The sequence below is a fragment of the Centropristis striata genome, chromosome 5 (genome assembly GCF_030273125.1).
Source record: "Centropristis striata isolate RG_2023a ecotype Rhode Island chromosome 5, C.striata_1.0, whole genome shotgun sequence".
In the NCBI taxonomy this organism is placed as follows: domain Eukaryota; kingdom Metazoa; phylum Chordata; class Actinopteri; order Perciformes; family Serranidae; genus Centropristis; species Centropristis striata.
In genome coordinates this window covers 4760067-4886755 of record NC_081521.1, presented here as the reverse complement: position 1 = coordinate 4886755, position 126689 = coordinate 4760067, and the positions used below count along the sequence as shown (strand labels likewise).

At 37.3% G+C, this 126689-nt stretch overlaps 9 protein-coding genes across 10 annotated transcripts; 2 read left to right on the top strand and 7 right to left on the bottom strand.

Moving 5' to 3' along the window:
- Positions 1 to 9858: 9858 nt before the first annotated feature.
- On the bottom strand, positions 9859 to 24475 carry LOC131972019 (transcriptional regulator QRICH1-like). 2 transcript variants are annotated; one of them, XM_059333736.1, is made up of 12 exons: positions 24269 to 24475; positions 22089 to 22377; positions 20798 to 20887; positions 20210 to 20350; positions 19333 to 20112; positions 19063 to 19240; positions 17874 to 18028; positions 17648 to 17762; positions 17190 to 17298; positions 16236 to 16384; positions 15192 to 15282; positions 9859 to 11205 (listed from the first exon to the last, which is right to left on the bottom strand). In XM_059333736.1, exons 2-12 carry the CDS (start codon positions 22341 to 22343, stop codon positions 11019 to 11021), a joined length of 2250 nt encoding a protein of 749 aa, XP_059189719.1. In that variant the 5' UTR covers positions 22344 to 22377; positions 24269 to 24475; the 3' UTR covers positions 9859 to 11018. The 2 variants fall into 2 exon arrangements, with proteins under 2 accessions (XP_059189719.1, XP_059189720.1); XM_059333737.1 differs by having other exon boundaries at positions 19345 to 20112.
- A 1370-nt stretch (positions 24476 to 25845) lies between these two features.
- On the bottom strand, positions 25846 to 40487 carry qars1 (glutaminyl-tRNA synthetase 1). Its single transcript, XM_059334106.1, has 23 exons — positions 40310 to 40487; positions 39711 to 39861; positions 37902 to 38011; positions 37747 to 37822; positions 37591 to 37655; positions 37420 to 37473; positions 36245 to 36308; positions 36086 to 36160; positions 35902 to 35987; positions 35323 to 35409; positions 35131 to 35230; positions 34952 to 35030; positions 33685 to 33924; positions 33496 to 33588; positions 32580 to 32717; positions 31505 to 31592; positions 31261 to 31407; positions 29499 to 29600; positions 29298 to 29390; positions 28335 to 28462; positions 27711 to 27777; positions 27498 to 27623; positions 25846 to 26438 (listed from the first exon to the last, which is right to left on the bottom strand). The coding sequence occupies exons 1-23, from the start codon at positions 40418 to 40420 to the stop codon at positions 26388 to 26390; spliced, it is 2331 nt and encodes a 776-aa protein (XP_059190089.1). The 5' UTR covers positions 40421 to 40487; the 3' UTR covers positions 25846 to 26387.
- A 204-nt stretch (positions 40488 to 40691) lies between these two features.
- On the top strand, positions 40692 to 46142 carry ogg1 (8-oxoguanine DNA glycosylase). The gene is made up of 7 exons (XM_059333497.1): positions 40692 to 41226; positions 41813 to 42177; positions 42278 to 42457; positions 44104 to 44282; positions 44955 to 45102; positions 45199 to 45248; positions 45340 to 46142. Exons 1-7 carry the CDS (start codon positions 41117 to 41119, stop codon positions 45538 to 45540), a joined length of 1233 nt encoding a protein of 410 aa, XP_059189480.1. The 5' UTR covers positions 40692 to 41116; the 3' UTR covers positions 45541 to 46142.
- A 9496-nt stretch (positions 46143 to 55638) lies between these two features.
- LOC131972213 (proline-rich transmembrane protein 3) lies at positions 55639 to 77455 on the top strand. Its single transcript, XM_059334002.1, has 4 exons — positions 55639 to 56061; positions 66024 to 66917; positions 68062 to 68352; positions 72405 to 77455. The coding sequence occupies exons 2-4, from the start codon at positions 66107 to 66109 to the stop codon at positions 74441 to 74443; spliced, it is 3141 nt and encodes a 1046-aa protein (XP_059189985.1). The 5' UTR covers positions 55639 to 56061; positions 66024 to 66106; the 3' UTR covers positions 74444 to 77455.
- A 1167-nt stretch (positions 77456 to 78622) lies between these two features.
- LOC131971287 (cytosolic sulfotransferase 2-like) lies at positions 78623 to 88517 on the bottom strand. The gene is made up of 8 exons (XM_059332646.1): positions 88398 to 88517; positions 85481 to 85619; positions 84957 to 85085; positions 83325 to 83425; positions 82746 to 82872; positions 82571 to 82668; positions 80054 to 80228; positions 78623 to 79941 (listed from the first exon to the last, which is right to left on the bottom strand). The coding sequence occupies exons 2-8, from the start codon at positions 85617 to 85619 to the stop codon at positions 79829 to 79831; spliced, it is 882 nt and encodes a 293-aa protein (XP_059188629.1). The 5' UTR covers positions 88398 to 88517; the 3' UTR covers positions 78623 to 79828.
- Positions 88518 to 92185: 3668 nt separating this feature from the next.
- Positions 92186 to 96441, bottom strand: LOC131971284 (cytosolic sulfotransferase 2-like). Its single transcript, XM_059332644.1, has 8 exons — positions 96289 to 96441; positions 95663 to 95795; positions 95429 to 95551; positions 94593 to 94693; positions 94378 to 94504; positions 93461 to 93558; positions 93202 to 93376; positions 92186 to 92445 (listed from the first exon to the last, which is right to left on the bottom strand). The coding sequence occupies exons 1-8, from the start codon at positions 96307 to 96309 to the stop codon at positions 92333 to 92335; spliced, it is 891 nt and encodes a 296-aa protein (XP_059188627.1). The 5' UTR covers positions 96310 to 96441; the 3' UTR covers positions 92186 to 92332.
- A 2045-nt stretch (positions 96442 to 98486) lies between these two features.
- LOC131971097 (cytosolic sulfotransferase 3-like) lies at positions 98487 to 102357 on the bottom strand. Its single transcript, XM_059332397.1, has 9 exons — positions 102351 to 102357; positions 102139 to 102281; positions 101846 to 101978; positions 101613 to 101735; positions 99779 to 99879; positions 99521 to 99647; positions 99324 to 99421; positions 99067 to 99241; positions 98487 to 98981 (listed from the first exon to the last, which is right to left on the bottom strand). The coding sequence occupies exons 1-9, from the start codon at positions 102355 to 102357 to the stop codon at positions 98869 to 98871; spliced, it is 1020 nt and encodes a 339-aa protein (XP_059188380.1). The 3' UTR covers positions 98487 to 98868.
- A 2196-nt stretch (positions 102358 to 104553) lies between these two features.
- LOC131971288 (cytosolic sulfotransferase 3-like) lies at positions 104554 to 108833 on the bottom strand. The gene is given in 7 exon segments (XM_059332647.1): positions 104554 to 105352; positions 106031 to 106205; positions 106288 to 106385; positions 106870 to 106996; positions 107788 to 107888; positions 108462 to 108584; positions 108695 to 108833. Coding segments are annotated over 7 exon segments (876 nt in total). The 3' UTR covers positions 104554 to 105239.
- A 2027-nt stretch (positions 108834 to 110860) lies between these two features.
- On the bottom strand, positions 110861 to 117703 carry LOC131971286 (cytosolic sulfotransferase 2-like). Its single transcript, XM_059332645.1, has 8 exons — positions 117587 to 117703; positions 116539 to 116671; positions 116312 to 116434; positions 116055 to 116155; positions 115128 to 115254; positions 112398 to 112495; positions 112137 to 112311; positions 110861 to 111541 (listed from the first exon to the last, which is right to left on the bottom strand). The coding sequence occupies exons 1-8, from the start codon at positions 117605 to 117607 to the stop codon at positions 111429 to 111431; spliced, it is 891 nt and encodes a 296-aa protein (XP_059188628.1). The 5' UTR covers positions 117608 to 117703; the 3' UTR covers positions 110861 to 111428.
- Between the last annotated feature and the right edge of the window lie 8986 nt (positions 117704 to 126689).

Sequence of the window (126689 nt, the reverse complement as noted above, 5' to 3'; positions counted from 1 at the left end):
AAGAATCTTACTTTGCTACATGTGTAAAGCAGCAGTTTTTTTCTGCACAATTGTGTGTTTTAAGTGTTTTTTTTTCTCTGGTGTCACATACCTCTGTTCAGGAGGAAAACATTTTAACAGTAAGGGGGAGGGGAAACAACAGGTCACACAATGTTCTTAGCTATTTAGATTAAGTGTGCTTTATTGATTTTAATTCATAAAAGTGTACTACATAAGGAAAGATGTGTTTTCTTTTTAACAGCACCAACACTGATCATCTGGGCTTCATTCAACACCCAGTTTCCAGCTAAATTTCTATTTAAAGAACAAGACTAACCGCAATAAAAGACATGAGGTAAGGATAAACTTCCTTGTAGCATTCTGGGATGCTGAGTAACCTGTCAGCTAGTGCAGTGCTTTTATTTTACCTGTCAAAGTTTTAACCATGGTGTGTATTTATTAGAATGGAATAATAATTAGTTTTGGTCCTTTCATTTCTTGACTATGAGAAAAATGCTTAATAAAACCAGACGTCTCCATATTGTCTGAGTGCAAAATGGTTTTATTTATCACAATAATTTTCTCACAGGGTGCAAACTTTCTCAAGAGCTCAAATTCTGCAGGAGTTTCATTTGCGATGCCAAGAACTTGCAGCAAACGACAACAGAGGCTTTAAACAAGAGTTTGAGGTAACACATATGATTTAGGATTGAACCTGGATCAGATTTCAGATTTGTGAAACTAGAAGTGTTTGTCATGTGTGCTAATGTCTGTGTGAAGCAGCTGGATGAAGTCGGCAAAACGCTTCCCACCAGAGCAGGGGACTCAGAGGTCAACAGAGAAAAGAACAGATATCCCTACATTCTCCCATGTAAGTGCAGATATTATCATAATCAAATATAATATGCCGTAATCTAAGAGATTTTTACTTTCTGCTTAATTTTATGTGAATTAGGCAGCAGTTGCAAAAGTATTCAGATCCCTTATTTAACCCATAAGAGCCCATGGTGACACCCGTGTAACAAACACTTTAAATCTTCTATAATCTCCCATATTCAGCTTTATTCTTCACATTAACTTATTAAATCCCTAAGCGACTTATACTCAACACCCTGGTGTGGTGGTCATGTGACTTCTCCAAAATATGTGTGTGACTGGAAACAGAAATGTAAAAAGTAGCTAATTTTAAAAAGCTTATTTTTTGTTTTGAGGCTAAATTGAAACCCATTTAACAATTCTAATCCGTTAATAGAGTGTTCTTTATTGCATTTAACTTGTTCTGACCATATTTCCCAAACAAATTAAAGTCACAATTTTGATAAATGTTATGGAGATGCAAAAGAAAAAGGCAAATTTGTGTCTCTGTAAAATTTGTCTATTTTTTCCCCATTTTAAAATAAGAAATATCATAAACATAAATACCATAAACACCCATTGCAACGTATATTTCACATCACAGATCTTTGACATTTAGGGGTAGTATTTTTTTTAAAACATCAGAAATGTGTTCTATGTGGTCCACTTCTAGAACACATCCTTTAAGGATAACTGGGTCTGGGTTCTTATGGGTTAAGTAAAAGTACTAATACCTCACTGAATGATTACTCCACTACAAGAAAAAGTCCTGCATTAAAAACTTACTTCAGTATAAGTCCAAAAGTATCAAAATGTACTTAACCCTCTGGGCTCTATGATCGTGCCTTCCTGATCAGATCACATGAAGTTTAACAAAAAAACATTCAACATTGACCTTCCCAGGTCATGTAAAACCAAAGATATGATAATAAGATAAGATAATAATGATAATATGTAATTCTGCACATAGTTTGTTTTGAAGAGTTGCAGCTAACAAGGAAAAAATGCCTATAAATATACATGTTTTTATAGGACATTTATGTAGATAGTTTTATTATATTTAAATTTAACCTTTTTATATGTTCATATTTGTATCCTATGTTCCAAACAGTTCATTGAGCATATTTGTGGTTTTTATTGTAGTAAATAGAATAATTTTTCAACTCTGATTTCATGATTTTTGTGTATTTTTGGGCTTGTCAGATCATATAGGTGAAGAAAAAATGGATACCAAATATGGGTATAGTTAACATTTTTTATGTGGTACATGAAGGGCAAAATCAAAAGTGTTCAAAAACGGCCAAAATAGGCTCAGACACCAGAGGGTTAAAGTTTCAAAAGTAAACATACTCAGAATGGACCCACTAAGATTGTTATATTTCTTTCAAATATATTATAATATGTTATTAGATTATTTGTATTGGTACATTTATGTAAGCAGCATTTAAACTGTGTAAAGATAAGGCTCATTTAACCACTTAATATACTGTTATGAGGTTTAATAAAAATAAAAAAAAAAGAAAGTCTAATCACTCTAAATGTAACATGTTTTTTATGTTAAATCTTCACCTGAAAAGTAACTAAAGCTCTCAGCTAAATGTAGTGGAGTAAAATGTACAATATTTGCCTCAAAATGTATTGGAGTAGAAGTATAAAGCTACATAAAATGGAAATACTCAAGTAATACCTCAAAATTGTACTTAAGCACAGTACTTGAGTAAATGTTTGTAGAAATAACAGTAAAACACTGTCAAATTGCTACAGAAATAGGTCGTAAAATTAAACATTGTACATCACCGTAGCAGATACTTTTAATTACTGTAAATCAAAGAATAGTAAAAAAAATTTAAATTCTACCGCAATAAACTGTAGAAAACACACAGTTTTGCTGTAAAAATATAAATTTTTCATGTAAAGTTAATGGAGAAATTCCACGATGATACAATTATCCTAAAAGAAATGGGATTATTCAGTATAAATTACAGTTTTTGCTGATATTTACATTTACATACGCTCACTGTATTTTTTACGGTGACGTTCTGGCAACCACAGCTGCCGGTATTTTACCGTAAATTAAACAGATTTTTTTTACAGTGTACTTGGTATGTATGTTTTGTTTTAAATTGTCTATAATATTTGTCCAATTTGTCCACTGTACAAATCAAGCTCCTTATCAAAAATAAAGATTTTTTCCCACCTCTTTATAGATGACCACTGTCGTGTGAGGTTGTCCATCCAGAACTCCCAGCCACACACTGACTACATCAACGCAAATTTTGTGCCTGTAAGAACTCTTTCACCTCCTCAACCAGTTTCTTTTTTTTCATTTCCATTAGTCTGTTGTCCTGCTTCACCCCCTGTCTGTCTGTCTGTCTGTCTGTCTGTCTGTCTGTCTCCACCTCTGTCCTTATCTGTCATTGACTGTGTGTCTGTGTTCAGGGTGGAGGTTCAGAGAGAGACTTCATCTGCACCCAGGGTCCTCTGTGCAACACCATGGCTGACTTCTGGAGGATGGTGTGGGAGCAAAATGTCCGGATAATAGTCATGGTGACAGCTCTGAGACACAAGGACATAGTGAGAAAGACACTCAGTTTGTGTGTGTGTGTGTGTGTGTGTGTGTGTGTGTGTGTGTTCTTGTACTTCCTACATAGTGAGGACCAGAACACGTTTTTAACCAACAGAGTGAGGACATTTTTGCAAAGTGAGGACATTTTGGCAGGTCCTCACTTCTTTAAAGGCTTTTTTGAGATTTCACACTTTACCTTAGGGTTAAAGCTTTATGTTAGGGTTAACGTAAGTGGCTAGGGAAAAAGGTTATTTATAGTTAACGAAAAGAAACCAAATAACGAAAACTAGAATTGAAAAAACATTTTCGTTAACTGAAATAAAAATGAGAGTTTTAAAAAAAATTATAATTTAATTTTTTTTTAAATAGTTAGAAATTGACTGAAACTAAACATTAATCATGTTATTTAGTTAATTGTGTTTATTCCTATTTAGTCTTTATTTTCTCAGTTATCACTTATGTAATACATTGCTAGTGTAATGTACAACAATGTTAAATATTATTGAATAAAGGTTTATATTTCAGAAAGTAGCTCTCTGTGTACCTTTGCAGAGTGGTGAAAAATCGGTGCACAATCCACATAAAAAAGAAAATAAATAAAATAAAAATATTGCTATATATCGGCCACCATATTGGTTTTTGATTAATTTCCCCCCTCTGAAATCAGTATCGGCATCAATTAAAAAAAAAAAAAACCCTCTCAGTCGGGCTCTAGAACTAATTCTTGGCAAGAAAGTAAATAAGCAAATTTCCCAAACTTATCAAACTTTTAATTCAACATACTATCAGTTTTAATTGTACATACTATCAGTAATTACCTTACAAGTCTTCAGAAACATTTGACCTTGTCCCTTATTTCTATCTGTGCAGGTGTTTTGTGATAAGTATTGGCCTCTGGAGCGGGGGACAGTTTATCATGGACTGATTCAAGTGACAACAGTGACCCGCAAACAAGGTCCAGATTATTTTATCACCACCATTAACCTCAGACAGGTGAGCAACAGAAACATCCATCAGCCCCGCTGGTACCTTTAAACTGCTGCTGTTGACTTCTGTGTGCACCGTTTGCACCAGTAATCAATCACAGGAGAAGGATTGAGTGAAAGTGTTTGTGTTACAGAGAGACTGTCCAACAGACAGGATAATCACACACTACTACTACCCCGCCTGGCCGGACCGGGGAATCCCTAAAGACTCCTCACTCTGCGTCTTCACTGAGCATGTGCGGCTGAAATTGGAAGCCCTTCCACGCCTGGGGCCTGCTGTGGTGCACTGCAGGTGTGGCCTTTATGTTGAAAAATGTGCCCCATTTCAGTATTGATCCTGCAGAGTTTTCAGAGTTTATCAAGCATATGGTGCAGCATGAGATGGTGTTTAACGAACCTGGTCTCACAGAAATCCGTGAAATAGCCACGGAATCGCTCAAATTTCCGTGAAACTGACACGGATTTTGCTACAATGCAAGTTAATGACAGTCATATCCCGTGGCTATTCCAAGTCACGTGACTTTCAAGGTCCCGGCGGTCAGAACAAAAAACATGGCGGACAGTTCTCTCATTTTTAGTGAAAAATCAATATTTTGACTTTGTTTCTGCATAAAAATGGATTTTGATCACATTTCTAGCGAGAAATATATGTTTTATTTTCTAAATCTTCACTCAGTGAATGTACATAATCACTTTGTATGTTGGAATAGCCACGGGATATGACTGGCATTAACTTGCATTGTAGCGAAATCTGTGTCAGTTTCATGGAAATTTGAGCGATTCCGTGGCTATTCCACGGATTTTGAGTTAAGCAAATCCGTGGCTATTTCACGGATTTCTGTGAGACCATGTTGGGTTTAACCGTCTGGAGTCACCAAAAGCTCCAAATCCAGACTTCTTCATCACATCCAGACTAGAAAACAAAGCAGCGTGGAGCCCTACTGTAAATTTACCTCTAAAGTTCTGGCTGTAAACTCCATGAGGCCAGTTTCAGTTTGATGATGATATACCAAGTAAAACTGGAGACAAGGTCAAACAGATTTAGTATAAAATGATAGAACTGGATGTAACCCTTTTATATGTTATATTTGCAACCTTTGTTCACATTTGCAAGATTTCAAATTCTTTATTGAGCATGACAGTGTTTTGAAAGTTAAAAAAGATTCAAAATCACATTTTATGTTGGACTAAAGGACTAAAAAGGACAAAAAATGACCAAAAAAAGACACAAAATGACCAAAATTGTTACGCTAAACACACAAGACACAAATAAAATCGAGTCCCACTAGAATAAAAACCAGAGTTGGATGACAGGATCACACACAATCACAAGATCACATTTATGTTGTTTTTTCTTTGTTTCATTTTGGTTCAAAATGTTGATCCAGTAAGTCAGAGTAAAAAAGACAATCCTTATTAGGTCATATAGGTGAGGTTGTGCTGAAAAAAATATACCAACATGGCATTTAAACATTTTTTAAGTGGTGTATACAGGCAGGATGAAAAGGATTAAGAAATGGACAAAATAGCCCCAGACTCCATAGAGTTAAAGTCTGTGGTTGTGTGTTTCAGTGCAGGTGTGGGGCGTTCAGGGACATTTGTGACCTTGTTGTGGCTGATGCAGCTGTGTGCGAGGGGAATCCGGCCTGATACCCGGGCTGCTGTGGAGGATCTACGGCTACATCGAATGTGGATGGTCCAGACTCTGGTCAGTCCAGTAATGACAATCACTTGCAGCGGTGGACGAAATATTGAGATTTTTACTTAAATAAAAGTAGTAATAAAGAAGTTTTAAAAAGCACTTCCCTAGTAGCAAATGTCCCACATTCAGTGTTACTCAATTATTAAACTACAAAAGTATTAGTTTAGAAAATTGCACTTGAAGTATCAAAACTAAAAAAAATACTCTGTATGCAGCTCATTTTAAAGTGTATATATTTATAGGTAGTTTAATATATAATATGACAATTTTGTTTATGTTTCATAAGTTAATAATGTGTTATTCATGTACAATAATTAGAAAAGTAACTAATTATGGCCATCAATTTTTTCCACCAGTGCTCACCTGGAGCTGGTCAGCAGACATTTGTAAAAAAAAACAAAAAAAACAACAATTTTTAATGATGTTGTGATGAAATAATGGACTGTTTTGTTTACATAGTTGTGAAGGAATATTCAGAATTATTTATACCACTATGTAAACATGCTTTATTAAAAGTACATTCGTTATAATTTAATTAATTAATTAATTATTAAAATCTTGCTTGAGTAAAGTAAGTAATATCGGCAGAAGTTAATTCAAGTATCAAAAGTAAAAGTACTCATTATGCTGGCAGAGTTGTCTTCTGTCAGTGTTGCTTTAAGGAACATTCACTGAATACTGATTTTAAATTAATTTTATAAAAAATATCAATACCTCTAATGAAGCTGCAGCGTTCAGCATTCATATTGTGAGAATAATAACACTCTTGAATCTTTTTGTGTTTTCTCACAATATGACAATTTTGTAATAAGGTTTCACCCCAAAACTATTCCTTTAATGTACTGTATAACAATGCACCAACAACTCATACGCTTATCATAGCCAACACTCTTAAATTGTGAGGAAACTAGTAATTATAACTGTTAAAATGTAGTGGAGTGGGAGTAAATCATACAATATGCAGCAGCAGAAATTTTAAGTACAGTACCTCAGAATAATGCATTAATAATTGTCCATCGCTGCTTGGTGACCTAATTTTATTTAACATAGAAAATGTACTTAACCCATAAGAACCCACGGTGACACCCGTGTAACAAACACTTTAAATCTTCTATAATCTCCCATATTCAGCTTTATGCTTCACCTTAACTCATTAAATCCCTAAGAGACTATACTCAACACCCTGGTGTGGTGGTCATGTGACTGTGATAAGAAGTGACTTCTCCAAAATGTGGCTGTGACTGGAAACAGAAATGTGAAAAATTTTAAAAAGCTTATTTTTTCAACCCCTTTAACAATTCTAATCCGTTACTAGGGTGTCCTGTATTGCATTTAAATTGTTCTGATCATATTTCCTAAACAAATGAAAGTCACAAATGTGATATATGTTGTGGAGATGCAAAGGAAAAGGTAAATTTGTGTCTCTGTAAGCAGAAAATCTGTCTAGTTTTTTTCCATTTTAAAATAAGAAATATCATAAACATAAATATCACAAACGCTCAATGTAACATTTATGTCACATCACAGATCTTTGACATTTTGGGGTAGTATTTTTTTTTTTTAAAAACATCAGATTTGTGTTCTATGTGGTTCACTTATAGAACACATCCTTTAAGGATAACTGGGTCTGGGTTCTTATGGGTTAATATTGACTTAAATGGACTGTATTCCTGTTTAGACTGAAGTGTTAAGTGTATTTAAATGCACACCTGTAATCCATTTACATGTTTGCCATTGCTTTGTTAATATATCGCTCATAAATCTGTCATCTCCATACTCATTAACACTGCGTGTGTCCCATCATGAGATCGTCATTACCTGCTCATTCCTTTGTGTGTGCTCAGGAGCAGTACATATTTGTTCATCAGTGTCTGCTGTACTGGCTCAGTGGAGGAACTTCAACAAGGTGAGAACACAGAAATATCCCTTAGCGAGCACCAACACACGCCAAATTTAATTTGGGCACAGGCAGCGTATAATTAGTCATTGTAACGTAAGTTGACATTTTAATTAGGTTTCTTCTCTTTCCCAGCAGGCCACAAACTCAGGGAGCCAGTTCAAATATTAACCAGGCCATTCAGGATCAAGCCCACCACTCCTCGGGGCGGGGGGGCTCAGCAGGGAGGAGGAGGCATCACCATCATCGACACTCTGCTCCATCAGACCAGCCCCAGACCACGATGCAGCAGATTTTACAGCCTGGGAAGCTCCTGAGGAGGTTACTGTTCAATCCAGGCTCACAGGCCTCCTGAACTCTACAAACAGAACAAAACGAGACTAAAAAACAATATGCATGCCCTCATACTGAACCTCAGAAGGAAGATATGCTGCAGGAATTATGCTGCGTTCGCTGACACGCCTTGCAGGTGGAAAACTTGCCTGACAACATGCAAATAAATGCAGGTGACAAAAGTACAAAACGCAGCAGTTTGTATTGTCACCACAAGGAGAAATTAAGGATGCAACCTGCCAGTCAGGCTAAACCTGTTCTTCCACTGTGGATTACTTACCATGAGATTCATGGGAACAATGATGAGGCTGCTCCCTGTGCAGGCAGTAAAAAGCTGTCTACTGTGTGTCCGGGGCGGAGACAGATGAAGACAATCATCAGCACAAACTTACAGGGTCACAGGGAGATTTCTTTCATATTTATAGTAGTTTTATGTGGTTTTTTTTTTAGGTTAATCGAGAAGAGAATACTTTAAAATCATGTTATTTTCAGTCCTGCCACCTAAGAAGGGGCAATAAGTGTCTAATGTTACCATTTCTAGGTTACATAACATACAATAATTTTAAAACCCGTTTCTGTTACACTATGCTGGAGTTCACAGAATTAATATTTAGCCGACAGATCTGCTACATTAGAAGCCATCCCATAATAATCTGAGCTGCTCTAACTGTGAATCAAGGACCACAAATAAGTAACATTGAAAATTGTGCGCTTCATTATTCTGAGTTGAATATTAGACAAACAAAAGAACTCAGTTATAGTGTGTAGCTATACTTTGAGGAGGGCTAAGTAACTTTTATAAAAGAATAATTTCAAGAAAAGCATGCAAACCAGTGAATTATTGATGAGTCCCCTCAAGCTTGAATCAATAATAGGAATAATCAAACAGTACAAATAGTGACATTATAATCAATAAACTATTTTACTTGTAGTTCATAAAACAAATGGCAAAAATAATGTGTTGTCAATATTTTAGAAACCCCCAAAAAGTAATGCCTTGCCTTAACCCATTGAGGCCTGAAAAACCGCTTTTAACCGATTTTAAAATAAGCCTCTAATTTTCTGGAAATTCTGGGAAAAAAAGTGTGAACTCTTCTACTAAATAATAGATTTTTCAGCCTCTGTAGCAGATAGAAATGAAATTCAAAAAGTATTTGAGAGCTTATACAAATACTACAAAACGACGTAAACGCTTTCCAGGCTTCAATGGGTTAAGCTCCCCCTGGCGTCCCAGTAGTTTGAACACTGCTAACTTAAATGTTTTCAGGAAATATTATTGTAGTAATAGTTGTAGTAGCACAGAACCCCAGACCTACAGATGGGGATATTTCCCAGTAATAGGTCTTTAGTGCTCTTGATTTGCTGTTCCAGGCAAAGAGACTGAGCAGAAATTACAGTAATTTTAAAAAGAAAAAGATTTGGGCCTTTTGAATAAACATCCAGGGCTGTAGCTCCAGAAGCTACCTCCCTGCTAACAAATACGTCTGGACGATTCATTTTAATCTTTCATCTCCTGTATAGATAAAGTGATGCTGCATGATTACTTTTATTTAGATTTTTTTTAATCATTGAGCATCATTTTATATCAGACTTGCTAGAAAGGCAGACACATGGTGTAGTGGCTGTACAAAAAAGGTCATGTTTCAAAAACACACAGGCACTGCCATTCTCCTTAGATGACTGAAACCATTACAGTACATGAAGGAGCTATGAGTATTATACATTATAGAACATAAAGGGCTAACCCACTTTTTTTAGAGTCTTTCTTTTGCCATGTAATAAACATGTATGATACAATAGATCACTCTCCGGGTGAGTTTTGGGGCTTTGTGGTGGCCAGATGAAGAGAGAAAGGAGGATCCAGCGGCAGTCAGCATCCTTTCGCCCTCCCTCTGCCACGTCTCTATCGCCAGGCAAGTGCCAGTAGCTGCTGGGGAAGTGGCGACACTGTATTGCAATAAAGTCTGTGTCCTGATGTGATTCAATGCTGCTGAGCTAGTCCAACAGAAAGCGAGCAGAAATCACTAACAAGCAAGTCGTCTCTGGAGTTCGCGGAGTCCATGTGTGAACCTCATTCAACACAAATGAGTGAAATACCTTCTTTTTTTTTAAAAGAAAAGAAAAAAGGAGAATCCACATAATATGAAAATGAGCTTTTAACTTGTGTGGCTACTTAATGCAGTCTTAATACCACTGAGGTATTCACTGTGACACTTAACAGTGACCAAGGCAGATGAGGGGAAGAAGAGCAACAAAGAGGGAAGTCTATGAAAAGCAGCATAGCGCAGGCCAACCCCTTAGTGAAAATATATATGACATATATTACAGATTAAAAGAAAAAAAGGGAAGGAAAAGTCCTATTGGTCAGGAGAACCAACAGTTTAAACATTTAAATTAGAGTCCAGGTCCAATAAAAAGATCAGACACTACATCCTTTGGCCAAACGAGTAGAGAACGAGAAAACTTGGTGCTAAGGTCGAGAGATTGCCTCAATAAGACAAATTATTATCTGTATTGTTGTTATGTACAGTCCTTGAATGTAATATACGCTGACACATAATGAATATAAACATATACATGCCACCCTTAAAGACCACAAGAGGGTGTGAGAGAATAGAAAACTACTGATAATGAGCAATCAAAGGCTTGGTGAAGAGAAAGAGGAAGAGTCTAGTCCGTTATTGTTCTCCTCCGGTCTGACTAGTGCACGCTCTCCGACATGTTAATGGCTTCCTGGATTTCCCGGATGACGAGGATGCGGGCGAGCATCTGCTCCAGCTGTTCTTTTGGGATCGGTTGAGTGGAGTACCAGATGGGGCTGTTGGGAGCCACCACGGGCTCCGGAGTCAGGTAGAAGGTGTCATTGCGACCTTTAGCACTCTGCGGACTGACACAGAGAACACAGAGAACAAAGTGTGAGCACATTTTCACAATGCACTTAAATTATCAATGTCAGAGGAACAGTTTCAGCCTACAATGCTATTTTATTTAACATTTTTTACCTGCAACTGAGAGAAAAGATTACTGAAAAAGTGTGCTGTCATATAGATTTTTTTTAAAGTCTATTAATGTCAGTGTGAATCATCGTGGCCTAAAAGGGAAATTCAATGTTTTTACAATCAGGCTCTTATTCACATTAGGGCTGGAACTTCAAACTGGATTGATTTATTGTCAAAAGCAGAACAATCTAAAATAGGTTTGATTTCATGAAAATAAAATGGGGGCGGCAATGGCGTAGAGGTCGGCCGATAGGGTTTTTTAAGGCCGATGTTGATTATTTTGACATCATTCTTAACCGATCCCCGATATGTGCTGCTGATTTTTTTGGGGCCGATTCTCGAAGCTGATATTGCCTTTTCTCCCTCCATTTACATGGTAAAAATGACACAATGATAACAAATGTTACACAAGTCTGAATTTAAACAAAAAAGAAACATTTATTAACAAAGCATATTAACAGTTGGATAGCAAACAATGTGTATATTGTTAAAGGCCTGGAGGTGGTGGCGCCTCAGATGATCCACATATTTGATGTGTTTTTCTTTTTTCTGGTATCAGCAGCAGCTCACCAGAGAATGGCAGATGTTGCACCGAGCCTTGCCTGCTGTTGGCTCAGTGAAACGGGCTAATTGATCGGAGAACGCACGCACGTATCGGCCGATGCAAGTAAAAAAACGCAAATATCGGCCCGATATATGGACCGGCCGATATATCGGTCGACCTCTACAATAGGGCTGCAACGATTCGACGACGTTGTCGACAAAAATCGATAATAGAAATAGTCGACAATGAATTCCATTGTCGACTATTGTCGCCAGACGTGTTTTTCCAACAGAGTGAGGCATCTCACTTTATTACAATCTCTGCCGAGCGCGAGCGGTAACGTACACAGAAATGGCGGCGTCCAACACAGCTACACGTACCAAAACTTAGAAAGTTTGGGAGCATTTTAGCCTGGATACGGCCAATAAAAAAATGACTTGCAAGGTTTGCAAAGCAGACCTTGCGTATCACGGCAGCACCTCGGTGATGCACGAGCATTTAAATAGAAAGCACGTCGGGCAGTTGAACCAAACGGAGACTGACTCGCCTCGGTAAGATTCAAGTAACATTCAGCCGATATGTTTTGTTTATAAGCGCATTTTTTCGCTTTAAAAGAGAGCTTTAACGTTAAACGAGGTTTATTTATTTTTTGTATGAATCAGCAGCTGAATTGTTGAATAAAAGATGCAAGTACCCATCTTTCTTGTGTTTATTATCATTTGCCACATATTTAAAGCAACTTCATGCTAAATTTAAGAAAAAATTAATAATTATCTGATTAGTCGACTAATCGTTTCAATAGTCGGTGACTAGTCGACTATTAAAATATTCGTTAGTTGCAGCCCTACTCGATATACTCTCTGTCTTATTACAGGCTACTCAAGAATGGCTGCCGAGTCAAGTGCCTATTACCCAGTCAAATACCTAATGGTAAATTTACCGGTCAAGTGTTTGGCTGAATATAAACTGATGAGCATTTTTACACCGGCCCGACCTTCCTTTTACAATTATTTTCATTATGGACCTGATGATTATATTCTCAATTGTATGATGTGTGAATGCAGATAAATGTCAAAAAACAAACCAAAAAGTGCTTTACACACATACTCAAAGCCTTAGATTAGCATCTTTTGTCTGACCAATAATCCAAACCCAAAAAGACATTCAGTGCAAAACTACATAAAAATGAGATTGTATTATTGCTTGAAATATTACTGCAACAATTAATTGATGAAATTAATGATTAGTATATAGTTTAAAAAAGGAATGATTCATTCTGTCAATAGGCAAATTTATTATCAACTAATCATTGCAGCTTTTTCTCCTTGTTCACAGATTGTGAAGGATGCTGAGAGTCAAGGCCACAGAAGTTGCTTGCCTTTATTCCTCTGAAAATTGTTAAGAGGCAGAAAACATAAAAAATCATGAAGAGAAAGTGAAGAGTTATTATAAAGCATCCATGATTCTGTCAGTTGCCTAGCAACGGTGTTTTCACAAGTTTAACTACTTGAACAGTTGAGTGCAACGTGTGCTCCACAACCCATGTCAATAACAAATACAAGAGCTTTATTTAAAGGCAGCAGCAGCACCTCAAAAGAGAAACTCTGGCTCCCATCATGAATTAATAACCTTAACCTTGCAGGGGTGCACACATTATATGGTAGTATAAAGAAGCATTTTTACCAGTTTTCCTCTGACACATACCGATTTATAAGTGATGAAATATTTTATTAATGTTCCATACATATAAACATATTAACCCTCTATGGTTCGGTGTTGCTCTCAGGCAACATATCCATTTTAAGCCTGTCAAATTTATACAATGCATGTTTTTGAGTGATGCGATACTTTAAAAAAGAGGGAAGAGTATAGGGAACCAATAGCAATGCTTTTATTTGTTACATGACCTCCAGGAGGCTATATTAAAACACTATTTTGCAGACTTTTCCAAAGGAAACAGTTTTGCCATTTTGTGCCACAAAAAATCACTCAAAACGTCATTTCCTGGCCCTTTTCCATCTTGAAAAAAAAATATTCCTGCTCATAGTTGAGAAAACCTTCATTTTAGATAGTTTCATAAACTTAGACTGTTCAAGACAATCATTTCAATGGGTCGTTGGTTCAGGCAACATTTTGTTAAAAAATGTCCTTTTATCGTGTTTCTAAATTTAAAATGTTATGTATTGCACCCTGTTGAAGCTACTGAATCTTTTACACATGTTTATGAAATAAATAATGTTAAAATAAATTTTACAAACTTTCTTTTTCACTTGTGCACCGTAATGGTACAATGTTGCCTACGGGCAACAAACCCCAAAATCTTCAGATTATATTTGTTTGGTCTATTTCAAGACAAAAAAAGACTCTCTAAACATTTTTTTCATAATGCGTACCATAGAGGGTTAACACCTCATAAAATATGTTTGACATTTAAAGAGGAACAACGCCTAAACTGAAAAAAAACTCCTCAATTTTGTGATGTCATCAAGTACAAAGTCTAGAGCTGCTCCAAACACAATGAATGGAGACGCATTCTGTGGACTCACTGAATGGTTTTCTTTTTATACCCAAATGAATCAAAAGAATGTACCTATATACTCAGAACATAAACTCTCAGTGGCATCTTTAACATCTTTCCAAATTCACTTTCTATGGAGCAGCCCTGACTTTATACTAGATAAAACCACAAGTTTGAGTTTCAGCACACTAGTTGTTGGATTTGGGAGAGAGTACATGTTTACTAACAGCTTTCAACTGTCTGACACCATAGGTATAACATTGATATACACTACTGGTCAAAAGTTTTAGAACACCCCAATTTTTCCAGTTTTTTATTGAAAATCAAGCAAATCAACAGCTTGAAAGGGTACAAAGGTAAGTGGTGAACGGCCAGAGGTAAATAAAAAAAGGTAAAATATAACGTACATTTCAGAATTATACAAGTAGGCCTTTATTCAGGGAACAAGAAGTAGACTCTATGGAGTCTTGGGCTATTTTGTCCATTTTTGAATTCTTTTCGTGTCTTTGTAAGTCATTTTGTGTCTTTTTTTGGTCATTTTGTGTCTTTTTTTGGTCATTTTGTGTCTTTTTTTTAGTCCTTTAGTCCAACATAAAATGTGATTTTGAATCTTTTTTTAACTTTCAAAACACTATCATGCTCAATAAAGCAAATGTGCATTAATTTCAGAGTACACTGAGACATTAAACTGCATCATTTTCAATTAAATTCTGGAAAAGTTGGTGTGTTCTAAAACTTTTGACCGGTTGTGTATTTTGAAATGGACGTGGTTCCCCCTTTACATTTTCCAATAAAAATTTTAATGTATTTACCATTTGAAGAGGTAGAAATCGTAGAGTTTGATGGGGCATCGCAGTGGATTTTCTGGGTCTTCCAGCTGCTCTGAGTACATGTCGTCTGTGACTGAAAAGAGAAAAATATACAGACAGTATAAGTATTGTTATTTATCCTTGACTCATCTGAACCCTTAGCAGTGTTTTGTGCTCCTGCCTGGCCTCGTTTTCCACTGCAATATAAAAGTAGTACGCCTCTATTGAAGCATCACAATCACAATAAGAAGTAGGGCAAGCTAAAAAAAAATAATTGTGCAGTATAACGGTTATAGTAGCACAAAGCATTTCTTTCCTTGTCCTCTAGCTGCTCCTACTGCTCTCATTAGAGTTATTAATGGATTCTCAGTGGTGTTGCGAGGGCAGAATTGATATTTAATGGGCATGTTTTGGGGTTCAGAGGGTTAGAATTGATATTTAATGGGCATGTTTTGGGGTTCAAAGGGTTAGAATTGATATTTAGTTATTTATTCAGTCAGCCTGAGACAGAGCTACACTTCCTCACCAAATGTAAAAAATATGAACTAATTAGACAAACATATTTCCAAAAATTTGAATCCGTCAAAAAAAGGTTTTTTAAAATGGTCAGATGAGGAAAAACTGCTGCTCCTCCTCGGGGAAGAGTCACAGAGCTGTAGATTAGATTAGCAGCAGTCTATGTTTCTGCCTGTCACACACTGAGAGACAGCGAGTGACACACAGCTGTTGGTTGTTTTGTTTTTATTTTTTCTTCTTTTTTTTTTGCTGTGACAGTTAGATTGTATAAATTATATGTTGATTGTAATTCAATGATTGTAAATATTGCTTTCTTTTATTGTTATTAGTTTTTCTTTTCTTTTAAAATGAATAACAGAATTATAATAATCTATTGTAAATATTGCTTTCCTTATCTTGTTATCTTTTTTTCTGATGCTTGCTTTGGCAATATATACATTGTTACGTCATGCCAATAAAGCCAATTGAATTGAATTGAATATTTAATGGGCATGTTTTGGGGTTCAGAGGGTTAAAATAGAGTTACCTTACCTTTCTGTCCTATGAACCTCTCTGTTGACTTTAGGTATCGGATGCTGGTGCTCTTGTCTTTGGGGTTGTTGGGACTCTTCCTCGTGTGCCTCAGCACCTTAGAAAAGGCCACTTTTAGATGTTGATCCACCGTCTTCAGGTGGAAGTACCTGTTAAAAAGATAAACAGTGTATGCATTAACTGATTTGGTCGGTGTGTGTGTTGTATTGGTAGCCATAGGGGGGCAGAGTGGAGACACAGAAAAACAGAAGGTGTCTTGTATCTGTGTTGTGACTATGTTAAAGGTTAAGGTTTGTTCTTATGTATATAGATGTAACAGTCAGTATTAGTACATGTCAAACCCTCTGGAGTCCACAAAAGAGCCGCAGCACGACGTCTTCATGACGTCACGACGTAAAAACGAAACAGCATCGAGCCCTGCTGTCAGCTTTTCTCTAAAGTTTCCTTGTCCAAATGTTTCTTGTGTGTGTTTCATGTGTTTTTATGTGTTTTTTTATTTATTTTTTGTGGGTTTTTTGTAGAAAAAAAAACATGTTTTTGGTGGGATTTTTTTTTGTAATTTTGTGGTTTTTTTTATTTTTTGACTGCGTTTGTGTGTTTTTTGTTTGTTTTTTTGTAAAAAAAATAAATTGTTTTTGTGTGTTTTTTGTAATTTTGTGTGTGTTTTTATGTGTTATTATGTGTGTTTTGGGAGGGTTTTGTGTGTGTGGTTTTTTTTACGTGTTTTTGGTTAAAAATTTTTTTATTTTTGTTCAAAATGTTGATCCAGTAAGTCAAAATGAAAATAATAGTCAGGTCATATAGATGAGGTTGTGCTGAAAACAATGATACCAACACTTCATGGTGAAGATTTTTAAGTGGTTTATACAGGCAGAATGAAAAGGAGTCAAAAACCGACAAAATAGCCCCGAATTTGTGATGTGTGAAGACTACAGTGAACATGGCCCAACTCACTTGGTGTTGAAGAACATTAGAGTTGTGAGCAGCGTTGAGGGAGAATGAGCTCCCAGCTGTTTACATTCCCAGAGCATCTCCTCCGTCACATGACTGGGGATAATATAACCTGGTAGGGGAGACAAAGAGCACATTATAAAGACCTGGAAATTTAATTAAATTGGGTAAGCAATGCACAAGCTATTAGTTACAAGGAAACAAATCATCACTTCATCTGTAATGTTTAATCAGTGATGACTGCTATCACAACAGAATTCTGCAAAGGAGTTTAAGAGGGAGAGCTGCGGATGGCTAGTAAAATGTAGAAGCAGAAATATTGATTGGTGACACCTCAAACTCAGAAGGTTCATGTATTCACTATTTAATCTGTATCTGAGATAACGTTTGATGATGAAACGTTGCAAAGGAACACACATTGAAGGTCAACACAAGATTTGAAAAAACAACTTTTTCCACACCTAATGGATGAATTGTTGGTCTCCAAGGCTCCAGGATCTGGTGCAGACTGTGAGCAAAGCGAGTGTAGTACTGATCTGAGAAAACGTCGTCCACGCGACCGTTATCAAACAGATACTGCAGGGGAAAATTGCAGAAAGAAACATGCGGTCAAACAGAGTAGTGAACAAAACGAAACCAGCGTAGATGAATGAGTGTTCGAGTATATGCGTGAGTTTGTAATCTTACTTTTTGTATGCACAGAAATACGTAGTAGAGAACATCCGACTCATAAGTCTCTCCTTCCATCCCCCGAGCCTCTGATGTCATCAAAGAGAGACCCATGCAGAGCTCGGCTACCGCACATGACACCAAGTCCTCCTGGAAACGCAGCGCCTGGCGTCCTAAAACACACATGCACACAAATCCGTAATATAAGGTATAATAGCAATGCATATGGGTGGTTGACGTGACGCTCAATTTTTGTGTTCCCAGTGACAAATATTACTAAAATTTGATAATATTTCATTAAAATTAATGTTTTAATATGCAGTTTATTCTTCTACATCTAATCAATCTGCAAACAATGAGTATCGTTCTTCAACTATGCAAATATTCTGTTTTGAACATGACATTTGTCCACCGGTGCAACTGTCCTAGGTAGCATTACTTATCTTAAAACAACTGTAATTTAATGAAAAATTAATCTAAATACATTAAAATACTTGAATGCATGTCATACGAGTGTTTACTTAATGAATCTAGAGGATATAAGTGTTAAGGTCCCTATGTAGAGTTATTATGACACATTACATTTTGTCCGGAAAACTGGTGTCCTCCTGGAGCAACGGCATTATGTAGATATAAAACAGGCATTAATGTGACCACCCCATTACTGAGAGGGGTCCTTCCAGAATCAGGAAGGACAGAAGACATCTCTGGATCAGTTCTGTCTCAAATATTTTCATAATATTACCATTTCCGTGTAGTGTTGGAACTGGTCGTCTTAAGGTAGTCCTTTGGTACAACGCAGTTAAAGCATTGATCTGAATATTTTTATCAATTTACATTGATTGATCATTGAAAATAATGTAAATTGATAAAAATATTCATAACTAATATGCCTTGGGCTTATCTATCTCATCTGTCCAACATTCTCTGAATTAAATAATGACATTCTTTATTTTGTTGCACCGGTGGACACATTTTAGGACTACCACACCAAAAAGTTAATAATATGCTAAATATATGAAGAATTAGAAATGGACACATTCAGTTTTGAATTATTCACATATAAGGGAATAAAATTGTATGTCATTTGACATATATTTGTGAATTATTCTTTTTTTCACTTTGAATTTGAGTTAACATCAACCACCCATATGTACATCAACAACAAATCTTAACTCTATAATAAAAAGTGTATATATGCACTTACGGCCAATTGGCGCCAGTTTATTTTTATCAGATTTTTCCAACTCGATGTTTTTCCGCTGAGCCCAGAGCCGCCAGACGTCCAGCCCCTCCTCTGGCTTCAGGGTGGCAGGCAGCAGCAGTTCCTGCACCTGCACCTGCTGCTGGCCTTGGCCATCTACCTCCGTCACCACTGTCTGACCCTGCACACACACACCAACTGTATTACTTCATGCAATCAAAAAATACATTTCTATTTATGGGTGTGACCGTGATAAAAAGACATACATAGCACCTGTGATAGTACCTGCAGCTGCTGTGCTTCCTGCCCTGTCAGCCCTTGTGTGTGCAGCACCTGCTGCTGTGGATCCCAGATCAGGGACTGTGTAGCGTTAGAGTAGCCTTGTACTGCCACTGGTATGTGGATGTTGCCATTCATCAGCTGGGCAGGAAACAGCGTGTTCGCAGCCAGTGTGTGCACCACTTCTTCCTGGCCTCCCATTCCCCCGGAGCTCGTTATGCTGGAAACGGCCTGAACTGTCTGACTTTGACTTTTCAGCTTGTCGTTTTCAATGGTAACTTGTGTTGGCATTGTAGTTGTTGTTGAAGTGTTTGGCCCTGCGACCTGAACAGTTCCATAGGCCTCCTGGGGGATGGCGATGTGTGTGACCTGCTCACGGCCTCCGGAGCCGGCAGGAGCAGAATAAACGGGGATTGTCCAGGTCTCCCCTGTGGGACTGGTGATAGTGCCTGTGGCACTGTAAAGGTGGGAGCTGTCCACAGTTAGAAGGTCCGGTCGCAGGGACACGTAGCTTTGCTGCTGGCCCTGTCCCTGTGGGATAGCCAGGACTGTGGCTACTTGCTGACCAGGAAGGGCGTAGGACACAGTGATGGGCATGTCAACCTTACGCTTCTTGGCTGGCTGGAGGACACCTGCTCCCTGTGATGTGGCCACGGTGGTTCCCAGTACCCTCCTCTCAATACTGTCCTGCTGCTGAGTGGGTGATAGGGCCCCCACTGTCTGTATTTGAATCTGTTGGCCTCCTGCAACGGCTGCAACCAACTGGGCTTGCAGCTGAAACACATGGGAGGGAGATGTAATTAAAATCTAGTGAATGAGAACATTTGCAATTCTACCATAATGTTCAGTGTTTGTGTGCGTTTATGTCTACCTGTTGGTGCTGCTCCTCTGTGAGTTCCCCAGGTTGAATCAGCTGTGCAGTAGTCACACCTTGAAGCTGTTGATGGGAGCCAGAGGGCACTTGGAGGACCTGACCCAGCATCTGAGCTTGCTGCTGACCCTGGATCTGCACCTGGAAACAGAGATGATGGATAAACAAATTTAGTGGAACAAAGATTACCGTATTTTCCGGACTATAAGTCGCTCCGTAGTCCATCCGTGTCACTCCAAAAAACTAAAATCCAATGAAATCTTCATCCTCGGTGTCACTTTTAAACAACTCCAAAAACTCCGGAGGTAGAAGATGCTGCGCTTCTTCTTCTACGTCGCTTTTGTCAGACTCATCCTCATACTCTGCCTAGAGCGCCCTCTTGCGGTTTAGTGTGAAAATAACATGTGAAATGATATACCGGTAATAATGTGTTAATAATTTCACACATAAGTCGCTCCGGAGTATAAGTCGCACCCCCGGCCAAACTATGACAAAAACTGCGACTTATAGTCCGGAAAATACGGTATATGGAACACAGTGAACATGAATGATAAAACTCAATACAAAAGGTAAATAAAAAGGACAAACCTGCACTATCTGTTGCTCAGCATTCTGTTGTACAGTCTGTTGCTGAGACTCCTGTATTTGTTGCTGCTGCGGCTGGACCTGCACCTGAACCTGCAGAAGACAGTGTCCGTCAGAGTGATTCATTTCAAGGACAGTGCTCTTAACAAATTGCGTCGTGAATAATAGAGTTGTTTTGATACCAATACCAGTATAACATGTGCCTTTGATACAGCCTAAAATGCTGGCATTAATATTGACGAGTATGTGAGGTTATGTACCAGTCACATTAGGGGTGTCACAATTAAATGAGACTTTTCATTTTCAGGTCACGATTTAATTAAATTATTGATTTAAACATTTTGTTTGTACTAAAGACCATTGGTAGACTATCAAGTCAAGATTCAATGTGACATAATTGCCAATATATTCTAAAATGCACCACATCGTCAATCATTTATGAGCTCATTTACCCTAAGTAGGAAAAACAACTACATGTGTCACTTGCTATACATTCCTACACATCCTGCCTGAGAGGTATTGGAGATAAGAAAGAAGCCAGAGTCAGCTTAATAATCAGCTCCAGAAAAAAAGATTGCTGTGTCTGAAATCAATGATAGGGGTGGCTGGCTAGCGGGCTGTCTTGCTTTTTTAATCTGTCACACACGCACATATAGTTCATTTTCAATTGTGGGGTTGTCAAACGGATCCATGAAAGGGCCGGCGTGGCTGCTTTTTGTTCCAACCAAGCAAGAGTACAACTTAGACAACAAATCAACTGATTCAGGAGAGTTGAGCTAATTGAATTAGTTGAGTAAGGTGTGCTCCTGCTTGGTTAAAAGAAAAGCCTGCACCATAGTCCATAGAGACTTTTAAAAAAGGACTAAAAACATTCCTTTTTAGCAAAACCTTTGGTTCCTCCCATCTAGATGGTTTTTAGATTATGTATGTATGTTTTCTGTTTTTAGCTGTTTTTCTTTTTTTTATCCTTTTTTTAAAAAATCCTTTTTATAATTAGAATGCTATGCTTTTAACCTGTAGCACTTTGAGATTTCCTGTAATGTAAAGTGCATTACAAATAAAATGTATTATTATTATTATTATATAACCACAAGTATTTGTCCATATTGTACAATGAGTCAGAGTATACAACATAAAAAGCAATCATGTCACATCCAAACAGGGCTTTTAATCACACTGGTATCAAATCAGTACTTAGTATTGGCCGATACTCAACTTCTGGTATCTGAATGAGCATTGTGATGAAGAAAATGGTATCAGAACATATTTGTGACCAATAATTGCACCGACTTACCGGACAAGCCAGCTCCAACAATGATCCTGCAACCTCTGTGCTGTCTGTGTAGATGCAGTTGGCTTCTTGTTGGTAGACCATAGTGGTGGTGGTAGTTGTAGTGTCTCCACCTTGCTGGCTGAACTCCTGCAGGGCATCAGGGCCCTTGCTGGCCAAAGACTCCAGGAACTCCTTCATGCGATGCTGAGGGATGCTCCGAGCTTTTTGCCTCACAAGCTCCTCGTAAGAGCCTGTACCATCCAGGGAGTTATTCATGGCTGCGGACAGTGTTCTCTTCTGTGCTGGGGATCTGAGGAAAAGCAGAATAAATGTAGAAGTGCTGTAAATTAGTTGCAGATGTTGCTTTGGTACGTTCTATATCTGTATCAACAAAGAATGATTATGAATCACATTTTTTATTAAACAAAATGCGTATGACTCAAATGCATTTGAAAAGTAAGATGACAGGGACATGGTTTGTGAATTTAAAATAAACAGACAAAAACGCTGCACTGATTGTTAATCATCTGAACCCCAACCTGTTTCAGGTTGTTTATTTGCTCTTTTAACATTTTACTCACTGTGGACTTTTATTTCACTGCAATATAAATTCTGCACCTCTATGGAATCAGCACAATGGTGACTAGAAGTGGGAATAACTCAAATGTATTTTGTGTGGAATAACACCGTTATGACATGCATCATGAGAAAAAAAGCAGGGTAAATTTATCTGATAAATTACAATTTGGAATAAAATTTCATTTATATATATACACAACACTTTTCCAAATGCCCACAAGTGTAATGATTATTGGAGAATGCTATACATAGACCTTTTTGCATTTCGTCACCCTGTTAAAATAATCGCCTAACTCATTTTTTCAAGTTTTGCAGGAAACACAAAAAACTTCACCAAAAGTGTAACATTTATTACATTTATTGATAATTTCACTCAAAAAGGATGCAACAAAGGATGGCTATTGGGATAGTAATAACACTGTGTAAATTATGTAACTTAAGAGAAATAAATGACTTAGGCAATTTTTTGAACATGCCTTTGTGACTTAAGCAAGATATGGTAACACTTTATTTTGAAGGTGTCTACATAAGAGTCACACAAGCCTGTCAGAAACATGACATGACAAGTATCATGAGCATTAATGTTACTTTAAAGTGTCATTAATGTTCATGACACATCCCATGTCATGTTTATGACACGCTCATGTCACTCTTTTGTAGACACCTTCAAAATAAAATGTTACCATATCTTGCTTAAGTCACAAAGGCATTTTCAAAAAATTTGCCTAAGTCAAATTTTATTTTGACTTAGGCATAATGAATCTGCTTAAGTCACACACTTGACATAGGCCATTATCTTAAAGGGGTAAAATCACATGATCTGATCAACTGAAGATGTAGGTGATTTTACCATAAGTGGCCGGCGTCATAAGGAGATGATTTAGGCTAAAAACAAAACAAAAACAATTTTTGACTTAGGCGATTATTTTAATATTATATTATATTTAATATGTATGTGAGACGACATGCATCATAAAAAAAAACAGGTTACATTTATCTGATAAATTACAATTTGGAATAAAATGTCATTTATATATACACACAACACTTTTCCAAATGCCCACAAGTGTAACGATTATTGGAGAATGCTATACATAGAGCTTTTTGCATTTGCAACCTCTCTTGTATTTTCCTGTTGGGTTTTAAAACTTGACAGTGTTTCCAAAGTGACCTAGAGATCACTGTCCAGCAGCATCACAGACACATGGTTATAGGAAAGGGTTAAATCCATCTGACTGTGTACGAGCAGGGACAAAAGCGCGGCCACTTTCCAAATCCGATGCAGTATTCAAGGCGGCGATAGAAACTGCAGCATAATCACAACACACGCACAACAATTAAGTGCATGGTGCAATAGGTGTTTAACAGCTAATCTAACAGCTGATTACACCACGAGCTAACGGCTAACTAGCCGCGTGTTGTTTGCAAATATACAGCCACAGCTGTATTTGGCAATATCGCGATCATGTGTACAAACAAAAACAGAATAGCTGCTTAGCATGTTGACCATAAACAGAAATCACCATTAACGGGGGTAGCGCTCTTATCGGTAACGTTACACCGACTACATTTTTCTGTTATCCTCACAGCTAGCGTGCTAACATTAGCCTTAGCAGCATTACCTCTCTTCCTCAAACGGGCCGAGGCTCGAGCTGCACTTCGTTGCCCTGGAAACGGCGCTCCTCTTCCAACGAGCAAGGCCGCGAAGTGCTTTTAAGGTTCCCCTGTGGCTGCTTTATTCTTTATTTATTTTTATTTTCGTTAGATGGCTAGCTGTAGTTTTTTCTTTTTCTCAAACACTCATATTTCACTGGGCGCCATCTTACAACAATATCCGCAGACCAATAGGCAAGCGATTTGTAACTCGGATGTGCTATCGCGGTATTTCCACTCTGTGATCTCGCGATAAAAGCCGCCCGAAGGACGGTCCGTTAAAGGCGACACACGCAGGCGAAGCAGCCGCCTGGATCAGTTAGATGTCAGTCCACCTTAAAACACTGTTATGCCTAGAGAGACGCTCCTAGTGGTTCACTGGCTTCTGAATCTTTTAAGGTGGTCCCAAATAGATGCGCTGAATATTTGGGTGGTGCTCAGGAGGCTCTGGGCAGTTGAGGGTTAATTCCCACGCACTACATTTCAACGTGGTTTGCATTTATCACACCGTTCTCTGTTTTGACCAAATATCTGCTGGAGTATTTATTTTAAGGCGACACATAAAAGGCAAAGCCATTGTTTTTTTTTTTTTTTAGACTAGTGGAGAAAACATTCTTCTCATTCAAATTTTAGATTTTGACAAAATTTGCCAAAAGTTAGCTTTAGATAATGTCTTTTTAAATTATTATATAAACAAACAAAATATCAGAAAACTACCACATAGGACCCCAAATCAATAAACCTGAACTACCCCTTAAGTAAAAGTACAGTTTCTGCATCAAAATGTTTAAAGTACCCTCAGTTAAAGTACTCAATATACAGAACGGCCCATGTTGGATTGTTTATATTATTGGTTTATCTTTTATTGCTATACATTAATGTGCTCATCAGTTTTGCAACTGTTAAATGTCAAACTATTTAAAAATATGTATTTTAAATATTTTAGTTTACATACTGCTGATAGCTTGAGAATTTCTCAATGGGGACCAATTAAGTCATATCAATGAAATAATAAAATTGATTTATTGCATTTATTATTGCTAATCTGAAAGGTAATTCATAACTAAAGCTGTCAGATAAATGTATTAAAAAGTACAATATTTTCCTCCTGAGATATAACCTCATGTCATTAATGCACATAATAGTGTAAATAAAAACCAGTTTGGATTATAAGTTCACTATCCAACAAATAATTATGTAATTGTTCTTTTTTCTAGTAATGGTTTGCAACTCTTTCTGCTTCTCCTTACAGTTGTATTGAGTAATTTAATTGGCCAAAAATAAGAGAAAACAAACGATAAACAAAGTTAAAGATGAATTTGACTGACAGCATTATTTATTTTTATTGCTATTGCTTTAATATAGTCAATTCTTTTGGCCACAATAATTGTGTAGTAAAAATCTGATATCAACAGCCCTATATTGAGTATAGATACCACTAATCACATCATAGCAAGTCCAACATTTGATTCTGATGGTAAAAGATCATTGGTAGAATATTGGCATCAGCATCAAAAACAGGTAATAAACACAGAGCCGGTGCAGTTTTCTTTAATATTATTTATTCTTTATGTCTCCTGTCAGAAGGACACATGTTCATCCCTCTGAGTCTTAAAAAACAATCATACATGTTTGGCAGTGATCTACCACTTGTATAAGAAAGTCATGTATGGCATTTGAGAGCATCTCCTCAGTGTAACACCAGCTAGAGCCTGAATTAACATACATGAGGTACTCGTTGAACAATGATCAAAGTTGCATACATTCAACAAAGAAGAAACATTGTAAGTGCATATTATTGCAGCAGATGTAGAAAAAGAGTCAAAAGATCTCTGGCACTCAGCGACCAAGGTTGAGATTAACCAAAGTGATACTGCAGTAATTATATTTTTTCATTCCAGTGAGACAGGTCCACAGAACTGCAGTTTAAAAATGATGGACATGTAATTATTACAGTATCTGATTTGAGTTGATCTCAGCCTGAGCAGTCTGGGCCCTTGCTGGTATTACACATTAAGTGATGCAAACAATTTGGACATGTATCTGTGGGCTCATGGGAAGCAAGAAGTGCGACTTGATCTCAGTCCATCAGATCTTTCCCGGGTCTTCTTTGAGGGTAACCGTCCTGTTGAAGATGAGCTGCAGAGACAGAAAGATTAGTTACACTTCACACTCATTACGTGGGTGCCAACATGTGGATTACCAAATAAATCATCAATAAGCATTTTTTAATATCACCAGGATTTGTACAGCACTTTTAAAGTGCAATTCAAGAACTTTCAAGGTACCAAAACCAAAAATGTCCAGATTATCAAGATCTTTATCATCGCATTTAAATTGTCACTATTATTAATTGTTCACAGAACTAATTTATATACACATCAATGAATGCATGTGGACAATATATTTATTTAACCAGCTGTTTATATAAACTCTTATTGTATGTTTTGATCATGATTATTCAAAGTGTGTAAAATTTTCAGAGTAAGGGATCAACTGAGGACTTGTGGCGTGAGACATTTAGGATGATAGGATTGTTTTATTTTAAGTATTACATTTTTAGGTAACATGTGATTGTTTAGACCAGGGATGGGCAACTTACATGCTGGAGGGGGCCACAATTTTTCATGGACACTACCACAGGGGCACATATAGGACCGTGCACTTAACCAGATATGATGAAACTGCAATTTTACATATGTTTACAGTGCAGTAACTTAACATATTCCATGCTCAAATGCATGTATAACAGTATAAATAGGAATACAAAAGGTTTGATGCAAATAAAAAATAATCACTTACTGTGATTTTTTTTTCAGTGCAAGAACAGCAGACCAACATTAATTACAAGAAGTAATTTTGTGCATTTTTACACTGCACTTTTAAGATTTAATGCTCAAATGCATGTAGTTGTACTGAGGGCCACTTCAAATGAGGATGCGGGCTGTATGCGGCCCCCGGACCTCCAGTTGCCCATCCCTGCCCTAGGTTATTGACTGCCAATAGAGGGTGACTCCACTGTTTGCAATAAGAAGTCTAATTGTATGAAATTGACAGTATTTTCACAAAACCAAGATGGCGTCTGCCAATTTATGTCAAAGCTTGTCCACACGCCAATGTGTGACATCACTGTAATCAAATCCCTAATTTTTGGTTTAGAGGAAAGACAAAGTTCAAAGTTGCATCATCTTCCTTTACCTTTTCTGCGGTGCTGTCGGGGTCCAGGGAGAAGTAGCCAACTCTCTCAAACTGGAATTTGTCTAAACTCTTTGCTCCTTTCACTGAAGTATCCACCAAGGCACCGCTGATCACATGCAGGGAATTCTAAATGACAAAAGAGGAAAATGAAACAATCACTTTGCCCACTGAAACATCTCAGCTGAGCCGTCGCAGGACTGCAGAGGTACTCACAGGGTTGATGTCACTCAGGAAGCCATTGGGCACTTCAGATGGATCCTCTGGGTGTTTGTGCAGGAATCTACAAAGACAATGAGAAGACCTGGTTAAGTGCATTTTCTAACTGGAATACTGCATATGTGTGACAAACTACCGCATAGGACCCCATATCAATAAACCTGAACTACCCCTTAAGTAAAAGTACAGTTTCTGCATCAAAATATGTTTAAAGTACCCACAGTAAAAGTACTCAATATAAACGGCCCATGTTGGATTGTTTATATTATTGGTTTATCTTTTATTGCTATACATTAATGAGCTCATCACTTCTGCAACTGTTAAATGTCAAACTATTTAAAAAAATATATTTTAAATATTTTAGTTTACATACTGCTGATAGCTTGAGAATTTCTCCATGGGGACCAATTAAGTCATATCAATGAAATAATAAAATTGATTTATTGCATTTATTATTGCTAATCTGAAAGGTAATTCATAACTAAAGCTGTCAGATAAATGTATAAAAGGACCATATTTCAGGCACTTCAGGAATCTACAAAGACAATGAGAAGACCTGGTTAAGTGCATTTTCTAACTGGAATACTGCATGTGTGACAGTGAGCGTTTTTTGTGACTTACAGTCTTTCATAAAGGCGCACTTCACACACCAATGGCTGGCTGACCCAGTGGATGAAGGCCTTTGGTTTCTCTGCGGTCTCAGAATTGCAGCAGGTCACCTCGAGTTCAACCACTTTACCCTGAGCGTCCTGAGAAACAAAAGGGACGTCAGCAGAGGACGTGGACCAGGAAGTTAAGACATTAATGGAGGGAAGTGAACACTACTAAGAATGTATAATACTAAGCTCATACATTTTTTGACATCTGTGTCCAACAAGCAGCAAGGAAACTATCAAATATTAGTTGGACTGCATGAGACAAACTCCATCTAAAGCAACTACAAAAACAGTCTCAATTTAAAACTAATGCCTTTATCGGACCTAATAAAGCAGATGAGATAATCAGTAAGAAGACTGTCCTATGTTGTATGTTGGTCAGATAAAAGGAAGAAAGGAAATTTATCTTTGGAGAATTTTATTTTTCACATTATATGCTATGGTTATAGCATATATGGTTATTGCTGACGATGAAGCAAAATAAGCAAAAATAAATAGAAATTAAGTGACCAAAGAACAAAAAAAAAAAGAAAAGGGAAGGATAGTAATAGAGAACGAGCAAAAAGTCAACTTTAGTCAGTCATTTAACAGAGGGAGAGAATTGTGGGCCTTTGAAAGGATTTAAAACTGATCCTGAATTGGCCCTGTTTGCAATATATTACTTATTAAATACATTATGAAATGTGTTACAGTTCACACATTTAGAGGTTCACAGGCTGGTGGAAAACATAACTGTATCACAACCGGCTTGTAACGCAACATTTTCAGTTGGCCTTGCTCCCAGGCTAAATGTCGTTGTTGGCTCATTTTTATGAATGAAGTTTACATTCACTGCTCTGCCCATGTTATTTCCTGTCCCGCTTCACCAAGCAAATACATTTCAATCAGCAAATCTGGTCTGACCACCACTCAACATCACAAATCTTACCTTGATGACTCTCTGGACGGAGATGACATACCCAGCATGTCTGAGACCTACAGGCTGGTCTGGGGTCAGACGCTTGTAGCCCTTCTCCATAACCTGCAAAAAGGAGAGGAGTCCATCATCATCCTCTGTTCATGATCCAAAAATTGCACAAAGAGAGTGTGATACTACTGTGACAGTATTTGGGGGGCTTTTCTCTCTGACCTCTCTGAAGTCAGCCTGTTCAATGAAGACTGTGCGTGTCAGTGGGACGGTGTGGCTGCCCTTGGCCTCGTTGGCAGGAAAGTCTGGCACCCGAACATCTGACTGAGACAGAAAAGGACAGCAGGAATATTAAGCATAGGGTTGTCAAAAGTATCGATACTCAAAAAGTACTAAACTAAAACGTTGTATCCGGATACTCATTTTCAAAAGTATCGATACCCCCCCGTGCACAGCATACAACCTCAAAATATTGTTATAATGGTCATTGTTTATTGTATTTATTTATTTTTTGCACTACCTCAGACCTGAAGCTTGTTATCATAGTTGCAGTTTCTTTTTGCACAACTGTTATTATAAATATTGGTAACACTTTACAATAACCATCATTTATAAACGGTAAACAGATAGTTTATTAATGTTTAATCATCATTTATAAACTGTTTATAGACCATTTAGAATAGTAAATACATAATTTATTAATGTTTAACTAACTTAATCATGTATAAATGGCAAAAAGATGTATATTCATTTATAAACATGTCTATTAATGTAAGTTTATAGTTACTTTACCATTAACAAACAATTAAATTATAATTAATTGTTTATAAATGGTTTTAGTTGCACCCATTTTAATATTTTTAACTCCACATTAAGTATGTTAATGATTTTGAAATTATTCATATACCTTTAAGAAATTGGTTGAAAACATTTAACGATAAAATACGTAAAGCACTTTGTAAATGGTTAATCATTGGTTTATAAACCATCTATAAACATTATTTAGTTGGTTATTGTAAAGTGTTACCTAAATATTTTACCTGTGGTTCTGTTTATTTTTACATGTTGCATTTTTCTCGTTAATACAAATATTTCTGTCAAATTTTGGGGTCTTTGTTTTTATCTTTGTGGTATCAAAAATGGTATCGAGTATCGAATATTTTCCTGAGTATCGTGACAACCCTAATTAACCCTTTGATGCACAACATGGGTCTAAAGTGACCCGATATGTATGAGTTTTTATGTTCTATATCTTAGCAATACATTATTTTCATCATTCAGTATTCCAGGTTTTCCTCAATTAGTTTGTTTTTGATCATCATACATCCTAATTTTATGTTTTCCTATATTATTTTTTTTAAATAAAATCCCTTTTTGTGTCACTACTCTTCTAATGCACAACATGGGTCAAAAATGACCCATATCCATTTTTTAGCGAAGTAGCTTGCTAAGCTAACTACTTAGCTAACTTCTTGGCTAAGTATTTAGCTAAGTAGCGTGCTAAGCTAACTACTTAGCCAAGAAGTTAGCAAAGTAGTTAGCTTAGCAAGCTACTTAGCCAAGAAGTTAGTTAAGTAGTTAGCTTAGCAAGCTACTTAACCAAGTAGTTAGCCAAGAAGTTAGCTTAGCAAGCTACTTAACCAAGTAGTTAGCTATGTAATAATACAAAAACTTTTTTTCTTCATAAAGTATGAGAGGCAAAATGGAAATAATGATCTGTTGTTTTATAACTTTTATAAGATATTTAAAGAATGCTTGGAATATTCAATCATAAAATAAGATAGAGCACAGAAACACACAGCAAGCATTAAATAACATAGAAAATAAATGCAGGTCATTTTTGACCCATGTTGTGCATTAGAAAGGGGGTCAATATGTTGTGCATCAAAGGGTTAAGCACCCATGATTTTAAATATCATGCAAAAATAGAGTAATCAAGCAGCAATTTATTGTGTAACGTCTGCATTTGTGCACTTGCACAAACCTTTGAGTTGTCAGGGAGGTTAGTTATGGTGACTTTGAGTGGCTCCAGCACGGCCATGGCTCTGGGCGCCGTGTCGTTCAGCACGTCCCTCACACACGACTCCAGGAGGTGGGGCTCTGTCGTGGTCTGAGAAACTGTGACTCCAACCTGCAGACGGATGAAACGTGTTATTACAGCAGCCTCCTCATGCATCTAATTACTAGTTCCTCCATCCGCTCCATTCATCCTTCCGTCCTCTGCATACCCGTGCACAGAAGTTGTTAATTGCCTCTGGTGGGAAGCCTCGTCTTCTCAGCGCAGTCAGAGTGAAGAGTCGGGGATCGTCCCAGTCTCTGTAATTAGAAAACACATCTTCTTCAGTTAGCGAACCAATTCTGTAGCCTGAAGACTGCTGTTGTGGTTAAAATGCATACACAATCACAATGATACATAATGGTATGATGTTTGACTATCTGCTGCAAAACATTTTTGTTACTACAAGAAGCCACATTTTAAAAACAACTAGATCCTTCTGTTCCCCTTTTCCAAGAACTCAAGATAATGACAATTTTTCAGATCAATATATACCAAATATACATTTTTATCTTTAGGAATGGAATTTGGAATATATATATACTTAAAGCTTTCAGTGAATATTTCCATGTCAACTCACAATTACATAAGTACAACACTAGACAATTAACAAGATTACACCCGCCTCACTATCGTACTACCCTTGGGCAATTTTCCTTAAAATATAGAGAAACAATACTCTGGATTGATCAGTTTAATAGTTCAATGCAGTTTTCCTCTCTGAATACATACAAGAGCAGTTTAGTGTCTGCTCTGATTGCTCAGGTCACTAAGTAGTACACACATTCAGACACACAGACACACACACACGTTTTTATTTTACGTTTAATATTATTATAATTTTGCATAATTTTTATGTCATTATTTTTTCTATTTCATAGTTATCATTTTAATATAGTTAGAGGCCTGTATAAGCCCTTTTGGGTTTCTTGCCGCTACCTTGCACCTTCCTTTTGTTGTTATCTCTTTATCCTTGTCTTTTGTCTTATTATTTGTGCTAAATAAAAAAACTTCAAACTTCAAACTTATAGCTTATATAAAATATGGGCTAAAAAAAACTGCTCTCAGCAACCAACTCTATAATATTAATAATATTCAAAACAGGACAAAAAAATACTGGTCTCGATCCCAAACATCCCCTCATGCTCTATAATAAACTTTTACATGAAATATGTATTTACAGCTCATTAATCACACTGATTACAAGACAGATTGTGCTGAAAACAAAAGGAAAATGGTTATTTTACCTGACAACGCCCGTCTCTACCAGCTTGATGATTTTCCTCTTTGACACAACAGTGTAGGTGAGGTTCAAGCGGCCATACTCCCACTGCACAGGGCAGTACACATCCAGAGCGTTACACAGCCAGTAATAGGATGAACGCCTGCCACAAACACATATGCATTCAGAAAATGTTCAATCTAAGACAAAGCCATTATAATTTCAGAGGGGTGTGTATATTTATAAAGTTAAAAACCAGAACCAACACCAAATTACGATGCTCTACGGTAACAGCTGTTAATTTATGGAACAAATTGTAGAATGACTTAAAAACATGCAATACCATTAACTTATTTTAAAAAGTACTTAAAAACAGGATGATTAATTTATATAAGTTAGAGTAATGAGTGGTGACACGTTCTATGCTGCTGCTATTTTGGTTTTGTTTTGTCCTGTTCTGTATGTTTGATTGACTTTTTTTTTTCTTTTTATTATTATTATTTATTTTTTCTTCTTTTTTTAAGGAAAAAAGGAGGAAGAAGGGAAAGGAAAGAGGAGGTGGAGGGGAAGAAGGAAAAAAGAAAAATCAAGCAGCTTCTTTCTTTTCTCTCTTTTGTGACTGCTTATTTCTTTTATTAATAAATAACAGATACATTTTTAATTTTTAAATTAACTTGAACATTGTAACAGGGTAGGCGTAATAAGCTATGCTTCAGCCTACGCCTTTTCGGTCCAAATATCTATTATCAATTTTCTTTCTCTGTTTACTGATTGTTTACTTTGGTCAATGTTTTTTTTTTTTTGGTTTGTTACTTCTCTTTTAATGACATGTTTTGACCGAAATAAACGGAAAACGAAAGAAAAAGGGAAGACAGTAAACACAACAATGCATTTGTGTGTTGGGCTACAACTGATCACCAGGAGAGTTAACTGGAGCGTACCTGGCCTGAAACTCTTTGGTACAGAGTGAGTGTGTGATATTTTCAATAGAGTCACACAGACAGTGGGTGTAGTCATAGGTGGGGTAGATGCACCTGCAGAGAAAGACAAGACACAACTGTAAATAAAACACAGCTTGTGAAAAAGAAACTACCTGGGTGGAAAAGCAACAACAGTTCAGGTTTTCACACCATTCGTCTCCCGTCCGATGATGCGCCGTGTATTTGATCCGGTACGCCACCGGGTCCATCTTCCCGTCTTCCATGACCATCTTCATCCTCAGCGTGGCCTCTCCCTCAGCAAACAGCCCCTTCTTCATCCTCTCAAACAACACCAGCGACTCCTCAGCCGGTCGGTCTCTCCAGGGTGATGGAGGAGCGTTGTGGCCCTTCAGCTCCTCCCCTTTCTGGTGGCACACGTACGCGTGACCCCTGGAACACAGAGAAACAGGTTCATACAGCTCTTCCAAAGTCATCTTCAAGTACTTTTCTTACTTTTCTCTTTGTTTTTTTTTTTCTTTCGTTCACATACAAAAATAAAGAAGGTACATGTTAATTTATGCTTGAAATCAACACGAAAGAACAGAATGATAGTAGAAAAATAAAAGCTATAAAAAAATGTTGGTAACACTTTCTATGAAGACTACATCTATAGTGCATTATGAGCGCATTCATAGTGAATTATAACGCTCATTATAATCAATCATAATGCATTATGACTGCATTCATAAACACATATAAAGCTTCATGATGCACTATATCAACAGTTATAAATATAGCTTATAATGACTTATAAATCCAAGTGTCTTATGAGTGCTCTTGACTGGTTATAAACTACAGGCTGACTGATGAGGCTTATAATACATTACAACTACTCATACCCCTCTATACACACACCTCAACAATCAGTTGTTATAAGGACTCATAGGATGCCATAAGTATAAATAAATGATCAATGTATGCTTTAAGTAAAGTGAGGTTATATTTAGTATAATAGTCCATAAATGGCTGCCATATTGTGTAAAAGGTATTTATCTTACCTCTCAGGGTGAATTTTATTTTTTCTAACTGTAAATGTTTCATTATATCATTCATTAAAGCTTGATAGACTGGAGGATTTTTTAAATATATATATTCAAGTACTTTTCAAGCATTTTCATGGTGCACTTTTAAGCTTTTCCAGCATCTTACAGCTGTGGTAAATTACATATTTATATACAGTACATACAGATTATTTCACTTTTTTCTATCACATTAAATTACATGTTATTGAGCTATAACAACATGCAGAAGGGTGGCTAATTAAAACATAAAGTATTGATTCAAAAATGTTGTACCTATTTAAAAATCAGACTTGACTCCCTTTATATGTACATATCTACACTTCAACAATTTCCATCATAACCATCTAACAGTTTGTGCACATTTACAAACATGTACACATAGTTCCTGCACTCACCTGCGAATGAGATCCACAGCGAGGTCGTAGAGCTGCTGAAAGTTGTCGGATGCGTGCGTGACATCATAAGGTTCGTAGCCTGTGTAATACAGTAATATTGATAAGAAATCATCTTCATGAATGTAAAGTGTCCCTTAAGCTTTTATCACATCACAAAGGTGTAAATCGGTCAAACTCACCGAGCCACTCCACCATGTCCTTGATAGCAGTGAAGTATTTTTCCTCCTCTTTCTCTGGGTTTGTGTCATCATACCTCAAGAAGCAAATTCCATTGTTTGCCTGCAGGAACAGACAAGGTGTAAAGAAAACTGCTGCACCAGAGAGGATTAAACAGCTCATGTGGTGGTGACCAAGAACAGAAAAACACGTACCTTAGCATAGCCGAAATTGAAGTTGATAGCTTTGGCGTGTCCAATGTGAAGGATGCCGTTGGGCTCTGGAGGAAAACGAGTACGTATCTAAGGACAAAAGGAGAAATATCAACAATCATAATACAAGGTTCATACACTTTTTGAGTGGTCAAATTCAAGCACTTTTCAAGGACTTTCAAAGTCCATTTTCAAGCTGTTCCAATACCTTACAACGGTAATAAGTTGCATGTTTTAGATGAGTACTTGCATGCTAAAAGGGGTAATTTCACTCATCAACCATACCAACAGCGATGGTTTTACGCTTTTAACAACCAAAAGTACAGTTTGCTAATCTCAAAATTCAATTTATTATTTTTTTCGTTGAACATGTGATTATCTACAGTCAGATTGCAAGAGAAATACAGTAAGAATTAAAAGCATTTTCAAGCACTTTATCCAATATCCAAGCACTTTTCAAACCTTGAAAATACAACATTTAAATTCATACATTTTCAAAGATTTCAAGCACCCGTACGAACCCTGATAATAATTTTCAAGTTAAGATATTTCTTCTCCAAAAGTAACGCATTAAATGTGTACCTGTCCACCAGTGAGCTCCAGGTGCTTTTTAAGCAAGTCCATTGTCTTTGGTGTGACCACGTAGCCCTCAGTTTTATAGTTTTCTCCTGTATGATTGAAGTTAAGGATGAAAGATTAACATTAACTAACGTTAAACTGCTCTGAGTGAAGTGTACATCTAATGGTTCAGTTGGTTCCTTCTTACCTGTTTTATGGAACTTCACCGCCTCTCCTCTGAGCTGCTCCATCAGTGACTTTCCCTCACCACTCATCGCATCACCTAAACATCCAACAAGCACATTTAAAAACCCACAAACGACTGATCTGTCACTTCAATTTGCCATATATTTTGTCTGTCACTTACCATTCACTGCCACCTCTGCTTTCTTCACCTTAACGTCGTTATCTGCCACTTTAGCCTTCTGGGGCTGAAAAACAATTCAATATTAACTACAGACAAAATCAAATGCTCAAATCAGGGATTAAAAATTAGACAAAAAATAAGTTATTGGCTTTCTTGCAGAGAGTTAAATGAGAGCATCATATTTGTATAGAAAACATGAAGCCAGTCAGCTAAGCTTAACATTCAGACTAGAAACAAGGGGAAAGAGAGCTGGCCTGGCTCTACCCAGAGAGAACAAAATCTGCCTACAACCATCTATAAAGCTTAAATTCAGGGAATATCTCAAGGTCTGCCATCTATCTTTGTGAACAAAATAAAGAAAAAGTGTTGATACACAGCCCTGGTTCTGTAAATTGGAAACTAACAAAAGGACTTGGACATAACCACGCAGCTCATCCACAGCAGTAGTTCTCAACCTTTTTGAGTCGCGACCCCCAACTTAACATGTATGTTGTCCGCGACCCCCACTCACTGAACAGAATCTCACACGCACAGTTCAGATCACCCAAAAAAGAAACAAAATGACCAAAAAAAAGACACAAATTGACCACAAAATTATCAAAAAAAGACACAAAATGACCCAAAAAGACACCAAATGATAAAAAAAAGACACAAAATGACCAATAAAAGACACAAAATGACCCAAAAAAGAAACAAAATGACCAAAAAGACAAAAAATTACTGAAAAAAACACACAAAAAGACCAAAAAAAGGAAACAAAATGACAAAAAAAAGACACAAAATTACCAAATAACACACAAAATGACAAAAAAAAACACACAAAATTACCAAAAAAAGACATTAGGTGACCAAAAAGACTAACACATTAACACATGAACACTTTAACACAGTGGAGACAGAGCTGACTTCCAAAATGATTTGGAGACCCCCAAAAATCATCTCGCGACCCCAATTGGGGCCCCGACCCCAAGGTTGACAACAGCTGGTCTACGGGACACATGACATATGAAGAGAAAGGCTGTGGAAGCGGTAGGGGCATTTAATCTGACAAATCTAACCCTAAAAAATGACAGGATATGAGTGGGTGGGGCCTGGTGGGGCGCAGGAAGAAAAACAAATGACCACATTTACCATAAAGTCAAACTATTCCTGTGAATAATAGTGATGTGTGTTACCTTAGGTTTCTTCTCCAGGTCAGCCTCTGTCTTGGGTCCTAAGAGATGCAGGACCTTTAAATCCAAACCCAGAGTTAGTTATACAATGCTGTGGTATAATTTAACAACCTCAGGTGCAAATATACAATCACAATGACTGACACACTACTTCTATATTCTCTTAAAACACACCTGCATGTCCACCTCATTCTTGATGACCTTTCCATCAGCCCATTTTAGGGCAGAACGTGCCTCTCCTGCAACAGACACAACAGCTCTGTGAGGCATTCTGTCTGTCTGTAAAGCTTCAGTGGTTTCAAACATATTTGACTAAGTGTTGCATCATACCCATTAGCAGTCCCATGTTGAAGCGGTACCTCTCCTTTAACAGCTGGTCCTTGTGCTTCTTGATCACCGTCTCCACCTACACAACATTCCATGGTCACTGACCACACCACACCCAGTGACGCTCGTAAAGATTTTTACAACATTTGTGCACTTACTGCATCTTCAATTTGCTCCGGGGTGATGGCCACACCCACTCCACATGCTTCTTCAAACTCCTTCTGATTGATGGGATCCTGAGGGTGACTCTTCACAAATTCCAGTGCAGCTGCAAAATAAAACAAAGGTAGAAAAATTAATGGAGCAGGATTGCAGAAAATGATTTTTCTTATGTGATTTGGGAAGTCCATATCATCAAGGCTGGCACTCATTAATTCTGTTTTCTAATATGCTGTCAATTTACATTTGTGTGGTGTCTGGACATTTTTCACTGGATATTTTATAATCATCAAATAAAACAGGAAAACCAACTTCGAGTCCCTCCATTTAAGGGTGGTTGACGTGAACTCAAATTCAAAGTGAAAAAAAGAATAATTCAAAAATATATGTCAAATGACATACAATTATATTGCCTTATATGTGAATAATTCAAAACTGAATGTGTCCATTTCTAATTCTTCATATATTTAGCATATTATTAACTTTTTGGTGTGGTAGTCCTAAAATGTGTCCACCGGTGCAACAAAATAAAGAATGTCATTATTTAATTCAGAGAATGTTGGACAGATAAGATAGATAAGCCAAGGCATATTAGTTATGAATATTTTTTATCAATTTACATTATTTTCAATGATCAATCAATGTAAATTGATAAAAATATTCAGATCAATGCTTAAACTGCATTGTACCAAAGGACTACCTTAAGACGACCAGTTCCAACACTGCACGGAAATAGTAATATTATGAAAATATTTGAGACAGAAGTGATCTTGTGTGCAGTCCACCTGCTCCAGAGATGTCTTCTGTCCTTCCTGATTCTGCAAGGACCCCTCTCAGTAATGGGGTGGTCACATTAATGCCTGTTTTATATCGACATAATGGCGTTGCTCCAGGAGGACACCAGTTTAGCGGACAAAATGTAATGTGTCATAATAACTCTACATAGGGACCTTAACACTTATATCCTCTAGATTCATTAAGTAAACACTCGTATGACATGCATTCAAGTATTTTAATGTATTTAGATTCATTTTTCATTAAATTACAGTTGTTTTAAGATAAGTAATGCTACCTTGGACAGTTGCTCCGGTGGACAAATGTCATGTTCAAAACAGAATATTTGCATAGTTGAAGAACGATACTCATTGTTTGCAGATGGATTAGATGTAGAAGAATGAACTGCATATTAAAACATTAATTTTAATGAAATATTATCAAATTTTAGTAATATTTGTCACTGGGAACACAAAAATTGAGCGTCACGTCAACCACCCTTAAACACAACAGCCTGAGGTATTTATTTATACATCAGTCTACCCTTTCGCTAAACCAAGTTCAGAGTGCTGCGAACCTAGATATCAATCCAGAGGACATTAAATAATATGCTAAATTGTCATGACAGATTGTATGTTTTTTTGTATGTCTATGAAAAGTGTCATATGTGTAATTGTATGTTTAAGTCTTGTGTAATTTTGTTTGAACTGAAATACCAAAGGATGAAAAATGCGCTTCAGCGTAAATTTACAACTAAGTTGTATCGTAACATATCCCAGATGCTGACACACAGATTTAAATCTGTTTCATGTTTATGTAAATGACTTAAAGCTGGCAGAATTTATGTATTCAGGCGAGTATGCAGGACACTTCTGTGTGAGCAGTAGTGGTTGAATAAATCAATGTAATTCACTTTTACAAATGGTTTGTTTGTGGTGGGATCAGTCTAAAAAGAGGAGCCATTGGTGAAGAAAAATGTTAAAATGTACATTTTGTTAATGACCAGTCATGTTGCAACATGTCACAGAAATTACCTGCCAGCTGTAGCTCTGTGCAGATTTTGCTCTGAACTATGTTGTCTGACAGGAAAGCCAGGCGTTTGGTGTCTTTAAGGCGAGATGCCATACTGTACAGCAAAGTACCCATGGCTTTGTCCACTCCTGATGCCCCACGGACACGCTGGGCCTGTTGAAGTCAATCATAAAACACAATCATAAATCCTTTTTTCTTCACAATTTAAAGCTAATGGACTGTTAGAAAGTGAAAATAAAAGTATAGTGACCCTGAAAAAACTACTCAAAAGTTATGGGATATAGTTAGTCATTTATTTCTCTTAAGTTACATAATTTACACACACAGTGTTATTACCATGCCAATAGCCATCCTTTGTTACATCCTTTTTGAGTGAAATGATATGATGATATGTTACACTTTTGGTGAAGTTTTTGTGTTTCCTGCAAAACTTGAAAAAATTAGTTAGGCGATTATTTTATCAGGGTGACGATATAAAGAGAAGAAGAGATGAGTGTGGACACAACAAGTTAGCTATAAAAAGAAAAGAAAGTAAATGTCAGTCACATTTCACAGCTGTCCCCGCAGGAAGTTGGGTTTCTCTGTCTACATTGAGTCATACCTGAATAATCGCGTCTTTCAGGGCAGAACTCAGCGCTTCATTTTTCAGCGTTTCTTTCGCTTTCTGCTCACTGAGCCCAATGGAAGTGAAAAGTGCCAGCGTATCGGCCATTTTTCCACCGTAGTCACCGGCTAGATCCGAGCCTCCAGACACGCTACAACCGCCGCACACGACTTGTCTTCTCGGAGAGAGGGACCACTTCCGGTACACCTCAAAGAAAAAAATGATGAACAATAATACTAGCAAATAGGATACCGCGGGCACGGAAGGTATTGACCAATCATGGATGAGCTTGAGTGAAGCACCGCCTACTATGAGATCGCAAGCCAATCAGCAGTTGTGTTGACATCAGTAAGGAAAGGGCAACCGGAATCTTTGTAATGTTGCATCAGATTGACGTTTCAATCATTTCTAGTAATTATTAACGTAGAAATAGGACCATAAAAACCTAATATTTTTATCAAACAACATTTTGAATTACAACCACCTAAACTTGAAAGCCCTTTTTCCTGAAACATGCGCAGCTTTGCTACGCTGTGTAGGGTTTTTGTTGGCCATCACTATCTATGCTAGTTAAATCAACTCCGTGAAAGTTATTCACACTAGCTGTTGTAAACATTAACTGTACAAGGAAGTTGTAGCTCCCGGTGAAAGCCTTTTATATTCACGTGCAGGGTTTGTTTTACGCTTCACCATATATGGGGTCACACTATAATGCGTTTTGTAATAATTTAACAATTTGGTAGGGCAATATACGTTTGTTTTTAACTCTAAACAAGCAAGGGAACTGTTAGTATCAAAACAATTATGGCCAAACATGCGGTGCTGTCATCAGGGGCAAAAATGTGGAGATGTCTGGGCTGTCAGAAGTCAGAGCTGCGGCTGGATCTCACTCTTGCCTGTGGACAATCTTTCCGGTAGGTTGGTCAGACTCAGGTTTACTGTGTCAGCAGGACAGACCTTAAAATCATCCTATGTGTCTCTGCATTGACACATTTAGATAGATAGATAGATTACTTTATTCATCCCCGAAGGGAAATGCGGTTGTCACAGCAGTCCGGTATTCAAGTACAATAAAATACAATAGAATAAAATACTGAGGTAGAATAAATAAAAACAACAATAGAAAAAAACACAGAATAGAACAAGAACAAGGACACTTAAGAAGTTAAGAAAAGAACATAATTTGGTAGGATGGTTGGCAAGATGATGGTAATAATTAAACTGGTGATATGATATGATGGCAACAATGCTATAGTGACTAGACGGTATATAATAATAATAATAGTACAGTATATAATATATATATATATATATATATATATAGTATAATATATGTGATAATAGATAATAAACAAATAGATAAGATAAATAAAACAAAAAGATAATAAAAATAAATAAATATAAAAGTAAAAAGAAAAAAATATAAATAAAGTAATTACAAGTAAAATAATATAATATATAATAATAATATTTCTACCCACTAATAATTATTACCCACAGGTGGAGAGAAACTGCAGAAGGCCACTGGACCGGAGTGATGGGAGGGCGAGTTTGGACTCTTACTCAGACAGATGACACTCTTTGGTACCACGTTTACAAAAGCCAGGACGGGCAGGTGGATGGAAGTGACCGGAAGAGCAAAGCAGGTGTTTCTCTCCAGATGGTAAACAAGTCAGAGAAGAGATTCAAAGGAGCTATAAAGAAGGAAGAGGAGGAGGCGGTGGCTGTGTCTTTTCTGCAGGACACTGATGAGGAAGAAGAGATGCTGAGAGACTACTTCCAGCTCAACGTGAAGCTGGGGGATCTGTATAAGGAATGGGGAACAGCAGACCCCCATTTCAAACACATTGCTGACATCTTCTCAGGTCAGTGTGCACAAGCATGATACCACTTATTATTACTCTGGTCTATCTAGTATTTATTTAGGTAAATGTGTCTTAAATATTTCATTTGGTCTCTCCCCAGGTGTGCGAATGCTTCGCCAGGACCCCACTGAATGCCTGTTTTCTTTCATTTGCACCTCCAATAACCACATCTCTCGTATCCAGGGCATGGTGGAGAGGCTGTGTCAGGCTCTGGGCAACCCACTGTGCCAACTGGATGAAACCTCTTACTACAACTTTCCTTCCCTGTCTGCACTTGCAGGTACTATATTCTTTCAGGCAGACTTCACAGCATTGTCAGCTTTCCTATCATTTTTATTCTGGCTCATGCAACACTATTTTTAACTTCAGTCATATTGCAGAATTAAAAGAAAGGTTCTCATAACCACTGTCTATAATTGGAAATCAACATTCCACATGGGTTTGAATACTATCCAGTCTCTGTTAAATGAAATTAAAATAATGAGATCATATACTGATGTTCCAAAACAGTATACACTACTGGTCAAAAGTTTTAGAACACACCAACTTTTCCAGAATTTAATTGAAAATGATGCAGTTTAATGTCTCAGTCTACTCTGAAATGAACGCACATTTGCAACATTTAAAATTCTTTATTGAGCATGATAGTGTTTTGAAAATAAAAAAAGATTCAAAATCACATTTTATGTTGAATTAAAGGACTAAAAAAAGACACAAAATCACCAAAAGACACAAAATGACTTACAAAGACATGAAAAGAATTCAAAAATGGACAAAGTAGCCCAAGACTCCATAGAGTTAAGTTGTTAACCCATTTCTTGTTCCCTGAAAAAGGCCTACTTGCATAATTCTGAAATGTAGCCTACATTATCTTTCAGTTTTGGTTAACCTTACCTTTTTTTATTTACCTCTGGCAGTTCACCACTTACCTTTGTACCCTTTCAAGCTGTTCATTTGACTTGAACTGCTTGAATTTCAATAAAAAATGGAAAAATTGGGGTGTTCTAAAACTTTTGACCGGTAGTGTATATAATAAGACTCTATATCGGGGGCCAATCAAGGCATTTTTGAGCTGATCAGTATTGGACATGGATTTATATTGACCTTAATCCAATTCTTTGTTGTACATCAGCGGTCAAACAGCTGTTTTTACTCCTAAACGTTGATTGCACGTCCACCGTCAGTTCTCCAACACTTCGCTGTCTGTCTCTCCTCCACTCCACTTTTATCTGCCCAGGGGACGACAAAAATAGACACTCAGTGGAATACAGTTTATTCAGCTACCTCAGGAAAAGGGTGCATCTAAGCAACAAACACTAGAGGAGACTTTTAAGGGGAGAGATAAATTCCCTTGAGACAGTTACAAGCCTAAAAGACTACAGAGAGGGTTTCTTGTTTCTATACTTTATTTTGAAGAAACAGCAACAACAACATTAAGGAATAGCTTGAATGTAGGCTTTCTTTTTCTTATTGCAATGTATAGTCATTTAGTTGTCATGCATGTTTAATTGGATTGATTTTAATAACTTGAATGTACTTGTATTATCCAGGAAAAGTGAAATATCTGATCAGGATTCAATATCAGCCGATGCTCAATATTAAATGACTGGTACTGGGATCAGGGGCAAAACAACTTTATCGGGACATCCCAAAAGATTAATGCCTTGGGGTTGCTTTTAATAATGAAAAGTGCTTTACAAAGAAAATGTATTATTATTATTGTTATTATTATTATTGGCTGATAACTGAGTTATACATAAATCTTGCTTCAGGTTCTCTGACAAATATGTAAATACCCTGTCTCTTTTTGTTGGTGGTTATTTCATCAAATGCCTAAATATTTCATACAGCTGTTTACCTCACAAGACTCATGTTCACTAGCCGTTTTCATCATAAATGTGCTATTTTCTACATTTTAATTGGCAGACAACAGCGTAGAGGCGTGTCTCAGGGATCTGGGTTTTGGATACAGGGCTCGCTTCCTTCAGCAGAGTGCGAAGCAGATTTTGGACACTCATGGGCTCCAGTGGCTTGAAGGTCTACGCAGTGTCCCATATCTGATGGCCCGTGATGCTCTGCGTACTCTCCCCGGTGTGGGCACCAAGGTTAAAATAGTTTTGGATTTTTCATTAGTTTTAGTTTTAATTTCGTTGTGAATTTTTGTTTTCAAATTCAGTTAGTTTTAGTTAGTTTTTAGAGTGAGTTTTCTAGTTTTAGTTTAGTTTTTATTTTTTGAAAATGCTTAGTTTTAGTTTAGTTTTTATTAGTTTTAGTGTTAGTTTTAGTTTTTTTGTAATGGGGTATGTGTTGGGTGCGAGATTCAAAGTGGTCATAATAAATTTTGCCTTTATTTCCTTTGGTTTATTTATCTCAGCCCCAATAAGGTTATTAACTGTTTTGAATTCTGGTTGGAGTGTAAACATCCCAGTCTCAGTAAACATATTCACCATGTGTTGCATGTTCAAATAGAAACACTGAATTATGAATGAAAAAAGTTGACAAAAACGAAAACTAAGGACATTTCCACAATAATTTTAGTTAGTTTTAGTTAGTTTTGTAACCACGCAATACAGTTTCAGTTAGTTATCGTTTTTTTAAAAACTCTAGTTTTTATTTTTATTTCAGTTAACAAAAAATGTTTTTTCAATTCTAGTTTTCGTTATTTCGTTAACCTTGGTGGGCACCAAGGTAGAGTTGGAAAATAACCCTAGGCCTCCTATATTTCTTTCTGGGATTATAACTGCTATATGTAATGCATGCTGTGTGTCTCCCTGTAGGTGGCAGACTGTGTATGTCTGATGTCCCTGGATAAGACAGACGCTGTGCCCGTAGACACACACGTGTGGCAGATTGCTAAACGTGACTACAACTACGCTTCTGGCAAGGCACAAAAGAGCATCACAGATAAACTTCACAGAGATATTGGTTAGTATTCATGCACCTCATCAGTAGTCGGTTTTTAGTGTTATTTTAATTGAAAACACAGAATAATATTTGTCTTTGACACAAATTTCTGCACAGGGGATTTTTTCAGAAAACTGTGGGGTCCTTATGCTGGTTGGGCACAGTCGGTGAGTGTTCTGAGTCAGTGTCTGTCCTCCAGTTTCTGTCATGTCTCTTGCAGCCTGTCTGCTTTAATTATAGTGTGTTCATCTGCTTTAGGTGCTGTTCTGTGCTGACCTTAAAAAGTTCCAAAAGCTGAAAGAAATGCCACATCTAAAGCGACCGAAGAAAGAGGAAAATAATGAAGATGAACTGAGGGTAGCGTGCAAAAAAACAAAAATCAAGACGGAAGAGAATGGAACCGTGAAGAACAAGAAAACCAAGTCAGCACATCACAAGAAAGCAAAGACAACTGTCTAGAATGAGAGAGTGATATGAGGTAAACAAGCAACACACTTTGGCCAGCTTAATTAAAAACACTATTTGAATGAAATATATAAACAGTACATGTGTCCTGGTATAAAACAAAAATAATTGTAAAAGATTCTCAGGGTTTTTGTTTACATGAGTTTATGTTACTGTGACCTCTTTTATAGATAGATAGATAGATAGATAGATAGATAGATAGATAGATAGATAGATAGATAGATATACTTTATTTATCCCAAGCTGGGAAATTACAGTGTAGCAGCAGCATTACACACATAGACAATAACAACACAATTAAATAAAAAGAACAACCTAGGCATACTTCAAGCAATAAAATATAAAAATACAATAAAATATAATAAAAAATAAAGTGTCTAAAGAAGGAGTATGTATTAAGGAGTAGAATAGAATTCCAGTGCAGAATAAATATGAATATACAGTATAAAAATGTTGGTGCTATGAAACAAATAAGGTGCAATGAACAGTGTGCATAAAAAACACATAAAGTGCATAGACAGTATGTAATGAACCAGATTATTATTTGTTATTGTACAGTGTGATGGCATGTGGAAGGAAAGATTTTTTATATCTGTCCCTTTGACCCAGTCTTTCTACTGTGTGATGGAGAGATGTCTCCTTTCCAATGAGTTCACTTATATCAGTACAAATATAGCACAGTGGTGGCGGCTGTTTTACAATAAAGAAAAAAAACCTTATGTACTACTTTTGTGTATGTATTTTAAAGAGAAAATGTCCATGCTAGCACAGTAATCAAGCCCACTGTCATATCAGCTCTCACTCCTGCTAAGTGATACCAGATGAGGCCCCTAGGTGGCAGTATGCATTAGAAACGTGGACTGGATGATTGGAAGCAACTGTCCTGCAAGATAACATCACATAGTGGGGCATTTGCTTTAGCCGGCCTTTTTTAGGCAAACAAATTCACAATTTCCTTGGGTGAATACTTTCCGCCAAGCCCCCTGGCTCCTGTTACACCACGCACCAACGCGTCATGACATCAGTATGCACGTCTGAAAAGGTCATAGGACACCAAAATGGTGTGTTGTGTTTCTTCAGTGCATTCCCTGCATTAAAATAGTGTGTGAGAAATAGTGTTGGATCGTAAAAAGCTGTTTGACTGGGTGGCTGTGAGGTGCCATGGTTCTGTTTATCTATAGGCATTAGCTGACTGTGTCAGCTGGTCTTTTTATAGTGGGCATTGCAGTTATCTGCTGTCACTGCTTGGGGCTTGTGTGACTGTCTCTGGTGACAACATGAACATGTCTGTAGGGGTGTTTGACCCACTACTGCCCCTGTATGGCAATGACCGTGCAATATTTTAGTCTTCGAAATCTTCTGTTTTTGTAATGATTTCTCTCCAGATATCAATCTTAAATGTGGCGACATGCCTATAAAAACCATCTCTTGCCCTACTTTGAAAGGCATATTTTCTTACATGGTGGCGCCAGTGAGCAGGTGCATCATGCATGTAGTTGTTGCATCAGTGTGCGTCTGAATGTACATGTCTTACATCCATAGACGATGTTTATTTGTGGAAGTGTGTGCAGCCATGTGTACTAATGAATATGTGAGTCAGCTTTCATCCCCACTCTGAGTTGAGCTGGACAGAAGCTGAGGCACAGCTTTAGGGCAGAGTCACAGTGAAGAAGAAAAGCAGAGCAAAAATAGAACTGAGACAACAGGAATATATTTTTTATTTTTTTTTAAAAGACAGAGAGGTGAAAGTGTGCTGGAGGTGCTGAATGGATTTTAGAGAAAAAGCCTTGTGCGCACGCAAGTTGACACACAAAGACTTAAACAACACAACACTGGCCCGTGCATTATGTAAGAGATGGGTCTCAGCTTGTGTCGTGCCCTCTGGAATTATTCAGTTGAAAGGACATCTCATCAAGTCTGCTTTATATCAGATGGCTTCATTACTTCCTGCAGGCACCAGGGGGCGCCACTTTCAGAGCTCCATCAACACGGAAAGGCGTTTGTCTATTTCCAGATGTGCAGCACTAAGATTCAATTTGTCATCTTTCTGAGTGACAGAATGTGAGAGGTGGTTTGTGATAAGTTATGAGTTATTGTCGTGTGTGTGTGTGTGTGTGTGTGTGTGTGTGTGTGTGTGTGTATTAAGTGTGTGTGTATCAAAGAGTGTTTGTCTGTGTCAAAATCAGGTCCTCTTGAGGGGGGTATATGCATAAAATCTATACCCCAGGGGTCTCAAACTCGCGGCCCGCGGGGCAATTGCGGCCCTCGTGACGATATTTTGTGGCCCTCACCTTGATATGAAAGTTTAATGTGAGTTTTAAATGAATGGCCCTTTGCCGTGTTGTGTGTGGAAGGTCCCTTTGGTTACGTTTTTTAGGTCATTTTGTGTCTTTTTTAAATAATTGTGTGTCGTCTTTTAATAATTGTGTCTCTTTTTTTGGTAATTTTGTGTCTTTTTTTTTTAGTAATTTTGTGTCTTTTGGTCGTTTTGTGTCTTTTTTTGTGTCATTTTGTGTCTTTTTACAATAATTTTGTGTCCTTTTTTGGTCAGTTTGTTTCTTTTTTAAGTCATTTAGTTATTTTTCTGTCATTTTGTGTCTCTTTTGGTCATTTTGTGTCTTTTTAAAAAATAATTGTGTGTCTTTTTTGCTAATTCTATGTATTTTTTGTCATTTTGTGTCTTTTTTAAGCAATTTTGTGTTTTTTTCCCGTCATTTTGTGTCTTTTTGTCATATTGTGGGCTTTTTTGGTAATTTTGTCTTTTTTTTTTATTTTTTTTTTTAGTAATTTTGTGTCTTTTTTTGGTCATTTTGATACTGCCTCCAGCGGCCCCCAGGTAATTTGAGTTTGAGACCCCTGCTATACCCCTATGTGCCCTAGATATATTTATAAGTATCATTATATTGTAAAAGGTCTGTGAAATTATTAGAAAAACTGTTTATGGATAAAACACCCGCATGGTTATTTCTGTTTTTGGTTAATCCAGCAAATTACATGCCTGACAAATCATCATCACAGTGATGCAGAAATAATTTAAAAATCTAGTATTTTCATAAAACACGCTGGCTCGTTATTTTGCATCATTGCTCATGGCCTAATTCAATGAGGCTTCAGTGAGGGGTTACAGATGGCAACCATGATATGAATGGGGGAGATATATATCTTTATTTGAATATTTATAATGTCCCATTTCAAATTCAGTTATGTTTATTATTGAGGTCATACTGTAGTAAATGGTGGTGTCATACTGAACTACATTATATTGAGTTTTAATTTTTTGCCAACCCAATTAAAAAAAACATGAGGTAGAGGCCTACATGGGGAAGAATAACTAACTAACGCCATACTGAAACATAATATATATATATATATTGTAACAGTGTTCAAAAGAGATTATAGGCATCATCAAACTTTATTTTTTTAGACTTTTAGATTGCAGAACAGTTTAATTGAATTGCATTAGATTGTAGAGGTGTTCCTTATAAAATGGGATGCAGTATATATTCAACAGTTACATAAAGGCAGTGGTGGAATGTAACTAAGTACATTTACTCAAGTACTGTACTTAAGTACAATTTTGAGGTACTTGTACTTTACTTGAGTATTTCCATGATATGTAACTTTTTACTTCTACTCCACTACATTTTTAGGCAAATATTGTACTTTTTACTCTAGGATAAAGCTGCCAGCTTTAGTTACTTTTCAGGTCGAGATTTAACATAATATGTATGATCGATGTAAAGTGATTAGACGTTTTTTTAATTAAATCTTTTAACAGTATATTAAGTAATTAAATGAGCCCTATCTTTAAAATCAAACACTGCATACATTAAATCATCAATACAAATAATGTAATAATATATTCAGAATCTATAAAACAATTATAGTGGGTCCATTCTGCATAACCCGAGTACTTTTACTTTTCATACTTTAAGTAGATTTTGATGTTGATACTTTTTTACTTTTACTTCAGTAAGTTTTGGATGCAGAACTTTTACTTGTAGTGGAGTAATTTCACAGTGTGGTATTAGTACTTTTACTGAAGTAAGGGATCTGAATACTTTTTACACCACTGCATAAAGGTATGTACAATATAGAAATGTATATTCAGGTATGCAATAAAAAAAATCATAAATTGGATAATGAAATTTGACATTAACAAAAATGTAGTTATGGCTGACCACTATATATGTTTTACACAATCTATTAATGTTACCATATATGTCAAAGAGAAAAAAACTTGTGAAAAATATTATTATAATATAATTGCTCCTATAAGTTTATTTAAAAAGAATATGATCCTAGTTTTCATATCCAGACTGTGTAGGGTTGAACCCAAAAATGGTCTCTATCCACATCCACACTGTAAAAATGATGGATGTTATTATTCTTGAATAGTAACAGATGCATTATATAACAGTATCTGATACAATACCTAAGATGGATAAAATTTAAAGAGAGTTGTGTTGATTCACCTTAGATGTGGTGAAACCCAATGCTGCTGGAGGCAGCCTTGAGGGGAGCCTGAGGGACGGGGGAAGGCCGTCCCCACATGGAAGTCTGTTTTTGGGGCCCAGAGTTGGGGAGATTATTCTTTAGTGTCTAGACAACCATAGGGTGAGGGGAAAGCCACAGAGAGAAAGGCTGAGAGCACAGAGCTGGCAGAGATATTTAAGATCTTAAGCTTTTCTGCCTCATATGTGTGGATGGACGTGAGCATATGAAGGTCTTTGCTGTTCTTAATGAAAGAGGCTTATTTTGTGGAGAAAATTAATACTTCCTACCATCTGATAGGATCTCCACTTGGCTGGCTGTGATTAGGGTTCAATGCCTTATAGATCGAGAGGAAGAAACAGTTCCGTCTGCTGCGGAGTTAAATTTCACAGCCCCTTCTAGGATCAATTCAAATGACTAAGTGGAATGTATTCACCACATTCCTGGACAAAGATGGTATAGAAACACTATCCACAGTATATATGGGTGAGGAGTAGGATCCCATGTGTGCTTTTGGTGAATGTAAATGTCAGTGCTGCTAACTCCCTTCCTTTTTAAGAATTTGTCCATTTAGCGAGCATTGATCCCTTCAAACTTTATTTAAAGCCCGCTAAACATTCCCCATATCAATCATGAGCTGTCAGTAAAAGGCATTATAGCTACGTCTGAGTTACTGGGCGGACATGCTTTTATTTATGATTTAAGTTTAACATGCACTAGTTTGGAATTTGTTTATATATAGGTGCAATAAATGATTGTCAGATAATGGGAAATTTGTACTATTAAGTATTATTCCGATAGTTAAATTATAGCTGATGAATAGAGACAATGACTTATCAAGTGCAGCATCTTCACACTTTGACATTAAACAAGTATTATGTAAACACTGAAATGTCTGATTAGACAGAATGTCCAAACATTTCATTTTAATCATTGGGTAAAATGCTCTATAAAGTTAAAGCGTGTTTGTGAAGTTTTTTGATTTGCTTTACTAGAAAATTATTATTGTTATTTTTTAGTCCGTCAGTTAGATTTTGTTAGGTCAGAGCTATGGAATATTAAATTGTGCATCTTTACCCTTGGGAATGCATAAACTACAGGTTATTAACAGGTTATTCTTAATCAGTTTTATTGGTATCAGCCATGTTATCAGTATCGGGTAAAAAAAAAAGCATACTGTATTGTGCATACCTTGGTATTTTATTCTCAATTATCAAGAAAATTCTAATAATTTTATTCAAAAGGAAAAAAACAGAGATCACTGATAGGACAGCTCTAGAAAGTGATGTGTAAAAATGTTGATGAAATATTAATGGTTATGCTTGTGCAGGACCACGAGTGGAGAGACTTCTCTGTCATGATGTACAGTCACCTATTGTATAATGCTTGCACTTGCCTTAAGACTAATTTGGAGCGCTGCTGAAAACTGGGACAGGAGGACAAAGATGCTTCATGTCAGGTCATTTATTCTGACAGTCTCATTTTATTCAGTGAGTCAACATTGGACACGAGATATCTCATGTATCTCTTGTGCAGCATTTGGACACTACTGAGCTCAACCTTAATTTAAAGAACAAGTGCAGTGCCCAAGGAAACTTTAAAAGTGTTAAAGCAGGGGTGTCAAACTCTGGCCCGCGGGCCAAATGTGGCCCGCAGTCTAATTTTATTTGGCCCGTGAGGCAATACCAAATTATTATCTTATTACCGGTATTATACAGCACATTTACAGCTAATACTACAAATCCCACAATGCCCTGCTGTTGTTTTGGCGCGTCAATCAGGACAGGACCCAGAAACGCTCCTCTGTGACAGTCGTCATAGCAACCTCAAGCTAGAGCTGTCTCCGAGCTACCCCTTCCCAAAAATGGCGAAAAGAAAGGCAGAATTTATTAACCTGTTGAAAAGGTTTATTTTGATATTTAAATCAGAAGGATGCAAATAGAAAAGAGGCATACGATTTTTATTTAATTTTTATTTAATAAATTAATGACATTGATGTGTTTTTTATTTGAAATTTGATTTTGCATGTCTGCACTATTTAGTTATATATTGAATGTTTATAAGTCTTGCTGGTTCCATATTTAATGTTAAAGCAAAACATGTTTGGTATATATTAAAAGGTTTATTTGTTCAATGTTGGCCCGCAATTTTATTCAAGTTTAAAATTTTGGCCCATTGTGTATTGGAGTTTGACACCCCTGTGTTAAAGGGTCCTTGCTTGGCCTTTAGAAGTGCTCTTTGAACCGTGGGTCCCTTGGGTTCTCAGCAATAAACCTGAGCAGGAGTCTAGGAGTCGGTTGGATGTGCAGTTTTATTAAAGGACAGTCAAGCATACACAGTCAGACAAAGATTCCTTCCTTTATAGTTACATACAGCTCCACCTAGAGGCAAATGGCACTACATTTGTTATGGTCACTACACATGTCCACAAAATGTGGTTGCAATGGCACAAAGAATTCAGGAGATATGTCATTTCATAATAGTCGTCTCCACAGTATTTGAGCAAATATTGAGGGCCAGTCATAGCAAAACTGTACAAAACAATAAAAATCAGACAAAAAGGACTTTTTTATTTTCCAGCTCGTCATTTTTCTTTGCTGACAATTGCTCCAAATTTGTAGGTAAGGCAGCTAAAAACAAACATATTTTGACACAATTCTAAATGGCAGACAATCAATCTGTAAATGTTGATTGATAGGTGTATTGATAGGTTTGTACCCACAGAGTTGAAGGAAAACAAGAATGTTGTTTCTGGGACTGACGGGCCGAATTGCACCCGATCGACTCTGCACTCTCTTGAGTCCTAGGCAGGTGGTACATTGGGTTAGGCTGCTATGTAACAGGACATTTAACTGGGTCTCCTCAGCATTACCATCGTACTGTACATTTTGTTTACTAATGACCCAAGAGCTGTATATATGGAGGACAGCAATGGACAGATAGTTTAAATCAGGTCCCCCTCTGGGACATCAGATTAAAGTAATCTTATTAACATAACATAACTGGATAACAATAGATTAATATGATAAACACTGCATTTGAGCTGCATGTACACATGTAACCGGTGGAGGCTCTGCGTTGTGTGATTTGATGAAGCTCAGACCAGATATCCTTTTGGAGGCGATCTCTGTTTATTCTTTTTTTTTTTTTAAACAATTTATTTATTAACATTTTTTCATACAGTTTACAGCATCAATAATGGCAGTAGAACTTCAAATTTCACCCAAACCCACCCCCCAAATCAGGCCCCACAGGCCAACTCTTGCCTTAATCCCTATTAATAATAATAATGAAAAATAAATAAATAAAATAATAATAACAATAAAAAGGATAATAATAACAGCAATAATAAAGTAGATGATAGATAAATACAATACAGAAGTAAATAATAGAAAAATAAATTAAAACCATAAAAATTATAAAAGTTCAAAGTTCAAAGCACAGTAAATTACATTCAACAAAGGTCATGATATTGGCTTGGTCTTACAGGTGTGGTAACAACCAACAACTACCGCTACACCATTGACAGTACTCAACTAGTTAACTCCAGATATGTTTTAAAGTCACTCCAGCATTTTTCAAAAAGATGGGGTTTCGTTTTCACATTGAACATAATTTTTTCAGAGGCCATGTATGATGCAACTTCCTTAAGCCACATTGAGACAGTTGGTGGACTTTCACTTTTCCACGGTGTGGCAATCCATTTATTTCCAGCAATAAAGGATAGCCTAATAAAACGTGTTTTAATTTTCTTGTTAGTGAGTGATCTCTGTTTATTCTGACAGATACTGCAAACAAAAACAAGTCCTGCTATCAACTTCAGCTCCTACGCAAGTGTACAAAAGCATATTATAGAAAATTTAAGTATAACGGTCGATTTAAGGTTAACTAACATACACAGGGAAAAATGCAGCTTGCCTCTCATTAACAGTGACAAAAGGGAAGAGGTCAGCACGAGGGCCCAATATACACTACTGGTCAAAAGTTTTAGAACACACCAACTTTTCCAGAATTTAATTGAAAATTATGCAGTTTAATGTCTCAGTGTACTCTGAAATTAATGCACATTTGCAACATTTAAAATTCTTTATTGAGCATGATAGTGTTTTGAAAGTAAAACAAAGATTCAAAATCACATTTTATGTTGGACTAAAGGACTAAAAAAAAGACACAAAATGACCAAAAAAAGACACAAAATGACTAAAAAAAGAAACAAAAGGACCAAAGAAAGACACAAAATGACTTAGAAAGACATGAAAAGAATAAAAAAATGGACAAAATAGCCCAAGACTCCATAGAGTTAAGTTGTTAACCCATTTCTTGTTCCCTGAAAAAGGCCTACTTGTATAATTCTGAAATGTACATTATTTTTCAGTTTTGGTTAAGCTTACCTTTTTTTATTTACCTCTGGCAGTTCACCACTTACATTTGTACCCTTTCCTGTTTACCTGTTCATTTGACTTGAACTGCTTGAATTTTAATAAAAAACTGGAAAAATTGGGTTGTTCTAAAACTTTTGACCGGTAGTGTATATACAGTAGACGGACACACAAAAATGACGTGGGTTACAGGAGCTTAATGTAAAACATTTCACAAGCAGACTAAGGAGTATAACATGTCAGGTAAGAACAATATATACAGAGTTGGGGTAATTATAATACAAGAAATCACAACTAAATATTTACTCTCTTATTTGCAATACTTCTGTACAATTGGCCTTGTTACACACAGACAATGCTATGTGTTAATCAAATAAATTATATGACATCTCATGCAAAAACTTGATCTAAACAACTGTTACCTGTTCTTCTCTAATTGCTGGATCTTTAAATATGCAGGGTTTGACCACTTATCCTCTACCTATAGAATATTAGTCATTATCCATGTGCAATAATGTGATTACCACCTTAAAGTGTCCCCGTTCCTGCTGTCCCAACTCCTCAGCGTCTCTCCTGCTGGCTCAGTAGTAATGTAATGGCATTAGGACAATCCTCTGAGCTGCACGGTTTATTTTAGGACTGTACAGTGGAGGCAATCTAATGAGAGTGACAAGACAGAAACAATGATTCAGAGTTAGATTTGCTGTTCATATGAGAGTTCTGTTTGGGCCTAGTCAATGTTATGCACTTGGGCTCTGTCAGTTTGGAGCTGCAGTCTCTACAACATGTCCAAACTAGAGTGTTGTTGTGTTTGTGTTTCACAGAGAGACAATCAGACTCTGGATGAAGGAGCAGTGGCATTGAGCCAAAGTGCCTTGCCGCATGAGAAAACAGTATCATCTTGGCTCGGGCTGGCTCGCTCCCCCTGTACAAACCCTGGTTAGAGGGCAGGAGAGGCGAGGGAGGTAGAGTTTCATGCACAGCTCTGTTCCCAGCTCATTGTCCTGGCTGCTGCTGCCAGAAATGTCAGGTGCCTTATCACCTGTCTCCTCCACATGACACTCCTCTCACACCACCGGGCCACTTTAACAACCCAGTTTGGAGATTATTTTCAGCTATAATCTGAGAGAGAGGAGAGGGGGGAAAAAAAAATCTGGATATTTGCACTGCATGCTGTGTGATGATGTCAGTGCCAGTGTGTCGTCATATTTCCACTAGGCACTGCCTTAGTAGGCTGGTTTTATAGCCTAGTTGAAGTGTGCTCAGTCTGAATCTGCGTGCAGGACTGCTCTTGCGTAACAGACGTGCCAGGCGGTAGGTCGGTAGGTATATGCAATCGTGTTTATCCGCTTGTGAGGAAAAAAATGAGAGGGAGGGAGCGATGTGGAGAGAGATGGAGCGGTCGGAGGGGGCGTTCATTTGCTCACTAGCTCATGGCTAGAGAGAGCTGACAGTGGTACAAGGCTGCTGAACCTCTCTGTAGGAGTGTATGAGGACTGTTTTCTACCGTTTCCAAATATACCCAGCGGCTAATAAGCGGTGGACTAACTCTACACATTTCCTTTTGGCTCACGCGGTATGTCCTAGTGCTCATATCCTGCCGCAGAGGACGCCATCGGAGAGGAGCCGCACAAACCTGCAGGTATGTGTCTCCATGACGGATGGACTTGTGGTAACAGTTGTGGAGCGGCTGCTATGCGGCGATGCTTTGCGCAGTGATACAGTCGTGACGTTGCCTCTACCTGTGCCGCGGTACCAGTCGTCGGTTCGCGTTTAACAGGCTGTTAATTAATCACACCTTCACATTTTACCTGTGGTACTCGCTCTGTGTGTGTGTGTGTGTGTGTGTGTGTGTGAGTGTTTTAACGGGAAGAGAGGGGGTCCCCATTATGAGGAGTGCAGGACAAAGCGGCAGTTTGGGCGAATTTTGTCAGTTGGAGCCATCACGATGACTTCCTGTCGTCAGAACGGTAACGTCAGCCTACGTTACCTGGTAACGTAGGCTGACGTTACCTAGTAACGCCCTTACTGCTCTTTGTGGTGTCAGTCTGTGGTTATAATATACAAAATACTATGAACTATACCTACTATACCTATACAAAATACTAACGTTACTATTATTATGTGTAATTAGATATATTTCATTTGACTGAGAAACCCTATACCTTTACTGTAAAGGTATCCACGGATATGCTATAGCTAATCATCCTTAGTAACTACAGTACATTCTCTACACGCAAAAGTAACCGTAATATACGCTCTTTATTTCAGAAAGAAGTCGTATCAACTCCATATGTAACAACCTATTGGAATAACCTTAACTGGAAAAACATCTGGAATTTATCTGCTATATATATATATAATCAATAACAAGGTTAAAGAAGTATCTTTTCAGATAATTCACAGAATTTACCCATCTAAAGTTTACAATACTATATCATCAATCTCACGATACAGTTAGCCAAATGGCATATCCATAATTTCTTGTCTTTGAAAATGAAACCAAACAATATTTTAAGTCTATTAAGAAATCTACCAACATGAAAGCTATAAAAACTTTGAATGTATGTACACTTTACAATGTTTTTGAATGAGAGCTTGCCTCAAAACCCCCTGACGGCGTTTTGTTGGTGTATTGTCTTATATTGCACCATGTGGCTTGAATAAAGTTAAAAAAAAAACTTAAAAAAAACTACAGTACCTTGAGCTGCGTTACTCAGTAACAGTTAACTTCTTACTGGTAGGTTAAGCTACTCTATAACCACCTATTTCAGTCTAACGTAATAGTAACGTAACGTATTAGGACGACCCACCTACAATGGCAACTTAATTATTGATTTAATTGGTCGCATTTTCCGTAAAAAGTACCCTTTCTCATTCACAACGACCCAATCACTTTAGCACAAAATCCACTCCACCGTCCATGCTGTTCAACCAGCACGCCTCTCGTGTTTCATTCATTTGCATATCAAATCCACAAATATCCCTGGAAATGTAAAGTCCAGAAAGTACAAATTACTTAAGTGAAAGTGCGACAAGTGGGATACTATTTCTTCTTTTTGGCCACAGCTGGCAGGTGCGCAACGTGTTGTGACTGTGTTTACAGTGAATATTTACGACCTCAACATGTAGGCAGCGCTGCAGCACTTAGAGATCTGGATCCACCTGTTCCTCGTTATTGTTTTAACGCATCCAGCGGAGGGAGAAAGGAAACAAAGGGGGGAAACCGCGCCAATGCGCCTCTGAGAGCGCACAGGCAGAGCTGTTCCAAAGTGCTACTGGATGTAACGCAGAGCACTGCCATACGTCTCCAATTCAAAAGAAAAACAGCACACCCTGATCCACTGACAAGAGAAAAAGGGACCTATCCAATTATAAAGCAGCTCAAGAGAGATTTACTGGCTGCTTTGGTAGTGTGTTCACAGAGAAGAGGGACTTTTGAAAGGGTAAAAGGGTGTAACAGAACAGAGGATGATCCATGACTGCATGCCTCTGTATTGAGTAGCACATAAATGGCTTACTTTAATGGCTTATCTTGTAGGGGAAAAAGTTATCAATCACCAATATTTGGGACCAGATGCTTTTAAACTGGCAGTGCAGTTAAACAATAGCTTCCAGTTAACAGCAGACATAACACTTCCCAGAACAGACGCCACTGAGCTCCCAGAGTAGTGGAAAATAAAGCATAAATCAAGACAATCGCATATTACTGAAGCACAGACCCACTTAGCATTAGACATGATCTGTTAAGCTCTGTTTTGCTGCTGGGTCTTTTTGGATGTTGCTGTGCAGAGAATGCGTTATTACATTTTTATAAAGTTGTAAAAATGCATCAAGGACATCTATGTACAAGTTAAGACTTTGTTTTTGCATATATATATGCAGTCTCTTCGCAAATTAAGTGATAACCACATACCACACCACTTAACACAGCAGTTGTTTTATTGGATCCAGCTGTAATAAAGTGAGAGTCTCTGGTTAAAGTAGAGCTGTGGTTAACTCCCTGTAGCAGGCAAACTGTTTGTAATGCCTGTAATCTGTTTTCCTGAAAGTGTTTCGTGGCTTCATGGGATTCAGCAGCTGTTTCCATCAGTCACCAGACTTCTCTATCTCTCAGGGTGTCTTTCTGGGAATGTGAGTGCTAATTTTAAGCTGTGACGACACTAAATTCACGGTAATTTATTGAATCTGACAAGACAGTTTACATTTGAAAAAGCAAACTTTCCGTGATCACCTAGCATATGTCAATGTTTGTCTCCTGTATTTTACCCCCAGAGCACAGAGGGCTGTGTCTGTCAAAATGTGTGTGTGTGGTGGAGTCACAGTGCAGTTAAAGTGCCTCACCCTTAAAGGCTGACCTTCAGCCTTTGATCTGTGGCTCGCATGAAGGCGGAACATCAGTCAAAGATGTTGTGCGGCTCAGCACTTTTAAGCTGGACATCCACTTCAACTGGGGATCAAACGCATCCTTGATTGGTTCTGGAGCCTCCTCTTTTCCTTTAGCATGACCCCGCTGTGTGGTCGGTTGCTCCAATGGAGTTTTGACACCCCCTGAGGCAGTGAAGCGCCACAAGAGGGGCATCTTTAACAGCCACTGGTTTGTGTTAAGAGGTAAATGGACAGCTTTAGTCAAAGGCAGATGTCTGAAAGTTGGGTGACTGCCTGGAAAACTTCCTGGAGAATATATATAATGCATGTGGAGAGCTTGTATGTCGCCTCATATATAAATCAGTTTCATTTAAACTGAATCGCATTAATTTATATTAATGTGGATCCAGTAATTGAAATAAGCAAAAAAGAATATTGTGAGAGCTGTTTGCAATCCATATGTTATTTCAAGGTGTGGAATTTTTAACGGTCAAACCAACGACCTCCCCCACTACCCGCATACCAACATAACCGCACATACTCCCTCTCCCATTTCCCCTCGCACTCATTTTCTCTCTCTGTCTCACGTACACACAAATTCACATACATACACTGCTTCACAGTCTCACCTCCTTCCCTCTACATACTGCAGTACAAACAAGTTACACATCTGTATGGCGAGTAATGCTTAACTGCTCTGTTGGACTGAGGAACCGTTGCAGTGCTGAGGTCCACTGTGACACACAGCCCTCATCTGGTTTATTCCAGTCTCTGTCTCTTTCTGTCCATATTTGAATTTCAACTCACCCTTACAAAAAGTCATACAATAACACAAACACATGATCTAGGCAGTGACAGATCAGCAACTATGGTGTTCTGCAAAGTAAATTACTGTTTTTGTCCATGAAGTCTGGTGGCTTAGAACAGCTTTAGTTTTCCCCTCATCAACTTAAGCAGGGTTGCTTGATGGCAAGGTAAAGTGGTGAAAATATTCTTAACTTTACATACATTTTAACTGATACTATTACTAGTTTATCTCCTGTATCCGTACTCCTGCCTGCTTGTTCAAACTTGGTTGTGTGCTGACCGACACCTACTGTAGTTAACACTGACTATGGACAAGAACCTTATACAACCCCACTTCAGTAAAGCCGAACTATCCCTTTAACAAGCTCTTCTTCTCAGCTTTAGCTGTGAAATCTTGTTCATTAGAGAGGCACCTTGATATTGGACACTATGTGTCAACTGAGGTATTGGAAACTCAGGCAATGACACAACATTGTGATCTCAAGCCCTGACACAAGGTGCAAGAATATGTCCACTTATATTCACACATATTTTAATGGAGACTTTAGCTGCTAGCGGCAATGGTACTGTCACTTAATCGGCCCACCATTTTGATCCAGGCTATGCCAATGTTAGCACCGCTGTGCAAGTAGGTCTATGTGTGTCTTTTACATGACTCTAAACATTCACAGTTTGATTAGGTTTAGGCAGCAGTACTATTTAGTTAGGTCTTGGCACAGATACTTCTTGTTTAGGTTTAGGGACAAAAATTCTTGGCTTTAGGATTTTTATAAAGTACATTATGCTGGAAGTTACCTCAGGAAGCATGTTGTGTAGTAAAGTGGGTGTGTGGTGTAGCCTGTGACACAGCTTTTAGACTCTTCTCCTGCTGTGCCCAAGTACAACCTCACAGAGCTGCTAGCAAGACTCTTAGTAAAAAGTTCCTTCCCTATTTTCGTACCTTTCTTTGAGGAACATGAACATGCTTTTCTACAAAACCCTTTGTTTAATTATAACAAAATAAGCCATAGTTCTTAGATTGTGATGTCTGGATACAATCAGCTTTACAAGATATTTGCCTGAATAAATTACAGTCACAAATTGGCACATCACAAATCTGACCAGACATTCATTGCTACCTTTTTCATTGCTATGCTTTTAGTACTTGGCGGTTTTTCATGCTGTCTGCTTTAGACACATTTCGGTATTATTCCCAGCCCTGATGGATACAAGTGTACATTAGACCAGACATAGTTGAAAATACGCAGATCCTTCTGTCTACAAACACAAGAATCTGATCAAGATGTTTGCCTCTGGAAATATGCACTCATAAAGTTTTGCCTTGCCATTCTGTCTGGAATCTGGCAGAGAAGAGAGAGGCAACATTTGCAAAACTTCCTCAGTCTGGTTCTCTCTGTGAAGTACAGATATCAGCTGGTCATAATAATACATCAGTGTAGACATGACATCAGTACTGCAACGATTAACTGATTAACAGCTGCTGTCGCACTGACTCATGTGATTGTATAACCAGCAGGTCTATACTGTTGGCAAAGGGTTTATAGTAATCTTCAGATTGTTGCTGGCTAGCTGTATTATTGGATGTTATGTGTGGGCATTTCCTGCTCTGGATAAAGAACGTATTGTGCAGGAGAGAGTGACGACATCTACACGACATGTGCACATACAGAGCGATGTGTCCTTTTGGCCCCGAGGGGCTGAAATGATAAAAATGCTCTGACTGACCATACACCCTTCTGCCTTCCCTCCTGGACAGTCACAGAGGGATGCACTGTCTTAATTGTGAGAGTGTATGTCTGTATTTTCCTCTCTCTTGAAGGGGATGTGCTATTCTAGGCTGAGAGCATACAGGTTTATAGTCAAACCAAACACCAAACCAGCTGATTACACTGATCTGCTCTTTGTAGTGTTGTGTTAGAAATGAAATCAAAAAACACGCATGCTTGGCTCTTCCTGCCCTGTAATTCAGTCTGCTTAAAAGAGCTGCCAATCAGCCTAAATATACTCCATTTGTATTACTCCAATGGAAACTTGTAGTCAAATTGTCTAAATCCAGTCAAGAAAAACATTTTGGGGAACCACTGCTGTGTGTGTGGGCTTATGGCCCATGCGTGGAGATGAGATTAATGCTGACAGTGTTTCTCTCCTCTCCCTAAAGCTTATTTGTCCAAATGTCTTTTGAGGCTTATTAATCTCTACCTACATACACATGACTCATGCTGGATTACACTAGATCTCTGCTAGATTTCTCAATTGTCATGTTGTTTACCCACGGCTACCAGACACTGCGCACCTGCCTGTTAACCTCTGAGGAAAGGTGAAGCCGGCTCAGTTTCTCCGCATGCCTTCCTGGACAGATTGCCATAATACGTGTGATTGGATCATAACAAACTTGTTAATCCAGAAACATAGTTTACTCGTGACTTTTCCTCCTTTCCCTCAAATATTCTGCTTCTTAGTTTCTTGTCAGTTTATATCAGCTAGATATCTCTACATTTACAGCCCTAAACACTTCTCTCAGTCTTAATTTTGTCACAAATCCCTTCAATTCTCACCCCCTCCCTTCACTGTACCCTCCACTGTCAGCTTCATTACTGTCATCATGCCTCCTCCATCTTCTCCGCCACTTCTATCCCTTGTCTTTCCCCTCCTGCCTATCCGTTCTGTGAGCACAGTCGTTTTTCTAATCTCCACATTCTTACATCCACCTTATCTCCTTATCTTCAGCCCCCTCCATGCCTCACCTAGGAACATGCTGTTGGACTATGTTGAAACAACTCCAGTTAAATGGGGGACAAAAGGAAAAGAAAGAAAGAAAGAAAGAAAGGGGAAAAACAGCAATTAATCAGAGGTTGGATTGGCCAACAGCCGACTTAACTGAGAGCAAAAGAGGTGGCTGAGACAGGAGGGAAAATAAACACTGAGGCTACTGTGAGTGGGTGGAGATTGAGATATACTACCACTTATATTACTGTATTCCTAGCCAGTTTTCTTTCCAGCTGCTCTTGTGTAACACCACCAACACTTAGTAAACATGGAGGAAACTCTGATGAGTATAAGACAAGCTGAGATTTTATCTCACTAGTCTACATTTCCTCACATCATACCTACAATATGCTCGACCAAAAAACACATTTTTCCATATACTCACACAGATTACTCACATCTTACATGAGAACAAAATGCACGCGCCAGCCGTGGGGGCAGCTGCAGTGATTTCTCAGAGATCTACACACTGCAGCTGTGAATGGACCCTAGGTGAGTCATCAGCAGCAGAATGAATTCCCCCAGAGGCACCGATTTCTATATTCTGTGCTTTTCCTACTGTTTCGGCTGAAGTTTCAGTATGATATTCACTGCTCCCCCAGGTTATCTCCCACTGTGAGTCATAGGCAAGTCTGAACGAGGGAGTTTTATGTAAGTCAGAGGCTCATATAGTAAAAGAAAATTAATGCTTTTTTTGATAAGAGGTGCATGTTTAGGGGATGCGACCGGCAGCTGCTAAGCGGGATGAATCGTAGGATTGTGTAATCCTCAGGGGCCCGGGGGTCTCTCCGTGTCACTTGGCTCTCTGAGCTTCACCACACTCGGCGGTACAGCTGTCAGCTCCTGGCATCCATGACTCAAGCAGAACTAGCAGAAAAGAGGAGCAGAGTCCCGCTGCTTGGGACAAAAAAACAGAAGACTTTGGAGGAGAAAGAAACTGATATTCATCCAAAGAACATTTTATGGCAGAGATAGTACGGAAAAAGTTAATGTGCCCATCTGCCACTGAATGAAACCATCTGGGACTCCTTTTTTTTTTTGGCTTGATCATTCTGATGGTGCAACTTGTTATATAACTTACAAGCTGAACTCTTGCCTTTGTTTGCGTCTGAGTGTGGCGGCATATGTGCCATGTATTCTGAAACCATACACCTGACCACGCCCGGTGCGTCCGCCGGTGTCATGCTGCTGAAACCTTGTGGGAGTTTCATTGACCTGCCCTCTGAATCAGCATAGCAAGGCTGTAACATGCACTCCTGAAATGACACATTATTGCAAAACTGATGTTTTAACCACAGTGATTTTGGTGTTTATGCTTGTGTAGCCAGTTCTATTTAATAAAATTAGGACTGGGCCATATGACAATAAATATTGCCAAAATGATACTGGCTGAGCAGTGCACAATATTAGTACAACAATATTTACATAATTTGAATGAAACTTTGGGTTCTGACGTGACGCGAGCTGGGGCGAACAATAGAGGCAGTGTTTATCTAACATGGAGCTTGTAATATCCAAAATAGGCTTTATCATGTGGTTATTACATACAGACTATTTACGTATTACATTTCCAGAACACATTAGCCTGGGTATACCCAGACTGCCTTGCACGCTCGAATTTAATTTCGAACCTCCAGACGGTCTGGAAACCACGGCAGTTTCTTAGCCCTGTTTTAGGGATCCAATCACAGAGCGGGGAGGGACGGTGAGACGATGACGCGTACTACTCGGCACTTGGAAGCTTTCCGGATCCAACATGGCTGCTGCAGACGCGAAACTCTCTTTAGCTGTAGATGGTGTTTTAAATAGTTTAGAGCGAAAGTTGAAAGGCGAAAGGTCTCTCGGCGGCTCCGCTGTCCCCCGGCTGGTAGCGAGATCACCGGTAGCGGGGCTATTAGCGATGCACCGGCGGTGATCTGGCTACGAGCCGGGGGACAGCGGAGCCGCCGAGAGACCCGCAGCAGCTTGTTTATTGCCCATAAAATCAGTGGATGTGTGTGGCAGAATGACATGAGGGGGAATAAAGCGTGAAAATAAATAATCTTGCAGAAAGCGAGAACTGGAGAAGCAAAGCAGCAAACAACACTCTCTCACAGACACACACACAACAAACATCCATCTCTGTTGCTCTACTACGTCATCTGGTATAACTGATCTGATTGGCTAAGAGCTACCTACAGACGCTTTGATAGACATTCTAAGCGTCCAATAAACGGCTCCGGAGGATCATAAACCACACCTCCTCTACGGAGAAATGAACGGCAGGTGTCCAGACCTAATCTCAAATGAGATTTGGTCTGGTGTTAGCCAGGCTAAGAACACATGCTATATCGTAATATATATATCGATATCGGGTATAGTCCGACCAATTTATCAATCAACCAATATTATTGGCCGATACTGGCCTATAGAAGGCATATCAGTATCAACATACATGTTGTCCGATATGAGAACTTTTTTTACATAATATATAATGCTGAAAACAATGGTTGGTGTGATTTAGAAAAGGTGTTTACTTAATTCTATTTATTTCTTATTTACATGTCAGCAATTCACTGATACTTAATATAAAGCATTGATACTTAATTAGCTATTTATTTATTTTTTGCTTTCATTTCTAGAATTGGTTGAAAATGCAATACTTTCTATTTATAATTTGTTAAATATTCTTTAACCCATAAGAACCCACAGTGACACGGATGTAACAAACATTTTAAGTCTTCTAGAATCTCCCATATTCAGCTTTATGCTTCACCTTCACTCATTAACTTGTTCTGACCATATTTCCTAAACAAATTAAAGTCACAATTTTGATAAATGTTGTGGAGATGCAAAAGAAAAAGGCAAATTTGTGTCTCTGTAAGCAGAAAATGTGTCTAGTTTTTATTTTATTTTAAAATAAATTTTATAAACATAAATGCCATAAAAGCCCATTATAACATATATATGTCACATCACAGATCTTTGACATTTAGGGGTAGTATATATATATATTTTTTTAAACATCAGAAATGTGTTCTATGTGGTCCATTTATAGTACATGTCCTTTAAGGACAACTGGGTCTGGGTTCTTATGGGTTAATAAAGGCATGTCGGTACAAAATCTGTGTGCAATCCACATAGAGGTAACACTTTACAATAATCATCTATGTAATGTTTATAGATGGTTTATAAACCAATTATTAACCAATTACAAAATTCTATACATATTTTAATCTTTAAATGTTTTCAAACAATTTCTTAAAGGTATAAGAATTATTTTGTAATCATCAACATACTTAATATGGTGTTAAAAATGTTCAAATGAGTGCAAAACTATTAATAAACTAATAATTATAATGTAATTGTTTGTTTATGGTAAAGTAACTATCAACTTACATTAATATACCATCTATTTGGCATTTATAAATAATAGTTCAACATTAATACATTTTCTATTTACCATTCTAAATGGCCTATATACGGTTTATAAATGATGATTAAACATTAATAAAGGCATCTGTTTACCATTTATAAATGGTTATTTACAATCTATAAATGATGGTTATTGTAAAGTGTTACCCACATAGAAAAGGTCTATTTTTATTCCAGCTCAAAAAAACCGTTGTTAATATTCTCCAGTACGATATAAAATGTAAACATTTTTTATTTTTTTGTCAACAGCGGCTCACTGGAAGGATGGTGTGACACACAGACAGACAGACAGCCACAGGGACCAGTCATCGTTCACCAGTCAGAGGCAGACCATGGCTCCCATGCCTCTCCTTTTCTTGGGCTTCCTCTTCTCCTTCCTCCATCCTTCAGATGCCCAGACCGTCATTGGCTCGTCCTCCTCATTCTCTCCCCTGGACTTGCCTGTTAACTCTAACCCTCAACCAACCAAGCAGACTGCTAGATTTTGGCCTTCTCTGCCTCCCAGAGGGCGCAGTGATGTGCCTATCAGAGCCACAGTCCCGGACAGACTGACAACTACGAATACAGTGCAACGAGGGCGATCATCACAGTCCACACCTTCTTTTATATCTGCCCTTTCTACGCACAACCTCAGCAGTGGGCCAATATTAACTCAACCAACTGCCTCCAGGCCTAGGACTGATACAGCTAGCTTAGCGATCATGAGGGCTCTTGCAAAGGGAGATGCTACTACAAAAGGCTTTACTCCACCTAGGCCCACTTTCCCCTCGGCTGCTGTCTCTGAGGCTGCAGGTGATAAGCCAGTGACAGCAGGAAATCCAGAGGAAGGATATGTGAAAGTGACACAGGATGATGGTTTGCAGGATTTGGGATCAGGTCGTGTTCCAACAGTGACACCTGTGAAGGAGGAATCACCTGGTCCTCAGTCAACAGTTGGTGAAGAAATGGTGCAGTATCAGCCACAGGCACAGACGGCAGTATCTAAAGTTTCTGATTTAAAGACAACAACACCAGTCAATCAGACTGTGAAGCCTCACCTGCTTACAACGGCCAGTGAAATCTCTACGACGCCACAGACTGAGACGAGAGCCACACTGTCCCCTGTGGTTACCCAGGCAACACCTCGGACTATCCTATTAACTGGTGAGAAATCAAATATATTAGACACCATTTTTATGACAGTAATGCTGAGTTACAGCCAATGTTGGAGGTCAAAATTTTTCAGTTATCAAATTATAAACATTCTAGGTGCACAATGCCAAAGATAAACAAAGAAGCATGACTGAAAATGAAAAGCTGGTGGTGTTTTGTTTTTTTGACAGATGTACACTTTATTGAAGTCTCAGAACTGCAGCCTGTTTGCACAGACAAACAAAACAGAGGAGGAAACTTGACACATGAGCTAACAGGCACCATTGTAGATTTTTTTTTAAAGTTATGTACATGCAGAACAGGTTTTACTTCATGATAGTATGTGTTACTTTAATTAAATGAAGGCAAATACACTTTATGTTGCCTTTTACTTTACCATTCATAATGTGCACCTCCATGGGTGCTGCCATATGCTGTGTGATGTCATATACACTACCGGTCAAAAGTTTTAGAACACCCCAATTTTTCCAGTTTTCTATTGAAATTCAAGCGGTTCAAGTCAAATGAACAGCTTGAAAGGGTACAAAGGTAAGTGGTGAACTGCCAGAGGTAAATAAAAAAAGGTAAGCTTAACCAAAACTGAAAAATAATGTACATTTCAGAATTATACAAGTACCGGTAGGCCTTTTTCAGGGAACAAGAAATTGGTTAACAACTTAACTCTATGGAGTCTTGGGCTATTTTGTCCATTTTTTAATTATTTTCATGTCTTTGTAAGTCATTTTGTGTCTTTTTTTTTTGGGTCATTTTGTGTCTTTTTTTTTTAATCCTTAAGTCCAACATAAAATGTGATTTTGAATCTTTTTTTTACTTTCAAAACACTATCATGCTCAATAAAGAATTTTAAATGTTGCAATTATGCATTCATTTCAGAGTACACTGAGACATTAAACTGCATAATTTTCAATTCAATTCTGGAAAAGTTGGTGTGTTCTAAAACTTTTGACCAGTAGTGTATATACTTGGTCATGAAGTCGGGGTAGATGGTTTGGCCCCTGAGTTTACAAGTAGAGCTCCGACTTTAATTGGCGTTTTATTGTATTTTTCCAATAGAAAGTAAAGTAAAGTTAAAGTTCCAAGATTAATTTCAAAGATTTCAATAATGTCATGTTGTGTCTTTTCCACCACTCTTTAGGTAAACTGACAGAGAACACTCCTTCCACCGTCAGAGATACTCCAAAGCCGGACTCTGCTGCTGTGACATTACCCCAGTCAACGACTCCTGCCACAGACTATAAACAGTCACAGACTACAAAACAACCAGTAAACACCATGCCGGAGCAAGTGACAACCACATCTACATCTAGTATTTTAACTACTACACAAGAGGCTGTGAGAATATCCTCCAAAACAACAAATAAACCCAACAAAACAGCACAACTGGGAAGAAATACAGCCAGCACAACGGCACAGTCTTCAAGGCCAGGTAAGAATTAGGGTCTTTTACTCTGGAGTCGACTATTTTTAGTGTCGTTTGACCTTTTTGGTAATTTAAAATGGAATTATTTGTGCAGCTGTAACTTTTTTTACTGGGAGAATCTGGAAAAGGCTTCAAAGCAGGGAAAAAACAGAGACACTTTTCCATGGAAAGTGGGGTGGTAGTTGTGTGGGGTAGACGCAACGAGGGAAGAAAGTACAAGCAGGAGGTGAGAGGGGGAGTTTTGAAGAGGGGGCGGATGGAATCACAGCCAGGCAAAGGAATAGACAAGAGGAAAGTAGGGTCTGAAAATCAGACAGTTGGGAATATACACTACCGGTCAAAAGTTTTAGAACACCCCAATTTTTCCAGTTTTTTATTGAAATTCAAGCAGTTCAAGTCAAATGAACAGCTAGAAAGGGTACAAAGGTAAGTGGTGAACTGCCAGAGGTAAATAAAAAAGGTAAGCTTAACCAAAACTGAAAAATAATGTACATTTCAGAATTATACAAGTAGGCCTTTTTCAGGGAACAAGAAATGGGTTAACAACTTACCTCTGTGGAGTCTTGGGCTATTTTGTCCATTTTTGAATTCTTTTCATGTCTTTGTAAGTCATTTTGTGTCTTTTTTTGTCATTTTGTGTCTTTTTTTAGTCATTTTGTGTCTTTAGGTGTCTTTTTTGTCATTTTGTGTCTTTTTTTTGGTCATTTGGTGTCTTTTTTTAGTCCTTTAGTCCAACATAAAATGTGATTTTGAATCTTTTTTTTACTTTCAAAACACTATCATGCTCAATAAAGAATTTTAAATGTTGCAGATGTGCATTACTTTCAGAGTACAATGAGACATTAAACTGCATCATTTTCAATTAAATTCTGGAAAAGTTGGTGTGTTCTAAAACTTTTGACCAGTAATGTAGATGAGAAAGTGGATGGGGTGGGTGAAAGTGTGATGGAAGAAAGGTACGGGCAGAGAAATGCAGGGAGTGGGGATGGTAATGAAAACCAGATGCACAGAGGAAAGGATGAAGGGAGGGGAGTTGCGAAAAACGTAGATGGAAAAGGAAAAAGCATGACACATGGGGCGCATGAGCCGGTCTCTTAGATACAAAGAGAACAACATATTAATGACTGTTAAATACTTAGACTCTCCTGTCCCATGAGCACATTTAAAGTCTTCAAGTAGGTTCAAGTAGGTCATTGTAATTATTAATGCATTGCATCAATAGCATTACCAGTTTGTACTGTATGGATACATCTGTCCACATTTCTATCAGGGTCACAAACGTGTGATTGTGTGTCCTTTGAGATGGAACAGGATATTTATTTTTTAGTTCATTGCAACTTGTGAACATATAAAGCAGTGTAAGCAGTGTGTGTGTGTGTGTGTGTGTGTGTGTGTGTGTGTGTGTGTTAAAGAGAAAGCTCAAGGGTAAGTGTATCCAGCTGTGAAATGTGATCAGCACATCTGGAATGTGTCTTGCTCCTGTAAGAAAAAAAAGAAGGGGTTTGAGGGAAGGAAGTAAAACATACCTTTATATAAATAAAGAAGTGTGTCTGTGATCTGTATGCAGTGCTCGCCTGTGTGAGTCTGAAAGTGAAACGTGTGTGTAAAAGGAGGGACGGGGCGAAGGAGGGAGCCAGGAAGTGAAACACATGTTGGAGTGAGTCATTAGTCAGCATGTCAGCTTTATGGATGACTTCTACATGATGAGGACGGGCTTAACGTCCTCTGAGTGGCTGACGGCTTGAATGTTTTCAAGCCGTGTCTCATCATATTGTTCTATCATTCATCAATTCTAATAGTTAAATTCAATATTAAAATTAATTCTAGATAGATGCTCTTAGCTGCAACTGTTTCTATGATCAACATAGACATAACATCAACATAAGGCTTTCCTTCAGTAATCACATTAGTCAAATTATCTTAAAATTATCTTAAAAATGGGAAGAGCTGTTGGTATCTCTAGGAAATGTGCTTCCTTTGTTGCTCGACCCCTCATGTGTCAGATAGTGCAGAGTTTGGTGTTGTGCCACCTAGACTATTGTTCTGTGGTCTGGGCATCTGCTGCTAAAACTGAGCTCAAAAAGCTGCAGATTGCCCAAAACAAGGCTGCACGGTTGGTATCGGGCTGCTCCACCCGGTCTAATGTTTACCGCATGCATGATTCCCTCTCATGGCTGATGGTAGATAACAGGTTAGCATCAAGCACTGCTGTAATGTTTCAGTCAGTCTTAATTAATGAAGCGCCTGACTTTTTAATTAATCAAATTGTGTGTAGAAACTCCTTGCACAACTATAGCACTACAGGGTCCAGTAACGGTCAGCTTGAAGTGCCTCACCCAAGAACAAAGGCCTTATCACGATCTTTTATCTATAGAGCAATTACTCTGTGGAATAATCTGCCTCACTACCTCTGTTGCACTGAAAGTAAACAGGTATTTAAAAAGAAAGTGAAATTTTATTTTATACAAGCTGTACATTTTTAAATGTTGTTCTTACCTTTCCTTTTCTTACCCTTTTTAGGTTTATTGTGATTGACCTTACCTGTAAATGTTTGATAAATTGAGAATATGTTTTTTCTGTATATTCTGTGCTGTTCCTGTGGACCCCAGGAAGACTAGCTGGTTACTAAGGTACCAGCTAGTGGGGATCCTTAATAAATAAACAAATAAACACAGTTATTATATTTAATGTTTTCTCCGTAAAAGCCATAAGTGTTTGTAAGGGCCAATCAGGGCCAGTTCAGCAATATTTAAGTTAAGTTAACACAGTTAAGTTAATTTAAGTTAAAAACAGTAAAAAAAATGAATTATGATAATTTCATTGTAATTCATGCAATGCTTAGAGTATGTTAGTTTAAAATATACAATTAATAATGTTTAAAGGGTTAAAAATGTTTCTATGATTTAAATTTTACATTGTGATGTCACTATATAGTGGTAACTATGGTAACTGACTGTGTATCTTAAGTTTCGTTTTGAGTCAGAACATGGTGGAAGCAACACAGTCTTTATATTTTCTCGTGTTATTATTCACATCAATTCATGTCGCTTACAATGTTTTGTATGCCTCGTGTTATCTTTACATCTGAGTAGTTAATGAAACGCTCGGGGATGAATGGCCCCATGATTATAATGCTGTTGGGTGTTCCCAGGGTTTTGCAGGAGAATAAGGTGGAGTGCCTTGAACAAACAGCAGAATGTGGTTGCATAAGAAAATGAGAGGGGGATAATGAGATGCCACATTGTCAAGGTGTTGTCTCCTCCCGTGAGGTAGTTATGCATTGTATAACACTGCAAATTTGAACAAAGAGCTTTCGTGCCTGCTTTATGACACTGTTGTTACATAATGAAGATGTTCTTGTTAATTACATAATCTAATCCAATTAAGCCACACAATTACTATTCAGTTATCCTGATGCTCAGCATAACGTCTTATGAATGCGTGTATATAATGTGATTATGTGGTGACATGGTTTTTAAATCATGCTTTAGAGATTTACAGCATGTTATGGTTGCTATTGCACGGCATTGCTATTAAATGATATTGGCTCGAATATGAAAAACATTCTACTCACCTGACAGGCTGGTGTTAGGTCATGCACTCTACCTTGTTTTTGTAATACATGTGCAATTGTGAGTGTGCCTTATTTAGTACATGCACAATGTGTAATCTGTTTCTGCTCACACAAAGGGGCATGAATTATGGTTTAGGTTTGTTATTTTCATACTCAACTAGCTAGTGGGATACAGCACACACTTACCTGATACTTGCAGAGAGCAGGGAGAAAAGAAGTGATGCAAATTTAATAAGATTAAAAAAAAACTTGTTATAGAGAGTGTACAAATTGGCTATTTTCATTAGATCTTGTCTTAATGTTATTATATGTAGACCTGGGATAATGTGTCTGTGCAGAACGATTGAGTTACAATGACAAACTGGCTCTAGCTCATGACTTTGATGGTGAGCTACACCCCTCTAGTGGCTCTGAATTGTATTTCATGTACTCTTATACTCTGCTTAAAACACTAAAAACCAAACCTCTGTTTCTCTTCCTGCAGGGACCTCGTCCTTCCTTGCCACTGGTGTTGTACCTGTCACCAGAATAAGGTTCAGCCCCACATATCAGGCTGGTGTTGGTCAGAGGAACCGTTCCATTCTTCTAGGACATCCTCACCAAGCTCCCTACTCCACTTCTAATCCAGCCCCCTCTCCCAGCAACGGTCCGTCTACTAATGCAACACTTCTCTACTGGGGGGACCTGACCCGGACACTGGCTTTCGCCTGGGAGCTGCATGTCTACGGCTCAGCCAGCCTCTTCCTCCTCCTGTTTGCTGGAGCTGCTCTGGGCCTCACCCTGTCCCCTGGAGCAAATTGTCCTCATCGAGGGGCTCTTGCACTCGCCAATGCTCTATTGTTTCTGGCTGGAGGCCTTAGGGCAGCTCTCTTTCTCATAGACCCCTATGGCACACGGAAATTCCTCCCTCGCCCTGCAGTCACGGCCCTCTACAACTTGCCTCTACACTTGCTGGTTTGGACGCAGGCTGCCGTGGCTCTGCTGGCGTTGAGGGTGGCAGGAGTGAGTGTGTTACCTTCCACTTTGGAGCGCCCCCCGTTGGTGGCCGTGTTGGCAGTGTTGCAGTGTACCCTGCTGCTGGCAGCTGATCTGCTTTCCCCAGCTCTGTCCCCTGTGGTGCCCGTCACCCTGCAGGTTCTGTCCCTCTGCTGGGGTCTGGCTCTCTGTCTGGGCTTCCTCTGCTATGTGTTCCCACGTATACGCTGCCCTTCCATTCCCCACCCTGGAGTCCCTGAAGAGGCCAGGAGGAAGGCTTGGACAGGGAGCAGGAGGCTAGGGGTGATTCTGGGGAGAGTGTTGGCAGTGTGTGCCGTTCTTGGAGCACTGTGCTGTGGACTGCATGTTCATGCCACCTTATGGCTTTACGGACTGCTAGGGAACTGGACGCGTTTCAACTGGGGATGGTGGCTTGTGCACTTCTGGGCCCGGCTCCTGGAGCTGGCCTGGGGGTTCTCCCTCCTACTCCTCAGTTCCTGGGTGTTCTGGAGGCCTCAAGGTTGCCGTGGAAGAGAGGAGGGTGGACCAGATTGCAGAGCGGCGGGCGATCTGCCGTCCCCTGGCCAATCTACAGGCTCCACTCAAAGACATACCTGCTGGTCCAAGATCGTCCAAAGCCTGAGGGGGAAGCCTTGCAGAAAGTCTGACAGTAATGGCTTGGGAGGAGGTGGAGGAGGTGGAGGAGGTGGAGGGGGAGGACCAGGGGAGGTGCCTAACAACTGGACTGGCCAGGAGCGTCCTGGAGCTGACATCAGCAAGAGTCTGATCAGGAACCAGAACCACGAGCAGGCCAACGCCCAGCCACGTTGCGTCAAAGACAGTAACCGGGGACGCAACCCTCGAGGCCTCTCTGCAGAACGAGGCGTGTCTGACTGCTCCACAGGCTCCCTGCTCAGACTGCAGGCACTGGGCCGGCCCCCACAGCGCTCAGTGAGTGGCAGTCTGGATCAGGAGAGGGACACGTCACTGTCTCTTTATGAGTTCGATCTGCGTCCCCCATCTCCCATTGACCTGACCCGTAGCATTGACGAGGCCCTGCACAGGGAGCACCTGCTAGGAGGAGGGAGCTTGTTTCATCCTTTTAACCAAACTTCACAGTCCCCTTCCCCGGGATCAGGGATCAGCCAGGGGCCCTGGCTCCGCAGGAACAGTGATCCTCAGATGCTTTCTGAGAGCAGCGATGCCCCGACAGAGTCTTCCATGCCACTGGGGGGCAGCGTTCTCAGCAGCGTGCCCAGCAGGCAGGTGACTGCTCCCCCAACGCCTTCCCACCAGGGTCACAGGTGGGCTGGGAACGCAGCAGGAAGCGTCCCCTCATCGGTGTCCTGCCCCGTGTCACTCCGTCCCTCCAGAACATCAACGGGGCATCTGGGGGACGATGGAGTGGACGACACGCGGCCGTTCATCACCCCTGACTCAGAGAGGGTGCGGGGGAGGGCTGGGAGGCCGGTGGGCTCACGGAGTTACCTAGAGGTCAGCCGCCATGACGACTCTGCCAGTGTTAGCAGTGAGATCATTGACTTATGAACCAAACTCTGGACATGAGGACCAATTACCGCACATCAAACACCCATTCAACAAATATTGTTCCCGACTAAGACTTGGACAAAATCTGATCTTTGAGCTGCCTAAAAGGTGAATTATTTTTAGAAGAGGGAAACTATGTAAAAGTGTCTCTTGGTGATGACCTTAAAGGATATCACCTAGTTGCCTTTTATCTTGTTAAAAGGGTTTAACAATTGTGTTTGTGGAACCGATATTGTATAACTCTTACTCTAGGAGTAAAACTGGGAGATATAGCACAGATAAACAACATAGCACACAGCTCTTTCCATCTCTTTTTCACACACATATAAATTTCCTTCTCTTCTTGTCCTGTTTTGAGGGGAGGTCACACAAATACGAGTCGCTACAAGTGAGGCCACTTCAAAAACAGCCTGGTGGAGCTCTCTCACAGTGCAACAGCTAACTAGATAAGCTAAACTATTTATATGCAAAGGAAACGGCATTATCTTTCTTTTGTCTTCCCGTTGACTCTGCAACTTTTGCCCTCCAAGGTAAAAATGAACCAGATTTTGTTTGATTGTTTACAAAGCATCAAGTATACATTATTTCCTAATTCTGTGTTACATCATTTTAGCCAACTTGATTTGGCTTTTGTTTTGTGAAAATTCAATAAAAGAGACCCAAATGTCTGATATAAAACATTTAAAACCATGTCAAATTTGTCTCGAAGACAAGAGGAAAGTTGAACTTACCAAAGAGATTCACCTCGCTGCTCACACGACTCCATGCATGCGTTTGCTGATTAGTGACCTTGAATTATATCGTTCAACTTCTATCTACCAACATCAAAACAGGAAGTGGGAAAGAAGTAGTATTGTGACATTGCGCTGAAAAGTGAGCAGTGCCACCAGATGCACTATACCGTAAGAAAAACAGTTGTAGCGACACGTATTAGTGTGATATTCTTAAACACACACACCTGCATAACACTGGTATCACTTAAAAGTACACTGGGACCATACATACATTTTAACCAGTCCTAATAATGGCTCCTAGCAGGGTCCCGCTTGTGAAGTTTGAAGGGTAAAAGACTTATGTGGCTCCTCGCGTCTTTAGGTCCCATTTCTATTGTTTCTGTGAAAAAACGTCTGCATATCAACAATTGTGAATTACATTGCTTTTCGAGTTTATCCGCTGTCTTCCATATTTCTATTTGCTTTGTGATGTAAAGATGTGCCATACATACATAACCTTGGTTGGTTCCGTGATATTTTTATGGTTCTATAAACCCATTATTTGGGTTAACTCTCTATAGCGTCTTACCAGTATCATAGTGACTCAGCTACGGATTACTATTTCTAAGCTCTTAACGTGCTGCTGCTGTTGTTGTTGTCCAGTCTGCCTTGTATGTTAATGTGAAGCTGGTTGCATAAAGAGGCAGACAGTAAACAACGGCCGGGGACATGCTTACGTGTGAAACTGTCGCTGAGGCTTTTAGCTGTAGCTGAACTTCACAATGAAATTCAACCATTCGCCTGCGAAGTTAATGCATTTCATCTTGTTAAGTTGTTCTGTTAATCAATAATTACGTACAATAAAAGCCTCTGACTGCATTTTCACAGGGTTTGACAAATAATATTCAACATAATCATAATCCTATCAGTTGCATTAAATCAATCAGACTCATGTGTTAACTAGTTAAATGCTACACGGCTTTGCAGGGCTGCACCACATCAGACTGGCTTGGCATGAACCTCAGATCTCGTATAATAGACATAACAAAGCACTTAACTCTAAAGCCTGAGCACTAGTGTTTAGTGCTAGTATTTTACTACTCAAGAGAAAAATATCTTTCAAATACATAATGTATAAGCAACAATGTAAATAATGCTATTTTTGATGTTCATGAATAAAGGTGTATTTGAAACATAGTAGTAGTTGTTACTGTGAAAGACAATCTAAAGTGATTTTGCTTATGTGTCTGAGCTGTGCAGACCGTTATGTGATCTCAACATCAGATTGTGAACTGTTCAGTACATGCAGACATGTGACAGAGGTGAGCCAAGGACTCTCTGTGATGTGCTAGATAGACATTTGTCTGCAGGTTATGCTAAATTAAAAACAAATCGCCATGGTCTGCAGGATTTATAACTCTTCTTTAAGTTAATGATATCGGAAAGAAGCAAAAGATTTCATGTGGAACCATTTTTAGTCTATTAATCGACTTGAGTCTGTTTGGTGATCCTGAAAACACAGCAGGTCCTCCACAGTCTTACATTTTAAAATTTTTTCCAACATCTTTTAATTTTCAAGATGATTACCGGAATGCTATCTTGCATTGCTGTTGTGAATATTTACCCAGCTGTTTCAAGAAGTGACATTTTTCGAAAGTGGATAAATATCATTTTGGATTAACCCATTGAGGCCTGAAAAACCGCTGGGCGTTTTAAAATAAGCCTCTAATTTTCTGGAAATTCTGGAAAAATCTGGGGGAAAAAAGTGTGAACTCTTCTACTAAATAATAGATTTTTCAGCCTCTGTAGCAGATAGAAATGAAATTCAAAAAGTATTTGAGAGCTTATACAAATACTACAAAACGACGTAAACGCTTTCCAGGCTTCAATGGGTTAAACTTAATTCACGCCTCTGTTTCTGATGAGAGCCAGAACATGACTTGTTTTCCGGTTACCTCAGGGTGACTTGCAGTACCTCCCAGTGATGTGAGATGCTTGACTTGTTTAGTATTTACAGTACAATGGCCTTGTGTTGTTGTCTACATTCCAATGAAACTGTGTACTCGCTGTTACCTCTTTTACTTGATAACCAGGGTGGTGCCTCCAGCACCCGCAGTGTTTCCCCTCAAACAAGCAGTATGTGCCATAGAAAATACGATCAATGTGCCCCCTCCGGTCTGTAGTCACAGTGCTGAAGTAAAGTATTAGATTCATTTGTTTATTTTGCTCATTGAACTTTTGTTCTTGTATTCCTTGCTGCATTTCATGTCTGGATTCAAATAAAAAACAAGAAAATGTATTATCACTGCTGTTTATTATTTGTTTTAAATGTATTTTGCATAAGAATAAGCTATACAGAGCTGTGCAGTATTGAACATCAAGGTTTTTCCCTAATCTTTAAACAATGCAATGATTCTTCCAGCCACCAAACAAGAAAAACAGCAATAATAATGAACAAGTGTGATTTTCTCTTTTCATTCTCACTCTATGTGCACTGGAGGAATCAGGTTTCTATATAAAACTTGTGTACGCTCTAAACTGGACCAGGATCAGCTCCAAGTTGTTTGTGATGTCACAAAATCCTGCTGGAAGGGCTTATGTTGGTTGTATTATAACTTTAGCATGGTTCATACTGTTCTTAGGATATTTCGGGTAAGTCAAAAGTGCCGGTAACACTTTACAATAACCAACTAAGTAATGTTTATAAATGGTTTATAAACCAAGTATTAACCATTTACAAAGTGCTATACATATTTCATCTTTAAATGTTTTTCAACCAATTTCTTAAAGGTATATCAATCATTTCAAAATCATTAACATACTTAATATGGTGTTAAAAATGTTACACTGGGTGCAACTAAAACTAAACTATTAATTATAATTTATTGGTTTGTTAATGGTAAAATAACTACAAACTTAGATTAATATACCATCTATTTGCCATTTATAAATGATTTAGTTAGTTCAACATTATAAAAATATGTATTTACCATTTTAAACAACCTATATACGGTTTAGAAATGATGATTAAACATTAATAAACTATCTGTTTACCATTTATAAATGATGGTTATTGTAAAGTGTTACCAAAGTGCCACCTATTGGTTGACTAGATTAATACACCAGATAGAAGTTGAGGCTCAGCTTGTGACGTGTAGTCTCCAAAAGCACCAAATCCAGACTTCTTCATCACATCCAGACTAGAAAACAAAGCAGCGTGGAGCCCTACTGTAAATTTACCTCTAAAGTTCTGGCTGTAAACTCCATGAGGCCAGTTTCAGTTTGATGATGATATACCAAGTAAAACTGGAGACAAGCTCAAATATATTTTGAATAAAATGATAGAACTGGATGTAACCCTCTTATATGTTAGATTTGCAACCGTTGTTCACATTTGCAACATTTAAACCTTTTTATTGAGAATGAAAGTGTTTTGAAAGTTAAAAAAAATGACATTTTATGTTGGACTACAGGACTAAAAAAGACACAAATTGACCAAAAAAAGACACAAAATGACTTACAAAGACATGAAAAGGATTCAAAAATGGACAAAATAGTCCAAGACTCCATAGAGTTAAAGAGCAAATCAATGTTTTTGGTGCATTGTGGTGACAAACTGTCAATAGGTTTTTGTCCATTCTTCATTTGCTTTATGTAGAAAATTTAAATTTCTGTACTTACTTTATCAAAGGAAGAGCATTAGAATACCATCTTGTGTTTATACTAATTTTAATGCTTCTTATTATTGATGTCAGTTCCCCACTTGTCTTTGTTCATGTGCAATTATATTGAACTTAAAGTAGGCTGGTTAACCCTTTGATGCACAACATATGGACAACCCTTCTAATACACACATGGGTGAAAAATGACTCATTCATCCAAATTTGATTAAAAATTAAATGACTTAATACTATAATATAATATATATACTAATAGTAATTTGTTTCAAATAGTTACTTTCCGCACTCATATCACGGTACTTAATATATTTAACATGTCTATGTATCATTTTGTCACACATACACTGTATCTGGAAGGTTTTCACTTTTTCCACATTTTTTTATGGTTCAGCCTGATTCCAAAATTGATTAAATTTTCCTTAAAATTATACACACAATGCCCCATAATTAAATGTTTGACCCATGTTGTGCATTGGAAGAGTAGTGATACAAAAAGGATTTTTATTCAAAAAGTAAGAAATGAAAACAAAAAATTAGGATGTTTGATGATCAAAAACAAGTTGATTTAGGAAAACCTGGAATATTAAATGATGAAATTCATTTATTGCAAATATATAGAAAATTAAAAAATTAGTCGGGTCTCTTTAGACCCATGTTGTGCATCAAAGGGTTAAAATGCCACATTTGCCGTGCTGCAGCTTGACTTGATGGAAAGATGGACGACATGACAGCTCCACACAAGTTTGACCAAAATATCTCAATCACCCCCTGGTGGCGGGCTGCAGGGCTGAAATGAGTCACATAAAGCTGATTTCCAAACACATAACAGGAGATAAAAAAGTATAAAACATTCAGAAGTCAAAATCACAATAAGGATAATTGTCCCACACTAATTTGATCTATTTTGTCAATCAAATTTAGCATCTGACTCAGTAACATCAACATTATTACTAAAGTAATGACGGATTAAGACATTATGCAGTGAACAGCTTCTAAACTTCCATGCGAAACTGCAGTGTAGGATTCTTCATTTTCTGCTTGTAGTCCTCATCAAACCTTTCATTCTGGGCCACAGTGAAGTGGTTCTTCCAGTCCCCAGCTTTCCCTGGAGAAACAGAGAGCATCATTTAGCTAACTGATAAATAAAATAAGTGATAAATATGCATATTTTGGTGCAAACAGATAAGCAAGGAACTTTTTTCTCAATTTCACTATACCTTTTCTCATGAAAGGAGACAACCTTTGGTTCATGCTTTGGACATGGGAATTGTTGGTCATCTTGTTTTGTTTCATATTGTCAAACTTCACTTCAGTTATGACTCTTTCTTTCTCCTCAGCTGAACGAACCAAACCAAGGAAAGAACAGAGTCGGTCAATCTCTCGTCTGGTGTCCTGCAGAAAAGGTAAGAATCCTAGCGTCACCCTTGTAACACGTAACTTAGATTAGAACAGAATGCCTTTATAATCACTATACACATTGTGTACAATGAGATCTGACTCCAAAAGGCAGTGCAACAATAAATAAAATATATACACTACCGGTCAAAAGTTTTAGAACACCCCAATTTTTCCAGAATTCCAGAAACTGCCAGAGGTAAATAAAAAAAGGTAAGCTTAACCAAAACTGAAAGATAATGTACATTTCAGAATTATACAAGTAGGCCTTTTTCAGGGAACAAGAAATGGGTTAACAACTTAACTCTATGGAGTCTTGGGCTATTTTGTCCATTTTTGAATTCTTTTCATGTCTTTGTAAGTCATTTTGTGTCTTTCTTTGGTCATTTTGTTTCTTTTTTTAGTCATTTTGTCTTTTTTTGGTCATTTTGTGTCTTTTTTTAGTCATTTTGTGTCTTTTTTTTGGTCATTTTGTTTCTTTTTTTAGTCCTTTAGTCCAACATAAAATGTGATTTTGAATCTTTTTTTTTACTTTCAAAACACTATCATGCTCAATAAAGAATTTTAAATGTTACAAATGTGCATTAATTTCAGAGTACACTGAGACATTAAACTGCATAATTTTTCAATTAAATTCTGGAGAAGTTGGTGTGTTCTAAAACTTTTGACCAGTAGTGTATGAAATATAAAATATACAATTTAAACATAAACATACATAGGCAAATAAATGTAAAGAAAAATATATATGATATAATGTAAACATAGGCAAGAAAGGAAGGTAAGGTGCACAGTCTTCAATACAATTCAATTTGCCAGAAGCAGATATGATGCTATGCAGTGTTCATAAATATATTGCACGTTGAAGTACAATTTATTGCACAAATTGCACATTGCCAAGTATAGTATATCTAAAAAAGAATATTGCACAGTAATTAAGTCCATATGAAAATCAGTGCATCATAGTAATATATCTGACCAACATCCAGTCTTAAAGAGGCTATATTATGCCGACACATCTCTTTTAGCATTATACTGGGTACTAGAGGTTTAAATGGTATAAAGTGCATGTTGTTGAACAGCAAATAATCTGGGTACAAAGAAAGGTGCAAGGGGCAAATGGGTTGGTTTGTTGATTAATCATAGGTGTGTTTTGGGCGTAACATGTCATTACTATTACCTTCAAAAGCCAGGTGTGGCTGGACATTGCTATTTAAATGCCGGATCCTGTAAACGCAAGTGGCTTTCTGCCTCAATTAAATTTGGGGCCATAATAACGATTACCCAAGGAGGAGCACTACTGTGTGTAACAGGTTTGCATCAGGAACCACCCAATATAGGTGCAAGAAAAATGCTGCACCATTGACTTTAGACCAGGTTTTTGTTGGTCAATGGCATATTTTGCATTCTACTGCCTCAAAATAACAGAGCTCCAAAAATGTACCTGACCACATCTTAATTAAAGACTAACAAACCAATGAGCGCACAGTACAGTTGCGACTTGCTGATGACCATTAGAAAAAATGCAGGTTTAACCCATAAGAACCCATGGTGACACCCGTGTAACAAACACGTTAAATCTTCTATTTTTTGTTACTAGGCTAAGTTTAAACCCATTTAACAATTCTAATCCGTTAATAGGGTTTCCTGTTTTGCATTTAACTTGTTTTGACCATATTTCCTGAACAAATTAAAGTCACAATTTTGATAAACAAAAAGACACATGGGTATTTGTATTTATTTATTATCGATTTATTATTATTATGCTACTTAAAAACAAATCTAAAAAATAGTTTGTTGTTAAACAGAACTAATAATGTCACAATTTTGATAGATGTTGTGGAGATGCAGAGAAAACGGCAAATTTGTGTCTAGTTTTTATTTTATTTTAAAATACGAAATATTATAAACATAAATATTATAAACATAAATACTATAAGCGCCCAATGTAATGTTTGTCACATCACAGATCTTTTACATTTAGGGATAGTGTTTTTGAAAACACATCAGAAATGGTGGTATATCCCCCATAACTTTCCTTTAAGGATAACTGGGTCTGGGTTCTTATGGGTTAAGGCACTTCTGTATTGGCTTCACTTTCAGACTTGGACGTTTTCAGCTTGCTTCTTATTTTCCTTACAGACACGATCATCTAAATTTCCTCAAGAAAGTGAATATTTCCCCAAAAAACTGAATGACCAGCAGAGGTATAGCCTATAGAATCCATTTTCAAAACATTTGGTTTTTTTAATGAATAACACAGTGGACATTTTTCATAACATGATCAAGGCTATTTTGAAGATTAACAGACTTCTTGAAACCAACCCACAACCTCAGCTCACCTCAATCATATCTTCGTAAAACATGTAGTGAAGATTTTTATAAGACTCTTTCTTCTCCCACCAGCTGTTCACGTGGTCGTACCAGGATCCAAACACCACTGAAGCCACAGAATAAGAATTGAGCTGACATTTAGGGAATTACACGATATTGGCGCTGAAACCACTTTGAACTCACCCTTTCCCTCCATGAAATCCTGCAGAAAGGTGCTCCAGTCTCCTGGTTCTGGCAAGCCATGGTTCATGCGGGCAAAGTGGTAAAAGGAAACCACATCGTCCTTTGCATTACGAGCCACATAGACGATCTACAGAAAGAGAAAACAAATCATTATTATCTATCTAATTCTATGTCATAATTAAAGGTTCAGCAACTGTCATTAAAATGATCGTAACACATTATGAGGTCAAGTATCATAATACTTTATAATTGCTGGTCAGCCACTGATGTAGGCTAATTCTAACCCTTTAATGCACTGTACATTATATACACACAATACAACAATACATGATAGACAGGGGCTTGCAAAAAGTATTACTCTAATGTCATTATAAATGCTTCATAACATGCTTTAATTTTTGTTATAATTGATTATGGATATGCATGAGTGCTATAATGTATACAGTGTAATACGCAGATAATAATGATTTATAAGTGTGTTTATAATGCATTATAGATATGGGCTTCATAGAAAGTGTTGCCAAACATACATAACTTGCATATTTCTCAGGCTACATACTGCATGCGCATAATATTTACCCTGCAGTTTTGCTCCCAGAAGGACTTGGGTATAAGCTGGACTGGTAGATGAGTTTTAATGAGACGAGGTGTGGTGGGAAGCTGGTCTGCAAGGTCTGTACCTTTGTGAAGAGAAGCATTAGTCAGTGACTAACCTCATGCATCGTTTACACACCAAACAACAAGATACACTTAGACATCTTACTTTGCCAGGCATCTGACCTGTTCTGAACTGGCATTTTTAAAATGGGCACTGTAAATACTGACAGTAAGTTTCCTGCTCAGTCCCAAACTGCAGACAAGGTTAGCAACAAACTGGTGAACATTGTGGATCATTTAGCAGCTAAATGGCCAGATGATTCACTCAGGACTCGGTGGAGGAGACCAAAAAATAGAGTGAAAAAAGAGTGAATATTGGATTAGCTACAATCAGGTGATCCATAACGACAGGATGTGCCCCCCTCGTGCCTCCATGGTTGAAAAAGCGCGCTCTGTAGCTCTCAAAGTGCACAAAATTGATGCATTTTACTTAAAAATGTACAAATTTTGCATGCCCCTGGACCCCCCTACATGGTTCGGTTTCGGTGGTTTTAATTGTCAGTACCATATCATTAATTACTTTGATCTGGATCTCCTTTAACTTAATGCTCATCGTAATCAAGGAAGAGGACTTTTTCATCATACATGATGAATCATAACTTTTTGCTGCTGGTGGGACTCTTGTTGTGCAGAAGATGCCCTTTTTATTTATTCGCCTCTGCCCTTCAAACAGTCTGAGTCCGCCACTGATCGGCACGTTATCGGTATCGGCCGATATTGGCTTGAAAATGAACTATAATGTGGTGCACATCACCTCTGTTGCACCTTGTTTGTAGCTCATAGAATTGTGCAGTGTAGTCTGAGCCCACCTATTTATTTATGTTCTGATTAGGGACTGAAGCTGCTTATATTTTTTGTCCTTTTTGTGATTTTGTTTGCACGGTGCAGATTGAGTCGTCACATATTGGGCTCCTGTTTAAAGTTAAATTTGAATTTAAGCAGCAGTCTGTAAGGCACATGTATTATTGTTTTATTCAATTTGGGTTTAATTGCTGTACAGTTGCACTTTTCACATGTTCCCAGTGAACACAGGTTATGTTTACTTATTATGTTAATTGGGAAATTGGCCAAGTTTGCCCTGATTGTGGGTATTAGTTGTGCGCGGAAAAAAATATCGGTATCGGTCAACGGCTAAATGAGTTTAAAAAAACGGCATATCGGTTATCGGCAAAAAATCCAATATCGTGCATCTCTAGTCAATAAGCAACTAAACTGAACTTAAAAGGTGACATGTTGATGTGTTTACAACTTGTTTATCACTGCCCACAAGGGACCACAAACACATCAGCAAATAGTTGACCGTTTCCACATCCAACAGCCTGTTGATCCCATCACACAATATTAAGGGCATGTATACGAACAAAACTGATGTGAGGTAAGTTGCTCCCAGAATCCTTTGTCACGACTTTGTACAGCTACCTATAAAATAGATCCTGCTTGCAATACTATTAAACAATCAATCATACAAGTTGAATAATTTATGGAGGTAAAGTGGAGGTTAAAGTTTTTACAATGCAATATTAGTGATATGAGTGACTCTGATTGTGATTCAACCTTTGGGTCGAGGTGGTTTGCAAAACTCAAGAAATGGCACTCTGTCCTGGAGAGGGACGGACGCCTGACGCTCTGGACACGTCTGCCCAAAATGCAGAAGATCCAGGATGTAACCGGCCCATGTGGTTCCTGAGATTAAAACACATAGATAAGATAGATAGATAAAACTTTATTGATCCCTTGGGATGGCTCCCTCAGGGAAATTGAGTTTCCGGCAGCAAACAGGTTAAAAAGCACACAGTATCAAAAGTAAGAAAAAAAAGTAAAAGAACAATTTATATACAATAAATATGAGGTGTATGGGTTTTTAAATAGTCCTTATGTATTTCTTATTGTGGTGGCTACTACTCCTACTGGCTTCTGGTTATGTACACATTACATGTACACATTACGTTCAGTGGCATGACAATAAGATATGTATGAATCCAGGACATTCATCATAATATTCATCATAATATGAAAGAATTAAAATACAATTTGTATACAATTATAATAGTTTCATTCATTTGCACACACAAACCCACCTGCTTTAGGATAAGTAACGATGAGAATATCATCTGGTCTAGCTTTAAAGTTCTGCACGTTGTCCCAGTTGTCAGTGAAGTTCCTGCTCATGGAGATTCCATGGAAGTCAAACATTTTTGGCCGAGCCGGGAGCTCCATCTGTGAGAATTACTTATTTTAGATTTAAAATTCCAGTAGTTTATTTTGAATTTAATCCATGTTGCATAGACTTACAAACTAAAACACAATACCCATAGCCTTATTTATATACAGTCTATGCCCCAGGCGGCAATCTCCGTGTCTGAGCCATAGACGCAAACCAGGAAGTGCTTTAAGCTGCATTCTGCCGAAAATTCCAGCAGGGGGCGCTAAGTTTGGCTGCAAAAAAATTCTGTCCATTCATTTCAGTGCAAAATTTGAAAACTTCTCACTTGATTTATTACCTCAGAAATTTTTTTAAGGACAACACTATGGTCTCAATCGCTAGTAAAAAATCATCTTCAAGAAAATTTGATGTCAATAGTTCTAATAATGGCAACATTTAGAAGAAAATAGAAGATAAAGAGTCATACGATTTGGGGCGGGGCTACCTTTGATTGACAGGTCACTTATAAGACAAGCCGTCATCAGGAGAGAAGCAGAGCAATGCGTATCCACGGCAACGTGTCAATAAAGTTATATATAACGTTATATAGATAGAAAAGAGGACGTTTACAGATCAGATCATAATTTTGACCCTTTCACTGTATTTTCACTTAATGACAGTTTATTTGAACGTTTTGTTCAATAAAAATGTCTTGTTCAGCGTTTGGTTGGACTAACAGACACTCCAAGGAGTCGCTGCTCAGTTTTCTGAGGTCAGTAACGTACATTTATTTTTTGTTTTTTGCTAGCCAAAACTAACATCCCAGTTAATGCTCCAATTAATGCTAACATGAATTAGCAGCGGCTTCTCTCAGTCAGGTTGAGGTGTAGAGAGGCTGTAGTCAGTGATCAGATCCCTCTCCTCCTCCACAGTCCAAATATGGTCTGTTTCCCGTATCGGAAACAAGATGGCGACGAGTGTAACGCTGAACTCAAGGCTTCCAACGTAACCTTTGTTACTGCTTTTTAAGACCCACTCCAGTTTATTTCTGCATTTTTATGATATTTTATATTTTTCTGAGTCAGTGATTAAAGTTTAAGCTGCAGGTTAAAATGTGACTGCCCCTGCTTATCTGCTTATGTGTTTGTTTTGCAGCAGTTAACCATGATTTGTCAAAGGTGTGTGAAGATGTGATTGTGGTGTCTGTATCTTTTTGCTGCTTTTCTCATGGCCCACCGCCAGGCTTTTACAGGTGCACAACCTCTTTGTGTAGTTAACCCTCCTGTTATGTTGCGGGTCAAATTGACCCATTTCAAAATAAAAAATCTAAAAATAAAATAGTTAAAAGTATTTTTTCATAAAAAGATTTTTAGTAAAATAAAAAAAAATAAAAAAATCAATGTGATGTAAAACCATTGTATTTTATATGTAGGTCTTTCCGATGTACATAAAAAAAAGTTTTAACCTGCATTTTTTTTTAACGAAAAACGAGTGAATTATCCTCATTGAACCATTGCACTAAATATTGAAATATAAACAATGTTGTTTATTATTATTATTATTATTATTATTAATTATTGGGATCTTTTAGTTTTTGACACTTTTGGATAATTAAACATGCCCCGGGATATTACTGTTCCTGAAAAAACGTAACAGGAGGGTTAACTGACTGTCCTCAGTTTATTTACAATTTCCTCAACCTCAGTTTAATGTATTGTTTATTTTCATAATGGTATTTGTATGTGTGGTGAGTGAGTGCTATCAAGTTTCCATAAATCGGCGGTTATACACAGGGGCCTACAGGGGCCCCTGCCCCTGTGAAGAAGCCCTTGGCCCCTGCTGTGGCCCCTGTGTCAAATTAATAATAAAATGATGAAAAACGATGAACGACAGAACAATTCTTACTTATTTTTTATTCAAACAATACCTCATTGTTGACAAAGGGAACCCAGAATGTGTACATTGTTTCATAGTTTAATTGTTCAATTAAAGCTTGTGGAAATATAAAATAAGATCATTATTACTGTCCTGCACTTCCTGTCCTGCACATAAAAAAGGCTATTGTGCACAAAAATGAGAAAATGTCATTGTTGTACAAAAATAATTGTTATTGTTGGTGAGTCTCATTGTTTCAGTGTATTTGTATCTTCCAAATATACTTAAATGAGATGTTTAAATAAGCTAAAATAAAGGTTTTGAATGCTTAGATATCATCTTTGCGGTTTTTTATTGTGCCCCTCTGATTAAACACTGGCCCCTCCTTGGCCCCCACAGGAACACTGGTCTAGAACCACCACTGATCACAGTATTTGGAGGGTTACTTTTGAAGTTTTTTCACTATAGGTCACTAAATACATACTCTGAGAAGTGCATATGTTACACATTCTAATAGGTTACTCAAATCAAGTAATGTGTTCCAAATACTACTGATTCTCCTTGGCTTTCAGTCCCAGCTAGGCAAGAATCCTTGGCTTTCTTTTTTACTTTTTTTACCCTTTTATTTGTCTTTTTATCTCTTACACTGTTTTGGATTGAGTTTTTATTACTATTTTATTCTATTTTATTTTATTGTTTTTACTGTTTTATTGTTTTCATTGTTTTTATTGTTTTTATTTATACCTATTTGTGTATGATTTATTCTATTTTAATAACTGTACAGCACTTTGGTCAACTGAGGTTGTTTTTAAATGTGCTCTATAAATAAACTTTGACTTGACTTGACTTGACTGATTGGAGTACTTTAAAATCATACAGCTGAGCTCTATTGTCTGTGTCTCAAGTCTTCTAAGTCAAACAACCACACAAGTCCTTTGTTACTACTTTCAGATTCGACCCACAGAAGCATTTCTTACCGTTAGCAGGTGATCAACTCGTCTTCACACGTAAAAAGCAAAGTCACAGTGACATACATAAAACAACAATAATAGTCTGCAGCTTCTTTGCCCTTCCGGTTTACTGTTGAAAAATAATCCAGATCTGCCTCCGCATTTTAATCATTAATCCGGGTAAAATATTAACCTTCACAATCATTCATGTGCCAAATCACTTTAAAGTGCAACTCACTTATTCCAATTCCTGTTGTTTCTTTTTATCAGCTTTTATCACTGTATCCAACTGGCCAAACATGTGAACCGGTGTTATCTATCAAGTCAGAGGTGAACTCTTTGTTAGGTTAAATCAGGCCAAACAACATTATAATCATTCATAATTGTATGTGTTTAATACATTGTGGTGTTTCTTCCATTGAATTGCAGGCTGTTTTTAATGTTCAAGTTCAGCTTTTCTGGCTTAAACAGGTTTTAAATGCTGACAAAACTAAGGCAATGCATTTCTCAAATGCTAGGATGAAAACTTTGACTATTATGATTACAAGAAGTGGTCTCCTGTTATAAATATCTTGATATTTGGCTTGATAACTGCCTTTCTTTTAACCCATAAGAACCCAGACGTATTTATCCTTGAAGGAAAATTATGGGGGATATAACACAGACCAAGTGGAACCACATAGAACACATTTATGATGTTTTAAAAAAAAATAGTACCCCTAAATATCAAAGATCTGTGATATGACATACGACTCCATACGATACAATGGGCGTTTAAGGTATTTATGTTTATAATATTTCTTATTTAAAATAAAAAACTAGACATGTTTTCTGCTTACAGAGACACAGATTTGCCTTTTTCTTTGCATCTCCACAACATTTATCAAAACTGTGACATTAATAGTGCTGCTTAACAACAAATTATTTTTAAGATTTGTTTTAAGTAACAAAATAATAATAAATCAATAATAAATAAAAACAAATAACCATCTGCCTTTTTGTATGCATCTCCATAACATATATCAAAATTGTGACTTTAATTTGTTCAGGAAAAGTCGTCAAAACAAGTTAAATACAATACAGGACAAACTATTAACGGATTAGAATTGTTAAATGGGTTTAAATTTAGTCTAGTAAAAAAAAAAATTTTTTTGAAATTAGCTACTTTTTCACATTTCTGTTTCCAGTCATAGCCACATTTTGGAGAAGTCACTTCCTGTTAAAGTCACATGACCACCACACCAGGGTGTTGAGTATACGTCACTTAGAGATTTAATGAGTTAATGTGAAGCATAAAGCTGAATATAGGAGATTATAGAAGATTTAAAGTGTTTGTTAGACGGGTGTCACCATGGGTTCTTATGGGTTAAAACTCACGTTGATGATCTTTTTAAAAAGCTGAGGCTGAAGTTTGGGTTTAATTTCAGAAACAAGTCCAATCCTCCTTTGGGGCCAGAAGAAGACTTGCTTCTAACACATTTTTTATACTTCTTGGTGACAGTTATCTGCTGTATATGAATCAATCTGCATATTGTTTGATTTGTTATATACTGCATAAAATGCACTTTTTTGTAGGTTTGTAACTAAATACAAAGCAAGTCAACATTGTTTGTTTAACTCCAAGGCTGGTTGGCCGTCTCTTACCTTTTGTGACTCGGTCATTTATTTGCAAAGTCATTGTGGTTAAACTCCCATCTTATATTTGCACTTTAATCTCACAGAAATCTGACTGTAGTTACAGTCTGACGAAAGTAAAGATATAAATATTTTATGTGTTTTTATATTTATACTTTTTATATTTTTTATTTTCCACGTTATTGTATTTTATTGTTGTTGTCTGTTAATGTTAAAGCTGTCTTCTTGGCCAGGACTCCCTTGTAAAAGGGTGGTACTTAGATATGGGTTTAACAAAAGTGAATAAATGAATTGTGGCTCAGCAATTTCATGCACAACATGAAATTAAGCCACAAAGTCCACCAACTCCATGTGTGGTTTATTTACAATGAATTGTTATAGCTGGAACATACAGAATTTTTATTTAGCTCAGTGTGTGTCATGGTCAACAAAGTAAACAAAAGGTTCCCTAAACTCACCATGTGATTAATCATACCTAACCTAAAAGAAAATTAAAGGAACCAAAATACTAAATATTAGCCCCGTTTTTCTGAACATGTGCAAAAAAAAAAAATTCCAACTAGAACATTTTTTTTTGCATGAAAACTCCAAATTCTGTGAAAATAATCATGTTAACCCTATAAAGCCAAGTGTATCATATTTATTTAGTTATTTTTGAGACCTCTACATCATCAAAAACCTGATGTATACATGTGTTGAAGATAAACAAACTGAGCAACAAATTGCACAAAAATACCAGATGTAGCAAAAATGATATGCAGGTTCCACAAATGGATCAGTCATTGCTGCATTAAAAAACTTCATATCAGCAGATGTATGATGTTGTGTTTTATGGAAAAAGTATGTATTTTGCATGTTTGAGGAAAAAGGAAAAGTCAAAGTCTTAATAGGTTAAAAATGTTAGGGTTTATATGTTTTTGTTAGTTCGAGAAAAACAAACTGTGAGCAACAAATTGCACAAAAAGACCTGATGTATCAAATATGATACAAATTAGAATTCATATATGCAATTTTTTTATTAATTAAAATTTGTCAGCAGGTTAATAAGCACTCAGTTTTTACAAAAATTGAATTTTCTGGCAATTATTTCATGGTTCAGGCTTTATAGGGTTAATTTAGAAATTGGGGATATCAGTTTTTTTTTCCATGCATCTGCTTCTTTAAACATTAAGATGTTTATAAAAACAAAAATAGAAGTGTAAGTATAAACTACAGTCCCAATTCCAAAGAAGTTTGCTATATAATAAAAGTGCTGTATAAAATGTAAATAACACTGACTGAGATAATTTGGTTTTTAATGTAATTCTAATTAAAAACTGACCAGGACAATATGTTTATTGTTCAAAATGTAAACATTTTTATTTGGAAATATTTCTTAGACTTTTTGTTTGTACCATTTTAATTTTCAAGATTTCACACACAGAAGAAAACAAAATGAATATGAATGAGAACTTAAAGTTGTATTGCCAATATATAATTTAATATTAAAAGAGAACTGACGCTATAGGTGTGATTGATCATTGGATTTCCATTGTCTAATACAGCGGTTCCCAAACGTTTTTAGCCGCGCACCCCCTTCTATGTCCCAACCGTGTTGACGCACCCCCAATCCCCCACACCTTCAAAAAAACAAAATGCAAAAAGCTTTTTTATAGCCATATTAAAGGCGACATGTTTAATCATGCTCAAATGAGAACACACATATAATTAAATAATCACCATTACGGTCTCGCATTTGAATTAACCTGAACACAGTTTCAATATAATGCAACAAAGTTATGCGCAAGCTTCCACTTTTAAGAGCAAAGAGGATGATGACAGGCTCAGGATCAGAGGCAGAAAGCACAGGAGTTGGGAAAATGAAATTGCATCAAGTTTAAATAAGCGTGGAGCTAAACAACCCGTCATCATAACACAGGTTGGAAAAATGGAAGAAGATAACTTCTTCTACACTTCATTTTAAGATGAAGTGCATTTTGAATAGCCTGCATTTATTAATTAATTAATATTACAGTTTTTGATTTTACATTTTACAAAGGAAATGTTTATTTACACTTCTTTATTGTGTGGGGGAAAAAATGTAATTGTGTAATTATCAGACCGCCATTACATTTTTCATCTCGCGCACCCCCTAGCAGCAGCTCACGCACCCCCAGGGGTCCACGCACCACACTTTGGGAATCTCTGGTCTAATATAAAGTGTACAGCCTTAATTCAGATAATTAACAAGAGGACAGCACCTCATTTATCACATAAAAGGCAGTAGTAACTTTTTTTTCTCATGTTACACACCTATTAACAAATCCTTCTCAACATGTTTGATCTGTTTAAATTATATCACGGAAGTAAAGAGTGGCGTCCGTCATCTTTTTCTTGTAGTCTTCATCAAACTTCTCGTTCTGGGCCACAGTGAAATGGTTCTTCCAGTCACCAACTTTCCCTGCAGAACCACGGAAAGTCAGACATGATTTAGCATGTTTTTGAAACATGACATGACATGATTTTAAAAGGTGTTTTATGAACACACATTCATCTATTATCTTATTCATTAGAGCAGTGGTTCTCAACCTTGGGGTCGGGACCCCAATTGGGGTCGCGAGATGATTTCTGGGGGTCGCCAAATCATTTTGGAAGTCAGCTCTGTCTCCACTGTGTTAAAGTGTTCATGTGTTAATGTGTCTTAGTCTTTTTGGTAATTTTGTGTCTTTTTTTTGGTAATTGTGTGTCTTTTTTTGGTGATTTTGTGTCTTTTGGTGATTTTGTGTCTTTTTTGATCATTTTGTTTCTTTTTTTGGTCATTTTGTTTCCTTTTTTTGGTCATTTTGTGTCTTTTTTGATCATTTTGTTTCTTTTTTTGGTCATTTTGTGTCTTTTTTTGGTCATTTTGTGTCTTTTTGGTCATTCTGTTTCCTTTTTTAGTAATTTTGTGTATTTTTTGGTCATTTTGTTTCTTTGTTTGGTCATTTTGTGTCTTTTTTTGGTCATTTTGTGTCTTTTTGGTCATTATGTGTCTTTTTTGGTCATTTTGTTTTCTTTTTTTGGTCATTTTGTGTCTTTTTTGGTCATTTTGTTTCTTTTTTGGGTGATCCGAACTGTGCGTGTGAGATTGTGTTCAGTGAGCGGGGGTCGTGGACAACATGCATGTTAAATTGGGGGTCGCGACTCAAAAAGGTTGAGAACTACTGCATTAGATTACCTTTTCTCATGAAAGGAGACACTTTGAAATCCATAACTGGGTTTGTAGAATAGTTGGCCATGCTGTCCTTCTTCATATTATCAAACTGCACTCCACCTGTAACTCGTTTCTTCTCCTCGTCCGAACGATTCAAACCGAGAAAGCTGCAGAGTTTGTCGATTTCCCGTCCAGTATCCTGAAAACACAGATATCATCACTGCTATAAAGAGAAAAAATAGCCTCAACAAGAATAGACAAACAACAACAGCAAATAAATTACCTCGACCATATCTTCGAAGAGCATGTAGTGAAGTTTTGAATAAGTCTGTTTCTTCTTCCACCAGCCGTTCACATGGTCGTACCAGGATCCAAACACCACTGAGGCCACAGAACAACACATGGAAGCACTTCAGTAATGTTTAGGAGAAATCCCTCCGTCTCTGTATCATACAGTATGTATATATACACTACCGGTCAAAAGTTTTAGAACACCCCAATTTTTCCAGTTTTTTATTGAAATTCACGCAGTTCAAGTCAAATGAACAGCTTGAAAGGGTACAAAGGTAAGTGGTGAACTGCCAGAGGTAAATAAAAAAAGGTAAGCTTAACCAAAATTGAAAAATAATGTACATTTCAGAATTATACAAGTAGGCCTTTTTCAGGGAACAAGAAATGGGTTAACAACTTAACTCTATGGAGTCTTGGGCTACTTTGTCCATTTTTTAATTCTTTTCATGTCTTTGTAAGTCATTTTGTGTCTTTCTTTGGTCATTTTGTGTCTTTTTTTTTGTCATTTTTTTGTCTTTTGGTGTCTTTTTTGTCATTTTGTGTCTTTTTTTGTCATTTTGTGTCTTTTTTTGGTCATTTTGTGTCTTTTTTGGTCATTTTGTGTCTTTTTTTGTCATTTTTTGTCTTTTGGTGTCTTTTTTTGTCATTTTGTGTCTTTTTTTTGTCATTTTGTGTCTTTTTTTTGTCATTTTGTGTCTTTTTTTAGTCCTTTAGTCCAACATAAAATGTGATTTTGAATCTTTTTTTTACTTTCAAAACACTATCATGCTCAATAAAGAATTTTAAATGTTGCAAATGTGCAATAATTTCAGAGTACAGAGACATTAAACTGCATCATTTTCAATTAAATTCTGGAAAAGTTGCTGTGTTCTAAAACTTTTGACCAGTAGTGTATATATTCACACATACTCTTTCCATCCAAGAATCTCTGGAAGTAGTTGCTCCAGTCTCCAGGCTCTGGCTCAACCTTATTCATGCGATCAAAGTGAAAATAAGACACCATGTTGTCTTTGGCATTGCGGGCAACATAGACAATCTACAGAAGAAGAAAACAAAATGACATGCCTCAAATTCTACTGTGTTTCAAATATAACTTTGTTTCAGCATCTTGTGATCATACTGACCCTGCAGTTCTGCTCCCAGAAGGACTTCGGCACAAACTGGACAGGAAAATGTGTCTTAATGAGTCGAGGAGAAGTGGTGAGGCTGTCCACCATGTCTTTTCCTGCACAAAGAGTTAAAGATGGAGTAAGTAGAGCCCTAGGTCAGGCATGGGCAACTTAAATGCTGGAGGGGGCCATAGTCTTTCATCAACACTACCACAGGGCCACATATAGGACCGTGCGTGCACTTAACCAGATATGATGAAACTGCAATTTTAAATGTTTACAGTGCAGAAACTTAACATATTTCGTGCTCAAATGCATGTATAACAGTATAAATAGGAATACAAAAGGTCTGAAGCAAATAAAAAATCACCACTTACTGTGATTTCTTTTTTTTCAGTGCAAGAACAGCAGACAGCAACATTAATTGCATGAAGTCATTTTGTGCATTTTTACACTGCACTTTTAAGATTTCATGCTCAAATGCATGTAGTTGTACTGAGGGCCACTTCAAGTGAGGGTGCGGGCTGTATGCGGCCCCCGGACCTCCAGTTGCCCATCCCTGCCCTAGGTTATTGACTGCCAATAGAGGGTGACTCCACTGTTTGCAATAAGAAGTTTAATTGTATGAAATTGACAGTATTTTCACAAAACCAAGATGGCGTCTGCCAATTTATGTCAAAGCTTGTCCACACGCCAATGTGTGACATCACGGTAATCAAATCCCTAATTTTTTACACAGTCTGTACTTGGTACACTAATCAAAGAGTCAGAAAATCACCACATGGAAGTGAAGGTTAAATCAGTGTTTCTACATTTGTGATAATGTTTGTAAAATATGGTGTCTGTTCAACCTGATCGCAAGGCCGGGGCGAGGATCTCCAAGAAAGGCACTCTATCATAGATCGGGACGGATGTTTGATTCTCTGTCTGACCAAAATACAGCAGGTCGAGGATGTAGGAGACCCATGTGGTTCCTAAAAGAGCGCAGAGAGGAAGATAAAATGATCCCAACCCTTCACCTTCATACACATATCATTCATGAGCTATAAAGCATTTAAACTGGCTGTTTATGTTTATAGACCGACCTGCTTTGGGGTATGTTGCAATAAGTATATCATCTGGCCTGGCCTGGAACTTTTGAACGTTTTCCCAGTTGTCTGTGAAATAGTGGGTCATTGAGACTCCATGGAAATCAAACAGTTCCGGTCGAGGTGGTAACTCCACATTTAAAAAAAAAGAAAAGAAAATAATTAAAACATAGAAAGCTTACAGGACATTCTTATTTGCTCCTTTTAAAAAGATAAGAAAATAATTAAAACATAAAAAGCATACAGGACATTCTTATTTGCTCCTTTTAAAAAGATAAGAAAATAATTAAAACATAAAAAGCATATGGCAATTGTGTGAGAGTGATTAAACTGCAGCTCTTTGATTGTGTTGATGACAATGCAACCATTGTTCACTGTCAGCTGCAGACAGAGAAAAATGTCTGCTCTTAAAGAAAGGAGAGAAACAATAAATAGTTAAGCTCCAGTGGTCTGCTCAGAGAATTAGGTTGCTCCTAACTTTTTTTATGCATTTCAAAAATACTACAGTTTACAAGTCCATTCTCGTTTTCTCAACATTCCAAGTTTAACAAGAAAAAAATTCACATGAGAGTAAAACACAATGCAGCTGTTTGGAAATAGACTGAGATTATTTGGAGAAATACCTTGTCTGGATCTAAAGACATGCTGAATGCTCCTGGTTTCTCTGCTGTGATTCTGAAACTTGTTACGTCTCCTGTTGTAGTTTTCAACCAACGGTTCTCCTTCCTGTCTCTTCTGGTTACATAACACTCTCTCTATTGTAACTGCAGGCTCATGTTTTTTTTTGCTCTAGCCCCACCCCCTTTCCAAATATCCGGAGAGTTTACCCTTTATTCCCCTGTTCTCTCAGAAACACAGCCCATGGGATGTGTAACAGTACAACTTTTTCTTCAAGAATCCACTTTTTTTGATTCATTGTGCCCATACTCCTATTTCCTTTTGAGTGCCTGCCAATTTTAATACCAAAATCATGTCTTCAAATGTTAGATAAAACAACATCTACTTTTATTTGAGCTGGCAAGAACCCAAGACCAGGGAGAGCAGTACTGCAGAGAAGCAAACAGGGCGGGGGCCCTGCTCTGCCCTAACCTTTTATATTATTACTGGGCAGCCAACTTAAAAAAATGCATGCCTGATATAACTCTTCCAACCTCAATTAGTTGTATAATGGAGGAAAATGCTTTACGTTCATCATCTTTGGCAGCTTTGGTCTGTGCCCCCTTTTCTTTTTGCTTTCCCAAATACGTGAGAAATCCAGTTTTACTCTCTTCTTTGAAAATCTCTGCTGTCATCCCATACAGCCCTATTTGTAATAAACATTTGTTAGAGAGAGAGAGAGAGAGAGAGAGAGAGAGAGAGAGAAAGGCCTCACTTGTTTTGCAGATTTATATTTGGAGGGGCTCATTTGCCTTGTGATTGAAGCTTGTGATTAAGCTGGAACATATTTTACTTCTTTCCTTCAGTTTCCAGCAGGTTCTCCTGTTAATGAGGTTCTCTCTCTCCTTAGATACGTAGTTAGATCTCATTTTTAAATAGCCATGTATCCTTGTAAGAGTCATTTTGATCTCAGCCACTTTGAGATGCCAGACTCCCTCCCCCTTTCCTGCCACTACTTTAAGGTCCCCTTTGTATTTCAAATGTGATATTCAGATGAGATTTTACACCTGGAGAGGTCCTCTGGGCAGTTGGGCAGTTTTCCTTTGATTCAGGGTTTTTCTTCATTTTGACCACTCGCGTGTTGATCAAGGTTATTATAGTTAAACGAAAACTAACGAAATAACGAAAACTAGAATTGAAAAAACATTTTCGTTAACTGAAATAAAAATAAAAACTAGAGTTTTTAAAAAAAAGATAACTAACTGAAACTGTATTGTGAGGTTACAAAACTAACTAAAACTAACTAAAAATATAGAGAACATGTTCTTAGTTTTCGTTTTTGTCAACTTTTTTCATTCATAATTCAGTGTTTCTATTTTAACATGCAACACATGGTGAATATGTTTACTGAGACTGTCTACACTCGAACCAAAATTCAAAATACTCGGAACTGTAAGAGTTAATAACCTTATTGGGGCTGAGATGATAAACCAAAGGAAATAAAGGCAAAATTTATTATGACCTCTTTGAATCTGGCACCCAACACAGGGCCCATTACAAAAAAACTAAAACTAAAACTAACACTAAAACTAATAAAAACTAAACTAAAACTAGAAAACTCACTCTAAAAATTAACTAAAACTAACTGAATTTGAAGACAAATATGCACAACTAAAACTAATGAAAAATCCAAAACTATTATAACCTTGGTGTTGATTGACCTTTCTTTGCAAAGAAATAAACCTTGTCGGCCAGCAGAAGTCTCTATTTCATTCTTCACCAGCAGCAGATACAATTTCCACTACATCCTCCATGGTTTAGCCAGTCTGTTGTTTCCAGGTGAAAGTGATTTCTTGCATAGATGTGGCACATCACCAGAAGATCATACTTATGTGTTTTTTTTCTGTGACAAAATAACTGTGTTCTGGTCTTGTTTTTTTTTAATATGCTAGGCAAAGCCCTTAATATTACGCAAATCCTCTCCTCAGGGATTGCCATCTTTAGGACCTCTTAGACCAGCCAGTCTCACTAAAACTGGAACTATGATCTTTGCATTGGACTTAGTATGTGTAAGTTGTATATTTTTGGATTCCTATGAATAAAAAACTTAGAAGAAGAAGAAGAAGATCCACACCTCTGATATCACATTATGGAGGCAACTGTATTCACAGAAGTGAAGCTCTATCTTAAGATCAGTCAGGAAGACAATATCTTTGTATGCTTAGGCCTGTAATTTTATTTCCCATACAGTCAGCATTCTGAAATGGCAATCATGTTATCAATTGCTTTCATCAGCTGATAACATATATCCAGTAGCTAAGCAACACACTTACATTGTTAGTTATCATCTTGCCATGGCCAAACACTTTCTGTCAAGTTCTAATATAATTTCTTTGTTAATCATCACATATCTTCTGTTATATTCATCCTGTATTCTCATATTACAAGTTCACTTTATCTATGTAATCACATCATCTGTTATAATAATATTTTATATTAAAAAAAGATATATATCATATACATATCATCACATTTGCTGCATTTTCTGGTCTCTCCTGAGTGAAATGCCATATGTCCATTCATGTACAGAGCCTGTCCAGTCTTCTTCAAACTTCATCGCGGAACTGAAGAGTGGTGTCCGTCATCTTTTTCTTGTAGTCTTCATCAAACTTCTCGTTCTGGGCCACAGTGAAATGGTTCTTCCAGTCACCAACTTTCCCTGCAGAACCACAGAAAGTCAGACATGATTGAGCTAAAGGTGTTTTTGAACACACATTCATCTATTATCTTATTCATCAAATTACCTTTTCTCATGAAGTGAGAAATTTTGAAATCCATAACTGGGTTTGTAGAATAGTTGGCCATGCTGTCCTTCTTCATATTATCAAACTGCACTCCACCTGTAACTCGTTTCTTCTCCTCGTCTGAACTAGACAAACCGAGAAAGCTGCAGAGTTTGTCGATTTCCCGTCCAGTATCCTGAAAACACAGTCGTCAGATATCATCACTGCTAGAGGAGAAAAGTAGACAAAATAGAAAGAGACCAACAATAACAACTAACCTCAATCATATCTTCGTAGAACATGTAGTGGAGATTGGAATAAGTCTGTTTCTTCTTCCACCAGCCGTTCACATGGTCGTACCAGGATCCAAACACCACTGAGGCCACAGAACAACACATGGAAGCACTTCATTAATGAAAAATAAATCTCTGCATAGCTGTCTCACACAGTATATTTATATAACCTATCCACATACTTTTCCCATCCAAGAATCTCTGGAAGTAGCTGCTCCAGTCTCCAGGCTCTGGCTGACCCATGTTCATGCGATCAAAGTGAAAATAAGACACCATGTTGTCTTTGGCATTGCGGGCCACATAGACAATCTACAGAAGAAGAAAACAAAATGACATGCCTCAAATTCTACTGTCTTTCTTTGTTATCATTCAGCCTTTAATCAATTATAAGTGCTTATTGTTACTTGTCCTCTGTTTCAGCATCTTGTGATCATACTGACCCTGCAGTTCTGCTCCCAGAAGGACTTCGGCACAAACTGGACTGGAAAATGTGTCTTAATGAGTCGAGGAGAAGTGGTGAGGCTGTCCACCATGTCTTTTCCTGCACAAAGAGTTAAAGATGGAGTAAGTAAACCCCTGATCCTGTAACGTACTTCAATAGCTTCTTGACTGCAGTGAGGTAAAAAAAAAAAAATCAAGTCTTGTAATCAAGCAAAAACCTCCTGGCATGAACAGTGAAGCCAAAGGTTAAGTCACTTAAACCTGCATTCTTTCTAATGGTCAGCAGGGGGAGACTCCACTCTTTGCAAAAAGAAGTCCAATTGTAACGAAAGTCAACGGGAAATTGACTTTTTCACAATTTTCACTTACACTACCGGTCAAAAGTTTTAGAACAACCCAATTTTTCCAGTTTTTTATTAAAATTCAAGCAGTTCAAGTCAAATGAACAGGTAAACAGGAAAGGGTACAAAGGTAAGTGGTGAACTGCCAGAGGTAAATAAAAAAAGGTAAGCTTAACCAAAACTGAAAAATAATGTACATTTCAGGATTATACAAGTAGGCCTTTTTTCAGGGAACAAGAAATGGGTTAACAACTGAACTCTATGGAGTCTTGGGCTATTTTGTCCATTTTTTAATTCTTTTCATGTCTTTGTAAGTCATTTTGTGTCTTTCTTTGGTCATTTTGTTTCTTTTTTTAGTCATTTTGTGTCTTTTTTTGGTCATTTTGTCTCTTTTTTTTAGTCCTTTAGTCCAACATAAAATGTGATTTTGAATCTTTTTTTTACTTTCAAAACACTATCATGCTCAATAAAGAATTTTAAATGTTGCAAATGTGCATTCATTTCAGAGTACACTGAGACATTAAACTGCATCATTTTCAATTAAATTCTGGAAAAGTTGGTGTGTTCTAAAACTTTTGACCAGTAGTGTATATATTATTGAATACAGAGACAGATCATTTTGTCAGTTTAAGGAACACAGATACAGATAATGACGTCTCTGTACATCCTTCTGCCTCTTGATTTGTTCTGTGCATGTGCCGGTTGCACTAAACCATGATGGCATCGACAGAATTGTCAGTCTCAAGGCTTCAAAACTGGTGTCCACACACAAATCTGTGACATCACGCTGATCACATCCCTTATTTTTATACAGTCTATGCTTGGGATACTAATCAAAGACATCTGAACGAACCTGGTCTCACAGGAATCTGTGAAATAGCCACGGATTTCGCTTTACTCAAAATCCGTGGAATAGCCACGGAATCGCTCAAATTTCCGTGAAACTGACACGGATTTCGCTACAATGCAGGTTAATGACAGTCATATCCCGTGGCCATCCCATTGATATTTGTTCCTGTTGGTTTGTTCCAAGTCACGTGACTTTCAAGGTTCCGGCGGTCAGAACAAAAAACATGGCGGACAGTTCTCTCATTTTTAGTGAAAAAATTAATATTTTGACTTTGTTTCTGCATAAAAATGGATTTTGATCACATTTCTAGCGAGAAATATATGTTTTATTTTCTAAATCTTCACTCAGTGAATGTACATAATCACTTTGTATGTTGGAATAGCCACAGGATATGACTGCCATTAACTTGCATTGTAGCGAAATCCGTGTCAGTTTCATGGAAATTTGAGCGATTCCGTGGCTATTCCACGGATTTCTGTGTAATCATGTTGTCTGAACCCTCCAGATTTAATGATAATATTACTGAAGTTTAAGAAAAAATCAGAAAATTATTGCACAGTATACTGAAGTTTAAATGAGTTTTTCTATGTCTGCAAAACAAGTATGTGGAATATGGTGAGTATGTTTGATCGTCTCTTCAACCTGAACCAACAGACGGGAAGAGGATCTCCAAGAAAGGCACTCTCTCATAGATCGGGACAGATGTTTGATTCTCTGTCTGACCAAAATACAGCAGCTCCAGGATGTAGGTGACCCATGTGGTTCCTAAAAGAGAGCGCAGAGGAAAAAAAATGATCCCAACCCTTCACCTTCATTCACATACCAGCCATTAGCTATAAATCATTTACACTGGTTGTTTAGGTTTATGGACCGACCTGCTTTGGGGTATGTTGCAATAAGTATATCATCTGGCCTGGCCTGAAACTTTTGAACGTTTTCCCAGTTGTCTGTGAAAAAGTGGGTCATTGAGACTCCATGGAAATCAAACAGTTCTGGTCGAGGTGGTAACTACATGTTTTAACAAAAAAAGAAAAAAATTAAAACATAGAAAGCATACAGGACATTGTTATTTGCTCAACATTATGAGTTCAACAAGAAATTAACCCCACTTGAGAGTAAAACACAATGTAGCTCTTTGAAAAATAGACTTTGGATATTAGAGAAATACCTTGTCTGGGTCTGAAGACATGCTGAATGCTCCTGGTTTCTCTGCTGGATTCCTGAAGCTTTTCACGTCTCCTGCTTCAGTTTTGAGGAACTGCTTCTCCTCCCCCCCTCTTCTTGTTACATGACACCCTCTCTCTATTGTCTCTGCAGGCTCAGTTCCCGATTTGAATTTGCTCTAGCCCCACCTCCTTTTGAAACATCCTGGTCTTGAACCCTTCATTCCTCTGTTCTGTCAGACACACAGACAGTCCATGGGATATATGACTGCATATACTAGTGGTGGGAAATGATTCAGATCCCTTACTTAACCCATAAGAACCAGGACCCAGTTATCCTTAAAGGATGTGTTCTATAAGTGAACCACATAGAACACATTTCTGATGTTTAAAAAAAAAATACTACCCCTAAATGTCAAAGATCTGTGATGTGAAATATACGTTGCAATGGGTGTTTATGGTATTTATGTTTATGATATTTCTTATTTTAAAATGGGGAAAAAATAGACACATTTTCTGCTTACAGAGACACAAATTTGCCTTTTTCTTTTGCATCTCCAGAACATTTATCAAAATTGTGACTTTAATTTGTTTGGGAAATATGGTCAGAACAAGTTAAATGCAATAACGAACACCCTGTTAACGGATTAGAATTGTTAAATGGGTTTCAATTTAGCCTCGAAACAAAAAATAAGCTTTTTAAAATTAGCTACTTTTCACATTTCTGTTTCCAGTCACACACATATTTTGGAGAAGTCACATGACCACCACACCAGGGTGTTGAGTATACGTCGCTTAGGGATTTAATGAGTTAATGTGAAGAATAAAGCTGAATATGGGAGATTATAGAAGATTTAAAGTGTTTGTTACACGGGTGTCACCATGGGTTCTTATGGGTTAAGTATAAGTACTAATACCACTTACTTACTTAAGTAAAAGGGCAAAAGTATCAGCATCAAAATGTAATTAAAGTGTCAAAAGTCAGAAAGTCCCCACTTAGATTGTTATTTATATTCCAGATATGATAGTTATTGAATTAACCCTCTGGAGTCACCAAAAGCACCAAAGCATGACTTCTTCATGACATCCAGAAGTAAAAACAAAGTCCCTACTGTAAATTTACCTCTAAAGTTCTGGCTGTAAACTCCATGAGGCCAGTTTCAGTTTGATAATGATATACCAAGTAAAATAGGAGACAAGCTCAAATATATTTATTAAAAAATGATAGAACTGGATGTTGTCCTCTTATATGTTATATTTGCAACCTTTGTTCACATTTGAAATATTTCAAATTCTTCATTGAGCATGATAGTGTTTTGAAAGTTAAAAAAAAAAAAAATGGTTCAAAATCACATTTTATGTTGTTTTGTCTTTGTTTCTTTTGGGTTCAAACTGTTGATCCAGTAAGTCAGGATGAAAAAACAATTATTAGGTCATATAGCTGAGGTTGTGCTGAAAAAATATACCAACATGGCATTTTAAGTGGTGTATACAGGCAGGATGAAAAGGATTCAAAAATGGACAAAATAGCCCCAGACTCCATAGAGTTAAAGACATTATGAATGAGTTTTAATTTATTTATTGTACACATACAGTTTTAAATATGAATACTTAGATTTTCATAGTGGATTACAAAATGGTGTCTTTGTAAATATCAACTTTTTATTATTTTCAATGCTGGTGTTATGCTTTGGATAAAAGCGTCTGCTAAATGACTTACTGTAATATTGACATTTGTTTACTAAATGTACAAAAATCAGCATTTTATTGGTTTGAAGGTGGCTCAAAACACCCTCTTTTAGTCAGCCCCAAACCTTGCAAACGTGATGCTAAGAGAGTTGACGGGTTGTTACTTATCTATGTCATCAAAAAGATTTTTTTTAAAGACATACAAACATACAATGCCATCAACTCTGCCCTCCTCTCATCAGCTATTTCCTGCTTCCCTCTCAGCCCTCTGCACGTTTTTAGCATTTTTTCATTATTTAGCAGTAGCTGGAGTTACACTCAGAGTTACACTTTAACTTAGAATAAGATGATCCACACCTCTGTTGTCACACTATGAAGGCAACTGTACACACAGGAGTGGAGCTCTGGCACAAGATAAATCAAAAAAATATATATCTTTGCATGCTTAGGCCTGTAATATTATTTCTCATACATTCAGCATTCTGGTGTGTCAATCATGTTATCAGATGGGACCCCTCCACCTTCCTATCAACACCAAGTCTTTGTATATTCATCAACTCATCACCATCAATACCGTTTGGACTCCACGGAGGGATTTTTCTTGCTGCTGCCCCTCGATTACAAACCTCCCTGTAGAGTATAAGCACCAAACACTTACTGTCAAGATGTAATATAATAATTATATGTTAATCATCACATATCTTCTGTTATATTCATCCTGTATTCTCCTTTTTTTAAGCTCACGTTATCCGTGAAATCACATCATCGTTTATATTTTTATTTAATAAATATACACTACCGGTCAAAAGTTTTAGAACAACCCAATTTTTCCAGTTTTTTATTAAAATCCAAGCAGTTCAAGTCAAATGAACAGCTTGAAAGGGTACAAAGGTAAGTGGTGAACTGCCAGAGGTAAATATAAAAAGGTAAGGTTAACCAAAACTGAAAAATAATGTACATTTCAGGATTATACAAGTAGGCCTTTTTCAGGGAACAAGAAATGGGTTAACAACTTAACTCTATGGAGTCTTGGGCTATTTTGTCCATTTTTGAATTCTTTTCATGTCTTTGTAAGTCATTCTGTGTCTTTCTTTGGTCATTTTGTTTCTTTTTTTGGTCATTTTGTGTCTTTTTTTTAGTCCTTTAGTCCAACATGAAATGTGATTTTGAATCTTTTTTTTACTTTCAAAACACTATCATGCTCAATAAAGAATTTTAAATGTTGCAAATGTGCATTAATTTCAGAGTACACTGAGACATTAAACTGCATCATTTTCAATTCAATTCTGGAAAAGTTGGTGTTTTCTAAAACTTTTGACCAGTAGTGTATATTATGATCTTTGCTTCATTCTCTGGTCTCTCCTGAGTGAATTGGCACATGTCCAGTCAGGAATGTACACAGCTTGTTCAGTCTTCTTCAAACTTCATCGCGGAACTGAAGAGTGGTGTCCGTCATCTTTTTCTTGTAGTCTTCATCAAACTTCTCGTTCTGGGCCACAGTGAAATGGTTTTTCCAGTCACCAACTTTCCCTGCAGAACCAAAGAAAGTCAGACACGATTTAGCTAAAGGTGTTTTTTTAAACACACATTAATCTATTATCTTATTCATTAGATGAGCTATTCTCAACCTTGGGGTCGGGACCCCAATTGGGGTCGCGAGATGATTTCTGGGGGTCGCCAAATCATTTTGGAAGTCAGCTCTGTCTCCACTGTGTTAAAGTGTTCATGTGTTAATGTGTTTTTGGTCACTTAATGTCTTTTTTTGGTCATTTTGTGTTTGTTTTTTGGTCAATTTGTGTCTTTTTTGGTCATTTTGTTTCATTTTTTTTTTAGTCATTTTGTGGGGTTTTTTTGGGTTATTTTGTTTCTTTTTTGGGTCATTTTGTTTCTTTTTTGGGTCATTTTGTGTCTTTTTTTGGTCATTTTGTGTCTTTTTTTGGTCATTTTGTGTGGCCTTTTTGGTCATTGTGTGTCATTTTTGGTCATTTTGTTTCTTTTCTGGTCATGTTGTGGTTTTTTTTGTCATTTTGTGCCTTTTTTGATCATTTTGTGGTCAATTTGTGTCTTTTTTTGGTCATTTTGTTTCTTTTTTTGGTGATCTGAACTGTGCGTGTGAGATTCTGTTCAGTGAGCGGGGGTCATGGATAACATGCATGTTAAATTGGGGGTCGCGACTCAAAAAGGTTGAGAACTACTGCATTAGATTACCTTTTCTCATGAAGTGAGAAACTTTGAAGTCCAAAACCTCCAATGTAGAATAGTTGGCCATCTTGTCCTTCTTCATATTATCAAACTGCACTCCACCTGTAACTCGTTTCTTCTCCTCATCTGAACAAGACAAACCGAGAAAGCTGCAGAGTTTGTCGATTTCCCGTCCAGTATCCTGAAAACACAGTCGTCATATATCATCACTGCTAGAGGAGAAAAGTAGACAAAATAGAAAGAGACCAACAATAACAACTAACCTCAATCATATCTTCATAGAACATGTAGTGAAGATTGGAATAAGTCTGTTTCTTCTTCCACCAGCCGTTCACATGGTCGTACCAGGATCCATACAGCACTGAGGCCACAGAACAACACATGGAAGCACTTCAGTTTCATAGTGTTCAGCAAAAATCCCTGCATTTCATCAATTGTTTCCATATTGGTCGACACGTTATTTCAAGGGGTTCCCATAAGACTGACACCTGTCATAAACACGAAGGAGACTTTATGAATGTGTATGACATTTATGACACGGCTAATGCAAAGTTGCATATAGCTTTATGTCATTAGACCTTATTATTGTGTCATGAACATTTTTCCTTGGCTTTAACTGGTGCAATCAGTTTCTTTATGGTGAATAATGAGGCATGCATGGCGTGTTTATATCAGGTTATGTTGTCTTTCTTAATGTAAAGTTGTGTCAACAAAGACATCTTAAACAATGTCCACTTTACATTAAGACTCCTTCATGTTTCTGACCAGTGTCATGCCATGGTTAAGACATGTCATTCTTATGCACACCAGTTTAAATAAAGTGCTGCCCAAAAATGTATCCATACTCTTTCCGTCCAAGAATCTCTGGAAGTAGCTGCTCCAGTCTCCAGGTTCTGGCTGAGCCATGTTCATGCGATCAAAGTGAAAAAAAGACACCATGTTGTCTTTGGCATTGCGGGCCACATAGATGATCTACAGAAGAAGAAAACATAATAAATTATTATTCATCCTTGTAACTTTGAGAGTATGTTTATACACACACACACACACACACATTTTTTGGGGCCGATTCTTGAAGCCGATATTGCCTTTTCTCCCTCCATTTACATGATAAAATGACACAATAAGTCTCAATTTAAACAAAAAAAGAAACATTTATAAACAAAAAACCCCAAAACATGTGTATGTTGTTCTAGGCCTCGAGGTGGTGGCGCCTCAGATGATCCACATATTTGATGTGTTTTTCTTTTTTCTGGTATCAGCAGCAGCTCACCAGAGAATTGCAGATGTTGCACCGAGCCTTGCCTGGTGTTGGCTCAGTGAAATAGGCTGATTGATCGGAGAATGCACGCAAGTGAAAAACGCAAATATCGGCCCGATATATCTGCCGGCCGATATATCGGTCTACATCTAATATGTACACATGTGTTTGTTATTGTTTGTTATTAATGACACCACACCAGTGGCCGCTAAGTGAACTTTAGTCAGTCCTGCTGCAGGCACTAGGACCATGGAGGTTATTATGAACCTGGATATGGCACCACTGCTGAGCTTTGCCCATCAGCAGCCCAAAAAGCATTTTTCCCATAGACCACCATTATAAAGAGACGTCTGTAAAACTGTCCACACCGGATCTTGAACTGCAAACAGTTATTAATTCTTGATCAATGGAGATTTTATATTTGTAAACCTTTCTTGGGCCGAGAAAAGTGATTTAAAAATATTGTCGTCATACATTGAGACGTAAAGCAGAAACTACTGACCTTGCAGTTCTGCTCCAAAAAGGACTTCGGCACAAACTGGATTGGGAAATGAGTCTTAATGAGCCGAGGAGAGGTGGGGAGGTTCTCTGCCAGGTCTGTTCCTGCATGAAAAAGAATAGATGGAGTAAGTAAAGCCCTGATGCTTTTAAGGGCCACATTGAGGTTAACAGGGTGATACTGATAAAAGGCAAAGGAAACTTCGAGATACAATCACAATGTTTGCTTAAGTTTCAGTAAAAAGTAGATAAGTTTATGTTTGTGATACATTCATGTGGAATACACTGTAAAAGAAAAAGATAAACAATAGCTACTCAATAAAATTAAGGCAACAGATTGCACGCAATATTATTAATTCAATCTAACTAAGTTACAAGTTGAGTTAATAACTTAACAGGAAGTGCCTGTCAATTAAAAACGGACTAAATATATTGTGTTGGATTCATTCAAAATTCTCTTGATTGAGAATTACATACACGTAAAGATTATATTTAATGTGGTCAAAATAAGTAGATTCTATCTCAAACATTTTTATATTAAAGCTACTTAAACAGCTGCCTCAAAATCAAGGACGCATTTAAATTTAATACATTTTATCAAATAAATTAAGTAGAATGAAATGACTACAGAATAATTTATTACAGTGTATGGTGAGTATGTTTTATTGCCTATTCAACCTGAACCAACAGACGGGAAGAGGATCTCCAAGAAAGGCACTCTCTCATAGATCGGGACAGATGTCTGACGCTCTGTCTGACCAAAATACAGCAGGTCGAGGATGTAGGAGACCCATGTGGTTCCTAAAAGAGCGCAGAGAGAAAAAAAAATCATCCCAACCCTTCACCTTCATACACATATCTTTTATGAGCTATAAAGCATTTAAACTGGCTGTTTATGTTTATAGACCGACCTGCTTTGGGGTAGGTTGCAATAAGTATATCATCTGGCCTGGCCTGGAACTTTTGAATGTTTTCCCAGTTGTCTGTGAAATAGTGGGTCAATGAGACTCCATGGAAATCAAACAGTTCTGGTCGAGGTGGTGACTACATGTTTGAAAAAGAAAAGAATCAAAACATAAAAATCATATGGCTGTTGTGTGGGAGTTTGATTAGGTAGAAGAGAATGCAAACTTTGTCCAGGGTTTAATGGGTGTTGCCTTCATTGAGTTTAATGTGCAGTGCTCAAAGAAACCTTTAGTCATGACCTATGTCCTTCTATCAAGTCCTTTGCAAACCTTTATTGACTGATGGTGGCCATGATTTGCTGACCAATCTTGCTCATTTATAATGAACTGTGTACTTGGCTTTCTTGAAAGGCACCATATACATTCCAGTTATTATCTGTCATTATTATTTTGTATTTTAGCACATTGAGTGTAGATGTGTTCCCATTTTAGGTCATGGCTTGTCAAAGATTTCACTTTTTCGGTTGTTAATTATAGCACCACCATCAGGCCATTTGGAATGTAATCTCATATGAAGCATTTTCACATACTTTCCAGCAATGCACTGCAAAAAAGGTGTGTCTAAAAACAAGATAAAAACACTAAATCTGAGGGAAATGATCTTGCTGCATGGACAGATAATTTACCTTGACAAGATTTCTTAAATTAAGATTATTAAATCTAGAAATAATCATGCTGGATGTTGAAAATCAGAAACTAACTCTTAAAACAAGATAAATTAAAGCTGCAAGCAGCGATGAACTGGCCCAAGCAGAGTGAACTGCAAATTATTTGTTTTTTAATACCAAGATAAAACAAACTTTAGATTTTGAAGTGTTATACAATTTGTCTTGTTTTAAGAGTCCCTTTTAAGCATTCAACATGCTTATTTCTAGATTTAACAATCTTAATTAAAGAAATCTTGTCAAATGAAATTATCTGTCCATGCAGCAAGAGTGTTTTTATCTTGTTTTTAGACACCCCTTTTTTGCAGCGTGGTTCCAAGGTCCTAGTCTGTAGCTCGCTCCATCTCACAGCAAATTGATGACATAACATAGCATATAATGTTAAATATGCCATGACAATGTACACCAATCAACATGGCATTTTATCTTGGTTAACCCTTTAATGCACAACATGGGTCAAAAATGATATTTAATGCTTACTGTGTGTTTCTGTGCTCTATCTTTTGATATCAAGTTATTTATGATTGAATATTCCAAATATTCTTTAAATATCTTGTTTTTGATAACAACAGATCATTATTTCCATTTTGCCGTTCATACTTTATGAAGAAAAAAAGGTTTTGTATTATTACATAGCTAACTACTTGGCTAAGTAGCTTGCTAAGCTAGCTACTTAGCCAAGAATTTAGCTACGTAGTTAGCTTAGCAAGCTACTTAGCCAAGAAGTTAGCTAAGTAGTTAGCTTAGCAAGCTACTAAGCTAAAAAAATGGATATGGGTCATTTTTGACCCATGTTGTGCATTAAAAGAGTAGTGACACAGAAAGGGATTTTATTAAAAAATGAATAAAGGAAAACATAAAATTAGGATGTATGATGATCAAAAACAAACTAATTGAGGAAAACCTGGAATACTGAATGATGAAAATAATTTATTGCAACGATATAGAACATAAAAAATCTGTTGGGTCACTTTAGACCCATGTTGTGCATCAAAGGGTTAATACTTGCTCCCAGAGCAAAAAATTAGGTGAAATTCTGTCAACCGGTCATTGAGGTACATGTTTTGGTATTTGATCACAACCTATGGGGCTTTAACCCTGAATATATAGCTTTGGATCCATTACAAAATACTTCCGTCAACAATTACATTCTTATTCGATTAACATGTTTGGCAAAGAAATGAACCTAAGCACAATGGGGCTGTTTGAAAAAAGACTTTTAGACTTTGGATTGATTAAGAGACATACCGTGTCCGGATCAGATGACATGCTGCTGGATTCTCTGCTGTATTTCCAACACTTTTCTTTCCTCCTGTCTTTCCCGGACAAGCAAACTGTTTTTCGCTCCTCTCTCCTCTAAAAGATGTAATCCTCCAGACCCTCCCCTATCCACTTATGATATTTCCTGTCCCTTTCCCTCGTCACTCAGAGATAAAGAGATATATGTTACAGATGTGTGTTAATCTATAACAGGCAGCTGGCACAGTTCCTTTCAGCTGCAACTAGCAAACAGCCCCATGATCTATAAAGTTTAATAGAACATTCAAGGTCCAAGACAAACATACCAGAAGAGCTGGACTCAGAGAAAAAGAACACATTGTATGCATTTTTAAACTATGTAAACCATTTGGGAATTGGCTACACAGTGTGCAGGCGTTAACTCAAAACATATGGGCTTATTTATCTTGTGAAATGCCTTTGAGGACATAAATAAAGGACATAATAAACAAAGTCTCATTTATTGTTTTGCAGTGTTCATTTTACATACACAGCTCATACAGTATAATTTCTGTGTTAATCATCATATATATTCTGTTATAATCTTCTCATGTTATCTGTTATAATCATCCTGTATTCTCCTATGACAAGCTCACATTATCTGTATAATCACACCATCTGTTATAATAATATTTTATAAAGAAAAATATGTTAGAATCTTTGCTTCATTCTCTGGTCTTTCCTGAGTGAATTGGCACATGTCCAGTCAGGAATGTACACAGCTTGTCCAGTCTTCTTCAAACTTCATCGCGGAACTGAAGAGTGGTGTCCGTCATCTTTTTCTTGTAGTCTTCATCAAACTTCTCGTTCTGGGCCACAGTGAAATGGTTCTTCCAGTCACCAACTTTCCCTGCAGAACCACAGAAAGTCAGATATGATTTAGCTAAAGGTGTTTTTTTAAACACACATTCATCTATTATCTTATTCATTAGATCAGCTATTCTCAACCTTGGGGTCGGGACCCCAATTGGGGTCGCTAGATGATTTCTGGGGGTCGGCAAATAATTTTGGAAGTCAGCTCTGTCTCCGCTGTGTTAAAGTGTTCATGTGTTAATGTGTTTTTGGTCACTTAATGTCTTTTTTTGGTCATTTTGTGTTTGTTTTTTTGGTCAATTTGTGTCTTTTCTGGTCATTTTGTGTCTTTTTTTTTGTCATTTTGTGGGGTTTTTTTTGGTTATTTTGTTTCTTTTTTGGGTAATTTTGTGTCTTTTTTTGGTCATTTTGTGTCTTTTTTTGGTCATTTTGTGTGGCCTTTTTGGTCATTGTGTGTCATTTTTGGTCATTTTGTTTCTTTTCTGGTCATTTTGTGTTTTTTTTGGTCATTTTGTGCCTTTTTTGGTCATTTTGTTTCTTTTTTGGGTGATCTGACCACAGAAAGTCAGACATGATTTAGCTAAAGGTGTTTTTGAACACACATTCATCTATTATCTTATTCATCAGGTTACCTTTTCTCATGAAGGGAGAAACTTTGAAATTCATAACTTCCATTGTAGAATAGTTGGCCATCTTGTCCTTCTTCATATTATCAAACTGCACTCCACCTGTAACTCGTTTCTTCTCCTCGTCAGAACAAGACAAACCGAGAAAGCTGCAGAGTTTGTCGATTTCCCGTCCAGTATCCTGAAAACACAGTCGTCAGATATCATCACTGCTAGAGGAGAAAAATAGACGAACTAGAAAGAGACCAACAATTACAACTAACATACCTCAATCATATCTTCATAGAACATGTAGTGGAGATTGGAATAAGTCTGTTTCTTCTTCCACCAGCCGTTCACATGGTCGTACCAGGATCCATTAAGCACTGAGGCAACAGAACAACACATGGAAGCACTTCAGTTTCATATTGTTCAGCAGAAATCCCTGCATTTCATCAATTGTTACCATCTTGTTGACACGTTTTGAAGGGTTTCCCATAAGACTGACACCTGTCATAAACATTTATTTCTAAAGCACATTTAAAAACAACTCACGTTGACCAGTGCTGTACGAAAGTGTATAAAATAGCAGTTAAGACACGAGAAATTCATAGTGACATTAGACAGCAAACATATTTAAAACAATGCAGTCTCAACAGGCACATATGAAGCCCTATCAGGGAACGCTAATGAATAAAAGTGAGTTTTTAGTCTGACCTTGAGAGACTCAGTGAGCAGATCTTGTCACACAAGATGAGGTGTGACAAGGTTTTTTTTTTAATTATTTATTTGTTTTTCCCCCCTATTTTTCTTTTTTTTCTATTTATTTCATTATTATTATTATTATTATTATTATTTTCAATTTGATTGTAATGTACCTTTTGATTTTGTCGGACTGCTGTACTTGTTCTGTCTTTAAAAGCAATAAAAAGTTGTTCACACACAAGATGAGGTGGTGTTTTATTTTGGTGTTTTGGTCTTGTCATTTCCTGTTTTACTTTGAAATAGTAACTCTCCTCTCGTTTCAGGTCACTTGCTTTTCCCTGTGTGTCATCTGTCTGATTGTCTCCCCTGATTACTGATTGTGTTCACCTGGTGCTCCCTCTACGGTGGCCCTGAAGTGCAAACCACACCAGCAATTCACACAACATGCCAGCAATTCGCCACAACACGCCATGAAATGTGAATTCTGCCAACACAACAAATACATTTTCGGCGCGACGCAATTTGATTATATCACGTGGTGTGTTCATCTAAAGTAGGGTGACCAAGCGTCCTCTTTTGCCCGGACATGTCCACTTTTTACGTCCTGTCCGGGGCGTCCGGCCGGGTTTTATAAATTCACGAAAATGTCCGGTGTTCACTGTTTTTCATAGGACCAGTACACGTGCACGTAAATTGACCAGCGCTTTGCAAACAGTTTTGCGAGACGTAATTACCAAGAGGCTGCCTAGTGGGCGGGTCAGCGCCGCACACACACAGAGAGAGACAGAGAGCAGAGCAGACAGAGGGCAGATCGAACAGCGGAGCAACATTTCACGGGAAATGCCGAAGCGTAAGTGCAGCTTCACAGATGAATTGCAAAAAAAATTTCCGACGTACCGTCGCGGTTGGGACAGGATAGGTGGGAGGCGGAGTGCACCGTGTGCAAAGCTGGCACATATGTCTCAGTGTCTAATAAAGGTGCTGGAGATCTCAAAGCTCAAAGACAAATAAAGATGAAAAGTATAGATCCTTTTTGTTTGTTAAGTTAGTATCTTTGTGAGACTCTTCTATTATTTATCTTATTGCAGTTATTAAGAGATATCTTGTTGAAGCTAGATTTTCTAACAGAAGAGTTCATATTTAGAACATTATTTCATATTATTTATTCATTTATTTGAAAAGAGTCTACAAGACCTATTATTTTGTTACAAGTTTTTACAGATTTCATTTTATTTTATTACAGAAGTTAATTTTGCACCATTGAAGCATAATAAAGCATGTTGATCAACCTCCGAGAAGCCTTTCTGAATTTGTGTCTCGAGGCCGTACCGATTGTCCTCTTTTTTGGAAATCAAAATATGGTCACCCTATTATATATGGGCGCCTGGTTTGACTATGGAGGAGCGAATGACGGCAGGAACCAATCAGGAGGAGGACCAGTGTCCAATATGTACCTACCCTTTCCGTTTTGATGAATTGCTGGTGTGGTTTGCACTTCAGGGCCACCGTTTCCCTCCCTCCTTGTGCTTAAATCGTCTGCATTTTCCCTCGTTTTGTGCCAGTGTGTTTGACCTCGTCACCATACAAGCCCGTTATCTCGTTCATGCCACAGCCTCAGATTTCCTTGCTTCGCCTTTTTGAGTATTCATCACAAGATTGATATTTCTTTGTAGTTTATTGTCAGCTTAGCGCTAGGAATTAGTTTCATATTTTCTCTTGTCAGCTGTTTTGTTTCCCTTTTTGGAGTGATTTTGTGTTTGTGTCAGCTGTTTGTGTTTCCCCCCTTTAGTCTATTTCCCAGTTCATTGTACTGTAGAGTTTTGTAGATTCCTTTGTTTTCGCTTCCTTTGTTAGGTTTGGATCCTCCCTTTTGGAGTGCCTTTTGTTTGTTTAACCTTTAATTTACTAGTTTATCACCTTCCTAGATTAGATATCAAGCCCGGTAACTCGAATTAGGACCTTTGAGTTTTATTTTTTAGCGTAGATTGTTCATAGTGTTTTTCCTCCCTCTGAGTGGTTTTCTCTGTTTGTTTCCACCTTGTGTGGATTACTCTTGCTGCCTTCTTTGAAAATAAAGAGAGTTCAGTTCACCTGCTCTGCATCTGAGTCCTAACTTGAGCCAGGCCTGACAGATCTGATGGAGTGGGGGATGTTATTTTACAGTTTTGGGGCTGCGACTGAATAGCATATAGCTTCATGTCCTAACACTGCATTAAACTGTTGTAAGGGATTTTTTTTTTTACATTGGCTGTCATTAGACCATTACAATTGTCTCATGAACATTTTTCCTTTTTCCTTGAATTTTATGCATACTCTTTCCGTCCAAGAATCTCTGGAAGAAGCTGCTCCAGTCTCCAGGCTCTGGCTGAACAACGTTCATGCGATCAAAGTGAAAAAAAGACACCATGTTGTCTTTGGCATTGCGAGCCACATAGACGATCTACAGAAGAAGTAAACATAATAAATTATGTGAACACTACACACCTTTACACACACACAAGTGTTTGTTTTAGTAACGCGAGGTAGACATGCCTCAAATTCTATGGCTTTTCTTTTTTATTATTCATCCTTTATAGAATTTGGAACTTTCAGAATATGTGTGTGTGTATATATATATATATATATATATATATATATATACTTTTCCAGAATTTAATTGAAAATTATGCAGTTTAATGTCTCAGTGTACTCTGAAATTAATGCACATTTGCAACATTTAGAATTCTTTATTGAGCATGATAGTGTTTTGAAAGTAAATAAAAGATTCAAAATCACATTTTATGTTGGACTAAAGGACTAAAAAAGACACAAAATGACCAAAAAAAGACACAAAATTACTTCAAAAATGAGGATTCAAAAATGGACAAAATAGCCCAAGACTCCATAGAGTTAAGTTGTTAACCCATTTCTTGTTCCCTGAAAAAGGCCTACTTGTATAATTCTGAAATGTACATTATTTTTCAGTTTTGGTTAAGCTTACCTTTTTTTATTTACCTCTGGCAGTTCACCACTTACCTTTGTACCCTTTCAAGCTGTTCATTTGACTTGAACTGCTTGAATTTCAATAAAAAACTGGAAAAATTGGGGTGTTCTAAAACTTTTGACCGGTAATGTATATATATATATATATATATATATATATGGTCCATGGAGATTTTATATTTGTAAACTTTTCTTGAGGTGAGAAAAGTGATTTAAGAATCTGGTCATACATTGAGACGTAAAGCAGAAACTACTGACCTTGCAGTTCTGCTCCCAAAAGGACTTCGGCACAAACTGGACTGGAAAATGAGTCTTAATGAGCCGAGGAGAGGTGGGGAGGCTGTCTAACTGGTCTGTTCCTGCATGAAAAGGAAAGGATGGAGTAAGTAAAGTCCTGATGCTTTTAAGGGTAATAAAAGACAAAAGAAGCTTCCAGATACAATCACAATGTTTGCTTAAGTTTCAGCAAAAGGTGCATGTGGAATATGGTGAGTAAGTTTGATCGTCTCTTCAACCTGGACCAGTGAATGGGGAGACAACCTCCAAGAAAGGCACTCTCTCATAGATCGGGACAGATGTCTGACGCTCTGTCTGACCAAAATACAGCAGGTCGAGGATGTAGGAGACCCATGTGGTTCCTAAAAGACCACAGAGAGGAAGATAAAATGATCCCAACCTTTATACACATATCTTTTATGAACTATAAAGCATTTAAACTGGCTGGTTATGTTTATGGACCGACCTGCTTTGGGGTAGGTTGCAATAAGTATATCATCTGGCCTGGCTTGAAACTTTTGAACGTTTTCCCAGTTGTCTGTGAAAAAGTGGGTCATTGAGACTCCATGGAAATCAAACAGTTCTGGTCGAGGTGGTAACTACATGTTAAAAAAGATAATAAAATAATGAAAACATATAAAGCATACTGTATGATCATTGTGTGATAGTTATTAACGCTTCATAGGGCACTCCTGGAAATGGAAAACGTCAACCCTGAAGTGTTATTGGAGGATATTACAAGACTTTTTGCAAAATGTTTCATTTTTATATTGCAAATCTAGGTCAATTGAGTTGTTATTATATATATATATATATATCTTTCCCACAGCAACCCTAAATAGACAATAACACATCATTTGCATCCATCACCACTTTATATTTTACCTTTAAACTATTTATTATCTTTTTAGACTACTTATTACATGTGCGTAATGTCTGAATGTCTTTTTAAAGCACCTTATATATGAGAAGCACAAGTAAATTTAGTTGTATACTTTTTTAATACAATGACAATAAAGGAAAGCTTGAATCTTGTATGATTTACTGATTGGTCAGTGATGTAGAAATCCATGCGGTTCTATGAGGAGACCAGTTATAGATGTCCGCTCAAGTTACCAAATATGGTTCTTTGCCTGATAAAAGGTTAAACTGCAGCTATTTGATTGTGTAGAAGATAATGAAAACTTTGTTCAGGATTTAATGGGTGTTGTCTTCATTGAGTTTAATTATATTGCATATAATGCTAAATAGGCCATCCCCATGTGCACCAATCAACATAACATTAATCTTAGTTAATAATTGCTTCCTGAAAATATGCACCAAACTAGGTGTTATGGTTGGCAAATTAGGTTTTTGGTATTTGTTTCACAATCTATAGGGCTTAAGCCCAAAATATGTAGCTTTTGTATCCATTTCAAAATATTTATTTATTAAACAAGAAATTAACTTAAGCACAATGTAGCTGTTTTTAAAAAAAAAAGACTTTTAGACTTTGGATTAATTAAGTGACATACCGTGACTGGATCAGATGACATGATGCTGGTTTCTCTGCTGTATTTCACTCCTCCTGCTGTAGTATTCCCTGGACAAGCAAACTGTTTTTCACTCCTCTCGCTTCAAAAAGGTTGTACTTGTACTCTAAACCCTCCCCTTTCCGCTCAGTGGATTTCCCTGCTCTCTCAGAAAAAAACAGACGTGTTAGAGAGGTTTGTTAATTTTTAACGGGGGGAGGAGCGGTACTGTTTATTCCACCTTCAACCACCTTCAACCAACAGACGGGAAGAGGATCTCCAAGAAAGGCACTCTCTCATAGATCGGGACAGATGTCTGACGCTCTGTCTGACCAAAATACAGCAGGTCGAGGATGTAGGAGACCCATGTGGTTCCTAAAAGACCACAGAGAGGAAGATAAAATGATCCCAACCTTTATACACATATCTTTTATGAACTATAAAGCATTTAAACTGGCTGGTTATGTTTATGGACCGACCTGCTTTGGGGTAGGTTGCAATAAGTATATCATCTGGCCTGGCCTGGAACTTTTGAATGTTTTCCCAGTTGTCTGTGAAATAGTGGGTCAATGAGACTCCATGGAAATTAAACAGTTCTGGTCGAGGTGGTGACTACATGTTTGAAAAAGAAAAGAATCAAAACATAAAAATCATATGGCTGTTGTGTGAGAGTTTGATTAGGTAGAAGAGAATGCAAACTTTGTCCAGGATTTAATGGGTGTTGCCTTCATTGAGTTTAATGTGCATTGCTCACAGAAACCTTTATTGACTGATGGTGACCATGATTTGCTGACCAATCTTGCTCATTTATAATGAACTGTGTCCTTGGATTTCTTGAAAGGCGCCACATACATTCCAGTTATTATCTGTCATTATTATTGTGTATTTTAGCACATTGAGTGTAGATGTGTTCCCATTTTAGGTCATGGCTTGTCAAAGATTTCACTTTTTTGGTTGTTAATTATAGCACCACCATCAGGCCAGTTGGGATGAAATCTCATATTAGCATTTTCACATACTTTCCAGCAATGCACTGCAAAAAAGGTGTGTCTAAAAACAAGATAAAAACACTAAATCTGAGGGAAATGATCTTGCTGCATGGACAGATAATTTCACTTGATAAGATTTCTTAAATTAAGATTATTAAATCTAGAAATAAGCATGTTGAACGCTTAAAATAAGAAATTAACTCTTAAAACAAGATAAACTAGGACTGCGCGCAGTATTGAACGGGCCCTCGCAGACCAGACAAGACCTGCACTAGCCATCACCTGCCTCATCATTTGGACCCTCTAGATGTTAATTGGCCTTAAGTTGGTGCTCTGGCCGGCACTCCGGTGTGAACTGTGTGATAAACCCCTGAACTAACGCCTAGTCCCAGTTTCTTCACTACAGTCATCAAGTGCTTTCATACAACTCTCTGCTGTTTTATAACATTATCATTGCTATGTCATGTCAGTCAAAATTAACTATACTTATGAATGCTGAATAGTCATTCCATATAAAACTAATAGTCCTCATTTCATTGCTTGAGTCATAACATACAAAAATGTTGAACTAGTTGTCAAAATCTGTCAAGCAAATGTTATAATTTTTTTTTAAATCTTTTTTTTTCCTGAATATGTCTCTCAAATTGACAGAATATAATTAATAATTATAATGAATATGACAGAACCACATAAACCACATATGTAAAGCCACTGTAGGTAACTGCAAATTAATATACATGTGCTGACATACATCTACATACATAACATACACCCCATAACATACACCCCATAACACTAAAGTTATGTAACGCATACATAATAACATATTGCATACAGATAAATATCATATAAAATAATAACCACATGCAGCATTGCTTCCACCCTTATAAACTGAACCATAATAATAATAATAATATTTTTTATTTATAGAGCACTTTTCGAAACGCATTTTACAAAGTGCTTTACAAAGACAAGTTAAAAACAGACATGAAAGAACAGATAAAAATAATGTTAGAGAATGACGTAGTTCTGTGCAATTAAAAGACAGTTCAAGGGAAGGTAAAGTTCAGATGTAGCAGGGAGTGAGGCCATGAGGGGCCTTAAAAGTAATCAGTAAAATCTTAAAAATACTAAAACATACTGGGAGCCAGTGTAAGGACGCTAAAACAGGAGTGATGTGGTCATGTTTCTTGGTTCTGGTTATAAGTCTGGTGAATGTATTTTTGATTCAGGCAGGTAAAAAGGCTGTTGCAGTAATCTGAGCGTGATGAGATAAAAGCATGTAAAATGGTCTCTGTGTCTTTAAAAGTTAGCATAGATCGTATTTTAGAAATATCTCGAAGGTGATAAAAACAGGATGGCACAAGCTTTGTGGTGTGTTGTTCAAAACATAACTTATCATCCAAGATTCTTTGTGACAGGAGTCATATTATCAGTTAGGAAACCAGCAGATGGCAGTATTTCAATTGTAATCTGCTGGGAACCAATAACAAGGATCTCTGTTTTGTTTGTATACAGTTGAAGGAAATTCTGTGACATCCAGGGGTCTGGATAATTTGACCAAGGGGACGCATATACAATGGAAATAAAATTGGTCCCAAGACTGACCCCTGTGGCACACCATACTTCACTGCAGCAAATGAAGACATAAAGTTATTAACAGACACACAAAACACCCTGTTCAACAAGTAAGAATATTACCACTCCAGAGCTGTATCAGATATCCCCACCCAGTGCTAGTTTTTACGGTGAAAAACTGCTTAATCATGACAGTAAAAGACCGTAAAATGATAAATGAGTTAATTCAGTTTCAGTAACAAGACACAAAAGACACAAAATGACCAAAAAAGACACAAAAAGACACAAAATGACCAAAAAAAAGACACAACATGTCAAAAAAAAAGACACAAAATGAATGACTTTTTGAATTTAATTTCTATCTGCTACAGGGGCTGAAAAATCTATTATTTAGTAGGAAGCATTGACACTTCTGTTGAATTTACAGAAAAACTTCAGGTTTTAGGGGGTTATTTTAAAATCGGCCAGAGGTTTTACAGGCATTTTTTACAGGCGTTTTAGGCCTAAATGGGTTAAACATCATATCTCTAACAACAATATATTGTAATATTTAATGGTTAAAAAATTTTATTTATGCATTTTTATTTATAAAGTATTTTCTTGTCAATTATATGGCAAAACAGCGTTTCTTTTGATGGAAAATATATACAGTAAAAAATGGAATAAAATGGCAATCTTAAATGTGAAATCAACAGTGGCAATATCTTTTTACCGTCATATTAAAAAAAGTTGCACCGTATTTATTACGGTAAAGTTCTGGCAACCACAGCTGCCGTTTTTTACCATAAAAACAAGTTTTTATTTTTATTTTTTACAATGTATCCAGACAGAGCACATGCCCTCATCAGCAGCCATTAAAAGGTCGTTGGTAACTTTGAGCAGGGCAGTTTCAGTGCTGTGATACTTCCAGAAACCGGATTGAAACTTCTCAAATACGTTATTGTTTTCCAGTGCAGACAGTAGTTGTTTTGCCATAGTTTTTTCTAAACTGTATGATGTCTGCAACAATCAAAGAATTAAGAAAAACCCACACAGAAAAAGGACCAGAGGGGAATCATGACTTAAATTTGAGAAAATTTGTTTTGGATTTCCAGAAAAAAATTTGAAATAAGGAGCTGTAAATTGAGAGAGAGAGAGAGAGAGAGAGAGGTTTGTCTGAGCTACTCTATAATCCCTCTATAAATATGTGATTTGTCCATTCCAAGGTCATCACATGAAAACTGTTAAGCTTGAGTTCCCAACATTTAAAGGGGAAAAAGAGACAGTATTGCTGAAAACACTTACTCAAGGTAACTTACTAGCATGTAGTCAAATAAAAGTAGAAAGTGTGATCATTTGCTAAACATTTTTAACATATATTCAATTGAAAACTGTACTAAGACAATATATTTAATGTTAAACACTCATTTGGAATTTGATGCCTGCAACATGTTCCAAAAAAGTTAGGACATGGGCAATATAATATGTGTGCACTGTAAAAAAGGTGTTTAGTCTAAAAACAAGATAAAAACACTAAATCGGAGGGAAATGATCTTGCTGCATGGACAGATAATTTCACTTGACAAGATTTCTTAAATTAAGATTGTTAAATCTAGAAATAAGCATGTTGAACGCTTAAAAGAAGAAATTAACTCTTAAAACAAGATCAATTATCGAACACTTCTAAATCTAAAGTTTTTTTTATCTTGGTAAGAAACAAATATTTCACAGGTCACTCTGCTCGGGCCAGTTCATCACTGCTTGCAGCTTTAATTCATCTTGTTTTAAGAGTTAATTTCTTATTTTAAGCGTTCAACATGCTTATTTCTAGATTTAATAATCTTAATTTAAGAAATCTTGTCAAGTGAAATTATCTGTCCATGCAGCAAGATCATTTCCCTCAGATTTACTGTTTTTATCTTGATTTTAGACACACCTTTTTTGCTGTGTGTGCGTGTGTGTGTGTGTGTGTGTGTGTGTGTGTCGGCGTGTGTCGGTGTATGTGTGTGTGCGTGTGTGTACATGCGTGTGTGTGTGTGTGTGTGTGTGTGTGTCGGCGTGTGTCGGTGTATGTGTGTGTGCGTGTGTGTACATGCGTGTGTGTGTGTGTGTGCATGCGTGTGTGTGTGTGTGTGTGTGTGCATGCGTGTGTGTGTGTGTCGGCGTGTGTCGGTGTGTGTGTGCATGCGTGTGTGTGTGTGTGTGTGCATATGCAAAGTAAAGATCCCCACAGATAACTCTCTGTCTCTGCAAACCTGTTCTGTTTGCCTCAGTTTTATTTTTTCCTTTCTCACCTGTGTCATGTAAAAAGGAAATGTTTTCTCAGTATGTCGTGTGTGATTATTGAACAGTTTGGTTTTGAGGACGAAAGTGGTCAGCTGATGAGTCGAGCCTATATGATTCCATGCAGCAAGATAATTTCCCTCAGATTTAGTGTTTTTATCTTGTTTTTAGACACACCTTTTTTTGCAGTGCACACACACTCAGATTAATCCCTAACCTACAAAAAAATCAGGCTGACATGGATGAATGTCATCTACATTTAGCAAGTTTGTTGAGGCCGGTTGTCCAGCAGGACACTCTATCTATCTGCTGTAAAACAAGATCACTCTGAGCGTCAAACCCTCACTTGTACTCTTCACATGACCGTAACTGCTCAACCCACATACTTTGCGTCTGCACATTATGACCTAAATGAAGCACCTTTATGTAATAGTCACATATCCATTCCTCAGGTGTCAAGCTAACATGTAAAAGGAGGAGAAACATCAGTCACTCCTGTCTGTCCTTTAGCTGCAGGTCACACTGCAGAATGCACACAACACTGTACATGTCTGTGCAAAATGTGCCCCAGTTTACTATTTAAGAAACATAAAGATTGAGCATTGAGCAGTTAAGGTGGTTAATCAGAAATTTAGAAACATTAAAGATTAAAGAATTCTTTATTGTCATACCAACAACACATGCATGCACATGATGAGGCACGAAATTAAGTACTGAGGCCCAGTCAAGCCAAACATACAATCCAATCCACTTTATTTGTATAGCACATTTAAACAACAAAAATGTCTCCAAAGTGCTGTACATAGAATCAACAAAAAAACCAACATTTCCATATAACAATCAGCAATAAATAATAAGTGTATGAATCTAAAATGCTATATGCTATACATAAAACAATACAATCAAACAGATAAACATAGTAAAATAAATAAAAGACGTAGTTAAAAGTAGTAAAAGAAGTTAAAAAATTCACCTCTACAAATGCCTGATCCCAATTCCACATAACTTTGCAACACACCCTTTTCCCCCCCTGAAATATCCACACATATATACAAACACTTATAAATACAAAGTACACACACACACACACACACACACACCACACACACACATACGCATCTGTAGCATTTACATAAAATTCCCCCTTTGGTCTACCCTGTCTGTCTGTCTGTCTGTCTGCTGATTTGCTTATCAGCATAAATCTATGGCCACACAAAAAAAAAAAAAAAAAGGAGTAAAAGAAATAAAAGAAATAAAAGACACAGAGGACCACAAAACTCACACAAAGTTAAAAAGCCAAGGAATAAAAATGGATCTTTTACAAAGTAAAAAAGAAACACAATACAATACAACACAGTGAAATATAAAATCTGTAGCTGTATAAATAAGATATATATATATATACATGCACAGAGTCAAGCTAATCTAACCAATATTGCACCTGTCCATGTTCCTGGTGGTGGTGGTGGTGGTTTTATTTAAAAAAATAAAATAAAAGAAATATATATCTATATATATAAAATAAAATAAAAAGCTAGATAAAAAAGATAAAACAATAAATAATTAAGAACTAGAGCATGATAATATATATATATATATATATATATATATATATATATATATATATATATATATATATACAATAAATAGTAGCAAATAAATAAATAAATAAATAAATAAATAAAAGAGAGGATGTAATAACACTAAGATGCATGAGCAGAAAATTCTCTAAAAATGGTTCAGGTAAAAGCCAAGTTAAAAATATTAGTCTTCAGTTTGCTCTTAAAAATATGAAGCGTCTCTGATGCCCTCAGGTCTTCAGGAGGCTGTTCCTCAAACGTGGACCACAGAGAGAAAACAACGCCTCACAGTAGGTTTTAGTTCTAACTATTGGTTTTATTAAAAGGTTCCCAGAAGACCTGAGGGTCCTCCAGGGTTCATAGGATAAAAGTAAATCAGATAAATAGGCTGGACTAAGACATCAATAGATTTCACCTCTCAGCCTCAGCCTCCTGAGGAAGTAGAGTCGCTGGTGGGCCTTCCTCACGAGGTGAGAGGTGTTGGTACTGTTAAAATAATTTGATTATTCTCTCTTGTTAAAATAATTTGTTTGTCCGTCTCTGTTGTCTGTCTCTGTGCGTGACGCAGGTCACTATCAAAGGTCACTTAATTAATCAGGCAATATGAGTTTGATACAATGATTATGTTTGTGTGTTAATGTTGGTTTAGAAACTGTGATTACTTTGATTACATATATTCCATTTGCTTAAACTGATTAAGATTCTATAATCACAAAGAATATATTGTATGGTTCATATTTTTTAGACTTTAGAATACATGAAGACATTTGAAAAATAATTGGCTCCTGTTATATATCTGTAAGACATAACAAGGCAGGAGGTCTGTCTTAACGAGTTTTGATAGCAGGTCAGGACACAGTGTGAAGGGCAGAGATGATTATTGCCCGGTGACATGACGTGTCCCTGTATTGATTAAAACTGACGAATCATGGAGATAATTTAAATGGAAGGTGGTCATGAGGTTCTTCCAGACACCTGAAATTACAGCTAAATTTAGCACTACGCATTCAAATAAGTGTTGGAGAAACTGTGGCCCACACATTGGCAACCAGACCCACATACTATGGCCATGCCCAAAACTGAAAGCATTCTGGAAGGAAGTGTTTGAAACAGTTAATAAAATATTTGGTGGAAATATTACTATGGATCCAATGGTGGCCCTACTAGGTCTATTACCAAAAGGCATTGAAGGAAGAGCCAAAAAATATCTTTTACAGATATTACTAGCAACAGCAATTAAATGCATTACAGTAAGGTGGTTGAAGCCTGAACCCCCAACATATAGTATGTGGTCTGAAAAAATAAAGGAAATATATCAAATGGAACAAATAACATACTCCTTAAGACTTCAAAAACATATATTCACTAAAAGGTGGAGCCCTGCTATGGGTATACTGATATAATTGTATTTCTTTTATTCCATTTTAATTTATATTTTTCTTTGTCATTATAGTCTCTGTATTTTTTTTTTTGATGTACCATAAGTGTTACCATGTGTATGAAACAGCAGAATATGTTGAATATGATTCTGTACACGATTGTGAATGAAACTTAAATAAAAACTAAGTAAAAAAAAACAAAAAAAACTGACGAATCAACGGATCAAGAAGGCGGAACTTCCTGGAAGAAATCTACTTTCATGATTAGTAAACATTGTTAGTATTTAATGGGTTCGAGGGAGAGAGACGAGGTTCAGACTTCGTGACCTGAAACCTGTCAGCATGTAAATCAGGGAAGTGACTTTTGGACCCGGAGATCTCTGTAATATTGCACATTTCTTGACGTATTGTAATAAAATTGTGTAAAATTGAGAACTTGGACGCCTCCTGCTCATCATTCCCCATCAAACGATCTGCGCAGAGAAAATAGGTGAGGATTTTCGGTTGGTGTCAGATTATTCAATTTTCAAGGTTTCCTCAAGCTATTTTTCTAATAGTACCCCACTTGAGGTCGTTGGTGAGGTGTACGCCCAGATACCTGACGCTGGAGACCATCTCGACAGCTGTTGTCTGGCCCTCCTGAAATCCACAAGCGTCTAGTCTGATAGACAAAAAAATATTTTTTTGTCTATCAGACTGTAGAACCTTCTTCCAATTGACCCTGGAGTCTCCCATAGTGATGAACCAGAGACTGGACCTCCCAGACACACATGTTTTTTTATACTAAAATCACTTGACACACATCAGCTGCACTCAGGCGATCTCATTTCACTAACTGTGACTCTGCTGCATCAACTAGCTGGAACTCTGTTGAATTGATTGATTGATTGATTGATTGATTGATTGATTGATTGATTGATTGATTGATTGATTGATTGATTGATTGATTGATTTTATTTGACCATTCTTGATATAAAAAATATGAAACAGCAACCTGTGTCATACGTAATATAAATAGATAAAAATAGTCAGGGATGACACAATAAAACCCTAAGGCTTATTTCCATTGTGGTCCCTATAAGGCAGGAGACGGGGGCAAGTAGCAGCATATCTTACATAAATCAAACAAGTATCATTCTTACATACATATATACATACATGCATCAATCATTCATAAGTCACATAAAAACATACATTACAGTTTCAAATTTACACGACAGATACAGATTGCCAACATTCTAAGATTGGTGTTTAAACCATTTTTTCAAGTTTTGTTTAAAACTGCGTATGCTTCTGATTGATTTAAGTGGGCCAGGTA

Coding starts and splice junctions, on each gene's coding strand:
- LOC131972019 (XM_059333736.1), bottom strand. CDS start 22,343: ATGAATAACTCCCTGGATGGTACAGGCTCTTACGAGGAGCTTGTGAGG. Junction 20,351..20,797: donor CTGAGCAACAGATAGTGCAG/GTTTGTCCTTTT, acceptor CTCTGTTTCCAG/GTGCAGATCCAGGGTCAGCA. Junction 11,206..15,191: donor GATTTCTACCTCTTCAAATG/GTAAATACATTA, acceptor TCTCTGTGTCAG/TCCGCAGAGTGCTAAAGGTC.
- qars1 (XM_059334106.1), bottom strand. CDS start 40,420: ATGGCCGATACGCTGGCACTTTTCACTTCCATTGGGCTCAGTGAGCAG. Junction 29,391..29,498: donor AACAGGCTGACTTCAGAGAG/GTCAGAGAGAAA, acceptor TCCTTTTTGCAG/GTTATGGAGAAGGGCTACAA. Junction 27,624..27,710: donor TCCTGAGTGACATCAACCCT/GTGAGTACCTCT, acceptor TTTGTCATTTAG/AATTCCCTGCATGTGATCAG.
- ogg1 (XM_059333497.1), top strand. CDS start 41,117: ATGGCCAAACATGCGGTGCTGTCATCAGGGGCAAAAATGTGGAGATGT. Junction 42,178..42,277: donor CATTGCTGACATCTTCTCAG/GTCAGTGTGCAC, acceptor GTCTCTCCCCAG/GTGTGCGAATGCTTCGCCAG. Junction 45,103..45,198: donor TAAACTTCACAGAGATATTG/GTTAGTATTCAT, acceptor ATTTCTGCACAG/GGGATTTTTTCAGAAAACTG.
- LOC131972213 (XM_059334002.1), top strand. CDS start 66,107: ATGGCTCCCATGCCTCTCCTTTTCTTGGGCTTCCTCTTCTCCTTCCTC. Junction 66,918..68,061: donor TCGGACTATCCTATTAACTG/GTGAGAAATCAA, acceptor ACCACTCTTTAG/GTAAACTGACAGAGAACACT. Junction 68,353..72,404: donor GGCACAGTCTTCAAGGCCAG/GTAAGAATTAGG, acceptor CTCTTCCTGCAG/GGACCTCGTCCTTCCTTGCC.
- LOC131971287 (XM_059332646.1), bottom strand. CDS start 85,619: ATGGAGCTCCCGGCTCGGCCAAAAATGTTTGACTTCCATGGAATCTCC. Junction 82,873..83,324: donor TCTGGGAGCAAAACTGCAGG/GTAAATATTATG, acceptor CTCTTTCTGTAG/ATCGTCTATGTGGCTCGTAA. Junction 80,229..82,570: donor TTTACGAAGATATGATTGAG/GTGAGCTGAGGT, acceptor CCTTTTCTGCAG/GACACCAGACGAGAGATTGA.
- LOC131971284 (XM_059332644.1), bottom strand. CDS start 96,309: ATGTCTTTAGATCCAGACAAG. Junction 94,694..95,428: donor CGCCCCGGCCTTGCGATCAG/GTTGAACAGACA, acceptor CTCTTTGTGCAG/GAAAAGACATGGTGGACAGC. Junction 93,559..94,377: donor GAGATTCTTGGATGGAAAGA/GTATGTGTGAAT, acceptor CTGTGGCCTCAG/TGGTGTTTGGATCCTGGTAC.
- LOC131971097 (XM_059332397.1), bottom strand. Junction 101,979..102,138: donor TGTCTTCAGACCCAGACAAG/GTATTTCTCTAA, acceptor TAAAACATGTAG/TTACCACCTCGACCAGAACT. Junction 99,880..101,612: donor CTTCCCGTCTGTTGGTTCAG/GTTGAAGAGACG, acceptor CTCTTTGTGCAG/GAAAAGACATGGTGGACAGC.
- LOC131971286 (XM_059332645.1), bottom strand. CDS start 117,607: ATGTCATCTGATCCAGTCACG. Junction 112,496..115,127: donor GAGATTCTTGGACGGAAAGA/GTATGCATAAAA, acceptor CTGTTGCCTCAG/TGCTTAATGGATCCTGGTAC. Junction 112,312..112,397: donor TCTATGAAGATATGATTGAG/GTATGTTAGTTG, acceptor CTGTGTTTTCAG/GATACTGGACGGGAAATCGA.